The sequence below is a fragment of the Orcinus orca genome, chromosome 11 (genome assembly GCF_937001465.1).
Source record: "Orcinus orca chromosome 11, mOrcOrc1.1, whole genome shotgun sequence".
Classification (NCBI taxonomy): domain Eukaryota; kingdom Metazoa; phylum Chordata; class Mammalia; order Artiodactyla; family Delphinidae; genus Orcinus; species Orcinus orca.
The window spans coordinates 71568244-71712422 of NC_064569.1; the positions used below are offsets into that span (position 1 = coordinate 71568244).

The 144179-nt window shown below is 38.6% G+C and overlaps 1 protein-coding gene across 3 annotated transcripts; it reads right to left on the reverse strand.

The window, feature by feature from the left end:
• Positions 1-1702: 1702 nt before the first annotated feature.
• On the reverse strand, positions 1703-90126 carry KITLG (KIT ligand). 3 transcript variants are annotated; one of them, XM_004285106.4, is made up of 10 exons: positions 89125-90126; positions 51918-52031; positions 40620-40682; positions 25551-25721; positions 24101-24260; positions 23580-23663; positions 15452-15561; positions 15005-15072; positions 13666-13742; positions 1703-5938 (listed from the first exon to the last, which is right to left on the reverse strand). In XM_004285106.4, exons 1-9 carry the CDS (start codon positions 89137-89139, stop codon positions 13703-13705), a joined length of 825 nt encoding a protein of 274 aa, XP_004285154.1. In that variant the 5' UTR covers positions 89140-90126; the 3' UTR covers positions 1703-5938; positions 13666-13702. The 3 variants fall into 3 exon arrangements, with proteins under 3 accessions (XP_004285154.1, XP_004285155.1, XP_049550234.1); XM_004285107.3 differs by lacking the exon at positions 23580-23663 and having other exon boundaries at positions 89125-90124; XM_049694277.1 differs by lacking the exons at positions 23580-23663; positions 40620-40682.
• Positions 90127-144179: the final 54053 nt, after the last annotated feature.

The following is a 144179-nucleotide window of genomic DNA, read 5'->3' on the forward strand; positions in this document are numbered from 1 at the left end:
AGAGAAAATATGAATACTTATTGGGTCTTTGATATTAAGGAATAATTTTTAATTTTTCTTAGGTGTGACAAAGGTATTACATTCTAAAATTTATAATTTAGAGATACACATAAATATTTACAGATCAAATATTTGTAGGTATTAGCCTAAAAATAATATGAAAGGGGTGGTGGGTAAGGGGTGTAATAGGTGACTTAGATCAAATAAGATCATTCAGCACTTAAGTAAGATTGAAGCTAGGTTATGGTTACATGGAAGTTCATTACACTACTCTACTTTTGCATATATTTCAAATTGTCCATGATAAAAAGTTTTAGAAAATAACTGTTAACTTAATTGAACATTGCAATAGGTAATATCTATTCAGATCCAATTTTGTTTCAATTCCATGCTTTATTATTGCATTAAATTTGGGGAATGCAATGATATAAGTCTTCACGGTCCTAGTCCTCATGTGTTTATAACTTAAAGGGGAAAACAAACAATTAGCAACCCCCTGCCCCTCCCCCCAAAAAAATTATGTGTCGAGGAGGGCTTTATAAACCATGTTGAGTTTGGGTTTGGTCCTGAAAAATAATGAGAAGCCATTTCAGTGTTTTAATCAGAGAAAAGTATTATCAGTTGTCTCCATATTATTCACTCTAACATGAGGAACTGATTGAAAAAGGGCTAAATAGTGGAGGAGTGCGATCAGTTACAAGGCTATTATCGTCTAGGCTTATATTGATGGAAGTTTGTAATATAAAGCGTGAGCAGAGGAGGAAAAATCAGCAAAGAAACTGAAAAGAAATGGTGGGTGAATAAGTGTGATGTCATAAATCTAGAGGATGTGGTCTCAGGAGTCCAATACCAACCAGGGGCTAGGCAGGATGATTACTTATTGCCTAAACCACATAAGCCATAATGGTGTATGATCTTGCCATTCCATCCCTCTTCTCAGAAGCATGCAATGGCTTTGCATGGCCCCTAAGAAGAATCTACCCTCCTGTGGCATTCAAGGCTCTGGTCTCATCTCACTGTGTATCCCTTTATGCACTGTATGCTCAGGATTGGATTTGATGGGATAAATTGAGAAATTTTAAAACTACTTGCTTTGGAAAACACTGCTCAGGCTGGGCATAATTATCCTTCTTTATCAAAATTTCTCATCCTTGTAAATCTTAGCCCAAACACCAACTCCCCCATGATCATCCCTAGGCTATCTATTTCTTCTTCCTGTGTGCCCCAAGTACATTAACTAGACCGCAGTTTTGCACTTAGGTAATTACTTCACTGTGGCTTTATGCAGTTGACAGTGGTTTTCCTATCTTCTCCCCAACTAAGTTAGAAACCCCTTGAGATCCAACAGTGTATTAATTCAATTTTACCTTCTTTGATTACTTTACCTATCTTCCTTGATTACTTAACCAATACATATTTATTGGAATAAAATGATTTATCTCCTTTTGTGCATATTAGAATAAAATCTAGATTAATGATGTTTTCCATAGAAAACTTTGAGTTTACCTTAAATGCTCAACCATGTTATGAACATGTGTGATAACTTTAAGATAATGACAGGGCAAATTTGAGTGCATAAAATTCTTTATTTAGAACAATAAAGTATGTGTATATATAATGTAATTTCAAATTCAAACCTGTATAAAAAAGGGTCAGGACATAAACCTATTTTAAAAAGTACACATACAGTACATACACATCACATTTTACAACCTTTTTTATTTAACTTCAGTCATAATAAAACTATAGAATAATGTTGACATACATTTACATTACAATATGCAAACTCCAATCTATGACTGAACTAGCAATATATCTGTGCATCCATCTAAATGTCTGAATACTTTAAGTCCATTGATTTAAAAAATAGTGGCAAGTGGACACTATAATCACACATTAATCCTTAGAATATAGGAGAATAGGGTATTTTGATTGGAAATTTTTATTTAGTGAGTCATAGCTCAGAAATCAAGTAACTGAAAATACTATGTTTTTTTAGTTTAAACAATTTTATTTTAAAGAACAACATAAGATGTAATTGGAGACGGCGGTTATAAATACATGTACGATGCTTAAGAAACATTTTAGGATCAAGAATATCCATTTTAATATGGATTATTTCTAAAACAGTATCTTGTTAGGAAATGAAAGTACCATTATTTTATCTTTACAAAGGCATTTCCAGCAACACCATAAACTGTGTGATCAAACACCACAAATGAACTGGTTGGAATTTCAATCTGAATGTTTATATTTTAATGCCAATTTCAGAATAATACTGTTTCAAAACAAGCTGGCTTTCTCTAAAATTCTTATCCCACTCTCCAACCCTGAAATATAATTTATGGTTTGCCCATCTCCAAACGGGTTCGAAAGTATCTTTTTGCACTTAAAAACTTTACGAGCATCTTACATTTTCTGCTCTTAGCTTTTAAGAAAAATGAGAGCATTTAAATGCTTGATTTGGTACACTTCCAAATGTTACACACATCTCATCTTGGGTAAAATGTACTCTTGGTTTTCATTCTTCAGAGGTGATCCAAAAATGTTTATTTAAGCAACAGAAAAAGCCATCTCTTGTGTAAGTGGTTATCCGACTCACCCTACAGGAGACTGATTTTCACTTTTACGAATGGACCCTATTTACATTACAAACAAGAACAGCCATAGCTTTTTATGTTCAAATTGCTTATTCACAGAGATCAGAGTTGGATATTTTATATGCGATAGTTTCAGCTCTATTTTATCATCTTTGTCAGTCACATATCAATAGGTTTCTCTCATACCTATGGTATGACTTGACTTCACCATATAGATAAATAAAAATTGAGAGCCAAAGAAGGGCAGTGATTTACCAATACCTGTTAATGGCAGAGTGGAAGCTCCTGACAATTTTTCCTAACATCCATCCCACTATGTCCAACTGCCTTCTTGAAAAATATATTTCTTAGTTAAATTAGAATAGGTTGGGAATGGCTAAAAGCCCCATACTGGAATTACATTTTGAAACCAGAACCTAGCTTCAGAAAAACATTAAGAAATATCCATGAATTCTGCGTGGAGTTTTCTATTAATTTAAAACTTCATTTGAATTAGAATACCAAAATATGCCACAAAGTTTCTCCGGAGTACTTTAATTCTTACTAAAAGCAGATATTTCATTGTGAACATACTTTATCATACATTGTCATTTTTCACATAGTTAATCCTTTTCAAAGAGAATAGGGTACTTGTTCTGTTAAAGTATTGAAAAAAATAACTTGTTTCTGACTCATTAGAAAGTGGCTGTGTGGTAAGCACATCAGATTATAATACAAAATCAAGCAACGCTTTGATATCACAGGGCAGGCACCGTTTATCAGTGCCAGTTTCTCTATAGATTTGGGTTCTACCACAGAGGTACAAAGCTTAATTATACTTTACTCTAAAGTATAATTTAGCATCTGCAGACTTCTGAAACCATTTTAAAAGACAATTTTGAAACATTACAAAAGAGAACTATCAGATACATGGTACCAGTTTAAAAGGTGATTTCACAGTTTAAGATGTCAGTTGTGAGTTTTCCATGATTTATAAAGGATGTTCAGAACACATATTGGATGAAATAAAGCAAAGACATATATGTATATATATTTTTTAATCTCCAAGTAGATATGAGAGTTCATTCCCAAGCAACTACCAACCAAAGTAATGTTCAACATTTTTCTATTGTTCGTGTATTTTACTGAATTTTAGTGTTTTAAAAATTGGTAATCCACACAACTCTCAATGAACCAATACATTTAATTAGGCAGAATACATCTCCCCTCGCCTACCGTGCCAGATTTCATAACTTGCTGAATTTGTTTATTTAACCCTATCAATTAGGACCATGTCCTTGTGTGTTAAAACCCAGCTACCAGCTTTGAGAACAAAAGTACATCTATTATACTCTAAAGCTCATTAAGCAGCATTTTTACATACTTACAAAAACTGAAACCATTGCTGAAACAAACTATTAGATTGAGAAGTATCAATCTTCTCAATTGACACATGACCTACACACATACTCATGTTAATCTATGTCTATTTTCTTCAAAACAATCAACATCACACACTGAGACAGGTCCTTTCAGCCATTAAATTGATCTCTGGTTTTATTATATATAATTGGTTGTACCATGGGATATTTGAGGGACTGAATAAATTAATGCAACTTCCCAAAGCATCTGGGTTGTATCTTAGAGACATGACTAGTGTTTGAGGAACCACAGCACTTTAGAGGAGGGATCGTAGAAATCATCTGAGCTCTTTGGTATAAAAAAGAGCAAGGGCCACTTACTAGAGTTGTATTTGAATTAGCTTTGAACATAAGCTAAAATCCAGCTCTACTAGAAGTTCTTGGACTTTTGAAAACAAAGGAAAGATAGCAGTTTTTCATGCCCTTCTCTATCACTGCATTGAAAACAGTCATGTGATGGTGATAGACATGGCAATGATGTTATCACAAGGATCAAGTTAGAATGGAAAGCTTTGGATTCCTGTATGTGTACGTTTGTGATATATTAAAAGAATCTTCATCAAAATAAACCAAAAGAAATCATTCCTTGACCTTAGTCAGATGGTCCTTTGAAATAAAAAAAAATTGGCAAGGGAAATTCACTTAATGTCTTACAAGTTCTGGTTTAAAAATGCAATGTCCATCTTGGGAATTCCTGCCAAGTTCACTCAATATGACAAAAACGCTGTCGCATATTTTAATAGCAAACTGACATGCGTAACTACATAAAGCTTTCTTTTTATTTTTAATTCATAAACCTTAATGAATACAGAGTGCCTGATTTTAAATAAACGGATCCTTTAAACAGATAATGGTGATTATACTATAAATAACTAAAGTTTCCTGATCCCCTGCATTCTTGTAAAAGCCAAGTCACCTAGTTTTCAACACCCATATTAGCACGTGTGTGGTTATCTAACCATAGATACTAAATATCATAATTTATATTTACTCTCTCCCACAGCAGAAATTGAAAATGCGGCCTCCATACATTCAGTGATTTCTCCTAAGTCCCTTTACATAACTCTGTGATAGTTTTAGAATATAAACATTTTGTAATATAATTTGCAAGCACAATTTGTACACGCCATAGTGGTCAAGGGCAAAGGCTGACTTCACCAGGGGTGCCAGATGCCCCCCTCGGCAGACTGTTCTGCTGGGCAGTGTCCGCAGCTTCTTCGTGTGATGACTCTTTCGGAGTCTCTCCTCTGCAAAGGCATCACTGTTGTGTAATTCAGTACTGGCTCCCCTGCATGACTAAAGTCAGACAACCATGTCCGTTTGTCTAGTGGGATACGGTTGAGCACACTCTGTGTCAGAAAGAGACCAAGCTCAGACCCATATCATTCCTTGATCAGCAGCTAGAAGGCTGACCTGCCCCTACCCCCACCCTCTTTTCCCACTGCTTTCTAAATGAACAGTGGCTGATGCTATGGAGTTTTTGTTTTTTGAATTTTTTCTAGATCCCTTTGATAAAAATGATGACCCCCACTATCCAGGCTGAAATCTACTTGCAGAGACCAAGATAACTATGAACTGCAGGTTGTAACTGTAAAATAAAGCTATGTGGTTTTTCAACAATTAGACGTTTCTGGAGGCATGCAAAACGGTACGTGCAGCCTGGGACACGTGCTTTCTCTCCCAACATCAGCTGCAAGTTCTAATTGAGACCACAAATCCCCCAGGTCCTTAAAATAGAGTCCTGCTCGGTGCAAGTTCTTCTTTACAGATGATTAATTCAGTGCCAGTTTCACAGTAAAACACTTTGTTCCAATTTCTGAATCATCCACATAGTCATGGGTAGCAAGAACAGATAAAGATGCAGTCTGTCACTCCAGACAGAATAGGAATTTGTTTAAAGCTGCTTCATTTATGAAGCAAACATGAACTGTTACCCGCCTAGAGAAGAAAAAAGAGAGATTATAGCATATCTGCTTTCTACCTTCTTTTCATTCTCAGTAGCTGAATTCATGTGGCTTTGAATGAGTAATAGATTTACAATGCATGCTTCACTTACACACCCTAAAATAACTTGACAAATGTTTCCTAGATGCAGTGATCAGTCACTTGCTGATCTCCCTAGTAACATTTTACATAATCTGAAATGATCTTACTGTTTACTGAGTGTCTCTTCCCATTAGAATGTAAGCCCCATGAGGAACATAGAGCTTTTGTTTATCTTTTTCACTGCTGTATTCCAACACCTAGAACAGTGCCTGGTACAAAATAGATACGGGTGTCCCCTGCTTTTCAAAGTTCCCTTTATACCACTTTGCTTTTACAAAACACCTACTTTATTACCTGTTTTCAACAAACGAAAGAAATCCAAAGAGGATTTTTGCTTTTATGAAAAAAGGCAAAAAGAGACCGTCGCATTCAGGGTTTGTTCTGCAGTGAGCCTACAGAGGCAGTGTGCACCGCCAGCAGTGAGAGTGGCACTGCCAAGTTCTTCCCCGGAACTACACTTAGCCTCTCAGCATAAAGCCACCATAACTTTGAATTGTGTCTACGAGCATCTGTGCTTTACATAGATTTATTTTATGCATCGCATTAGCAAGATGTATCCTAAGGTGATTGTGTCTTTGCTTTAGGCCATTTTGGTTTAAGACAGGTTTCATTGGAATGCTCTACTTTTGCATAGCACTGGAGGGGGACACTTGTACTCAATAAATATTTCTTGAACATAGAGTGGATGAATGAATACCCTGTGGCTTTCATACCCCCAAGCACAGCACAGATTATCTCCATTTCTGATGAGTGTTATCAATCTATGTAGCCTTGAATTTCTCTAACAAGCCTTTGAAGAGGTTGTAAACAGGTGGTGAGGGGAGAGGGTCTGAAGAACAATGGCGGTGTTCAGAGTGGAGAAGTGGAGATTGATGGAGTGGCATGCAAGAGATATCTGGGACAGGCGGAGAGGCTGATCAGAGGCCACCCACAAATGACAGCCTCCTAGCCACTGATCAGTGCCAGTATCCTGACTGCCTAGCCAGGTTCTAGCAATCACTTCTCCCAGCTGAGGAAAGAGCAGCAGTAGGATCTCCTTCAGTGCTGTCAGCCAGAAGAAGAAAGATAGAAATCCTGGCACCACATTCCTGACAAAGCCTCTGGGGAAGTTCATTTGGCCTCAGCACAGCTTACTGTACTTGCTGAAGCATGAAAGCCAGACTCTGTTTTAGCTTTTCAGTGCTGGTGTTAAACCACTGAGCTTTGGACTCAGCTTTCAGATTTTTCAGCTTTCAGGTGAAGTATTTGTACTTCCTTATCTTTTTTTCTTTTTTAATTATAGGCAGCATTTGCATGCTATCTTCAATCACAACCCCTAAATAAATGTGTATTTTGCATTTAGTTTCTTCCCTACTCTTTTCCTATTTTGTCCTTATTTATCAATCCCAGAACCAGAGATCACTGGTTTTAAAATGTTTGAGATCATTACATAGGCTATATATAAAACTTTATAGTATGAGTGATAAGAAGTACAGTGTTTTTTTCCAGTAATATGCTAAATGTATATTACTCTAATGTAATATACGAAATGTATGCAATCATTAAATGTAATATATTGAAAATGTAAATATATAAAATGTAATAATATACTAAAAACCATATTACGTGACAATTTACCAAAGAGAGAACTCTAAAAAATAGAAAACCTGTATTTAGGAAAGCAGAATTAAATACTGGAGGAGAAATTAACAGGCATTAAGAGCAAATTTCAGAAATGCAAATTACCTAGCAGATATTTTAAAAATAAAACTTGGTTAGAAAAGCAGAAGGAAATCACAAAAAAGCAAAAAATATATATATTTTTTGAAAAAGCTACAAATAACTTGAAACTCTAAACGTAAGCGTAGAGAAGCAAGATTGGAAATCTATTCTGATTATGTCTTTGGATCATTTCGCAAAGAAAACAAACATAAAAACCAACAAATGGTTTCCCATAGAACGAAACTACCATTTTTATAATAATACCATGGATTCTGGCAACAACCTCACGAAATAAATAGGGTGAGTATTATTATCCTCCCATTACATTTGAAGAATCAGGGGTTAAAAGACAACTGACTCATCCAGGAACCTACAGCTAATTAAGGTGCAGATTAGACCCAAGTCTAATCCCTGCTAATCCTCTGCATCACAATGTATCTACACAGAGCGAGCTCCAAACCAAAACCTTCAAAATTCTAGAAATTCTTAGGAAATATGTGGTAAAGAGTCAAAGATCTGGCCATTGGTAACCAACCATTATTGAGTCCTGTGCAATAAATGTCCCAGCATAACTTGCCCTCATCCCTATTCCAATTCTAGGATCGACTTTCTTCTGTCTTAGATCTACTGGAAACTTCCAGGTTGTGTTTCTTTTATGAATCTCTCCACCAGCCTAATTATAATAAGAATTACTTTCTAGGGGTTTCCCTGGTGGCCCAGGGGTTAAGAATCTGCCTGCCAATGCAGGGAACATGAGTTCGAGCCTTGGTCCGGGAAGACCCCACAGGCCGCGGAGCAACTAAGCCCGTGTGCCACAACTACTGAGCCTGTGCTCTAGAGCCCACAAGCCACAACTACTGAGCCTGCGTGCCACAACTACTGAAGCCCACACGCCTAGAGCCTGTGCTCTGCAACAAGAGAAGCCACTGCAATGAGAAGCCCGTGCACCACAACGAAGACCCAACACAGCCAAAAATAAATAAATTTAAAAAAAAATTACTTTCTACACTTACCATGCTGGGATAAGTCCCTAAACACCGCCATCTCAGTATCTACAAACTCATGCTATTTACCGTCAACCAAACTGGGCCTTCTCCGTGATTACACGGTCCTTCTCCCAAGGTCTCAATTAAAATTCTTCGTGGATGACTTCCCAATCCCCAATCTATTATTTGCAGCCCTTACTGTACTCTGAATTTCCGGTGAAGCATATTTGGCCACTGGTTAATAATTCCTAACGGCTCCTTCTCCCATTTTTTTCTATTGGCACTGCCATCTGGTTAGTCCCATAGGCTCCAAATCATCCCTGATTACTGCCTGCGATGTCAAGCCTCACATCCCATCAGGAACTAGGACTTATTCTTTTACTGCAGTGACTCCAAAATGGCCTATGCTTTCCTATCTCCATGGCTGTGACCCTAGTTCAGGTTGTCATTCTCTCACACCTGTTTTGAAGATTGGCCTCCTAAGTGGACTCCTTGATTCCAGGTCACCACTCCTATCCATCTGGCCACGCCAACGTCTGATTACTTTCCTAAACCTCTGCTTTGATTGTATTATGTCTTTTCTAAACCCTCCAACAACTCCTTATATTACTCAATAAAGTGTAAGCCCTGTACTTGGAATTCAGACCTTGTTTCAAACTGATGCCCATCCTTTCTCAGCATTTTAACCCTTTATGTGTACTTCTACTGGAGTCCAGCTGTACAAACTCTTGAACACAGTCTGTACTTTCAGCTCCCTGATTTAACTTATGCCATTTGCAGTATCTGGATTTACCACTTCCCTATTGCCAGTAAAATTTTAGCAATCATCCAAGATCCAGTTCCATACAAATGCCACCTCCATCACCCTTACAATAAAGCCTTTCTCCGAATGATTTCTCTCCCCAGTTAAATAAGACAATTGTATATGGGTGGTACAATTCTATGGGATGCCATCTGTACCAGTCATTATCTAGAGCTATGTTCAGGGCACATCCTCTACAACCATATGCAGTGGCTTTGCCTTTGACTCATTATTGCATTTCTTTGTCAGCTTCTTTTGTTGTTTTTTAACCAAAATCTCCTTTAGTCTGTTTTAAAATAGGTTATTATGCATATGTCTTATCTCCTTTTGTAGGCCATAAGCAATTTGAGGACAGAACTAGGTTATATTAAGCTTTGCATCCAACAGTGCACGTACTAGAGCTTGTTGGTGTCACATTTGTGGTTAGAATGAAGAGTAAAATTGTGCTATGATCTACTCTCTTTCTTTCTCTTAAACTGTGCTACACGCAACCCAATAAATGAAAAATTCTTCTGGGATGCCACATACGTATACTTGTCATTAGCTAGTTGACTAAATACATTTTTAACTTTTTGCAGAGATAATTTCACGTTTGATGTCAAATAAACACAGCTTTTGTATATTTTCTCTTAGAGGCAACTTCTTTTGTTTCTGGGTCATTATCTACATTCCTTCCTTGTATTTAAAATATCAAATCCTCCTCTTCATTTTCCAATTATAGGTTGGAGAACTATTCCATATGTTTTCTATTCTAGTGTTCCAATATTTGTCCTGGTTTAATTTCTTTTAGTTCATGAAACTTCTATTTCAGGGAGAAATCCTTGCCACAAACCTGAGTCATTCCTTATATTTTCCCCTTTTTTTGTGAAGCAAGAAAATGACTATAATCCAAATTATATCCAATTTTTAAAATATATAATTACAACTCCATATTTCATTTCTATCTTGGTACTTTTTACTACTGTTCTTCTTATTTCTTGGCATATTTCCTCTCCTACCATGTCACAGTCTGTTCCCCCAAGCCTTTCCCTCCACCACATCCCTTTCCCCAAATTATACTCAAATTTCCTTGGCAGGTTTTACCAAACCTCTGTTGATACAAGGAACAGGCTTTCTGTATACGATGGGTACTCAATAAATGGTTACAAATGATACATATATATTTTGACTTCGGGGTTTGCAGATTCATGATAATGAGCTGCTTCTATTTTCCTCCTTTTATCTATCTTGCCCTCAGTATTTGAATTCTTATTTACTTCTACCTACACACGTCTATTTTTTTTTTACTCCATAAATTTTATTCTCACGTTACTGCAGTTCTCTGAGGTATTCATCCATCTCTCCATTCATTTATTCAACAGATACATTCATCACTTGTATGTGCAAAGTGTAAACTATATAGTTTAATGGGATTCCAAAATGATATTCAGAAACCAATCCTGTCCTCTAAGAGCTTATGGTTTAGAAGAGGACACAAAACGTCTATGTAAGTGGCTGTGAGTAAGTAACGTCTATGTAAGTAATGGTAACTAATACCATATTAATATTGTATGAAGTGTAATACAAAATATAATTAGAGGGCCATAAAAGAGAGATTACTTTCATTTGGGAAGTTAGCTTTTTGGAGGTGGTGGTTCTGAGCTGAGCCTTGAGAGAGCTTTGCAGAAATGGTGAGAAGTAAGGTCATCTATTTTACACCAGCTCCTCAATGGTATGTGACGAGTTTATTTCTAAACAATTTGGGGCTTCTTTAACCTAATTTCATTCGTTTAATTATATGAGTAACATTTCAGATTTTAAGAAAAATAATTTAGCCATTTCCCATATGACTGTATTCCCCCTTGCTGTACATACTCTGCTGTCCTACTGACCAAAATCAGCAAATTAAACACACACATACACATACAAGATAAAAATAAACCTTACTGCACTTTTTAAAAGATTGTTTTAAAACATCTTATTTTATTGCAGTAAGAACACTTAACACAAGATCTACCCTCTGAACACAGTTTTAAATGCACAATATAGTTTTTTTAACTCTAAGCATTATGTTGTATAGCAGGTCTCTAGAACATATTCATCTTGCAAAACAAAAGAATCTTTAAAAAAAAGGCCACTTCAGCAGAGCTATCTTCCTTACCACTTGGTAAGATTTTCATTTAGGGTTTATTTATTCACTCAGTCACTTCAACAGACATTTGTTGAGCGCCTACAGTGCTTAGGCAACAAGTGAGGTACTTGTGAGGAGATATAGCAAGAACCAGACAGACTCACTTCCTGTCCTTGTATATTCCCTGACCAGCATGCGTAAGTTGCTTGACTACAGCTGCTTTAAAATGCCATCTTTCTTTCTCCTAGACAAGTGCCCTGGGCTTTTCCATCATAATCCATTTCCCAAATGTCACAGGACAAATGCCACAATTAAACACCACATCACCTATGTGCCAAAACAGGATCCCAGTGATGCCATTGAAAAGCAAACCACAGAGAACATTACTTGAGCCTTTAAGGTTCAATTAACCATTTAATGTGTAGTTGGTGGATGTCTGGCTTAAGGGAAGTGAAACAGCAGTGGGGAAAAAACAGTAGGTTTGTACTGGGATTGGAGGTCAAAGACTTGTTTCTTGGAATAACAATGATTTCAGCTTGGGGAATACTGCACCCGAAAATAAAAAGGGTCAAGTGAAGGGTTTATTCCTTTACAGTGTTTGACAGGAAACATGAGGCTAGAGGACAGCTAGGATGGGAGCAGAAGAGAGGGTGCTATTCGTGCTCCAGACGTGGTGATCAAGGGCATGATTCAAGGCAAAAATGAAGTCTGTGTAATAGCAGGGTTAAAGTGTTAGAGGCATATGCGACATAATTACTATTATTATATGATGTTATTTTGGGTTGTTGAAAAATGATGTTTGATAAAAGTGAGTTCCTGGAGGAGACAAAGGCTCTGTGACCCAGTTTCCCTGGGGAAGGTTCAATCTAGAGAGAAATCTCTGAATCTGGGACAGAAGGGAAAGCTGGAAGGACAGTGACCTGTAAGGAAAAGGTAAAGCTCACCGGAGACCATGTCTGTAATAATCGGGCGAGTAAATGATCCTCTAACCACGAGGGAGTGCAGGGGAAGAACTGAAGATTTAGGAAGATGAAAGAACACTTATACACCACTGTAATAAATGGGGGTTCATGAGCAGAACAGAATTAACAGTGAGTTGGCAGAAGTACAAATGGGAAGAGCATGCATGACGTTGGATCAGGTTAGTGCCATTCAGGGTGCTCCCTGCACCGCGTCTGCAGCTTGGGAGTTGAGAAAGTAGACAGGAGAGGGGAGAGGAGGTATAAACATCAGTGCCCTCTGGTCATGTTTTCCTAGTCTCCTTTCTCCCCAGGCCCTTCACAGACCCACACAATCACAACAGGTTATCTGTCCCCGGTTTATATTCAGTGTGTCCTGGGCTCTGGACGGTGATGAGGCACAAGTATTATGTCATGTGGCAGGTGGCACTACCTTGACAATTTCCCTCTCCTACTGTATGGGATTTTTTTTTTTTTACTGTATGGGATTTTGACCTTTTCTACTTTTCCTTAAAATAGCAGGGCAATGTTTTTGATTTTCATTTGTTTCAGCATTTAACAAATGAGATACTTTTCCTATCATGTTAATCACACCTAATTGAAATTGATTTTATTTATTCTTCTTCTATTAATAATATTTTATTTTAGTCCTATTTAGTCCAAAATATTTTGCCCCTTGTCTAATTTATTTTCTGGCCTCAAAAATAGGAAACACTCAGAAATTCCCTGGTGGCCCAGTGGTTAGGACTCCATGCTTTCACTGAAGGCACGGGTTCAACCCCTGTTTGGGGAACTAAGATCCCCCAAGTCCCAGTGGCGCAGCCAAAAAAGAAAAAAATTAGGAAACGCTCAACTGTTAATGCTTTGTATATCTCCCATACAAGATGAATCCACTACACTGGAATAATACTGCTTGCCTTTCAAAACTTGAGAATGCACAATTACATAACAGCTTCAGCTAACATACTGACCCCAGCTTGATAGAAGACTTAATAAATTTTGGTGTCTAGGATGCTGCATAGTTCTTGTTACATCTTTTAGCTTGAATTCTTAATACTTACCAATGTACGAAAGTAACAGTGTTGATACAAGCCACAATTACACTTCTTGAAACTCTCTCTCTTTTTCTTGCAACATACTGAAAAAGAATAAGAAACATGCTTATTTGCATTTAGACAGAGATTCTGAAGTAACCATGATCTGGGCATTGTAAAGGGCAGTTTTTATTTTTCTGTAAATACAGTAGCAAAAGATTGCAAAATTGAGTGGGAAGCTTACCTTCATAATATTACTGTAGGGAAGAGGGAAGACTTCATCTGCTTCCACATAGTCTCCCCAAGTAGTTAAAAAATTCTCTACGCATATGCAGATACACATACGGAAAATGCTTATATGCACTTAATTTGTGAATATGTACACATACAGCATAAGAGAAAATAACATGCCAAATGAAAACTATAACTGAATGTAAAATCAAAGCATTGGTCCTGGAGCAGTATGGGATAGGGTAAAAACGTGATCAGCGTCAGCCACCATAAGTGGCAAGGTCTCACAAAACAATTTTTGTATTTGGCTTTGAATAAAATACTGAGTAGGTTGAGAAAAATTAAGGGCTCTGAAAGCCAGAGTGAGGTCAAATATATGAAGTATGCAAGAGAAAAATAACTGAAAGTATCTTGACTAGGAAGTGATATTAAGAATGGGGTTTAGGGCTTCCCTGGTGGCGCAGTGGTTGAGCGTCTGCCTGCCGATGCAGGGAACACGGGTTCGTGCCCTGGTCCAGGAAGATCCCACATGCCGCGGGGTGGCTGGGCCTGTGAGCCATGGCCGCTGAGCCTGCGTGTCCAGAGCCTGTGCTCCACAACGGGAGAGGCCACAGCAGTGAGAGGCCCACGTATGGGCAAAAAAAAAGAAATGGGGTTTACAGAAGAATGAGACAAAGGTGGAGTTTAGAAAGGCCGAGGAAAAGAAAGATTCTGTGGTAGCAACTCAGTCAAGACATAATAAAGATATGGATGAAGATAATGACTATTGCCAAAGAAAGAGCTAAGCATGTCTTGGCTATAGTGTGGAAAAGAGGAGAATAAGCAAACGTGCCTCCTGAGCTCCATGACCAGGAACGTGAGCAAGATTCTGCTGTTTATAGAAATAAAGAGAGCAGAGATGATACCATAAGAAGGGTTATGAAGACAATTATATGAAGGTATTTCCCAAGTAAATGGAGATGTAGGATTGAAGAGACAAGGAGAGATCAGAAATGTGGATAAAACTTGGAAGACATCAGTTGGGAGCTGCCACCATAAGAGTGAAACACTTCTTAAAGATGTTATGAGCACATGCACGGTATGTGAAGTGGCAAGGTCAAGCTTACTTATGCACACATTTAGTAAAACAAAATACCTTATCTCATTATCCTCTTCATTAATCTGTATATTTTCAACTGCCCTTGTAAGATTTGGTTGTTTCTTCTGGGAAAAGAACAGTGATATATACATATATTATAAAAATATCAATATATCATGTACTATTTAAGAGGTAAACAGTCTCCACTTCTATGTTTTCATCAGCATGCAGCATATAAAAATACTTTTGCAATAAGAAATTATGAAAAATGCACGGTTTTATCAACTCAGCATTTTTAGGATGTTGGAGATGAAAGAATAATAAAGAAACTGAAAGATTTAAATAGTAATCAAATGAAAAATATTGTTTTCTTGGTAGGATCCTTTCTTAGAAAAGGGCAGTTTGTTAGCTAATCATTGATGTAATATAGTATGAACAAATAAATATATAAAGTTCAGAAATTTTGTGATCAAGGGGAAAGAAAAAAAGAATAGCAACACTTACCTTCCAGTATAAGGCTCCAACAGCAAACCCAATTATAAGAGAAAAGAATGCCGGCAATGCTACGGCTGCCCATTGTAGGCTGGAGTCTTCAATAGGATTTGAGGCCTTCCCTGTAATTTAAACAGTACAGTGGTGAACACAGTACCTCCATGCCAGAGGTTTTGCTCTTATCCTGTGGTTGTTCCCAACTGTTTCCGAAATGTACTCTTGACCTATCTGTTTAAAATATTTAAAATGCTGATTTTCCTGCTTGCAATGCAAGTCCATGTAGTCTCCAAAAGATACAAGTTGAAAAACGAAAGAAACACCACAGACAGAGGGCTATTTGACTTGGTTAATGCAGACCCATATGGAACACAGATGACATATACCTGCAGATGATTTCTATCATCAGGCAAATCCATCTTCCATGCCTTTATCTTCTAATATCTTCTCACTTTCTCACACTTCACATCTTGCCAAGAAATTTTAAAGAAGACATTTTGCAACCCGGATCAAGGTCTGGATGCATGCCTCGAGCTATGTTTGGCCTGCCTCAAATATTAAGTTAATACCTGTACATTGTGGTTAGAGTACTTTTAGGGACCTTAAGTTTAGAATTATGGTGTCTCCTCATCACATCTTCAGCTGACATTTATTGGATGCCAGGTAGGGCCCCGAACTGTACCATGGAGTAAAGGTTTGAATTTTCAGACTTTCTGTGTTCGAAAGTCTGAGACTACTGAACATGAAAGAATGGCTGGAAGTACCAGTGTCTCCTTAAGCTGACTCTAAATATGTAATTTAGTGAGAGAGAAGATACACACATGAGTTTAACTTGGGACACCTCCCTTCACCCTGCTTTGCTCTTCCATGAGAAGCAGAATGATTCAGGAATTAAACAACACATCTCCCCCAAGCGTCTCTTGTTCCCAACACAAAACTTAACATTTTGACAGATTTTTCTATCTCCTCACAAGGAACAGCTTAGTTGTTTGAAAACATTGACACATATGTGTCAACTTGTAAGAGTTAAACTTTCAGTTTTCTGTTGAAGATGTAATACAGTTAGAAATTGTACACTTTCAACAATCGTATGATCAAAATGTAAACCAATCCAAGGGAAAGTGACTGTTTTGGGCTATGATATTTTGCAATGATACTTGGGTACTGTGTCAGCCTATAGTCACCTATTTAACATATAAAATACCTAAAGTACATGATATAAAAGAACCAAACCACTGTATGTGTATCAGCATTTAAGATGGAAAAATAAACTCATAGATTTAACCGAAGAGGCAAGAAACAAATGTTATCTATTATAGTGAGAACAGAAATTGCCCATTTCCCTACCATTGGTAAACCTAGTACAGGAAATTCATTAATTCTATGATTCTTATGTTTCCAAAGAGGCTCTCAAAACAGTAAGTCTGTGTGTGTGTGCTGGGGTAGGAAATGGGGGGGGATGTAGTGAGTCATGGGTGTCCCTTATCCTAAGGGACATTGGGTAAAGTGGAATCTTCCATTCACGTAACCATGGATCACTTCCTTAAGACTAGACTGACAGCTCTTTTGGCCCACCTCACATCCTATAACCCCATGGGAAATATGTTTTAGGCATCTTAAATTAAAGCTCAACATGAATTCTATCACCAAATTAAGGCTTAGTTATAAAATGGGATTTGGCATAACTGAAGTAATACTGTTATTCCAATAATATAGCTATTTTAAGGGTTATATAAGATTATGTGTACTTGTCAGGGATTTTACTACCATTTATAAAGGTGTTTTCTATGAGGAAATGGATTTGGAGTTAACACGCAATTCTGACCGTTTTAGAAATGCTTATATCGTTATCTGTAAATAATTTGGCTGTTTGTGTTTATATTCCAGTGACATGTTTGAATTCTCCTTGATGGCCACTCTTCAGTGATCCTGCCATTCCTCTTCCAGGGAGAGAAAAATTGATGTTATCAGAAAAGGCTTGCTTACGCCTCCAGGGCATAATACTTACTACTGCTGCTATCAGCCAGGGATCAATGAGATCTGAATTATGTGCCTCAAGGCCCATATGAAGGGTATTAGGGCCAAAGCTTTTCTTTTATGAAAAGATCGCCCCAGAAAGTGTATGGGGTGGTGGAGCTCATCTGGACAGGATTTGAGTAATCCCAAATTCCTGGGTTGTTTTCATGTTAATTGTATCATTATTATGAAAGCTGTCCACAGTTCAAAATTTGTGGGAACTGATTTGTGTGGTTTGACTAATAACATCAGACATCTCTACAAACGCAGAACACAAACTGTGCAACAATTTTGCCGAACTCCTTTGTAAAGTCTGCTTATGGGGACCATGCCTATGAACATGGCTCTCTCCTTGGTCCTTAAAAAGTATGCAACTCAGTATTCTCTCCCTTGATTCAGGTTCAAAGCTCACCGCAGGCTTGCTGGCACTTCAAAGCTCACCACTGACCCAGCCTCGGTGCTAGATCTCATTGTTCTAATAATTAATGATGAACATGTACTATACATCAAGCACGGCTCCAAGTATACATGTGCTAACTCATTTAAAACTCACAGAAGGGCTTCCCTGGTGGCGCAGTGGTTGAGAGTCCGCCTGCCGATGCAGGGGACACGGGTTCGTACCTCGGTCCGGGAGGATCCCACATGCCACGGAGCGGCTGGGCCCGTGAGCCATGGCCGCTGAGCCTGCACGTCCAGAGGCTGTGCTCCGCAACGCGAGAGGCCACAGCAGTGAGAGGCCCCCGTGCCGCAAAAAAAACAAAAACAAAAACTCACAGAAAACCTGTGGAGAGATTATCAACCTCCATTTGATTGAGGATTCCAGAGATTAAGACAGTTGCCCAAGGTCACATAGCTAGCCAAGGTCTAGAGCTGGGATATAAACCCAGGCAGTGTGACTCAAGACTGTCTGGAAGATGAGTAAGTTAATGCCAAAGTAAGGATTTTCTTCTCTATTATTTAAATATACTATCTGTAAGAATCTCAATCATTTTAAAGACATCCTTTTAGCTTGGTACTAAGGATATTACTGTAACTTTGAAAACACAGTTCCCTTTGGATAACTTATACACTTTTACATTATCCCATGATTTTCCCTTATAAGCTACAGAGAGGGCATTACACCTCTGGATTCCTCCTTCATATGCACTGGTCCTCTGGCCAGCCTGGCCACATTTGGGGTCTGTCTTATCCCTGAAAACCAGCATGCTTTCTTCAAGTTTCCCTGACCCTACTCCCGAAAAAGTCTTACCTCCTTTATGCTACAACTAAAAGCTTTTACATACTTCTATTATACATATTATATTATAAATAATATATATTATAAAATACTATGACTTTTTATTTGTGTCTGTTTCTCCTATGAGAATGTACACCACATAAGAGCTAGTCTTGTGCATGGGTATCTAAGTGCCATATTCATTCATGAGTGACAACACCTGGCCAAAAGCTGATTATGCAAGACCCGTATTTTTTACAAAAAGGAAGAAAAAAGAAAGGAAAACAAAAAAGAAGACTGGTCATTCATGTTGCAATTTAAAAAGTACCTATAAACTCAGAGGTACAGGACCAAATAGGTGTTTTATATTCAATTTGTCTTTTAAAGTAAGTAGAAAAGACTTTTTCTTCCAACCATGATTATAGCATATTAGCCTTCCCAACTTAAATAATTATTATACTAAACAAATTATACGAGGCAGCTATTTTCAGACATCAGCCAAGAGGCAGCCCAAGAGTGTAATCCCCGAGAGAGGAAAAAACACACGTGGTAAGGCTCACGACTGTCCTGATTTTCTGGCTGGGAGGCACCTTCAGACTTAGTAGTCTCACTGAGGTAGGGAATCAGAGAATGAAGTTCAGGGTTGCTGCCCTAGCTGGAGTTTATGAGGCAGGGTTATTTGTGGGAAAGGAGCTGTGCAGAACAGGAGCGGTAGAAGTCTCCGGAGGAGTCTCCTTAAGTCATTGGTTGACTAATAAGCTGTACAGGCACAGGGAACGACTTCACAAAACCTGGCAATAAACAATGCCCGGGAAGCTATGACTTTAACAGAGACCCTGGCAGTCAATTCAGAGACGAAGGAGTTCTGACAAGCAAGAATGGAGAGATTTTCCAGGTACTCAAGAAATATCTCAGAAACTCTGTGCCTTAGAAATAAAGCTACTCTCTCGCCTCCCTCTAAGAAAGCTTAAAAAGCATGACTGGGAAGGAAAATAAATCTGATCTGCTAGGAATTGAACTGCCTACCAGTAAAAAAAAAACTCAAAAGTCTCTGAAGGAATGCTACAAAATCCAGATATTCAACAACATAATATCCATAATATCCAACATATGTTCAAAAATTACTAGCCATCTAAAGAGAAATGTGACCCATAATCAGGGAGAAAAAAATCAGTTAATAGAAACCAAGCTGGGATGACCTACATGTTGAAATTAGGAGATAAGAACTTTAGAGCAGCTGTTATAACTATATCCAAGGGCCAAAAACCAAAATATTGTTATAATGAATATGCAGATGAAAAATCTCAGCAGAAAAATGTAAAATATAAAAAGAATCGAATGGAAATTCTAGAATACAAAGTACAAACTTAGAAATGAAAAGATACACTGGAATCAAACCTGCAGACTGTATACCACCAAGAGTGAACCCTATGTAAACTATGGACTGTGGGTGATTATGATGTGTCCATGTAGATTCATCAACTGTAACAACTGGACCACTCTAGTGGAGGATGTTGATAATGGGGGAGGCTATGGGTATGTGGTGGTAGGGGGTATGTAAGAAAATCTCTGCACCGTCCCCTGAATTTTGCTGTGAACCTTAAACTGCTCTAAAACAATAAAGTCTTAATAAAAAAAAAATTTAATGGCAAAATGAAAATTTACTGGAAGAAAAATTTAGATTAGAGATGTCAGAAAAGCCGGGGAACTTGAAAACAGATAGGTTGAAATTATTCACGTTGAAGACTAGAGAGAAGAGAGGTTGGAAACAAAACCAAACTGAACAAAACCTCTATGATCTGTGAGACTGATATTATCAAATTGCCTAACATATATGGGATTGGTACATGTGTGATTCTACATGTGTGTGATTCCTCTCAAAAGGAGCTGAGAATGAAGAAAAAAATGTTTGGAAAAATTATGGCCAAATTTCCCCCAAATTTGAGGAAAATAAGCTTACGTATCCAAGAAGCTTGGCAAACAACAAGAAAACCACTCCTAGGTGCATCTTTTTTAAACTCCTAAACAGAAGAAAATTTTGAAAGGCAGAGGGGAAAAATGATCCAGTACATACAAGGGAAAACATCATACAAATGCTGCCTGCCTTTTTGTCAGAAACAACAGAAGCACGAAGACAATGAAGCGACATCTTTAAAGGACTCAGAAAAAAAATTCTTTTAACCCAGAATTCCATGTCTAGTAAAAAGTACCTGCAATACTGAAGGCAAAGACATTTTTCAATTAAAAGAAAAAAAAATTGTTTTGGTGGCAACGGATCTGCACTACAAGAAATGCTAAAGGAAGCTCTTCAGCCAGAAAGGAATTAACACTAGACAGAAATTTGGATTTACAAGAGGGAATGAGGAGTAACAAGAAATAATAAATATGTGGGTAAATATAAAAGATTCTTTTTCCCTTCTCTTACTTTCTTTAAAAGACATATGATAGTTTAAAGTAATAATTTTAAGACTGCATTGTGGGGCTTATAACCTATGTAGTATATGTCAACACAGCACAAAAGATGGTTGTGGGCAAGTGGAACTATCCTGCTTCAAGGTTCTTATATTGTTTCTGGATGTGCTACAACATTAACTCTAAGTAGAATGTTACAAGTGAAGGTGTATGTGGTAATTCCTAAAGCAACCACAAAATGACGTCAAGAGGTGCTGTTGAAAAGCCAACAGAGTAATTAAAATAGAACACTAAAAAAAAAAAAAAAATCAACACTAAAGAGGTCTGTAAAGGAGGAACAGAGTATCAACAAACAAATGGGGCCAATAACAAAATGGTAGACCCACATCCAACCATACCAATAACTGTACTAAATACAAACAGATGAAACACTGTAATTAAAAGTAAAGTACTAGATAAAATAGCAAGGCCCAACTATATCCTGTCTACACGAGATGTACTTTTAAAATAAAGACAATATGTTGAAAATGAAAGGAAGAAAAATGATATACATGAAAACAGTAAGCAGAAGAAAGGCTGGCTCTACTAATGTCAGACAAAATCCACTTCAAGACAAGAGCTCTACCAGAGTTAATATGGGATATTGCAGTAAGATATAAAGGTCACTTAATCAGGGAAGACATAACAATAATAAATGTATAAGCACCTAATAGTAGACCTGCAAAACAGACGAAGCAAAAAACTCAGAACCAAAAGGAGAAATAACCAAATCCACATCCCACATGGAAAAGGAAATCCCATTTCCTTTTCCAAAAGGAAAGATTTTTAATGTCCCACTCTCAGTAGGTAATAAAAAATTAGACAAAAAACTTAATAAGGATATAGAAGATCTAAACAACACTATCAACTACTTGGATTAAATCTGAGAATGCTACACCCAAAACTTGAATAATACTCATAAAATGTCTCAATAAATTTCAAAAGATTACAGTGTATGTTCTCTGACAATAGTGGAGTTAATAATAAGATATCTAGAAAAAACACATATTTTTAGACAACAACCCACTTTTATATTACCCATGAATCAAAGAAGAAATCACAAGGAGAATTAAAAGAAGTATTTTAAAGGTATGATAATGGAAACACAACATATCAGAATGTGTAGAATATAGCCAAAGCTGCTTTTAATGAAATTTATATATGTGCTTATATTACAAAAGAAGATGGTTTAGAGTCAATGATCTACTTTTTCTACCTTAAGAACTTAAGAAGTTAGAACAAATTGAGCAAATTAAACCCAAAGTAGAAGTAGGGAAATAATAAAGATAAGATTAGAAATCAATGAAATACAAACAGAATTTAAGAAGACAAAATTTCTTCTTTGGAAAGATTAATAAAATTCATAGTTAGTAGGAAAGACCTTAACTGACTAACATACAAAGTGTCTCTTCAAAACTTTTCAGATCCAATGTGTTATGTGATTCAGAATTTTAGATCTTAGAAGGTTTGGTCCTGTAAATATTGTATATTATATAATATTTTCAATGAGGTCTGGGTAGTACCCTATAATCAAACACATTAATATTTCCTAGTGAAATGCATAGATATTCACCTTTAGAAAGATAAATATTATAAATAGCTTCATCACAATTCAGGTCAGGTTTTGTTGGCAAAAAATCCAAAACAAATTGGATTTTAGAGCTTTTTCTTTTAATTTCTGAATTGTAGCATTGCTATTGTGGATTTGTATTAAATTGATTACTCCTTTTTACAGATAGGTCTTTGATGTCCTTGAACATATGAGAGTGCCCCATTACTAAGTCTTAAGGGATGGCTTTCTTAGCTAAGATCAAAGGATGAATTTTTTCCCCCTACAGTTGCCATGAGGCTAGAGGATCAGGATACTTAGTAAATCCAATGACCTTTATAGTGACCTTTGCCTCCATTTGAAAAAAAGACATTAGACTTCCAGGTAACTGGGTTCTTCTTCACCACCGAGGACAGAGATCTCAGAGAAAGAATATTCTCCCCTAACATGTAATTTTATAGTAAAATAACAAAAATCATCAAATTTCCAAACACACAATAGTAAATAGTGATATACACAACAAAACAGAAAATATCCTTGGAATTTTATAAAACCAGCACTTGTATTTTCCACTTTAAAAGTCCATTTTCGTCAGGCAAATTCTACGCGAAATATACTTTAAGTCAACAATGAAAAAAGTTCATAAATCATACATCTAAAAGTAATTTTATGCCTTATTTAAAATAATCTTAGCAGAAAATTTATTGCCCCGATTAAACATTATCTCTAGCTATAGGGAAATCCAATTGTAAAAACCTAATATTTAATTCTCAGGAAGATCATAAGAGGAAGAATAGCAACAGAACAGCGTTAATAGTAATGATTGTAAAAATTTCCTTTAAAGCCCATGCAATACTCCTACAGATGCTAATTGGAGCCATGCATGCATTAAATCAGATACATGTACTTACTATTACTGCTACTGCTGTCATTCCTAAGGGAACTGGCTGCAACAGGGGGTAACATAAATGGTTTTGTGACACTGACTCTGGAATCTAAATAGAAAGCAATAATGTGTCAGTGTTGCATGGTGATTTACATAAATTACAGAGTCCTCAAAAGGTGAAGTGCAATATCAGAGTACTTTCCAGGTCTGCTTCCCAAATCTAGATTATTCAGATTTGAGAAGGGGACATTAAGAAGACTGGAGGTGAAGAATAATATAATTGTACGTTACTAGCAAATATCAGATAAAAATATGACTATCTCATATATTGTTTACTCATGCACAATAAGTGTTGTTTTGGCTTGAACACCAACAAATCTACAACTGTTTGTTTCTTTCATGCCACTGATATTTGCTTTTATATTAGACATACACACATCTTTCCCTAGCTACACATATATTTGAGTCAAAGGTAGATTCTTACCTATACATATAAGACTCAAACTTGCTTTTTATACTTGTATTAGAAATGCTTATATGTCTTACCTTTTTCAGGACTCGATGTTGAAGACATCACACATTCACTAGTTTTAGAAGCCACCATCTTCAAGTCCTTGAAGGCATCGATGGATTTATTAAAAATTCCAAAGAATTTTTCAGGAGTAAACAGCCTAGGTTCTGGGCTCTTAGATGATTTTTTTACATTCTAGAAGAAGAAAAAAAATAGGATTATATTTTTCAAATAGTCTATAGATTTAACTGATGTCAAGGTAATAGACTATAAATGTGTCCTTGAAAGATTCAAGTGAAACGGACACTTTTAGACAACTGTTTTAACACATATAATTCAAATTTGTACTGCAGGGTAAATGATCCCATCCAGTTCAGTCTGGGGCTCAACTCCGGATAAAAGGAAGAGGGTGGTGGTGAGGGTGAGAAAGGTGAACACAACATCATAACAGTGAAATAATCCTAACAACAAATTACAGACACTGTTCTTTAGAGATGCTCATTAAAATTATTACTCCTCATTAAAAGAAAATACCCCTCCATTAATACATGCTCCAAATAGTCAATAATTTAAAAGTCTGACGATGATAAGTACTGGCAAGGACATGGAGCAGAGGGGTCTCTTATAAGTCACTGGAATGCCATAAATTGGCACATTTGATGTTACCTAGTAAAGTTGGACATGCGCCCATCCTGTGACCCAGAAATTCCACTTCTAGGTAAATACTCTGAGGAAGCTCTTGCACAACTGCACCAAGAGGCATATAAGAAAGTTATTCCCAGCAGTGTTTATAAACCCTTACACCAATAAACAGGAGAGTGGTTTAATAAACAGTGGTGTATTGAATCAATGGAATGCTCTATAAACAGTAAACACACACACACACACAAAACTACAGCTTTATGTGGCTATATCTTATAAACGTAACGCAGAGTGAAAGAAGCAAGTCTCAAAAGAATAAAAAGAGTATGATTTTCTATAAAACCCTCCAAACAAGTCAAAGCTCTATTTTAGGAATTCATAAATACATGATTATAAATAAAAGCAGGTAATAATAAGAGTTAACACCTATGTAGCACTTACTCTGTACCACTCTATGATTAGTAAACGGACATTCTCTGGTATTTGGAATGCTCTTCCAGACACTGCCATTTACTGACCACCTAACTCATCTTTCATGCCCCAATGCGTATGTTATTTCCTTCATGATACCTCGTCTAATATACCCTACTTTTTGTGACCTCTACTTCTTATCAATGCCATTAGCACACTATTTGTACTGATACGATTAGCACTCTATTTGTACTGATACGATTGACATAAAAAGAGATGGTAACTCTAAGAGATGTGCTCATCTTAAAAATTTTTTAATTAAAAATTTATAAATTAGAAATCTCACAAATATGCCCCCATCCCAGCCATGACCAATCAGCACAGGTTTTAGAGAAGAGTAATAAAAAGCAATCCCAATGAATACAAAGTTACCTCAAATGAGTGTTCTTCCATGCACTCCACAAGGTCATCGACTATTTTCACAAGTTTGTCTATGATAGAGTAATTACTCAAGCCTTCAGAAATATTTGAAAACTTGTCCAGAAGATCAGTCAAGCTGACTGACAATTGTTCCACCATCTCGCTTATCCAACAATGACTAGGCTGTAAGAAATTGAAAGAAAAGAAGATAAAGCACCTGTGGATTACCCTTCAAAGCCATCAATGTTTCAGTAATGGACTCCCGGACAAAGGATTTCCTTATATCAGAACAGGTTAGTTCTTATGTTTTGTTTAAGTCATACCCAACATCTGTTTCAAAATTTACAAATGCATAAAGATCAGAGGAAACTGTTGATGGTAAAGATTTTGCTCTTCCATGGAAGTAAAATTAAGACAAGAAGAGCCAAGACAGAGTCCTTGACAAGGTTCAGATACTAATGGAATTTAAAAGAACTTTAGGCCCAGAGGAAACTACAAAAAAATTATTGTGGGAGAGAGTCCTAGTCTTCAAGGAACTTCCAGTCTTTTGGTGAACTGGAAAATGAATCAGTGGATTAATAATAGATTATTTTTCTAAAGACCTTGATAGATTTCAAGGCTTCTTCATAGATGAATTCTCGTGCGTGTTTTTTTTTTTTTTTTTTTGCGGTACGCGGGCCTCTCACTGTTGTGGTCTCTCCCGTTGCGGAGCACAGGCTCCGGACGCACAGGCTCAGCGGCCATGGCTCACGGGCCCAGCCGCTTCGCGGCATGTGGGATCTTCCTGGACCAGGGCACGAACCCGTGTCCCGTGCATCGGCAGGCGGACTCTCAACCACTGAGCCACCAGGGAAGCCCCCCGTGCGTGTTTAAAAAACTAAAAAGTGGCCCTGGCAGAATGTGGTCTGAGAGAGAAGCACGTTTGCCTTAGTGGCAGGACCAGCTACATAATTTGTGCGGCCAATGGCAAAATGGAAATGTATTTATTGTTCAAAAACATGTTCAAAAAAATGATTAAGAGTTTCAAGATGGCGACAGCAGAGCATGAAACCAAGCATGGAGCCCCCTGCCCATGAAGCCAGACCTGCCCACTGGTTAGAAGCTCAAGCCTTGGAGTCAGATATAACTGGGTTCAGTTCTGGCTGAGACTCCAGACAAGCTACATAAATTCTCTGAACCTCACTTTGCCTCTCTATAGAATGGGAATAATGGAAACAAGGTAGTTTTGAGGAGATGAGGTACATAATTTGAATGTAAGTTTCATGAAGGCAGTATTTTTATAAAATCTTGTTCCCTACAGTGTCTCCTGGGGCCTAGAACAGTGTCTGTCATATGGGAGTTGCTCAGAAACTAATTGCTGAACTGATGTAGGTGTGATTAAAAAATGAATGAGCGGGGCTTCCCTGGTGGCGCAGTGGTTAAGAATCCGCCTGCCAATGCAGGGGACACGGGTTCAAGCCCTGGTCCGGGAAGATCCCACTGGCCACAGAACAACTAAGCCCATGAGCCACAACTACTGAGCCTGTGCTCTAGAGCCCGCAAGCCACAACTACTGAGCTTGTGTGCCACAACTACTGAAGCCCACGTGCCTAGAGCCTGTGCTCTGCAAGAAGAGAAGCCACCGCAATGAGAAGCCCACACAATGAAGAGTAGCCACCGCTCACGGCAACTAAAGAAAGCCCGTGCACAGCAACGAAGACCCAAAGCAGCCAAAAATAAAAAATAAATTAAAAAATAAAAATGAATGAGAAAAAATACTCCGTCATAGGGGTCCATGTTTTTCTGGAAAGGGCTAGATGGTAAATATTTTAGGCTTTCTATGCCAAGAGGCAAAAATCAACGATATTGTGTAGGTCCATTTATACAAGAAAATAAATTTCCACAGTTTCTTTTATTACAAAGTTTAAAAGGTAATGATTATACTTGAATATAATTTCTTTTGCATAATAATTGAATTTAGGGCTTCCCTGGTGGCGCAGTGGTTAAGAATTCGCCTGGCGATGCAGGGGACATGGGTTTGAGCCCTGGTCCGGGAAGATCCCACATGCCGTGGAGTAACTAAGCCCGTGCACCACAACTACTGAGCCTGCGCTCTAGAGCCTGTGATCCACAACTACTGAGCCTGAGCTCTAGAGCCTGTGATCCACAACTACTGAAGCCTGCGTGCCTAGAGCCCGTGCTCCGCAACAAGAGAAGCCACCACAATGAGAAGCCTGCGCACTGCAACAAAGAGTAGCCCCCACTCTCAGCAACTAGAGAAAACCCTTTTTGCATGCAGCAGCGAAGACCCAGTGCAGCCAAAAATTAAATAAATGAATAAATAAACTTAAAAAAATTTTTAATTTCTTTTGTAATACAGGTCTACCAGTAAAAAGAATGGAATGCTTTATATTGGGTCAACATTTTGCTTGGGGTTAAAAGCATTCTCTACCATCAAGTAGACTGTAAAGGTTTATCTGTAAAAAACAAACTCAGCTACCTGTCCATATAAAAGTAGGCAGCAGACTGGATCTGGCCTATAGGGTATAGTTTGCCAAGCCCTGCTATAAATGGCTGTGGATCAATAAAGGTTTAGATTATTAGGAAAAACTTCTTAGTATGTTAGAATGGATTATAATTTTTTTAAATTAATGTGACATCACTTAAAATATAATCATTGGTCATAAATTCACATACTTGGTATACTGTAACGTTATCTTCTCTCTTATAAAGATCTTTAAAGTAAAGGTCCTGATTTATTTTTTTAACTCTGTTAAAATGTTATACTGAGAAAAATAAGGTAATTATTGGCAAAGATAAAATGGCCTTGGCTTATTAAGATCCTAAATAATTTAAAATGACTCCTATTGTAATAAAAATGTTGTAATCAGAGAGAGTAACTGATGCCATGTAAAACGAATAAAACCACTAAACTTTATTTCTTTACCTACCAGCAGAATATCTCTGTGGGGGAAGGTCGAGTAATTTATGTATTCTAAATTATACAAGAGGGCCATTTTACATTTATTTAACAGAACAGTTTTAATTAATATGATTCAGCTGAAAGGGAAACTGGCTTATCTACAGATAGGTAAGCTGCAATTTCTGGAAGCATTAAATGCCATTCAAAACTTTTAGGGAGTGTTGGCTCTGGCTTCAGATAAGTAGAATAAACAAACCCCTAAATGGGAATTAGTTCAATTAGGCCATTTCATTTGACACATCAACCAAGTTCTCAAAGACTGTGTTTCCAAAACATGTTGAGAATGAACTCTTTGTTTTGTAAAATTAACGCTTATCTCAAGCATATGCAAGTTCATATTTGCATCGTTAACAAGTCTCTTTACAAGCTGTCAGTCTTTCTTTTGGGGCTGACTGCTCTCCAAGTTTCCGCCTGTTTAGACAGTGATAATTCCCTTTAGATAGTCAGCCCTATCAGCAAGGGGCAGATTTCCTAGGATATAGGAAACAACACATTCTGTAAATACTGCCTTAATAGTACTTATTCGGTAGAACAGCCTTCACCAATTCGTTCATTCCGTTGAAATTGTGCAAATTTTTCCATGGCAAGCAGATCTCATGTATTAATCTTTTCAAACTCTGTCCTTGCTCCACTTTGTGAATAAGCTTGCCTGTCCTCTCAGATCCTCTGATGTGTAGGAACCAAAATCAAATTCCCTTGTTCTGAACTAAGGTACTCCTTTTGTTTCTGTGGTCTTTGCCTTAAATGAACAGGTTGGTTTTTTTGTTGCTGTTGTTTCTTTTTGGTTTTGTTTTTTGTTGCTTTTTTGTGGTTAAAGCAGAAAAGAGTTTGTTTGTATGTTTCTTATTTTTAACTGGGAACTCGGGGGTGCTTACTGCCACTTCTGTTTGTCTCTATTTTCAAATGAACTCTATGTTTACATTCCATATTCAAGTTCTTATTTAACTATGACTACTCGCCCCATGGCCACCCACCCTTGTTTTCACATACCTAATCAACAGTCCAAGCAATCAACTTTTCCCAGTAACATTTTCAACCCTAAACCTCTAATTTCTTAGTTAAATCCTGCCTAGCCCAATAGCTGCCCTTTTAGAAGGACATTGAGTCAATGTCCAATTGACTCAAAAAAATTGAGTCAATTTTTATGAAAAATTCGTTGATATTTGATATAAACTTCTGGACTACACTGCTGAAAAATATATTTCTAAACGTCTTTAACTGTATTTCATTCATTATTCATTCTTGGAAAAGACTAATCCAAAGTTCTTTCTTGTCACTAAATTTGTTTAAACAGTTATATTTTAGCTTTTAAAGATTATTGGATTTATTAAAGATAAAATTGAGGTAAACAATATTAAATATTAGCCAGTTTTAACTCGTCTGCCTGCAAGAAAGGAAACCAGTTTTGACAAGAATATCAAGCAGTTTCGCATTTTCTTTTTAATTAAATATAGTCAATGATTTGCAGAGAGAACAAAACTCAGTGAACTAAATATTTCATTTCTGAGATGATAGGAAGTCTCTCTGTTTTTCACCTCTTCCAAGATTATGATTAGGAAATAGATAATTAAAAGTTTGAGGGTCACAAATTTAATTTTTTCCTTTACCTTAATAACAGGCATTATTGTCACTCTTTATCTTTCAGAGACCATTTTAAACAAATAGTTTTATATAAATATTAACTCACAACATATATCAGAAGAATGTAAGCTATACATAATGTTCTTTATTTCACTAGAAGAATGTGAAGAATTAATAAAGTTGATAAAGTCACCCAGGATGTCAAAGAGGTGATGTAAGGAGTACCTTTCAAATTCCTGAAGTACACATAATTTAATGTTTTATTCACCCATATACATACAAAAAGAAATATAGTTTTTGCTTTGAAAAACTCCAAACTCCTTAACTCCATACTCTTAATTTCTTACCTTCTTTCTTGGTAGCCTCTGTCTTACATTTTCTGGGTCAATTATAGCAGCTCTATTTAGGACTACTGGAGCAACACATGCTTTCTATTCATCTTTGTATGTGTGTGTATATATATATATATTATATATGTAATGTATATATATATATATACATACATATATATATACACACACACACATATAACATGTATCATTCTAGAATGCTAACTGAATCAATGATATTGACTCATTGTCCTTGACCTGCTAGCATGCCACCACAGAAGATCTGGGTAAAAACTGTGAACTTCCTAAGGGATTTTAAAATACCATAAGCACCAAATTAATGATTTAACAATTAAAGATATAAAAACTACTACAATTGAAAGCATTCTAAACATAACCAGGAATATGACCGCTTCCAAAAACCAACAATGAAAATTTAAAATAGATGATATATGAATTTCATAAGATGTATGACATAATACCTCTGTGGACCCAGAACTGGTAAATTTGAGTCGCTGGCTGAAATAAAAACATCCTGGGGACTTGCTAAATCTGGCCTGCTTTCTCATCTCCATCCCCTGCTTCATTTAAGAAACTGTTCCGGTTTAATAGTAGAAAACATTTGACACACTCTTCCACATCAGTCTTAGATGAAGAGAGAGTCTCTAAGAGCAGTCACCATAAGCCTTTTGGAATTAAAATCTGAAAGTGGACAAAACATACTCTAACATTTCTTCATGGATGCACTTGGCACTACTTTTCCATTTGGAAACTGTCTTAGATACGTGTCTGCTTCGTTAGTGGGCCTCATGTAGTTGTCTGCACTGTGAGGGATTTCTCCACAACGGAGCTGGGGTAAAATATCCATTAGAGACTCAGAGGGAGGAAAGGCCTGGCTCATAAGCTACGAGGCTTCTGAGGAATAGTCACAGTCGGTCTTCACTCCATCTTCTAATCCAACCAATCGAATTACCAGGATTACCACCCAGTTTGATCGCTTTTGTTTTGTTTTCTTTAATGAGTGTCAACCCTCAATCTTGCCAGAATTAGAGAATTAGAGGTATGGATGCCCAGGGTGCAAAAGCATTCCCTTCTTTCCTCTTGTGCTTCTAGCATTTACCTACTGGCTGGGCAGACAAAAGAATCTAGAGCCATGCCACTGGAATCACAATGGTTTAGATCTGGAAGAAATGCTGAAGACCATCTGGTCCAGTCCCACCAATTTCATAACTGAGAAAAACAAGGCCTAAAGCAGTGAAGTTGCTTGCCAAGATTACACAACAAACTTAAATATTAGAAACCAAGACTCCCAAGCACTCGTCTAGTTCTTTTATCAGTGAATACAGTCAAAGCACATACAGCTGCAGTATTTTCTTCTGCTGGGCTCTCCATGACTCATGTGGTCTCACATCTGGACGAGGCACACTGGTCCTTAACCTCAAGAGATTTCTTAAGAACTGGAAGTGGCTCTGTCTCATTTCAATGAATCCAGAGCTATACTACGGAAAGCAAATTTCTCCCAGCAATCGTTGCAACCAAAGAGCAAATGCTAATCGCCTTTAGCGAACTCTCTCTGGTTTTTACTCTTAGGGCTAGAAAGCTGACACTCCCTGCCACTCTCAAACATTCCATGGGCAGGCAGATTTAAAACATTCCTACAATAACACTTTGTAAAATATTGTGCGCTCACATTACTACTGTAGAGTCTCCAAAATCTTAACTCCCTTTTAGATGAGCTGGGTTTTGTCATTTATTTTAGTCTTCTGTCTAAACAATTAATTTGGGTTTTCAGTGTTCACTGTAGACATCTAACTTTGCATTTTCTTGTTTGAATTAAAGTGATGTAGAAACCTCAATCTGATTAAGATGGTAATCAGTCCAAACACTATAAATATGTGATGTTTCCCGGGGCAGGCCTATAAATGGCCTCTGAACCAGACACAAAATAGCACCATGAGGAAGGATCAGCGTGGGGAGGTGAGGACAGCAATGATGAACTAGAGGCTGTGTCTAATTCTAACTCGGTTAACACACTTCGTGATTTTAGGCAAGTCACTTATTCAGAACTTCAGTTTCTCTATAAAATACAGGGGTCTGTCTAATCTGTGCTAGCTGATAGGGGGTCCGTTAGCCACCTTCAGCTACTTATCACTCAAAATGTGGCCAGTGTGACTGAGGAACTAAAATATTACTTTTGCTTAACTAATTCAGTCTGTTGAAAGTTAAAAAATCAGTACTTGATTTGGTGACTGGAAAACTTTTAAGTATGTTTGGAAAAGCTTAGGTATGGGAATATGCATTTTCAACTGTAAACTTTATAAAAAGCTAAATGAATAAATATTTCTGATGAAAATTAATGTCTTACTGGAGTGTACTGTAGGTATGAAATACACAGTGGATTCTGAATAAATATAAAAAAATGAAAACTATCCCACTGATAATTTTATATTGATTGTAAGGTACAATGATAACATTTTGAACATATTGGACTAAATAAAATTTAATATACTTAATTTTTCCTGTTCCTTTTTATTTTTTAAAATGTAGCTACCGGACAATTTAACATTACATATGTGGCTTCTATCAGATAGTAATGGTCTAGATGTTCTGAAAGTATCTTAATATAATCACTTATTTATTAAGATGGGCCCTGTACTTTGAGAATACAAAAGAGCCACTTAAAAATCGTATTTAATCTTATATTTTATTCACTTACCTAACATTTTACACTTACTCCTTTGAAATACATATTCTATTATATGAGAGATAGAAGTAATTAAGTACAGTGTCTACTTGACTGACATCTATTTCTATAGGGAGCACATCAAATCATAGGGGAGGATTCTGAGGATCCACACTTACAAATAGTGAACTTGCCCTGCAGCCACAGCTGACTGAACAATAGTGCCCTCCTGAGCCAGATGGGTCAATCAGAAAGTCCCTCCCCAAAACTGGTAGTAATGATAGGAACTGACAACGAGTCTCTGAGCAGGGTCAAAACCAATATGTAAATGTGGGAGCTCTGAGGCAGCGATATGCCCCCCAGGTGACTGGAACAGAGAAAAATTCTGCACAGGCAAAACAGAATGAGGCAGAGCTGCAGAGAAGGGGAAAGGAAAACCTGGTAGCTTTCCAATCCTGGCTCCAGTCCCTTCATGAGGCCTGGCTGCATCCCTATCCTTGACTGGAATGCTATTCTTCAGTCTCCTTAAAATAATGGGACTTTTTTGTTTTGTTTTGTTTTGTTGGTAAAGCTTGAGTTCATTACTGTTAGTGAGAACCAAAGGAATATAAACAAATGAGATGGGCTCCTCAAGATTTGGAAATCACGCATTTTTTGCCAACAGTTAAATGTTTACTGGTAAGTAGTTTTTGAGTAGCTACTACCTGCTTAAATGGTAAGGAAATACAAAGGAGTAAAAGATTTGATCCCTAATCTTTAGATAAATACAGCAAAAAGAGAAAATATAACAACAAAATAATTGTGATGACATAGGACAATCATTGTACGTATACTATTTCTTGGGTTTTTCATATCTTAATTATTTCTCACAACAGTACTTTGAGACAAGTCCATAACGCATACGATTTTAAACAGCTATGTAAGCAATATATGATCAAGTACCCCAAATGATTTGTTTCTGGACAAATTCTATAGAAATTCAGAGATAATAAACTAAAAGGTAAGGTCCACAGAGCAGATACCACATCAGTGTTGCTGACTACTTGTCCCCCACAAGCATCAAGCAGAAGCACAAAATAGGGGTGATGTCAATTTTTAGTGGCCAAATGATATGGGGAAGAGAGCATGGTCTGGAACACTAGGAAATGGTCTTATGAGAAAGAGGGTTCTTAAGTTGACCTTGGAGGCGGATGACCACTAAAATGCTTTTAGCCCCAGGGTATTGTATAATTCTGTGGGTAGAATTTGGATGAGAGGATGGGAGAAAAGAACATTCCTAGCAAAGGGAAGTAGTACTAGGCAGCCTTGGAATTGAGAATAAGCAAGGTGATTCTAGGAGGCAGGGATGCATCTGGCTGGAGGGGCGAGTCTGTGTTGGGGAAGAACGGGTATTAAGATGAAGTGGTTTTGGTGGGGCAAGATTAGGGAAGGTCAAGAACATCAGATTCAGGAATTTGGCTTTCAGCCTTCAATCGCTGAGAACAATGAGAAGGTTCTTGATTAAGGAAATGACTCAATAAAAGTAGCGTAACAGAAGGCTCACGGAAACCATGATTCCTCAGAATTGCATGATACAGCTCTTAGACCTAAGAGTTTTTAACAAAACGCACACATATCTAAAAGAAGATAACAGTGTGACATTGAGGTGCAGATAATGTGTGATGAGTTACAGTTATTCGCCTCATCATCAAAATCTTGTAGATTCTATTCAATTGGTGCCTCAGGGAAATTACAAGTGATTACATGTTAGGGCACTTTCCTCCTTCCTTCCTTCTTCATTTTCTTTCAGCAGATAATTTATTAAGTGCCTATCATATGTTGGACACTGAGGATAGAAGAGCAAGATTATACAATGCCTGCCCTCAGGAAGTTTACAGGTGAATAGAAGATTATCAACTAAATTCCACAAATAAACGAAAGCACTACTACTCTGAGGAGTGCTATGAAAAGAGTTTCTAATAGGAGGATATGGCTTCCTCAAGGAGAGGGAAGGCTTCCTTAAAGAAGTGACATTGAAAATGAAAGAGTCAGACAAATAACAAATGCTGGAGAGGGTGTGGAGAAAAGGGAACCCTCTTACACTCTTGGTGGGAGTGTAAGTTGGTGCAGCCTCTAGGGAGAACAGCATGGAGGTTCCTCAGAAAACTAAAAGTAGAGCTACCATAGGATCCAGCAAGCCCACTCCTAGGCATATACCCGGACAAAACTACAAGTCAAAAAGATACATGCACCCCTATGTTTAGAGCAGCACTATTTACAACAGCCAAGACATGGAAACAACCTAAATGTCCATCGACAAATGAATGGATAAAGAAGTGGTACATATATACAATGGAATATTACTCAGCCAGAAAAAGGAATGAAATAATGCCATTTGCAGCAACATGGATACAGCTAGAGATTATCACACTAAGTGATTAAGTCAGAAAGAGAAATACAAATACCATATGATATCCTTATAGGTGGCATCTAAAATATGGCACAAATGAACCTACCTACAAAACAGAAACAGACTCACAGACATAGAGATCAGACTTGTGGTTGCCAAGGGGGAGTGGGGGAAGGAATTTGGGGTTGGTAGATGCAAACTATTACATTTAGAATGGATAAACAATAATGTCCTACTGTATAGCACAGGGAACTATATCCAGTCTCCTGGGATAAACCATGGAATGGAAAAGAATATGAAAAAAAAGAATGTCTATATGTGTATAACTGAGTCACTTTGCTGTACAGCAGCAGAGCAATCTCTGCTACAATCACAGCATTGTAAAATCAACTATACTTCAATTAAAAAAGAAAACCATAGAAGGAAAAAAAAAAAGAAAATGAAAGATTCAGGAGTTACCTAAACAAAAGGATTGACCAGCACTCTAGGTACAGAGAAAGGCATGCAGGAAAGGAACAGTGGCAGCAAGGAACATGTGAGGTTGAGGGACTGAACAAGAATTTGGAAAGGTGCCAGATCACGAGAACCTTGGAGGCCTTGTTTAAGGAGCTCCTTTTCCTAAGAACAACCATTCAAAGCTTATGAAGAGGAGGGGTAAAATGATCAGGTGTATTTGTTTTGTTTTGTTTTTTAAAGAAGAACCACCCTGTCTTCTAAAGAAGAGTTGAAACCTCGCATAATAAATCCTGGAATGGCGAGGGAGATGAGAATATCCCAGAGGGAGCAAACCAGGCAAAAGAAGGTGGGGACAGTTGAGATAGTAAAATCGTACAGGAAGGGTGCTACAGAGGGAAGATGGCTGGGAGGCATATTGTTAGAATAACATTATGTATGGCCAATGGCTTATTTAACCTTGTCTTTAAAAGAATAATGATTAAAAACTGACAAGACAGTAAAGACTGGTTCAGGTAAAAATCATCAATAGATGCTAAATCCACGAGAGAAATTTTGATGAAGAACTGTACATGGTCTTCAAGTGTCTCCCCAAAGATTGCTTCTTAGTTGTTAATGAGTAAATACACAGAAATGGTGGAACACCTGAACCAGGAGATCAAAACATGCAGCAAGAGAAGATGGACATTGTGTGCCTTTGGATGTGACAACCTGAGGACACGTCATCACTTAATGTAGCATCACGGCTTGGAATGCTTATTCTGAATATAATCATTAAAAAACATTAATTGTTTCAAAGAGAAATATTTTATCGAAAGGGGAGGGCTGTATAACTCAAAAATTTCATTGTCATAAAGACAAAGAAAGGCTGGGAAGTCTTAAAGTAAGATCAAAGAGACACGATGCATTAGTTTCCATGAACTTAGTGGGCTTAAAAGAGCACAAATTTATTATTTTATAGCTCTTGAGGTCAAAGTCCAAAATGGGTCTTCCTAGGCTCAAATCAAGGTGATCACAGGGGCTGTGTTTCTTCTAGTGGCTCTACAGAAGAATCCCTTTCCTCGCCTTTTCTAGCTTTTAGAGATCTCCTGCATTCCTTGGCTTGTGGCCCCTTCATCTTCAAAGCCAGTAGCGTAACATCTTCTCTCTGGTCCCTAAACTCCTGCCTCCCTCTCATAAGGATTCATGTGATCAGACTGGGCCCACCTGGATACTCCAGAATACTCTCCCCATCCCCAAATCCTTAATTACATCTGCAAAGACCCTTTTGCCATGGAAGGTAATATAGTCACAGCATGAGACATCTTTGGGGGACCATTATTCTGCCGATCATGGATGATATTAAAATGCAAATCATGATCCTAGATTAGATCTTGTACTAGAGGGAAAAAAATGCAAAAAAAAAATTTGACAAAATTGAAACACAGCCAATAGATTGAAGTATTTTAGTTACTGCTAAATTTATTGAAGCAGACAACCATACTGTGGTTATGTAAGAGAAAATCCTTAGGAAACACACACTGAAGTATTTTAGGGGTTAAACAGCCATTTTGTATGCAACTTACTCAACGGGTTTAGAAAAATAACACATGTGCACACAGAAAGCAAGCATTTAGTAAAGCAAATGAGGCAAAATGTTAAAAATAGATGAATCTGTATTAAAAGGTATATGGGTGTTCTTTAAATATTCTTACAACTTTTCTGGAAATTTGAAAGTATTTTCAAATAAAAAGTTAGAAGAAAACTGATAAATATGTAATTTAACTAAAAAGGGATGAATTTTTTTACTCAAATACCACAAGCAACTCATAGTTTATATCATTTTAGAGGGGTCAGAATGACAGCAGATGTGTGGCCCAAATTCAGCAACTCAGTTTTTGTTCTTTCTATAATAACATTACCTGTAAGTGGAAAGGGTCAGAAATGTTTAGGATTTTTTAGTTTAGGAACTTAAAGGAAATCCTAACAGTCTGACACTATTATAGTTTCAAAGAGTTTAAAATAAAATTGGTAATTATTGTTAGATTTAAATACCAGCCAGTGGATCACACCCTGCTATTTGTGAGAGACAATCTGCTGGGTAATTTTCTTAAAAGACCCTTAGAAAAGTAACCTCCCCTTTTCAGGAGTATTTAGCTTATTTTTAAAACAAAAGCAAAAAATAAAGTGTATTCTACCCTATTGCTTTCTTCTGCCTAGTGCCTCTGGAAGAATTTTACTGCTCTGGCCCCAGAGAATCTTTCTGGTACCCATACTGGCTCCCACTCTACCCTCTGTTGTTTAAAGACAAAAGATACAGCAGCTGGGGCTCTGACCACTGACAAATAATCAGGGGCCTCTCCACTGGGAAACTCCTCTGGTCTTGGCAGAAACTAACATTTTAAAATGAAGGTAAAACAAAGCGTAAGACCCCCTATTTCTACCCAAAGGCCTATGCACGGGCTTGTTTTTCTTGCCAACGGCAGTAGCCAAGAACAGAGTTTCTCCAGTTGTGCCAGGACAGTGTGCCAAGACCAAATAATAGTGGACTTTTCTCAATTACAGAAACAAGAAAAAAAAAATAGGTGGCAATGAATCAGCTTTATTTTTACCCGTTTAGCGCTTGTTATCAATAACCGATACTGAAATCTATGATTTAGCACAATTTATGATTATACTAGCACAATCTATGATTTATACCAGCACAAAATAATCTATTTCGCTATTTTCAGTTTAACATTGTTTTTCAAAGAGTTGCATGATTTCTTTGAGAGAGCTTGGCAGTCCCAGGCCTAAGTGCTTCTATAGTCAGGAGCAGGGTGCATCTTTATTACTTAGATGCTTCACTTAGAACACTTTTCCTTGCTATTATAATTATTTAGTTACCCACATTTAGGGTTAAAAGTCAGATGACCTAGGGTTTCTTTTTAAGGCTCTATCACTTTCTAGTTGTTTAACTTTGGGCAAAATGCTTCTGGGTTGTAAAGCTCAGGGTGTCATTTGTAAAATAGGAATCACAGTAGCTATCCTGCTTTCCTCGCAGGGTTTTTCTGATCATCCAAGGAGATTAAAAACATGAAATCATTTTGAGAATAGAAAAGCATTATGAAAAGGCCAGCTACTCCCCCCACCCATTATTATTAAAGTTTTTGAACATAAGGCTAATTGATGTATATGTTTCTTAAAGTGTCTCATAAAGTGCTAGCTCCATAGTGTTTCCTAAACGGACACTTGCTGAGTGAGTAAGCAAATGATTAATTAAGTTTCAGGCTGCTATAATGTTACATTATTATTTCCAGAGAACTCTCCTAATTCAATAGGACATTGACCTAGACTTGCTAGGTCAACAAAGAGGATAACTTGTTCAACAAGAAGGTACATGTTCTAAGGAATTCTAAGGAACGTAGTAGAGAGTAAATATTTTAGTATAAACGAATGAAAAGAAATATGCCTTTCAAGAGAATGTTCTTGAAATGACAACCTTATAGTCTTTGAAAGACATTTTAAACACAGCACTGAGTGGCGTGCTTAACATACTTGAACTGGTAATAATTTTGATGGACTCGTCCACAGAAAGGACTCAAAGTTTAAGACAACTTGCACAAAATCGATGTGTAATAAGTATTTTTGTTAAGTTATGGAAAGATGTCAAGTTGCAGAGCAGAGAGTAACGCAAATGATTTTAAATTAACTCAAAGGAACAATACAGTAGTTAAAATGAATCAACATGGAACATGTTATACGTCAAAGGCATGTTGCAAAATATAAGCAAGTTGCAAAGTGATACATGCAGTATAATGGCATTAACATAAAATATGCAAAAAATTGGTATCTTATGAATGGATGTACAGTTTGCAATCAAAGTATTAGAGCAGGGCTACTGTGGGCTGTTGCACTCAACACAGCTCCAAGGGGGTGGTATCTTCAGGTCAAGCCTTGAAAACATGCACTGGAATGAAAAATTCCAGCTCAGAATACTTATTCCTAAGAGACAAAGTGAGCACTAATGGGTATAGGAAAGGGGCATATATGGGGCTTTAGTTATATTTATCATAATTCAATATTAAAAAATACATTTGAAGCAAATACTGCACAATGGTACCATTTGACAAGCTATGTGATGAGTACACAGGCATTACATTATTCCCTATGCTGGAAATATTTCTTTATGTATGAATACTGATACTATGTAATGAGAAAAACAAAATTGCTTAGTTACAGTAATAAAGGAGTACCTATAATCATAGCCACATATTTTTATTGTAAGGTTTTAAGAATCAATCACATTGCAAATAAATTCAGAGATAAAACATTTGTGTTCTCAAATTAACTCAAATTAAATAGGAGACTTATATAGGACCTTTTCAGGTATGAAAATAATTTACATAATTTTACACTCAAGCCTTTTTTGGGGGAAGACTGAAGGAAGGAGAGAAATCAGTGGCTAGCTCTAAGGAAGGTGATCTTATTTACTTTGGGAGTACAGGTGTAAGACACATGTGCTGAAATGCTCATCCAAAACTAAAGTTTAGCAGTTGCCTGAGGAAAAAAAATATGTAAGTCAAATTCCAAAGATACCTTCTTCAAATTCTGACAATTAGCAAACTCCTAAATGGCAGATAATTTCCTATCTCAATATGAATGAATGATCCCATCTCTTTTGTCAGCTACCAAAATGAAACCCAGAAATGTACAGTTTACATACCAAAACGTCCATCCCGGGGACATATCTGAGGGTTATCTTATAGTCTTTTGGAAGATTTGCCACCTACAGAGACCAAAAAAAAAAAAAAAAAAAAAAAGGAAAAAAATATCTGTAAGAAAATCCATACATATCAGTCATATTGTTTTTAGTGGTTTGGAGAAAAACACCTACAAACCTATTATGCTTTTAGTTACTACTGAATTTCAATATTTACATATATAGTGATTTTTCATTCTTGATTTCCCTTTGCAATCAAAGGCACTCTCCAGAAATAAAGTGATAATACAAATCTTTTTTCCTCCAAATTCAGTTATGGGTGGCTAAGTATAATCTACTGAGTTTTGGAAACATGATTTGAATTTCAATTTCCATCTGTGGTCTTGAAATTTCCCTCTAGGATTATATTCCTATTTGTTCCTCCAAAGGATCAGTAACACAGTATATTTTTCTTGTAAGTGGTTTACCAAGTGATATATCAACATCACCATGGAATCTGTAGAAACGCAGTCGCGGGCCACACCAGACCTACTGAATCTCATGTAACAAGTCCTCCAGGTGACTCTGATGTACGCTTAAGTTGGAGAACTACTGTTCTACGTTGATCCTAGAAAAAAATGTTTGCGAAATTTCAAAAGATCAATGATACTTATGAGTGGCAAATGCTTTATCACTTAATTAATTTAGAAAGATTCAGTTCTGTGATATAACTTAATCCACTTAGCTGGTGCTGAACGTTTGAGCTGCCTCAAGTGTTTATCTAGCTTCTTTTAAAGGCTTTCAAAGACTATCTAACCCATTTCCACCAGTCACTGTGGCAATAAGTTGAACAAGCACCTGATTTAGAACCAGGGAATTTGGAACAAATCTAAACTGTACTTTGGTTTCTCTCATCTGTAAAGTGGAGATAAAAGTACCCATGTCTGACAGTCAATTTATGAGCTGAGATGAGTGAACGTGCCAATCAATCCATATTCTTCACTGAGAGCTATACTGTCAACTGACTTCCAAGGCACACATCCTGGTAACTTACAGAGTTCTAGGTTCACTTGTCTCCTTTTCTACATATAGTACCACCTCTTACATCTCACCCTTCTAGCACAGATAAAATTTCCATCTGTATCATATGGCCCGTTTATAATATGTATAAACTGACTTAGCCCATTGAGTCTTAAAATAATATACAATGTAAAAAAAGTGGTTTTGCTTTATTATATCCTCAATGGGTCTACCTTGCCTTGGTGGACTCATTTTCCCCTTTACCCTGTCTCTAAAATCATTCCTGTTCCCCATAGTAAGCTGGGATGTTGTGCATGTTTGCCAGACTAGGTCATCTCTGACAAGTCTCCCAGAACACAATCCATATGGTTTCTTCTTGGCTTTGCCAATAGCTTCTGGAATCTGAGAACAATTTGGTGAGAAAAGAATCTAGTTAAAGGCATAAGCAGTCAGAGGGGAGCCAAGGAAGTAGATGATCCCACTGTGCATGCTACCATTCTACTTCCAATGGTACCATCTCCCACTCATCTCAGCCTCCAGCCTAACACTTACCAAATATTTATGATGTGCTGGCACTGTGCTTATCAAGGGCTTATGTTGCATGATCACACCCAAGCCTCAGAATCCCTTTCACATACTATCTCTACTTAATGAATGAAGAACTTAAGGCTCAAAGAGGTCAAGAAACTTGACTAAGGTCACACGATTACTACGTGTTAAGTCTGGACTAGAACTCAGGTCTCTGACAGCAGAGCCTCCCTTGCCTCTTAGCTCAACTACATATTTTCATCTATCTACTCTCTGCACACTTGTCCTAGATATTTTCCACTTGTGAGGCTCACCATCAGCCCTCCTCATGCCACCCCCAATAAAACAGTATAGTCCTGGGCTTCCCTGGTGGCGCAGTGGTTGAGAGTCCGCCTGCCGATGCAGGGGACACGGGTTCGTACCCCGGTCCGGGAGGATCCCACATGCCGTGGAGCGGCTGGGCCTGGGGGCCGTGGCCGCTGGGCCTGCACATCCAGAGCCTGTGCTCCTCAACGGGAGGGGCCACAACAGTGAGAGGCCCACGTACCGGACCTTGTTATTTTATGTAAGCCCCAGTGGAAGCCATAGCTGACCTAAAAGCTGGAATCAGAACGAGCAGCAACATTCTGTTTTGTTATGAACCAACCGTGTAAATGAAAGTCATTCCAGATGGAGAAACATGGCAAGAAGTGGCAGGTGTTCTGAACACAAGCTGCTTGACAATCTAGCCGTCCTTAAGCACAACTAACATTATCAGAAAATAAACATAGAATTGACCGAACTGGTATTCAGATAACTTAGGATCTGAGTATGTACCGAAAGGGCAGAAAAAATGTAAGCAATATGCTGGCCAATTCTGTTTTATTAGTAATCTATACGTAAAAATTGGTGCAAAGAAACCTTACAAGAAGTTCTCTGACCAGCACACTGAAATCTCCACACCTTACCACTTGGGGGGTATATAATAATAATTTCTGCATTAAACTGATTTACTGATATTTAATTTCTGGTAGAACTGAAAAGTAATACTATTTTTGAAAAATGCTTTCCAGTTTAAGTTTTCATACACAGTCTCTATCACGACCCCAGAGATAGGTGTTATTAAGCCTGTTTCACAGAAGAAAACAGAGAGGTTAACTGGCATCCCAAGGTCACAGTCATCAGGAGTACCTACTGGAGGTAAGGATACAAATCTTGGCGCTGTGCGCTGGTCTCAGCACAGTTATCTACAGATCAGTCTCCGCATTATTACTTTCTTGGCTTGCATTGGTTTGTTTCCAATTACATTTGGAAGAGAAATTAGGAAGTCAAGTTGTCTATTTTTATGGCTGCTTCATGAATTATTATATTACTTTCCAAGCATTTATAGTATGTTAAATAGCATTCAGAAAGCACAGAATTCTCTTATGTATATTGAGCACTGTGGAAATTTGATAAGAGTAGAGGGAGCCTTTGACCTAGAACTAGGAAGATAAGCTGTTCCTTCCAAGCAGTTAGTTTGATGTAGGCCTCACAACACAGGTCCCGGGGACACACTGCTCAGGTTGGATCCATGTCCTGCCACGTGCTAACTCAGAGATCTTAGGCAAACTACTTAATCTTCTTTAGCCTCAATTTCCACATGTGTAAAATGGGAATCATAGAATCGAGCTAGTGGATCTATTAAGACTAAACAAGGATTATATAACTTGTTTAAAATACGTAGTGCTTGAGCATGGTGTATGAATGAGTATGAGTATTTATTATTAATTGCAAGGGAGTGGGACATTCTAGGTATAGGGTTATACGCAAAGACAAAGACATGGGAGACCAGGGACAGATCATTCAGGCTCTAGCAGGTAGGAGGTAAGAAATACCCCGGGAAAGCCATTATTAGTGAGGGACCTAAATGTCGGGCCAAGGAGGCCAAGAGGGAGGCAGTGAGGTCCAGCGCGACCAGTTCCAGTGGAACAAGTTCCAGCGGGACCAGTGAAACCTCTGCTCCTCGTCTGTAAGATGAAGAGGGTGAAGTAGATAACTATGAAAAATTCAGTCTGATTTACCTTTCTCATGGAATTAAGCAGTGGTGCTATACTGCAGGTGTTTAAGCTGGAAGGGAACATGACTGTCAATTTAGAAAGGTGAGTCTGGAGGGATGGATTGGAGCAAGGAGAGAATAGAGACTGGGGGCAGTTTAGAACACCATTAGGAAAGTACTGAATATGTATTAAATATTTATACAGAGACCGTACGCTGAAAAAGAAGAGACATGGTTTAGATTCCAGGGAAGCATACTGTTGGGAGGGTGAAATGGATACATAACCAAGGCTCCAGATTTTGAAAAAACCAATCTATTCTCGTAAAATATGTTCAGGGCAAAAAATAAAATAAAATAGAACCTAACTGGTGGAAAATTTACCAAAGGTCCAATTATTCCAAAGGTCCAATGAACTTTGTGGTGTGGAGTGTGAGGATGTAAGTACTGTGCCAGCTCATTAAATGCATAAAACTGCAAAAACAAGTCACTCTGTGATGGGCTCACTCTACTACTAGATGGGCCCATTTGCTATCTTTTTCTGGATGTCTTAAGGACTGACCATACTCAGTGACACGAGGAGGTAAAATGCATACGAGAATGGCATGTAGAAATGCCGGAAACCCAGCCAAGAAAAAGTCTTTGCAAGCCAAACAGGCACTGGCTGCCTACCATACCCTGCAGGTATTTGGACTCAGGAGAAAAAGAACTCAAAGTCAGAACATTTAACTCCCTCTCTAGATCACTTATCTAAAATCTTTGGATTTCATGATTCAAATATCATTGAGGCCTCTAAGTCTCATGAAATCAGTGGCTTCTTGGACATCTTTAGTGAGACACACTTGTCTCAGTTGTTTCTCTCAAGTTCTAGATAAGAATCAAAATGCAGCAGTAATAACTCATGATTCCCTTGACACTACATAAAATGTTGCACATATGTGAACCTTTCTGAGGAAAGAGTCCAGTTTTCAGAGTGCTGGGAGACCCAGAGAAGTTTAAGAATCACTGCTGTAGAGCAAAAAACCTAACCTTCTACGCTTATATTTTAAATATCCCAGTTCACTCCTGCAGCAGCTTACTGTAATGCTGGTTGTTCAGTCTTCAGAAATAACACAGGACAAAGACTTTGCCTTTTAAAAAAAAATTAATTTATTTGGCTGTATTGGGTGTTCATTGCTCCACGCGTGCTTTTTCTAGTTGCGGCGAGCAGGGGCTATTCTTCATTGCGGTGTGGGGGCTTCTCATTGCGGTGGCTTCTCTTGCTGCGGAGCATGGGCTCGAGGCATGCGGGCTTCAGTAGTTGTGGCTCACGGGCTCTAGAGCACAGGCTCAGTAGTTGTGGCGCACGGGCTTAGTTGCTCCGCGGCGTGTGGGATCTTCCTGGACCAGGTCTCAAACCCGTGTCCCCTGCATTGGCAGGCGGGTTCTTAACCACGGCACCACCAGGGAAGTCCCAGCTTTTTGTCTTTTTATTTCTCCTTATAAGCCATCTTTTGTTAATGTTGACTAAAAATCTAACTAACCAAGTTAATTACCCTTTTTTTTCCTTTAATAACAACTCAATTAGTGATTTAGAAAAAATTAACATGACAACTCAAAGACTTTTCTGGGTCATATTTTCTCAGTGAAGAATATCTAAATGAAGTTAGATGACCCTCATTCTCCTTTCAGATAGAAGAGATTAAAAACATTTTTGGTTTATTTCATAGACACACTTTATAATGTGGATTCCAATTAAGTAGTACTAATTGAACTTCTATAATACGACTGCTTCCTAATCATAAGATAAGGTGACTACTACCTAGGAAATAAAATTCAAGAGGATGGAATGCTAATTCTTAAATTGCAGTTGATATTGACATCTTAAGTTAAAACATCATAAATTATGAACTGGGTTCTTATGCTCTAGAGATGGGCAGTTAGGGGTTCAAACCTCTATTCAGCTCCCTGTTTCCAGGTGAGGATTGTCAGGTTACTAACCATCACCAGGCCTCAGCTTCCTAATCAATAAGCTGTTGGTAAAAATAATTACCTCCTAGGGTTGTGATGACTAAAAGAGAAAATCCATACAAAGTGCTTTGCACGGATACTCACACAATAATGATTACTTTAAAAAGTCAAGGAGCAGGAGATTTTGTACCTAAGTGGTTTATCTTATAATGGAAGAACAATTTTTTCTTTATGATAAGATTGACATGCTTGGTAACATAGCCCGCTACTTGTCAGTTTTTACGACTATTATTTCTAATACGCTTCTGTCCTTTCTTTGCATACTATAAGTCCTAAATTTAGCTTAAAACAGAGAAAAGAATTTTCTACTGACCACAGGAGCAGAAATTTAAATGCTAAATATTGCAAACTAATCAAAATAAACTTTAAAAACTCTCCAGCTATCAAACCATTGTTCTTCAAGGGTCAAACAAAATTATGTGAGACCTCTGCTTTTAAAGAGAAGATATGCTTAATAAAGCTCAGAGTTCACCTAGAAATGGGAAGTCTCAGAGACTCCAATCTTCCATTTTAAGGCAGTGGTAATTATATCCAAAGAACATCGTATTTGAAGAAGAATAAAAATTCCGCGTCATTCAAAACTGTCCATTCAAAGTGTGAAATTTGTTATCTAAGTATATTTTTATAATCTTCCATTATTTTAAACTCTAAGAGTCATGTATTAATATAATCTACTTAAAATAAGTGCCTACTTCAAGACCAGGAAAACCACGAATTCTTGACTTTTAATTCTACTCTACTGATTTGTAGACTGACCTTGAAAAGACAGAGTAATTTCACCTTTACAAGATGGGGCTGGGACAGCAACCTGCCTTAAACATTTTGAGGAAGACAAATAATTACTCAATAGATAGTAAAAGATAAAAAGGTTTTTAAAAAAGCAACAAAGTCATATTCAATTAAATTCCCCCAAATGAAGGAAAAAATACCACAAATGAAAGGAACAGCAGGAAGAACAAAAGGAAAAATTAATTTGAACTATTTCAATATTTGGATTCCTCCTTAAATTAACACTTAAAAATCATTAAAAGCTACAGCTGAACCATCCCATAGATACAAGTTTTTAGAGTTTCATTCATCCCCTTCCCAGATACTTGACCCTTTCTTTAGGTAGGTCTGAGTTTGCCATTTAAAACAAGTCCTGCAACATTTTTTGGAAACAAAGCAAAATGTTCTGTAAATAGATGAACTATTATGCTGAGTAAACATGCCAGAAGGATTTCAAACGAAAACCACGGGGATTGCAGGGGCAGTAAAAAGTGTCCAATAAGAAATTTAAAAGGAAATGACAGTAAAGTCATAAATCGTGTGCTTCTGTGACATGAGAATCACCCCAAGCAAACAAACTTAATGTTTGTGGGCACAGTGCAAGGTGTCACCTAAAGCAAAGGAGGAACTGGCAGAATGGGCAAAGGAATGATTTCGGCTGAAGAAATTACTATGAAAAGCAAGGTAAAAAGGTACTCTCAACCCACTTTCTTTTTCTCAAATAAAATGTACCAAAGTTATGTCTGCAAAGAAACCAGATCCTCTTGTTCGATATAACCTCCTTTTGTCAAGGCATAACTGAATCCTTCCAAAAGGTACCAGCTAAAAAAAGTATCTCCATGGAATAAAAGGATCTCAGAGCTAAAAAGGGTCTCCCAAGTTATCGGATTTAGTAGTTCTTATCTTTTTGGGTGTCGCAGACGTCTCTGGGAAGCAGATGAAAGTTATACATGCTCTTCTTAGAAACACACATAAGGCACACGTAGGCATAATTTAGAGTTCCATTTGCAAGAATTTCAAAGTTTATGAATCCTAGATTAAGAACTAAGTATTGATCATGTCCTAGTTCCTCATTTTCAAAACCACAAGTTGAATCCCAGAAAGGTCTAGGGACTTATTTGTCCAAGGTCACACAGCTGGGTAATAGCAGAGCTGGTATTCAAACACCCCGGTAAGCCTGACCTACTTGAAGATGCTTTTTTGCCCCACTGTTCTCTAGAGAGAGGCTGTGATTATCTATATCCATAAAACTCAAAAGTGACTCATGTTGTTGCTTGAATTAGTGAAATTATGAGTTTTAGGCTAAGGATGGGAACACAGCTTCTTTTCAGACATGGAAACAACCCAATATTGTAAGTATTATGGCCTAAGCGGTCCTGCCACTTCTATGCAAATAACTATCACCTGGCATATTAGTCAGAAACATTAACGTTCCTACATCTCATCTCCACAAGCTGTGATTCCGTATTTCCGAGGCGGGCCCTGATAGCTATACTTTTAACACGTACCCTAAGAGATTGTGACTGGATGGTTCTCAAATGATATCCCACAAATGCTGATTTAAAGCAGTGGCTTGCAAACATTTTTTCATAAGCTCAATTGTTTTTTCAAGCCAAGTCTTATTTAGAAACCCAGACACATAAATAATAAAAGCAGAGAGGCTAGGTGGACTCTTGAAGCCAGTTTGAAAACCACTGTCCTAGAAGATACAGCACAGGTAATGGGATCAGGAGCTGGGCTTCACCACTCTTGGGTCTCAGCTTTCCTATTTTGGAAGTACTTCGTCTAGATTGTTTCTAAATTCCCTTCCGACTCCAGTATCCTATGACCCCACAAATGCCACTACTACCATTACTGACAGACAGTATTTAGCAGGCACTTGCTATGTTCCTAGCACTGTTCTATTCACTTATTTAAAGTTACTCTATGAGGTTAAGTACAGTTGACCCTTGAACAACGTGGGTTTGAACTACATGGGTCTACTCATACCCATGCTTTTGTTTTTGTTTTTTTAACAGTTAAGTACGGCAGTACTACATGATCCATGGTCGGTTGAATCTGCGGATGCAGAACCACAGCTAGGGAGGAAGCTTGTATACAGAGGGCCAACTACAAGCTGTGAGAAGGATGTTCCACTGCTAACTCCCGTGTTGTTCAAAGGTCAATTGTACTGTTAATCTATTACACTGATGAGGAAACTGAGGCACAGAGAGGTTATGTGATAATAACTGTGGTAAAAAATTTATATATACATTCTCTTATTTAATCTATACTACAAAATGGTAAGTAAGAACTGAGATTTAGAAACGTAGTTACTTATCTAAGGTCAAAGAGCAGGTGTGCCAGATTCTAAAATCCATTCTTTGAACCAATAAATTAGCATAGGTTGGTTCCCACGCTATACCAGAAAATCTTTCAAATGGTATCCATTTACGTGTGGTTATTGCAGACTGAGTGATATGCACTCATATATTCATAGAGATGGGTTAGCTCCCAAACTAGATTATAAACACTCTGAGACCAGGGATTATTTTATATCTTTCAATGTCCTACTCTATGAAATATTGGCTGGGCATTAAGTAGGTCTTTATTCAGTTAGAAGTGATCTTCTAAGTCCTTTTTCGTTACTAACTTGATCCCCCCCCCCCCGATAATCCAAAGTAAACACACTAATTTCATTTAGATCAACTCTTGAAATTAAAAAGTTCCCCTCTGAGTCAGGTGCTCGAGGGGTGACAGAAAGATTTTTTTCAGTTTAATGATTTTTTTACATTTGCCCTTGGGGGAAGGAATTATATTTTAGTGTTAATAAGTATCTCTTTCCAGGCACTTCTTTCTCCATGCTTCCTGCCATTTTTCACTGTATCAACTGATAGGTAACAGACTGAAAATAAGCAGATGGTCAAAGACAAGAGTGGAAAATCTTGGAAGGTGCTTATAATACCTACTTATGCCACTTGAAAATATCGGTTTGACATTTCACAGGAAGTGGTGCTCATTAAGTAGTGTTCCTCACACAGCAAAAAATAATGACTATAAGTAATTTTTCTTAAATACCATTTTAATTTTGGACATGCTCAGCGTGTGGTCAGATACACCATCACCTTCCATCTATGACTCCTTGCCCACATATTTGAAACTGGACACCTAGGACCACTTCAGACCTCCCCTGCTCATCTTAGCTCCATGGTTCTACCAGCAGCCCCATGAGAGCTGTAATTTCCCAGTTGTGGCCTACTTTAAGCATATTTTGGAGACTTGTATTAATCTAACATTTATATAAATCCATACAACATAGATAAAACTACTCATAATAAGAAATGAGATTAAATCAAGGTCACAATACTTTGGTCTCTAAACTGTGACAGAATAGACCATCTAGAGCACTGGTTCTTAAACCTCCTTTAAGGAATGTCTTTAAATGTAGATGCCTTCAGGCCTGCTGAATCAGTGGGGCCCAGACACCTATGATTTTCGTAAGCGCCACAGGTGATTATGATGTTGCACAGTGGTACACATCCTTACTTCACTGAACAAACATTTCATGAGTGCCTTCTACTGATACCAAATTTCGAATATAAACCTTTTCTTTTTAATATAGTTTCTTGATTCACAAACTAACATGCAGCTTGAGGGAAAGGATCATGATACATGTTTTAAAAAAAGTTCTTCATCACCCCACCCCCATCCTTATTCCTAGCTAGGCATATAGTAGGCAAATGTTGCATTGCTTTGGTCACCAGCTCCTCAAAGAAAACATGGTGATATATCTTCAGGCACTGCACCAGAGAATTTTTTTAAACCTGGACTTTGTAAGTATCCAAAGAAATCTGCATGGGGTGTGTGTGTGTGTGTGTGTGTGTGTGTGTGTGTGTGTGTGTGTGTGTGTGTGTGTGTGTGTGTGTGTGTGTGTGTGTGTGTGTGTGTGTGTGTGTGTGTGTGTGTGTGTGTGTGTGTGTGTGTGTGTGTGTGTATTCTTAATTCTACATTGAGACTAAGCCAGCAAGACTCAGATCGTAACATTAAACTTCTGTTTTGGAATTTGGCTATGAACCCAAAATAAAACACATAAACCGGGAAATGCATATCAAAATAGGAAAGATAAATATCTCAAAAAATATACTTTTCTTTCTTTCTACATACTACAATCCTCATTTCTTTCCTATTCTCACATCACGTCCGTTCCCTAGACAATATTCAAATAACTGAGTGCCATTTGGCTCTTTTGAACCATGAACTTAGAAAACTGCTTCTCAAACTTTGTTCATCCTGAAAGCACACACTGTAGCTCAAGCGAGCATGTACAATCACCGCTAGATCGTGAGAGTTGGGAGGAAGGCATTTCAGATGCTGTGTCATGCTCTCCCTCTCTGTGGTTTGCATCTTAAGAGAAGCATGGCACAAAGCCGGCAGTGACCAAGGGGCACCAGTGTAAAACGGCTTTTCCTGAGGGAAGAGTTCCAATGTGATGGATGTGGGAGATGAATCTGGTCAACATTTGGGCAACAAATGACTCCAACTGTGTTTACTGAGGGAGCAAACACCCACCCGCATGTGACAGGGTCTTCAAGCTGCTGGAAAGGGGAGAAAGACCATCTCAGATCTTTTGTTAGGCTCGTTAGAGAAGAGTAGGAAGGCATGTGGAAGGGAAATAAAACACTTTTAAGAGATAATGGGGAACAAGCTAGTGCTGGCACATCAGCACACAGAGAACTCGCCAGTATCCTTCACTGCCTGTGAAGGAGATGAAAAGACCAGCAAAGAAACAAAGCCACTTCCGTGGCGTGCAACAGGCCAACTTTACCAACAAGATGCTCCATGATCTTAAATATCTCCCTAGCTGCTCTCTACAAACTCTTTAGAATAACTCAGTGACTTCTCTCCTGGTCTTCAAAAAATACTAATTTGGGGCAAGGAAAAAGGAAATATTTTTCAAAAAGTACAAGAAAAAGTCACAGCAATTGAAAGTATTCCTTACTTACCAATTTTGTAACGTCTTTCACATCATCAGTCACACGGTTCCTGCAGATCCCTTGAGTTTTGACGAGAGGATTAAATAGGAGCAGTTGAAGATAAATGCAAGTGATAATCCAAGTCTAAATGAAAAGAGAAAAAATGCTGGTGATCATCAGTGAAAATCCGTAGTCACTAAAACTATTAACAATTAACATCTTCTGCCTTAATGTGGAAAAGGGAATCTACCTTTTTTTTTTTTTTTTTAACGCTACTGGCTTAAATACAATTAGATGCAATTAGATGCTGAGCATTCAAACTATGCTGACCAAATTTTTTAAAAATTTCTTTTAAAATATGGTTTGGATTTTTCATTTCAATGACAGTATTGTTAACTTTTGTCAAAAGCTTTCTACGGGCAATTCCCCAATGGCAATTAGGAATGAACTTGTAGCAACATGTGAAGGATTTATCACTTAAGGTGTTTTCTAAAAACTAGGGAATGCATAAAATTCATACCTGAAGGCACCAAAAGAAACTTTCTCTACTTTAAATGTAGACCGTTTGGCAAGTAGCAGCAAAACCCTGAGCAGTGCTTTAATCCGATAATCTAATAGTACACCCAGTTAAAGTGAGGGGGAGAGACAGAGATTTAGATATAGGACAGAATTTAACCTAACTTGTGAGACATCAAAAGAATCATTGTTTTGAATCACAGCTTTTTAGCCATTTAATAAGGAAAAATATTTTCTAGTCAATGGGAAGATATTCTTGAATCCTAGCATGAACCCACACTCACACGCCCCCCAAGACACCTCTCTTTGAAAATAACTCTTTCAAATATGTAAAATAGTTACCTTTGTGCATGGCTTATTTTTTCTTATTACACTATATTTTATGTTTTTAAAAATCTGGGCATCTATTTTTTTTCTTCAGTATCTTTACAACACATAGCAGAACCTTGAATATAAAAAACTCTTAATAAATATTTGCTGGGTGAATCAGTGACCAAGGTAAAAAAAAAAAGAGTGTAATGCTTCAAATTTGATACCGGTTTATTGAGCCTGTATTATGAGACAGGGACTGAGCCAGTCACTAGAGAAACAAAGGTGATAAGACACCCTTGAAATGCAGATGCAGGTAAGTAAGTGACACCCACACCCCAGTGATAAATGCTTTGGGAACTCAGAGGAGGAAAAACTTAATCAGTTGACCTTAAGGGAGAGAACTCGTGGCAGAAAGACAATGCCAAGAAAAGCCACAGAGAAAATGTGACTCTGGCTGGATTTTAGAGGACAAAAGAAGAGTTTGCAAGAGTTGACAAGGAAGGGACAAGTATTCCAGGAAAAATAAACAGCATGAGCAAACCATGGAGATGTGAAGATATTTTAAAATATGAGAGTTCTTTTAAGAGTTAACATTCATCTATGGCATCTTAAAATTACACAAAGGCCCATCTGCACATGGCTAGAAATCTTTCCTACTTATTATGTAACCAGCCATGTATTATATGGAACTGGATTATTATTTTCAATTAATATCTGGAAGCTAAATAGATATTACACTGGACCAAATTATAATTATCATTTACTAAAATTTCTAAGACTGCAATGCTACCTACATAGATAATAGTGGCTTCGAAACAAAACTAAAACCCTTTTATTGTTTTACCACTGTAATCTATGTCTTTTAGCAGTAATCCTGCTTAATTTTGTTTAAGGCTACTTTGAGCATGGTGGGGTCCCACTCTTCATAGCATCATCTCCCTTGGACCAAAATGAAGACTGAATTGTGTAAATGATTTGTTTGGGGGATTCTTCTTTTTGGACAATCCCAACACATAAAATATCCTCTAATATCCCTTCATGTATGTAAGTATAATTGCTTAAACTCAAGCTTTCTTTCATACTGTCATTGCTAAGACCTAACCCTCCCTTGAAATATATTTCTCCAAGATCCTCTTCCATGATATGATTTTGGAATCCTCCCTAAGGACCTCTGTAAATGGCCAATCTCACTAATAACCATATTCATATTCTAGGCTCTAAGAAATATAAAGGCATGGGGTGGGGGAGGGGGAACTGGAGGAAGGTGGTCAAAAGGTACAAACTTCCAGACATAAGATAAATAAGTATTAGGGACGTAATATACAACATGATCAATATAATTCACACTGCTGTACGTTATGTAAGAAAGTTAACAGAGTATATCCTAAGAGTTCTCATCACAAGGAAAAACATTTCTATTTCTTTTGGATTTATATAGATTTTGTATCTATATGAGATGGCAGATGTTCTTAATATGGTAATCTTAATATGGTAGTCACTGAATGATGTATGCAAGTCAAATAATTATGCTGTACACCTTAAATTTATACAGTGTATATGTCAATTATATCTCAAAAAGACTAGACGAAAGAAAAGAAATATAAGGGCAGAAATTCTGTTGACTTCTCTTTGCCATGTCTTATGCCTGACACTGAAGAAACTACACAAACATTTGTTCACTCATTCATTCATTCAGCAGATATTTATTAAGTACCTAGTGCTACTGTGCCAGGCACTGTTCTAGATGCTGGGGATATATTAGTTAATAAAAAAAAAGCAAAAATTCCTGCCATCATAAACTTAGCTTTTAGTGAGGGAAGGCAGACCATAAACAATAAACATAATAAATAACCAGATTATATAGGTCAAAGGTGTGCTGTGAAAAAAGAAAAATTAGATCACACGAAAGGGGATCAGGACGATAATGCCTACTCTCCTCTACTAGCAGCATGGTCCTAGGTTCAAGGTGCCAGTCACACTCATAAGGCATCAGAGGCTTCACGCAGCACCAAGTGTACTACTGAACTGATATCTGATGGGGCCACATTGGGAAGGCAATGTTTTATCAAAGATGAGATGGAGCTAAGGGAGTTATCCAAGCAGATGTCTATGGGAGAGTATTATAGACAGAGAAGCTAGTGCAAAGGCCCTAAGGTCTATCTTGTGTTGTTGTTGTTTTCAATTGAATCTTTCAAGATATTTTATTATAAAAGTAATATATTATCATTATCAAACATTTGGAGAAGAAAAAGAACTTAGTTGGAATGTCACTACCCTGACAACTTAGAAAGTATATCTTTTTTCCCCATTATTATAAAATAAATGCATACTCATTGATTTAAGGAATCTGCTTTAAGGAACAGCAAGAATAAACCAGGGGGGCAGTGAAGTTGATGATGTCAGAGAGAATGGAGAGGCCAGATCATGTAGGGTCTTGTATACCCATCTGGACTTTTGACTTTTACTGTGAATGAAAAGGGATTCATTGCAGGATTTTGAGCATAGGAGAGATATGACATATTTAAAACTTTTTCTTAAAGACACTGTTTGGAAGTTTCTTACAAAACGGAACATATTCTTACCATATGATCCAGCAATCATGCTCCTTGGTTCTATCCCAAAGAGCTGAAAATGTGTGTCTATACAAAGACCTGCACACTGATTTTTATAGCAGCTTATTCAAAATTGCCAAAATTTGGAAGCAACCAGGATGTCCTTCAGCAGGTGAATAGTTAAATAAACTGTGGTATATCTGGGGAATGGACTTTTACTCAGCACTAAAAAGAAATGAGCTATGAAGCCATAAAAAGACATAGAGGAAAAAAAATGCATATTACTAACTGAAGAAGCCAGTCTGAAAAGGCTATACACTGTTTTTCTTTTGTTTTTTTGTTTTTGCAGTACGCGGGCCTGTCACTGTTGTGGCCTCTCCCGTTGCGGGAGCACAGGCTCCGGACGCGCAGGCTCAGCGGCCATGGCTCACGGGCCCAGCCGCTTCGCGGCATGTGGGATCTTCCCAGACCGGGGCACGAACCCGTGTCCCCTGCATTGGCAGGCTTACTCTCAACCACTGCACCACCAGGGAAGCCCCCATACACTGTTTTGATTCCAACTACTATGACATTCTATAATAGGCAAAACTATGGAAACAGTAAAAAGATCAGTGGTTGCCAGGGGTTGGAGGGGAAGGGATGAATAGAGCACAGAGGATTTTCAGGGCAGTGAAAGTACTCTATATGATACTATAATTCTGAATACACGTAATTATACATTTGTCTAAACTCATAGAATGTTCAACACCAAGAGTAAACCCTAGTGTAGACTATGGGCTCTGGGTGATTAAGATGTGTCAGGGTAGGTTCCTCAGTTGCAACAAATGCACCACTCTGGTGGGGATGTTGATAACGGAGGAGGCCATGCATGTGGGGGGGGGGCAGGGGACACTGGGGAAATCTCTGTACCTTCCTCTCAATTTTGCTATGAACTGCTTTAAAATATAAATTATTTCCAAAAAAAAAGAGATAACTTTAATTGCTGTGACTTTAGGCTAACAATAGGTAGAAACAGAGTGACCAATTTGGGGCTATTGCTATAATCCAAGCAAGAAAGTGTCGTAGCAGTGCATTGCCCAGAGGTGGTTAGATTCTGGATGCCTCCTGAAGATTGAGCCGATAGGATTTCCTGACAGTTGGAGAGTGCTTTGAGAGAGAGTCAAAGACAACTCCAAGGATTCTGGTCTGAGCAACTGGAAGGATGGTGTTGCCATCAAATGATATGGGTAAGGCTGAGGGGTAGAGAAGGTTTGGGGGGCAGATCTGGAGTTAAGTTTTGAGTGTGCTCAGTTTGAGACGTGTTTTGAGACATCCTAGTGATGAAACTAGGTCAGGATATTTCAATCTGGATTGAGGAGGGAAGTTTGGGCTGGATATATAAATATGACAGCTTTTGATATATAAATGGAATTTTAAGCAAAAGAGTAGATGAGACCATCAAGGGAGTGAGTACAAACAGAAAAAAGAACAAAGAACTGGGTCCTATGGTGCTCTAACCTTAAGAGGTCTGGCAAAAGATTTAGAACACACAAAGGAGCCCGAGAGAGGAGCCAGAGGAGGAGGAAGAACACAAGTTAAAAAAAAAAGAAAAAAAGAAAAAGTAAAAGTACCTTAAGGAGAAGGTTAAACTATGAAACTACGTCAAATACTCGCAATAGGTCAAGTAAGATGAGGACTGAGAACTGATCATTGGATTTAGCAGCATAGTCACTGGTGACATTAACAAGAGCATTTTTATTGAAGCAGTTTGGGAAAGGCCAGGCAGGAGTGGATTTAATAGAGCATGAGAGGTGAGTGATTAAAACCAGTGCATAGAGAGAGCTCTTTTAAAGAGGTGTGCTTCAAAGGAGAGCAGATAAATAAATGAACAAAGAAATAAGTAAAAACAAAGTGAGACGGGAGTTGGTGAGGAATTAGGTTAGGGGGAGGGGAGAGTCTTATTTATAAGATGGTAAAAATACCAGGATGTCTGTTTGCCTATGGGGATGATCCAGTAGGAGGTGCAATTGGCACTGTGGGTCAGAACAGAGAGACATCAGATGTCCTTGAGAAGACAGGAAGGGGTGAGATCCTGTCTCAAGCAGAGGGCCTGGCTTTACATAGAGTACATACTGTAGTTCATCAGTACCATCAGGCAGGATGTCTATGCAGATGCTTGTGCTTTCTGAACAATACAGTGAACAACAGCTTCCACTTACTGAACATTTACTATGTACCAAACATTTTGTCTAGCTTACCGCAAACAAAATTTAAGTTTCATATATCCTAACTCTGAAGATGAAGAAACTGAGACAGAGAGAGATTCAGTGACTTCTAAGTGGTGAGATCAGGACGAAAACTCAGGTCTGTCCAATTCGAAATCCTGTCCTCTTCACCACCTCATACTGTCACAGCACTTCAAGAAAGCTGTTATATCACTGGTGAGGACTCTGACGCCATCTCTCCAAGACTTTAATCATTTTTCAAATATCACGCATATGGAGATAAGTTTGTTCCCTATTCCAAGCTAAAGCTGAATATTGTGCATTTTTCAGAACTTTTAACTTTATAATTTTTATATATGTTCTTTGATAGTTTAAAAATATATATCAATACAGACTTCTATAATAATTGCAAAATAATTTCACCAGGGCAGCATTTTTTTTTTGGATCAGTTATACACAAACATCTGTACAGATGATTTTGCTCAATTTATTGGAGTCTATTTGGTTAGGACTAAACTTAAATGTGTTAATACATTCAAATATCCCTGAGAGAATGTAAATTGGTGCAGTCACTATGGAAAACAGTATGGAGGTCCCTCAAAAAACTAAAGATAGAGTTGCCATACAATCCTGCAATCCCACTCTTGGACATATATCAGGAGAAAACCGTAATTCAAAAAGATACACGCACCCCAATGTTCACTGCAGCACTATTTACAATAGCCAAGACATGAAAACAACCTAAATGTCCATCAACAGATGAATGGATAAAGAAGATGTGACACATATATACAATGGAATACTACTCAGCCATAAAATAGAACAATGCCATTTGTAGCAACACAGATAGACGTAGAGATTACCATATTAAGTGAAGTAAGTCAGACAGAGAAAGACAAACACAATACGATATCACTTATATCTGGTATCTAAAATATGACACATGAACTTATCAATGAAACAGAAACAGACTCACAGACATAGAGAACAGACTTGTGGTTGCCAAGGGGGAGGGAGGTGGGGGTGGGATGGAGTGGGAGTTTGGGATTAGCAGATGCAAACTGCTATATATAGAATGGTTAAACAACAAGGTCCTACTGTAGAGCAGAGAATTATATTCAATATCCTGTGATAAACCATAATGGAAAAGAATATGAAAAAGAACGTGTATGTGTGTATGTATATACATATATATATGTATGTATAACTGAATCACTTTGCTGTACACCTGAAATTAACACATTGTAAATCAACTATACTTCAATAAAATAAATTAAAAATAAATTAAAAACCAAATATCCCTGAGAAACTTATATTTCATGAGGCATTTTATTTTAAAGCTATTAAGTAAACTAATATTTTAACTTAGTATATACAGTTGACCCTTGAGCAATGCAGGAGTCATCCATGTGTAATTTATAGTCAGCCTTCCCTATCCCTGGTTCCTCAGCATCTGGGGATTCAACCAACCTGGGACCATGTAGTACTGCAAGTATTTACTATTGAAAAATATCCACATATAAGTGGACCCATGCAGTTTCAAATGCATGTTGTTCAAGGATCAAGTACTTTGCTACTGATGAGTATTCACCTTTCATAAAATTCAATCATTCACTCAGGCATAACTAAACGTTAGGATGGAGGAGCAGTCAAGGCAGAAATGTACTGAGAATTCTGCACAGCAGTAGTAATACCTCCCTATCAGTATCCTTGGGAGAGTGCCGAAATGAGGAGCTTACTTCTTTAAATGGAAAAGTATTTTTTCCATATTATTCTATGCAGAAATTTTTCTAATATATAGTACACACATTTCCCTGATTTCCTAAACAGTGGCTAGAAATATTAAACTTTGCTTCTCTTTGATGATTCATTTTCATCAAATAAAGGGAAGACTAAATGAAATAAGCCAGACACAGAAAGACAAATATCATATGATCTCACTTATATGTGGAATCCAAAAAAAAAGAAAAGTCGAACTCATAGTAACAAAGAGTAGAACAGAAAGGTGGGTGCCAGAGGCTAGGGAGTAGAGGAAAATGGGGAGATATTGATTAAAGGGTACAAACTTTCAGTTATAAGATGAGTAAGTTCTGAAGACCTAATGTACAGCATTTTGACTACAGCTAATAATACTATATTGTTTACTTGAAATCTCCTAAGAGAGTAGATCTCAAGTGTTTTCACCACACACAGAATAAAGGGTAACGGGATAGTTTGACTGTGGTCATCATTTCACAATGTATCCATATATCAAAACATCCCATTGTGCACCTTAAATATATACAATTTTATTTGTCAGTCACACCTCAATAAAGCTGGGGGGGAAAAGCATTTTGGTTATGTAGTTGTGACTGCCCACCTCCAAGGAGCTCCAAATTACTGTACTTGTTTGAATGACTGTTTTTACAATTTTATTTTCATTTTTGTTGGTTTGTTTCTTAGTTTACCTATTTCTCCCATACTGTCAGGTCATTATTTGCAACATATTTTTACTGTTAACATGCCCATCTCTAGCCTCCTGTAGTCCCGGAGGCAAACACAACACATGGCCCATGGGTGGTGCTTATAGTAGGCAGAATAATAGCAAAAAGACGGCCACATCTTAATTTTCTTGGAATTTGTGACTATATTGACTTATATGGCAAAATGGACTTTGCAGAAGTGATGAAGCGAAGGACCTTGACATGGAGAGATTACCCTGGATTCTCTGAGTCCCATCTAATCACACAGGTCCTTACAAACTGAGAACGTTTCCAGCTCTGGTCAGAGAGATGCAGTGATGGGAGAAGGGTCAGAAAGATGTGACACGATAAGGACCTGACTTGCCATTGCTGGCACTGAAGATGGAGGAAAGGGCCCAGGAGTCAAGAAATGCAAGTGCCTTCTAGAAGCTGAAATAAGCAAGGAAACAATCTCCCTTAGAGCCTTCAGGAAGGCACAGTGTCATCGACACCTTGCTTTTAGCCCAGTAAGCCCCATTTTGGACTTCTGAATCTCCAAAACTATAATATCATAAATCTGTATTGTTTTAGGTCACTAAATTGGTGGTGATTTATTCCAACAGCAATAGAAAAATAAATCAGAGCTCAATAAACTTACTCTCTGGGTGAATTACTGAATGAATGGAGCAGTGTGCGATGTTCAAGCTCTTCCTGGTAAGGAAAACACACTGCCCCGCCAGTATTCTGGGCCCCCAACGCCTACTTTAAGCAAAGTAGCTCAGTTTTTTTCTGTTCTATTTTTTCATGCTTTTGGGTAAAATTTTGTTCAAACAAAGATTTCCAAGGGCAAAAAAGAAAAGAAGTTCACGCTTATGAAAACCGGTAGTGTGATGGCAGGGTATAGAAGATGGATCCAGAAAACCTCTGAGCCCCACCATGTGACCTCAAACAAGCCAGTGAATCCTTCTGAGTATCTGTTTATTAGTCTCTAAAATGAGAATCGTTTTTGCCTTACCCGTTCATGGAGTGGTGGTGAGAATCTTTTCAAACCACAGGTGTTGTGCAATTATTTGCTGTGTGGATTATAGGTTTTGGATTGTCTAGGAAATCAGGAAAACAAGTGCTTAAAAACCATACAAACAAGAGTCCGGGAAAGGACTTTATAGAATCAATCTTGCATGAACAAAGAGTCTGACCTTTAGTACACGGGTATGTTGATGCTGATTTGGGGGTCAGATGCATTTTTCAATTTATTTCTTAGTTCTCAACTGTGTTGAGAGTAGCTTCGGTTAATGGACAATTGACTTCCAATGGAGTTTTCTCTCTCTTCCTCTTTCTCTAACTTCTGGAGACTCCAACAAGGGTATTCGGGTGCCTGAACGTGTGGGCAGGTGCGCACACACACACCCTATTAGACAGAAAGCTGAAGCAAAATATCCCTGCGTTTGTGACTTCTGCTCTAAAATGGATTGTTTCCATTTGGGTAATCATCTCTTGCTGTTTTTACTGTAACACTCTCTGCTTCTGCATATGACATTTTTCTTTGGCTACTTTGTTTTTAGCATCGTACAACTCTTCTCTCTAGGTCATGCTTGTTGTGTGATAACCTCTCATTTCACGATAACCTCTCACTGCACAGTCACATTAAACTAATCTTATTGTCGGCAGTTCTAGATTTTTTAAAATTTAGAGGCATGCATCAAAAGTGTCCCCTACGTACTCTGCACAAGACACAAAATTCCAATAACCCTTTCTTTGCTAAAAGTCGCCTTCAATTTATTTACATGATGAAAAAACTAATGAGAAATCCTTATGCACTGTTAGAACTAAAATATGCAGTAGAAACAGTCGTGGTGGAGGGAAGTAATAGTGACTAAAATACACACTCAATTGTGAATGACAGATATAGCAAGCAGGTCTCTTTCTGGGAGCAGGTTTTAACAGTGGCAGATGGTACTGAAAAGGAACTTTAAAAGGGAAAATTTACAGGAAGACAATGTTGGAGACTCTGAAGGCAAAGGTCTTACTTAAATCTCATTTTTGTTGAGAACCAATCTCAAAAGACCCCAGTGGAATATTCACCCATTCATCAATTCTTCCTGAGCATAACAGCCTTCCGTACAATAAAATGCCACATTCCAGAGAAAGGAACTGCAAAGCCCCCCTAAAGCAAACTATTTACTTGATCTGAACATGTGTTATTACACAGAAGTCAGGTTGCAGACTCCTTTCCTTCAGTAGAAACTAACATGCATGCAGCCCAAGAACATCAGGGCAACATATGCTGTTCAGGAAACCAGAAGATTCCAATCTTCTAACTTGGGGGAAAAAAACAAACTTTTCTATGACCATGAGAAGTGGTTTTAAAATATTCATTGCCAGGATCCACGTTACAGACTTTTCAAAGTCGAAAAGGTAAGTGGGGCATCTGTGTAGCTCGTTTTCTTTATGCAGAGAACTACAAAATAGTATTAGGACTGCCCCGAACAAAACAGCAGCTGCTGCCAGAAACAACATTCATCTCTTCTTTAATCTCGCCTGCCAGCTAGCCAGGCAGGCAGTTCCCTTGCAGCCCAAATGTGCTTTGGAAGAGAGCCAATTGGCTCAGCTACCCAGAGCCAGGAAAGCAAGTTACCAAGATACAGGTATAGGAATTAGTCCTGAGTTCAGATTTTCTGCGGTCATAGGAACAATACCCTCCCCAAATAATCTTAACCTAAAGCAACAACAGACTGTCGGTCAGTGAATAACGGTTTAATTCTACATGACTTCTTCCTTAAGATTTTTTATTGCTCAACAAGATTTTACCATTTAACACTATGAAGGAAACACCTAAGCAACCTACACTGACTCAAATTCTTCTCTACTGATTGTCCAGTAATCTCGAAGGGTCAAAGGAAACCGCAGATTGGTCATTTTAGTGCTATGAGGAAAGGAGACATTAACAGGCCAGTTAAGTGAAACTCAAACAAGCTGAAGTCCAAGTTGGTCCACTAAAATCCTGTAAAGTTACTCACTCTTCTGCCTCTCTCAATGCAGATCTTTTTGTGAAGTAGAATATTTGGTAATATGGGTAAGTATGCTCTTATAACAAAATCTGAACATCCTAGAAGTGAATTGCTTAATAGAAAAAGGCAGACAATGGCTTTAAGGTAAAAGGAGAACTTAAGGATTTCAAGGTATTCAATCTATAGGAAGAAATGGGGAGACAGAGAGAATCACCCTGTGACAGTTCATCCTTACTCTATATTTAAATGCTACTTAAAGGGAGAAATGACTCACATATATTGACTCCTACTAAGGGCCACACATAGCAGTTTGCAGACATTATTTCGTATGATCTTCCCATCAACAAGGTAGGTTATTTTTATCCCATTTTGTAGGCGAGTAACACATGATTCAATGAGACTAAGTAACTTGTTTATGGCTACTCTGCTAGTAAATCCCTGGACCAAGTTTATTCTTTTAATTTTATTTTATTGAAGTATAGTTGATTTACAGTGTTTTAGGTGTGCAGCAAAGTAATTCAGTTGAATATATATATTCTTTTCCATTCTTAAGTTCTTACAAGATATTCAATATAGTTCCCTGTGCTATACAGTAGGTCCTTGTAGTTTATCTATTTTATATATAGTAATGTGCATCTGTTAATCCCAAATTCCTAATTTATCCCTTCCTCCCTTTCCCCTTTGGTAACCATAAGTTTGTTTTCTATGTCTGTGAGTCTATTTCTGTTTTGTAAATAAGTTCCCTTGTCACTTTTTTTTTTTTAAAGATTCCACATATCAGTGATCTCATATGATATTTGTCTTTCTCTGTCTGACTTACTTCACTTAGTATGATAATCTTTAGGTCCATCCATGTTGCTGCAAATGGCATTATTTCTTTTTTTTTATGGCTGAGTGACATTGCATTGTGTATATGTATCACATCTTCTTTATCCATTCATCTGTTGATGGACATTTAGGTTGTTTCCTTGTCTGGGCTCTTGTAAATAGTGCTATAATGAACATTGGGGTGCATGTATCTTTTTGAATTACAGTTTTTTCTGGATATATGCCGAGGAGTGGGATTGCAGGATCACATGGCAACTCTATCTTCGGTTTTTTAAGGAACCTACTACATACTGTTCTCCATAGTGGCTGTACCAATTTACGTTCCCACCAAAAGTGTAGGAGGGTTCCCTTTTCTCCACACCCTCTCCAGCATTTATTATTTGTTGACTTTTTGATGATGGCCATTCTGACTGGTGTGAGGTGATACCTCATTGTAGTTTTGATTTGCATTTCTCTAATGATTAGCGATGTGGAGCATCTCTTCATGTGCCCATTGGCCATCTGTATGCCTGGACCAAGTTTAAATCAAGACTAGAAAGAAAAACACTGGGCCAATCAGATAATAAAACTGACTTCATTTATATCTAATGAACAGTTAAGTTTCATTTACAATGCCTATGCTGTGGACAGCATATAGGTCTCTTTAACTGCATCAGTTTCTAATTGAAACAACCATGTCAAATTATGACTAGGCTGGATAAACAAGTAGTGCATGTAAATCAGGTTATACTTGCGGTAGCTTAAAAAAAATTGCATAGCTAGAGGGAGAGGAGAGCTCAAAAAAAGTGATAAGTTGTTCTTTCTGGTAAAAACAAAATTGAGTGCTTTCAGACTTCTAAGAAGAGCTATTTATGCTATTTATTCATTCAACAGACACATATGGAGTACCTGATAATTACAGAAGGTAAAGATACAGAAGATATGGTCACGGCCTCAGGAAGCCCAAGCTCTTGGCGAACACAGCAGGTAGAGTATCTAAGAAGGGAAAGGCCCAGGGGGACAGCTAAACCTGACTTTGGGGTGGGGGAGGGAGACTGAGGGAGGGGCTCAGAGATAGCTTCTGGGAGGAGACATCTTTTCCAAAGGTGAGTGGAAGGTAGCCAGGTCAACGGGAGCTGGGGCAAAGACCCCTGACAGAGAAAGTAAAGAAGCAGGTGCCCACAGAAGTGAGGGAAGGAGACAAAAATGAAAAATTAGTTTCAAGGAATAAGCAACAATAGATGAGGCTAAAAAGATATGCAGAGGTCCTCCCAATTTTGCTAATTGATTTGGATTTTATCTTAAAGGCACTGGGGAGCTCCTGGCAGACTTTAAGTAGAGGAGTATCAAGATCTGATTTATTTTTGAAAAGTTTATCAGTCATCAGAATGAAGGATACATGGGGTGGAGGGGGGCAGCCAAAAAGCCTGGGAGCAGGAGGTCACTTAGGAGGTCAGTGAAGTTATCCAGAGGCCACATGAGGAGGGCCTTAACTAGCAAATGGCAGTGGGAATGGAGAGAGACAAGTTTAAGAGGATGTAGAAGTAAAAAGGAAGAACTTGGGCGACTGACAGAAAGCGTGCAGGGTATCGGCGGGGGGGAATCACCAATGACTTCCGTGCTCCAGTTTGGGTGACTGAGGCAGAAGTGGTGCTATTCCCTAAGCCAGGATATGCAGCAGAAGTGGCAGCTGGGGATTGGAAGTTATCACCCAAAACCCTGGAGAATACCATTATATAAGAAGAAGAAAGAATTATCTGCATAGGAGACAAGAGAATGAGAAGCCAAATATATGAGAGGCAAATCAGTTGATTTGGGGGTACTGTGGCCAATAGGAAAATAAAGTACCAAAGGGAGAGTATAATCAATAAAATAAGCACTAAAAAGATGTCAACCTGTTGGTTGTTGAAGAGGACGTAATGGAGCTGACCTTGATGAGGACAGTTTCCATGGAGTGAGACCATGGAGGATGAACCTTAGGGGTCAGTGAGAGTGAAGGAATTTCAAGGGCATACTACAACAGAGTGGTAATGTCTGGAAGGGCTAGAAAGTTCAGTTCAGTCTTGGTAGATAAGAAGAGACATCTCTGAAAGAATGGGGCTAAAATGATAAACCAAGCCTTCTTCCTCCTTAAATAGCCTGTGCATGGGGGAACTCACCTGTGGTTAAGGAGAACCAGGTTAGCTCAGAGACTTTGCCCCTGTGTGAAAATACCTACAAAGGACTTCTACCTCAGGCTAGAATCTAGGGTCTAGGTATACAAGTTTTATTATTTTTAATAGAGACTTACGTGAGAGAATAAGTATTTGTGCCAGCAGTATAGATTTCATCAGAAACAATGGTAATAGATAGGTCATTAGCTAGTCATAAATATAGGTCTTCAGCAGTTTTATAAATGCAGAGGGAAAGGACGTATTTTACAGAGATGATAGTTGATGACTAATTCTAATCAATATTATGAGGAAGACGACATGTAACAAACCAAACTGGTCTAGAAAACTGGTGGGTGCAAGTTCACCATTGAACCTAGATTTACATATCTGTTGCTAATTCTTTTTGCTATAAGTGTTCATTTTCAAAAACAATAAGAGCTACAGGCCCTCAACATTGGCAAGTACAGGAATATCACAAGAAGAAAAAAATGACAGTTCTGAAATCCACATACCCAAATTCAGCACTTCGTGGGCACTGATTCTTTGGGGATGGCATTGTTCACTATTATGTCAATTAGTTGCTCTTAAAATTGAACCGCGATGACATGCAATCCAAGGGTTGTAGCTTTCCAAAAACAGCTACAAAAACCTAAATCACAATTTGTATTCTTCCAACTATGTGACTCATTTCTGAAATTGTGATCCCCTGTAAATCAAAAGTTCTTCAAAATCTGTACAATCTTTTGAACTCCAAACAACTGAGAGATGGAAAATGAGTGTGGGCTCCACTTGCTATCTGATTCCATGCACTGAATTTGGAGTGAATGCCTAAACTTCCTAGAACTTCTTGTGTTTTTTTCCCCTATGGCTGTAATTAAATGGGCTCAGATGTTTTGTCAGATCAGCTACTGGGAGTCTGACAAGTTTGGTCTCACAGGCCCTTTTAATTTTTAAGGAGACTCAATCTGAGGAAGCAGCTCAGGAAATCTCCAACAAAAGTTTTTGTTTGTTTCCCACCTGGGTTTTTGGACTACAAATAAACTAAATCTTTATACTCTGCTGGAACTGTTCCAAGTAGCATCAAAACGAGGGGGTCAAAGGCCTGAGCTCAAAGAACACTCACAATCTTGATCATTTTCTCCATCACATCAGATGACAAGCCAGATTTGCAAAGGTCACTGTATGAGTTTCCCTGATTATGCGATGTGTGCTGGACATGCCAAGTACCTCTGGTTGAACTGAAAAAACTGCTGAAATGTACCCCTTCATGGAAGGTGCTCCAACTGAAACAAGGGGAGTTGCTGTCTTATGTTTAGATCAAAGTGTAATCATCTGGGGGTATTTATTTAGAATGCAGATCCCTGGGCATCATGTGGAATCCAAAATTCTGAGGGTCCATCTCAGGAATGTGTTTCTTTTTTTTTTTTTTTTTTGCGGTACGCAGGCCTCTCACTGTTGTGGCCTCTTCCATTGGGGAGCGCAGGCTCCGGACGTGCAGGCTCAGCGGCCATGGCTCATGGGCCCAGCTGCTCCGCAGCATGTGGGATCTTCCCGGACCGGGGCACGAACCCGTGTCCCCTGCATCGGCAGGCGGACTCTCAACCACTGCACCACCAGGGAAGCCCAGGAATGTGTACTTTTAACAAGATTCTTAGGTACTCTCTGAAGTCTTAGACATACTATTTTAGGCTGTACTAGCTCATGGGTGCTATCATTAGAGAAAATAAAAATGTCTGAAAAGGTAAATGAGGTTGCATTTTGTTCAAGGGCTACATATTAGATACTCCTGATTTAGAGGAACTTGGAAAAAGAAAAGTTAAGTAGTGAGTGTAGAGGATACTGTGAGTTGACTGAATTCCCATTCCTGCTCTGAGCATATTCTTCTATACTGTAGTGGCTGCAAAATTAAAATCTCCATATCTTGGACTCCATTGCAATTAGCTAAAGTTGCAGGTACTTAGGTTTCAGCAGTTAGGCAAAACTCTGCAAGATTCGATATGGAAAGAAAGTCCTGGAGAAGAGAAGCTGGATGGATGCCGGGCAGGCATTTTGCTGGGTGGTAGTGAGGCAGCGAGACACTGCCGTCAGCAGAAGTCCTGGTTGTACAGCACTTGCTGTTATGTAGCTGCTTTACAGATGGCCTTGGACTTAACCGTGTTCTGGGTGATGGGAGTGTTCTGAAATCTCAACCTGTTCTTCTAGCCCTTCCAGTGGTTTTATAACCCATCAAATAAACTTCAATATATCCCTTTATGTTTAAACTAGCTAGAGTAGATTATATTGTCTGCAACTAAACCCTAAGCACTAGGAAAGAAAAATCCAAGTTACTGAGCATTTATTTCTCATAAAGGTCAGTCTAAACTTTCCTTAGGAATTTTCCATTAGTATTTCAAAATTCAAATTGGAAAATAACAATCATTTAAATTTTATCTTTAAAAGGCAGTTAAAAATTATTTATTTATGGCTGCATTGGGTCTTCGTTGCTGCGCATGGGCTTTCTCTAGTTGAGGCGAGCAGGGGCTACTCTTCATTGTGGTACGTGGGCTTCTCATTGGGGTGGCTTCTCTTGTTGCGGAGCATGGGCTCTAGGTGCGTGGGCTTCAGTAGTTGTGGCTCGTGGGCTCTAGAGGGCAGGCTCAGTAGTTGTGGCGCACGGGCTTAGTTGCTCTGCAGTCTGTGGGATCTCCCTGGACCAGGGCTCAAACCCATGTCCCCTGCATTAGCTGGTGGATTCTTAACCACTGCGCCACTGGGGAAGTCCTAAAAAGGCAGTTTTTGATTGGCAATCCATGAGAATGTTAATGCAATTCTACCACCTGAAGCCCAGCAATAATGTACCTTTGACATGTCCAAAACATGTTCCTCTGGTAATTCTACCACCTGAAGCCCAGCAAAGCATCTGCCTTTGAAATGCTCAGGACATGTTCCTCTGATAACAATACACTTCAGCTGCAGGTTCATTGCTTATGAAAGAGATGAGATGATGTTTAGAAAAGAAGAACATCAGCAAAGTAAGATGTAGATTCAAATCCTGATTCTGTCACTTACATGCTGCAACCTTCAACAAATTATGGAACCTCTCTGAGCCTCGGTTTTCTCATGGTGACAACATTTCTTTGGATTTTTGAAAAGATTAATAAATAAGACAATGTTATAGTAGACCATGACATGACTGTTAATGCTATACTGGTATGCCTTGGAGATATTGAGGGTTCAGTTCTAGACCACCGCAATAAAGAGAATATTGCAATAAAGCAAGCAAGTCACACTAATTTTTTGGTTTCCCATTGCGTATCAAAGTTGTATTTACACTATGCCATCATCTATTAAGTGTGCAATAGCATTACAACTCAAACAATGTACAGATCTTAATTAGAAAATACTTTACTGTTAAAAAATGCTGACCATCATCTGAGCTTCAGCAAGTCACAGTAGTCACATCAAACATCACTGATCACAAATGACCATATTATAATAATGAAAAAGTTTGAAATACTGTGAAAATTTGTGATACAGAGACACAAAGCGAGCAAATGCTGTTGGAAAAGTGGCGCTGATAGACTTGGTCCAGGCAGGGTTGCCACAAACCTTCAATTTGTTTTAAAAAAAAAAAAAAAAAAAAAACCCCGTAATATCTGGGAAGCGCAATAAAGTGAAGCGCGATAAAATAAGGTAGGCCTGTAGTTACTATTTTATCACTACTACTAATTTTTTAAATGTTGACTTTTAAATTAAAAGCTATGCTAACAGTGGATGTCACAATCCCATTTATGTTCTGCTTCCCCCATAGATTAAAGATCAGCACAGCAAGGTGATAAAAAGAGGTTGTGAAACTGACCCTTGGGCTTGGATTTGGGATCAGCTCTCCCAAAGCGGGCAGGCTCATCTCTACCTGGAGCAAAAGTGAGACTGAATTGTTTGGGCAATGGGTGAATGTTAACCTGAATAGTAGAGTTTCAAAAGTCAACTTTAGCTTCAGTAATAATCCAAGATGGCTTAAGAAAACAAAGTGTGTTTACTCAAGCACAGAGAACGGTATAGAGTGGGGGGCTGGGAGGCAGTGATTCTAGAATCAGGCTGCCCTAGCTTTAATCTCTACTCTGCCACTGACTAACCCTGTGGCCTTTGGAAAGTTATTCATCTTTCTGTGCTTCAGCTTCCTCACCTGTATTATGGGCCTAATAATAGAACTTACTTCACAAACTTCGCACAAAGTTATATAGACACTTGGTATATAGCATCTGACAGCCAGTTCACCCTCATAAATGTCCATGATGGTTATTATCACTGCTGTCTTTTCAACCACACCTAGAACAAGCATCCCCAGTAATGTCATTTCGAAAATTGAAGCCTGGTGGTTCAAGCCACAACTCTGAGCACCATCCTTGATCCTTCCCATTTCCCTAGTTCCATATCCACTCTGTCAAGTGCTATTAATTCTACCAGCAAACATTCACTTCCCTCCGTCTCATCTTGTACCACTACAGCTTGTGCCGAGCTTCCCTACTCCTGCCTGGAAGACTGCAAGGACCCCCTAAATAGCTTTCTTTGCTTCCATGCTTGCTACTCACCAGACTGTGGTCTTCAGGGAATGCAAAACATCACCACCTGCTTACAGACTCTGAATGCTTTTCCATTACATTTACGATAAAATACAAACTCCTGCTCAAGGTATACAAGGCCCTATTTAACGTAGACTTGCCCACCTCCATGCTCATTCTCACCATGCCCTCTTCCCACACCATACTCCAGCTACACTGGCCTCCTTTCTGTTCCTGAAACACCGGGAATGTATTCCTGCCTTAAGCCCTTTGCACTTAGTTACAAGCTTTCTCCCTCCTGGGCTCTGAAAGAGGCAAGTCGTTCTGATCCTTCAGGCTTCAGTTCAGCTATCGCCTTCTAGGAAAAGCCTTCTCAGGTGACCTGCCTTAAGCAGCTCCAGCACTCTCAGATCAGTTTTATTTCCACCGAAGCACTTTTCATCAGAAATAAGAAACTGATGATAACCCAATTCGTTTACTCTCATCACCTGTTCTTTCTGACAAGCGTGCAAATGGGGTGAGGACGAGAATTACACTATTCTTGTTCATCATTCTTATCTCTAGCACCTTGAATTGCTCAAATACTCCTACCATCAAATTCTCTTTCATATAGTACAGACCATTGTGGTAGCACTCTCTAAACTGTCTGAATAGAGAATAAATTCAGGTATGTGAAATGGGGCACAAATGAAGTCAGGACAGTGTGTGATTCACTCCTTAGCAGATGGTGGCCCTATCACACAACGGAATTGCAACATTATCCACCAGTTGTGCTTGTTACCTGTCTCCTGCTCAAGTTTGAGTCCCATAAGGCAAGTACTTTCTGTCCCTCACTGTTTCGTCCAAAGTGGGTAGAGCAGTGCTGAGTACCGACAAGCCTTTCATAAATATTTGTTGAATGAATGAATGAAGGATAAACAGAAGAGTTTTGCTCATCCATTAGGCATAAACGATTATCCTCCTTCCTACTCTTGGGTCCAACAACTACTAAACCTTAATGATAACAAGGGTGAGTAATGTTGCAACATTCTCTTAATTATCCAAAATGTGACATTAGATAAATGCTTCTCAGTTTGAACTTTTAAACTTTTTCTTTGCACCTTTAAATACTTCTCTAGCCCCATGAAAATGGAAAATTAGGATATAAAACCAGGGATAGACTGTAAGCCCCAAGAAGAGCAGGAATAATGTGTTTTGCTCACTGCTGTGCTTTAGCCTCTAGCACAGTGCTCTGATTGTAGTAAATGCTAAATAAACTATATATTTTTAAATAAATTATTTTTAATGAACAACCAGTGGAAAATGCCTTCACTGGCAGATGTGGCCAAAATGTGATAATGACCCAAAGTGCAGACCCACCTGTAAAATCCCCAGATTCCCTTTCTAAAGGAACTAGATGAGTATCACGTGTAGTTACTTTCCTTTACTGACTCAACGGGGGCAAAACAAAACAAAACAGAAAAACAATAAAAACCCCACAGACCTGGAATGCAGACACTTTCCTACAGTAAGTTCAGTGGAAGTCTCTGAGAGGTCTACAATTCTGCACTTTATTTAGAATTCAATATAAGATGCATCTATAAATTTCTTCCTCTCTCCCAATGAGCTGCAATCCATCAAAATTTCTAAAGCAGCCATGTATAAAAAATTATTCATGGTGATTCTGCACTGGGAAACACATGCAAGGAATATGATTTCACTTGGGAGCAGGCGTGTTCAGAAGTGATGACATAGGTTAAGCTTTTAAATGCTAATCTTATCTCTTCTCAAAGCACTGGATGACTTATCTGTCATCCCTACCAGAGAAGGCAAAAGAAAAAAAAAAAGCTCACACTAAATTATTTTTTTTTTACGTCATCCAGACCCATTCCTAGTTTGACTAAAGAATAAAATCAACTACCTTTTCTTCAGAGTAACACAGGCATAATATCACTGTTCCCCTCTGACAAGACTTGTTTGCAAGAAACAGAAAGTTGCATGCCAGACTACTCAGGAGTGGACTCAAATGACACTCCCCCTCATCACCCCCCTCCAAAATAGGCTTTATTATTGCATTTTCATGCTAATAAGCATGATTAAGTGGCAACTCTTTTATTCCGATTTTTCACCATGACATCATGGAGTTGTGCTGAGCAATCTCCATAATGTCACTATGTAGGAAGAGACTCCACATTCAGCAGAGAAAGGAAGATGTAGGACAGAAATCAAAAAGAAGACTTCTTACAATGTATCAGGATGTGAGTAGTGGCATCACACAGTTTATTAGTAGTATTTTTTAAAAGGTTCTGAGTTAACAATCTTCAAAGTAAATGTCAACTATTTTGTGTTATGAAATTCTTCCTCCAAGACAACCTGGGAAGATTATCACTTAAGCTTTCTTGTTTAATAAAACAAAAGAAGAATATGGAAAATGTACTTTAAACCCTGCTCAAGTCCTAACTCTAAATGCTGCTAGGGGAAAATAAAAAGGAACTTTCTCCTTGGGTCAGGAAAGAAGATGAGTGAGTATCCATTGCAAGATTATCCTTTGGGCTTTATTCAAAGCAGCTGCTTTGCTGCGGAATCAAAAGTGGCTGGAGGAATATATGTAAACAGGAAGACTGCTTGGAAAGCAAAGAGATTCTCTCAACATATAGGAGAGAATGGGAATCTCAGGAAATGAAGACAGGGCCGTGTATCCAGCTAAATGAAATTTAAAAGATATGCTTCAGCTGCTGTATGATTCAAGTGCCAAAGCTGCACAAGCCATTTTGCACATCCACTTCATTGTTTAATTTTTGTGTGTCATCTCCTCTTCTCATTTATGGTCCTTTTTGGAAATTCTGTTTGTAAATTGAGACAGGAGGTAGATTCTGCTCCTTGTTATGTGATTATTATCCAAAACTAGAAAAAGTTTTATGGCTTTCAGAAACGATAACCTTTCAGTTTACATACAAAACCAAGCAGCTTACCTGATTTAAAAAAACAGAAAAAGAGAAAAGGTAAAACAGGCCATGCGGTAAGGTTGCATAACTTTAACAACTTCAGAACTTTTGAAAACTTGGCGTCAAAACATTGGGTTGGCCAAAAAGTTCATTTGGGTTTTTCCGTAAGATGTTATGAAAAAACCCAAACGAACTTTTTGGCCAACCCAATAGTTTTGTGAATTTTTTAAAGTACACAAATCTAAAAACGCTTAACTTTAGAGCACTGAATTGTAAAGCAGTTGTATCATTGCCTTGGGTCACTAAGATGGTGGCTTCTAATCACAGATGAAATTTGAAAACATCACTTATTAAATCCTTCTCCAACTTTCTTCCCCCACACTTAAATATGTCTTTGATCTTGAGTAATGAAACATCGTTTTTGCTAAATTCCTTAACTACATCAGTCTTAAATCCACAAATATCATTTAAAATGAACCATCTAAAATTCTCATATTGTCTATTGCCTCATATTTATTTCATCAATTTCTTGCTAGAGATTATACACATCAGAATCTAAAACTACACAACATCCTTTCCTTGTCTATTGCACTGGCTAACCATTAACCAACACAAACTGTGGAAAGAAAATATGAAAGGAAGCTTTTTGAATGGGGGTGAGCTGGGAAGAAGAATTCATTTACTCTATTTATAACAGTCTTATTCATTATTATGTATCAAGAAAAACATCTTACCTAGGCAAAAAGAGAAGATGTCAGCAATACTAATACTAAGCAAACAGACTGGGTTTAAGACTAACTAGTTGTAAGATGCTGAGCGACTTGCACAACCTTCCTAAGCCCACATTCCTCTTCTGTAAATGGAAGGATATAACCACCCTCATAGGCGGAGAGAATCAGTGGAGATGAAAGTATGTAACACACTTAGCTCAGGACCTGGCACATGGAATAAGCATCACAATCAGCATTTTCTTCATCATCAGCAGCTGATTATGTACTAAAGTCCTTTCTGGCTCTTATACCCTCTATAACTTTGAATTAGCAAGCACCATCTGGCACCTGCTATTCAACCTATTGTGTTATTTCCTTAAAAATGGCCAGCAACTTGCCCCCCACCTTCCTCTTTTATTAATCCATGGTCTCTACCCTCTTCTACAACCCCAAGTGGCCCACTTCTCTCTCCAAACAGAATTATGTTTGAACAACATATGTTTGTGCCAGGTGGTACTGAGTACAGTTATATGCGTTTCCTATGTATGACATCAATGCGTGATAGTAATGTTCCTCCTACCTTCCAAATAACCCTCCTTGGCACCAACCCATGTGTCAATTGAAGTCAGCAGGCATAAAACCGATAAGTACTCAGATCCATGCTTAGAATGCTATAGTTAAAGATTCAGTCAAAGATATATCTCACGTGATCCATTAACTCATAGTTTGGTTCCAAAAACCTTTACTAAGATTTTGGTGTTGTACCACTAGCTGGGGATACCAGCATGAGGCAATTTAGCCAGGTAGACAGGTAAGTAAGAATATAATTTCATTATATTGTTTTCAATATATGATTTTTTTTTTTTTTTTTGTGGTACGTGGGCCTCTCACTGTTGTGGCTTCTCCTGTTGTGGAGCACAGGCTCCAGACGCACAGGCTCAGCGGCCATGGCTCATGGGCCCAGCCACTCCGTGGCATGTGGGATCTTCCCGGACCGGGGCACGAACCCGCATCCCCTGCATCGGCAGGCGGACTCTCAACCACTGCGCCACCAGGGAAGCCCTATATGATTTTTTTTTTTAATGCTATAGAAGCACGGGGTAAGATCACTAAACACAAGGAAAGTGGGGGCAGGGAGGAAGGGCAAACAGCCTTCAGGGAGGACTTCCAAGAGGAGGAACCATCTCAGCTAGACCAACTGGAGGATGAAGAGGGGCTACCAGGGCTTTCAAGACCAAATGCAGTTGTGGAATATGTCACTATTTCACTGTACTTCGTTAAGTGAAGCCAGCATGAAATTTACCACTCAGGGAGCAGTAGAGATAAGCAACAGCCAATCACAGAGAATCTTGTACAGTGTGTTGAGGGTTTGGACTTTATCCTGCAGGTAATGTAAAGCCAATGGAGGATTTTAACCAGGGTAGTCACATGGTCAGCATTCCATTAATAATCTAGATTGTGTGCATTAGAGAGAATCTTTAAAATTACAGAATTCACTCTTCATTTTGTTGGATAACAAAATGGATACCCTCGGAGGGATGAACCCCATATCAACACCACATAGTTGAATTCAGGATGTGGATCTCCTATACAGTCAGCAAGTGCTTGTTCTGACTTTCCTGCCTTGCCCCACCAAGTGCCAGGAAACACATTTCAAGGAAATATGCAAAGCTAAGTCCCTTATAATCCAGCCCTCCTCTTAAGTGACTTATAAAAACCAATGATTCTGTCCCATTCTCCTTTGGGCCTTAAAAGAATGGATGTAGACTTTTTCCTTTTTCAACGTTTAAAAGATTTTTGCTTTTTGGTTTCACTTGAGTCTTGGCTCAAATTGTTGTGTTAGATCCTACTCTAAACTGAACCCAAAGTTACGTCACACTTGTCTGGGTTGATAACTTAATTTTTGAGGTAGTGATAGTCAAAGATTCAGTCAAGAAACCTCTAGAAAGAGCGTTCAGATTATACAATGTCAGAAAACAGGAGCTGTTTTCTGTCTTTCACAAGTGCTTTGAACAAGTCCATCAAAAGGAACTTAACAGTTTAATGTTCTGTACAAGAATGGAATGCTTGTTTACCTGAAGTAATGGACAGATAAAAGTAACGTGCGTCTGTCTTGATTGATACAAAACTTACTTGAAGATTAACCTGGCCAATCAAGCCCTTAAGCTCTAAATACCATCACCCACAAGGAAAACCTGGATTCATAATGCAAACATTCCCAAACTGTTGATCCTACACCCTTAACTAAATTCAACACATGCAAAGAAAAAAAAAACAAGAGCAAAAAAAAAAAAACCACAACCTACTTTGAATGCAAAAATGAATTTTTCTTGAAAGCAGCTAGCATTTACCTAGGTTTTCTGGGTACCTGGCATGAAATAACCCTTCTCATGTACTGGCTCATTTAATCCTCAAAACCATGTGAGACGTTAAACACTATTATAAATGTCATTTTAGAAATGAGAAAATCAGAATGTTAGAAGAATGATTCAAAGTCATCCAATTTGAAGAGGTGACGCCAGATCTATGCGTCTCCAAAGCTATTAATACATACTATATAAAGTAGTGTGCGGCTCATTTTGGAAGACATTAATAAACTCAAAGCTTTCATGTATTTAGAAAGTTTGAATTTTTCATTACTCAAGGCTTAGAATAATAAGTATGACCGTAGGCCTCTGAATGGAACACCACACACAATAACTGGTGACACAGCCAAGTCATGCATCAGCATTCTTGGTTACAAAGGGGGATGCTGACCCAGATCCAGACCCTTACTAATCTCAGTTCACGGTCACACAATCCAATGTCACATAATCACCCATAATCTCTCTCTGCTTTTCAATGACAACAGGTTTAAATAAATTGTAGCCATCACACAAGTGAAGCAAACAGACAGAGTAGACGGATCCATACTGATCTGTTAGCTGGCATAACCCAGTCCCTAAAGATTAGAGATACTACTTACTGAACATCAGTTCTGGGTCAGCCAATTTCCATATATTATCTCATTTAATCTTTGTATTCTTCCAACCACGTAATATTATCCTTACCACCCCATTATACATATGAGGACATTGAGAAAGAAAGTAAATAACATGCACGTGGGTCTTGGTGAATAACAGAGCTAAGGACTTAAGCCTCATTCTAACTCCAAAGTCCATGCTCCTTTGAGTGTCTACATGAGGCCAATGAGTCAAACATTTGTACAAACACAACTTAGTTCTTAATAGTATAGCAGGAAAATGTGTTAAGTCTGAAAAGTACTTTTTTTATAATAGTACAATTCTGTGAGTGACAATCACAAAGCAGGTATGCAACATCCTATTTCCAGGTTAAAAAGCTACAAAGTATTATTATTCCATTTTACAGAAAAGGAAATTCAGTTTAAGAGAAGGTTAAGCAAAGTTAAATAATTTGCTTAAGATCCCTTGGCAAGCTAGAGCCAGACGTAAAACCTTGGTGCTTTTGACACAAAAGCCATGCTCTTTCCTTTCTCCCTTGACAAGTGGCTATATTTCTGTTGATGCAGAAAATGACTTCTCCTCCCAGATAGGGAGAAGTAGATCACTCACCAATTCATGGGAAGGACTCATGTTCTGTCCCCCCAATTCCAAGCATAGCATAGCGTTTAGGAATGTAGGCTCTAGTTCCAGACCGCCTGGTTCATAAGTCAGCTCCACCATGTATTAGCTCTGTGACCTTGGGCACAGGATAGAAAGAAGTAACTTTGCTCTAGGTAAACTATCTTGCGATTATAATTATACACATTTAGCTCTTTTTCAGTTTTTGGTTAAAGTAGAGAATGAAAACAATTATTCAGGGCTAAAGTGAATTCCAAGCCTGAGGTATTTGGATAAATTGCTTGAACTTTCCCTTTCATTCTGACAATGGAGACTTTGTAATTAAAGTCACTTTCTTAAGAAAGGAGTCACCACTGTTGATAAGCTTACCATTTGTTTAATGCTGAAGATCAGAGTGAATATTTATTTAGGATTTCCTAGGTGCCCGGCACTGGACTAAGGGCTTTTTGTGGATTCTTTCATTTAATCTTCACAACCACCTTTGAGAAATGTACTCCTGCCCTCTCTCTTTGGCAGATAGGGAAACCGAGGCTCAGAGGATTAGCCAACCAAAGTGGGTCATCTAACTGCAGTCTATTTGGTTCATCACACCTCTGTTCTGTTGTTTCCTTCACCTGCGTTCAAATGATTCCAGGACCTTTTAGCAACCTTTTAAACAACTTCATTTCCACTAAACTGATAAATTACATAGCGATGCTGCCCCTAAGGGTGCTCCAACAGTCAATTGTTTCAAAAAATCTAACATCAATGCAGAAAATGAATTTTTACTATTCATGCGGTTGGACTGACAAGGAATTACAAAGCAAAGGTCACAACTTTAATGGCTGGTAGCTTTAACAAACAGACATAAGCATAAAGACATTATTAAGTAGTTTTCTAAAAATGATCACCGCCACCTAAAATTGTGTTTGGAAACAGCATGAAAATAGAGCAAACTGATTAAAGTAATCCCCGGAGCATCTTTTATCCCCCAAGAAGTTATTTTGCAACACAATTTTCAAATATTTAAATACCTCCCCTCTGCCAAGAAAAGTACCATTTTATTTGAAAGACACCAAGGTTTCGGCAGTAATTCTTAATTCCATAAATTAAAATGGCATTTTTCCAGTTTATAAGGACCTCGCACACAACAGGTCAGCTGACGCAGGCATTCGATGGCTAAGGAGACTGAGGTGGGAGAGGCTGGGGACCAAACCCTGGATCCCCGACTTGTGGAGGTGCTGCTGCTCTTCACAGCCATTTACCCTCCTGCGTGGTCCTGACAAGCTGCATCAGAAGCAACCCCTCGCTCTCCCGGGAACCCTGCTTCGCTTGCTCTCAACCTTCCCCTTATAAGATTAAAAAACCATCATCTTCACCCGCAAATTTTTTTTTAAAAAAAGGCTTGAGTCTTACAGATCGTATGTATATGTATATTTAAATATGGGTCCATTCCATTGACGTGGTTCAATGGAATCTAGTTTTTAGAATTAAATAGGCTTGGGCTTCCCTGGTGGCGCAGTGGGTGAGAGTCCGCCTGCCGATGCAGGGGACACGGTTTCGTGCCCCGGTCCGGGAGGATCCCACGTGCCGCGGAGCGGCTGGGCCCGTGAGCCATGGCCGCTGAGCCTGCGCGTCCGGAGCCTGTGCTCCGCAACGGGAGAGGCCACGACAGTGAGAGACCCGGAAAAAAAAAGAATTAAGCAGACTTGGCTCCAAATCCAAGCTCTTCCACTTACTTGCAATTTTTTTCCCTTTTAATCTTGGTTAAGTGTTCTTAATCTCTCTGAACTTTAGTTTCCTTGTTAAAAAAAATGAGATCAATAATCTCTCTTTCATAACATTTTTTTTTTTTTTTGGCTAGAATCAAATGAGATATTCCTGTGCAGTTTGTGGCCTGGTGCCTCATCTATAGTGAGTAATCAACGGATATTAACATATTAACTAGTCTTATTCATTCTTTCTCTTGTTTTTTTTTGGCCGTGCCCCGTGTCATGTGGGATCTTAGTTCCCGGACCAGGGATCAAAACCATGCCCCATGCATTGGAAGTGCAGAGTCTTAGCCACTGGACTGCCAGGGAAGTCCCCTATCCTTTCTCTTCTTAAGCAGCTTGTCTTTTGGCCTATTTTGTATAATTGTTGCCTTTCGTAGAAAGGGGAGAAAGATAAAGGGGGTAAAATTGGAGGAAAATTTTGTTTAATTTGCTAAGAGTGCTTGCGAGTGTTAAAGAAGGTAGATTGTGTATAAATAAGGCAGTTAAGGTATTAAGCTCTATTATTTTAATTCATTTATTCATGCAAGCCCTATAGCCAAAGGCAGGAACTGTGAACAATGAATTTATGTCTTACAGCATGTGGATTTGCTGAAAGCTTCCATGATTCCCTCCTCTTGCAGAGAAGGAACTGATTATTTACTAAGAGCAAGTACCTGTGCCCTTACACAGCCTGTCTCACTTAATCACGACATCAGTACTACCAATAGATAAGTTATTTCTGCACCCATTTTAAAGATTGGGAAGGAAAAGGTCAGAGAGAAACACTTACTGAAGGGCACACTGCTAGTAAGAGGCCGAACCACTACTACATTTGATTCAGTCCAGTGTTTTCTGTATTCTCACATGCCCACCAGTTTCACTTAGTAAATAATAGTGCACATTCACTGAAAATTAATACTGTAAATGGGGAACAAAGTAGCCTTTCTAATCATCAACCAGACACATCTGTGTATAACAGAGCCAGGACAGTAGTTAAAATTTGCCTTCTGTTAAAAAAAAAAAAAAGAAAAAGGCTTCTAAAAAAGGTTGTTGGCACTTAACAACCTGAAATCAGGCATTTATTTATTCAACAACATTCCATCTGTGTTCACTGAACCTCTAGTATGAGCCACTCTGCTAGGTAACTGCAATCACAAAATTTTTGTTGCCAACTATTACAGGCAACTGTTTTTAATATCTGAATTGTGTTTGTTTTTGATTTAATGTTCCTATAAGCAGAACGTGTATCTTTGAGGTTCTGAATAGGCCGCACTAATACACTGTGGCAGTGACAGCTAAATCTCTTTGGGTGTTAATCATGACCATAAAACACTTGGAGTTGGCACGTTAAAGACCTTTTCCTCATCTGTGAATTGGGGTTTAAAGAAAACAGTACCTACCTCCCAGAAGAAAAGTTCTTTGAATTCATCTTGGAACTGTTTTCTACTAAATGCCATTTTGGCATGATCTTATTATCAGGGTGATTTGATTTTACAAAACAATCATGAAAGTATTTAAAATGGATACACATTTAAATGTCAAATGCTTGACACAGACTGTAGTAAATTTCATTCCTTCAAGCTGAATCATTTATGTGTGACATTTATACAGAAATGCAAACAATAAATGGTCAAATCGATAAAAGTCTATGGAATTGTTTAAGACTAAGAAAGATCCAAATTTCAAACGGGGAACTATTTTTTATAGTCCACTATTTTCTAGTACTGTTAAGAGGTAGAGTACCATTATGGCCATAGTACATTATAAACAAATGTGTCCTAAACTTTTAAAGTATTTTCCTGGGCAGGGGTTAAGAATTAGAGAAAACAAAACTGTTACAATTTGTTGCGTAACAATGGAAGGATTATATAAACCCTATTTTGTCGTTTGATGCTTTTCTACACAGAATTAATTTCATCCAGCACTAAAAACATTATACTAATATCGTCCTTTTGATTCTTCATGAACGTTTTCTAACTACTTTATTATCCCTGCATTTTAGCAACCCCTTTGCACCACCTGGAAGCAGAAAGCACCAGCCCAGCTCCTTTTACTGTGATAATTTATCTTTCTAACAAACAGTAGAATGACCTGTGTTAGTTCTCCACCTAACAGAACACATCAGAGATCTCTGGGTAGGGCTGGCTGAAGATAGCAGCTTTCTAAAATCGCCAGAGATCCAAACTAAAGTAATCACAGAGGTTTTAGTCGGTCATCAAAAATGGAAATCCCTAACGTGTTGACTATTTCAGAAGTGTTAAACTGTAGGTTTAACACAGAACCATAAATAACGATGTGTGACTGCCGGGGTTTGTTTTGCAATCCTTGGGTTTTCTAGATCACATTAGAAACCCTTTTATATGAAGCACCTCTACCCTGCCTCCCTCCTCCCATCTAAAGTTCGGCAGTGAATGTAAATTTTAACAGCCATCCATATGGACAACGCATACCAGGAAGGGTGCAAGGCCTTTATAAACACAACCTACTTTCTTTGCAACACTCTTCTTGGAAATCAAGGAATCTGTTTTTTTCACAAGGTAGCTGTCTAGGAAGGCTTTGCGAAAGGGACCCCAAGTAAACAGTGGAAAACTCAGCACAACGGGGTTCCTCACAATAGACAACCACTATTAAGCTGTAATTTTTAGAGGCAACCTGGTTTACAACCACTCAAACACTGGTATTTAGAAGAAACAGGCCAATTACAAGATGTGATTCAGCCCTGGACTTTAGTAAAGGCACTTAAATGGAAAGGTCCTTGGCTTCAGAGATTTCAAGTCAAGAGGAAAAAGAGGCAAAAGTGCTAAGCACCCACAGGGCTTTTAAACAAAAGATGAACTTCTGCTCCTGAAAGGGCAACAGAGTATGTGTATGCAAGACAAACAACGGCCCCCTTCAGGCTGTGCTCTGTCCTCCCTGGTCTCCAGTGGGGGCACAGTATGCAGTCAGGGTACATTATACAGTGGGGATGCCCTTTCTGCAAAGGTGAAGGAGGCTGGGGCTTACTTTTTCCAGTGAGCACTGACGATGGCTTTGCTCTCGCTCTCTCGTCTTGTGCACCCTTTTGCTTGGTCACCCTAGAGAGCAAAGGCATTCTTTGCAAGGCCACTGTCAGATTTTTGAGCTGCTGTCTGTGCACCAGGAACACAGAAAAGGTACCCTAACTGCCCCCTTAGAGACTACATTCTAATCAGCAGCCCTCCAAGCCCCAAGGCAACAGCTACACCTGCAAAGTCAAGTGCTGAATTCCTTCATCCAGATAAATGAAAGATAGCTACTGCTACTTTTTTTTAAGTGTCTGGATCATTGCCTCAATTCTGAACATGGTTTTAGCAGGAAGTTCACTAGATTTTGCTGGTGCTTAGAGCATTATCATCATTGTCACAGATCTACTTTCTGCGGAATCCGTGGTCTCTTGCCTGGAGGAGGGGGTCCAGACCTGCAAAAAGTCAGGGCAAGGAGAGACTGAGACTCGGCAACGTGCCATCCACAGAAACTGTCTTTCCCAGAGGCAGAAGGGCTGCTCCCTCCTTTTTCAGCCTCTGTGTCTCCAGCTGCAGACCTCTCCCCTTCACTCTTCTTCTCAGGATTAACTCTAGGGCACAATATTACTGAGGCTCAGTGACTTGCCCAAGACTATGAAGATCCAGTGACCGGCCCTGGAGCCAGAACCAAGTGCAGGGTCCGTACCTCTGATTCCCTGCACGGAAGTTCTTTCCACTACAGGATCAAATTCTCTCCATTTCTTCTCCACGCACACAGATATTGGAGACCGCAGGGGTAGAAACAATGAGCAAATACGGGGAGGCAGACATTCATTAGTTATGTAAGATGACGTCCTCTGGCTGTCTGACTTTGCCTTATGATTCTTCTTCACTTAGAGGATTTAAAGATTGGGAGAGAGAAAGTAAAGATCCCTTTCAACTATGGATATTGCCCAGATAGCAAGTGCAAATACCATTCTTGTTATAGAGGAATATCAAGTAGCAGGTGAAAAGGCTAAAAGTAGAATAGTCTAAGTTGAAATCTCCTTCATTTCTCCCCATTGGCTGCTTTATCATCATAAAAAAATGGTTAAAATTTCTATTCACACCAAAGCAATGACTACATGAATCTCGGAACCAAAGGAAGCTAAAATGCCATCTGGTTCAAACATCTATTTTACTACTACCTTAGACATAGAGAATTCTAGAACTGGAAGGCACTTAGAAATCACCTAGTCCTACTCTCTCATTTTACAGTGGAGGAAACTGAGGTCCAGAGAGATTCAAATGTCTTCCCGAAGTCATACAACATAGTATCTGCGCTAATAAATGAACTCCATCCCCTAATAACCAAGTCAATGTGGCAGCCTAGAAAAAAATAGTAAAATGTAGTCAAAAGACAAAGAGAGTTACGTAACAGACAGTCTTCCGTTAGATGACACACACTGCAATTTTAGAAAAAGATCCATGAGGCCTAATTATAAGAAAATCACCCCCTATCACCTCCATTTTTCTGGACAGAAGGAAATAGGTAGAGATGGGATAATGACAATTCTCTCCAACTCCCAGCCCCTGTAAACAGTTTTTATCATGCCCATAATTAAGTGAAAAGGCAAAAACATCTCACTGCATCTATAAATCAGTAAGTCTATAGTCAATGGTTTCTATGAGACAAAGTCTAAATAAAATAACCCTGAAAACAGCATATATTATAAAAGCATCCTGGTGTTCCTTCAATTTGTTTTATAAATTGTTCTGACTACACAGGTGGCTAACACCAAAGAGAGTCTCCTGCAGGTGCTCATGATTCATGTACTAGAAAACAAAGATAAAAGATCACTCCTGACAGATTTATATCCAAATGCCTTACCCTAATTTACGAAAGGGAACATTAAGGAAACTGAGAAAAGAAAAAAAAAAAATCTCCCAAACTTGCATAATGAAAAAAATTAAAATGTCACCACATGTTGCCTGGTAAAGACAATAAAGACACACTGCAGACACGAATGCTTGTCCTCACTCTGAAGAGCAAGTTCACGAACACCAAGGATAGGAAACTGACCCAGTCTCTTTAGTCTAAAATGAAATAAAATAAACCCTCAGAATCAGACAAGAGGCACTTAGAAAGCAAAAGTATGGAAATATGAAAGTGAATCAGAGATGGTGATTATATTCCCATTTTCGATTCCTATTTTCAATTTTAACTCTTATTTTCACTTTTTAAGAAAAACTTTAGGGCTTCCCTGGTGGCGCAGTGGTTGGGAGTCTGCCTGCTAATGCAGGGGACACGGGTTCAAGCCCTGGTCTGGGAGGATCTCACATGCCGTGGAGCAGCTAGGCCCGTGAGCCACAGCTACTGAGCCTGCGCGTCTGGAGCCTGTGCTCTGCAGCAAGGGAGCCGCCATAGTGAGAGGCCCGTGCACCGCGATGAGGAGTGGCCCCCGCTTGCCACAACTAGAGAAAGCCCTCGCACAGAGACGAGGACCCAACACAGCCAAAAATAAATTAATTAATAAAATCCTACCCCCAACATCTAAAAAAAAAAAAAAAAAGAAAAACTTTAAAGCATTTATCATCTCTCCTGCCACAGATAACCTTTCTTTTCATACATTCCTGATTTGATAGTACAAACAGGTATCAGTTTATAAGGCTGAATGCAGAGATCCAGATTTATGAAAATTTGGTCTCTGTGCTTTGATGGTTAAGCAACATTTACCTGCAAAAGCTAGTTTTTTTCTGGCTTTTAAGTTAGTCGGCAGGCAATTCTCTTCTCGGGGATAATAAATTCAGACTGTAACTACAGTAAGCCACTGTGCTGGGATACAGACATATATAAAATCTCATTTAATCCTTACAGATCTTTATTACTATTTTATAATCATTGTACAGATTGCAAAATGGAAATCCCAAGAAGTTAAACCATGTGCCTAAAGTCATTTGTCTTACCAGTGGTAAGACAGGAATTAGAATCAAAGTCTTGAAAAGCTAGAACCTAAGATCTCTCCACTATATCTCAGGTGTTCCCTAGACATGGTTGGGGAAGGGCACACTCAGTGGGGCTCGCCGGACCATGCAAGAAACCTCCAGTTTCAGACTAGCTATTTGGGGAGAATTTTTTTTTAATGTTATTGATGGTGATGGAAAGATTTCAATAACCCTATCATTATAGCATAAATGTGATTCATAACTTGCGATCTCCAAATCAGCAGTTAGAGATAAATAAAATTTGGCGATTTTAATTAGTTTGGCTCGGGCCGGGCCTTCAGACTTCCATATGGTTATTTTCCTTGTTTTATGTTGCATGTAAACATAAAACATAAAAGCGACTAGGCACTTGAGTTTTAAAGTCTTGGCAGAATCTATCAATTAAAAGCTACAAAAATTAGGATTGTTCAAAGCACACATTCCAAATGGAGTGATTTTAAGGACAAAATTTAAAAATGCTCTTTTCATAAATGTTAAATTTTTCTGTAAACTTGCATCATCACCCAGATGACAAACTTCATACAGACAAAAGAGGGATATTTTCTCTGGAAAAACAAAAGCTAATAAACATTCTATTTGCTTCTTCTGAGAACTAATGTGTGCCTAAAATGGCCTTTTCTACACCGTTCGCCAGATGAATTTTTCCTATCTTCATATTTCTAAAACTGACAGCAGTCGTGAAAACTCTCACAGACCAGACCATCTCAAAACTAAAATGTAAGTACAACATCAATAAACATGGCGCCAGCCCTGTTAAACTGATAGCACTTTTCTTTTCTTTTTTTTTTTTTTTGCTGTACGCGGGCTTCTCACTGTTGCGGCCTCTCCTGTTGCGGAGCACAGGCTCCGGACGCACAGGCTCAGCGGCCATGGCTCACGGGCCCAGCCGCTCCACGGCATGTGGGATCTTCCCGGACCGGGGCACGAACCCGTGTCCCCTGCAACGGCAGGCGGACTCTCAACCACTGCGCCACCAGGGAAGCCCAGCACTTTTCTCATTGGTCTTGCAAATTAATGTCCACTTGTTATTTAATATACCAGTTTATCAGAGTATTACATTGAAAAAATGATTATACATTGAAATAGATGTTCTTTCTAAGCCAGAGACACAATTCCCTTCAGAAAACGTAAAACCACACAATATGGATAAAATACATTCAGAAATCTGAAAAACACAAAATGCTTTCATTTCTGTAGACTTGTGACTAAATTTATTGTTAAAATTGCTCCTCACGACTACTGCCCATGTAATTATTTCCCATATGCTAAAAGTTCATCACACGTGCTAAATAAATTAAAGAATCATTTATCAAACCTCAAGTGGTTGTTGGTGAATTTCCACATTTATTTAGCTTGACTGAAAGTCCAGAATGCCTGGTGTCCCTGTGATTCTTGGAAAGATGCACAATTCAAGTGTATTTTTAAAATTATCATTAAATTCTCATTTTATATCTTGGGTAATGGAAGGGTACACAACTGTTTGTTTTATAACAGAACTCTGGAATTGATGCCATCTTTACAAATGATTATTTAAACTATTGAATGTTAATAGATATTCCTCCCTGGCAAGTATAACATTAGATTCAGTAGAACAATCTTACGACTTAATGTCAGATTTCCTTATGCTACTCTCCATCCACACAGAGGTGCACAGGAAATTTCTTTGTAACTTTTGGATTTAACAATATGAACAAATTTAACAATATGAATGAGGATCTAAGCACCCTCCCCCATTTCCACTGATTATTTCATTGATTTCATGCTATTTCCAGGGTCCCCTTTTTCTGTGGCAAGAATATGGAATTGCTAGACGTATCTTTAAAGGAAACCTTGAAGGTCATTAGATCCCAGGCAATGAATGCCTTCATTCACCAAGGGCACTGCCCTCCTTTGCCTTCAGTCCTTTAACAGCAGCAAGTTCCCCCAAAGGGCTTGCACTTTTACTCGGCCTGAGCAGGTCACATTTCTAAAATACTTAGCTGCCTGCAGTGTCTCTGGTCAGCAGTACTGAGTCACTAACACCAAGGAGTTTCAGGCTCGTTTGACCTCTTTCTAGTTTTCAATGGAATTATCCCATGTAATCCAATTTACACAGCCATTTAATCAAAGTGAGAAAGGAGATTACAGAGCTCACTTTTGTTTTGCAAAGCAAGGGTGCAAGGATCATCAATCCTACTGACTCTCAAAGTGACTTGATAGTACATCGCCCCCCTTTGGATTGTTGGTCATTAACCTGATCTGTCTCCAGTGATCTTGTTTAAATAGGAAGGTTTAGGCTCTTTTCCTGAACTAGAAGGTAGCGGTTTCTCCACCCACATCTCACCACTACCATTCACGTGAGCAGATGCTACTATAACAAAGAATTGGTTCCCCGTCCGCCCCTGCTTATTATTCCACAAAGCAGAAAGCATGTACGAATCAAGTAATTAGATTAAAACTTCTCTTCTGTTGCCAGTCTTTAACATTTGCATTTCAACAGCCCACAGTGGTGATCCCAGGTGCTTTGCCTATAAACTAACCTGCTTGCAGGAGAGGAACTTGCGCTCCGCTCCTCTCCTCGGTCTTGGGCAGCTGCCCTAGAGACTACACAAAAATTTCTTCCAGGCCACGTCCCTCCCTCCTGCCCTTTTCCACACGGGTGCAATGGGCTCGAGTCTTCCTACTCCCCTCTGAATATGTACCCTTCCCAGGTCTAGACACCTATTTAAAATATGACACTAAGTATGTCATTAAATAAAGCATTTTCAGCACATTCTAAACTGAAGATCTGTACCAACCTTTCCCCCACCAATTCCACCCCTTCGACACACTTCAGGAACTGCAATCTCCGACAGCACCTCTGGGGGGTGAAAGGGCAGCCTTACCCAACCCGCGGCAGATAACAGAAAAATTCCTAAGGGGAGAAGTAAGTAGAGGTAAGACCTGCAGTGGCAAAAAGAACTGTGCATGGGAGTACGGTGGCGGCCCTTTCTAAATCCAGATATCTGCTGCAAGAAAACAAACAAACAAACTAAACTAATTGTAACCCTGGACGGTGCTTTACCACTGCGCTTCTGTATAATGCACAATTTTGCAGCACTGGGAATTACCTCTATAACTACCATCAGAGGTGCCCATTAACACACACACAAACAACTTTTTCTCTTCTGTAATGGAAGAAAGTGGGTGCAATGTGGAGGTATTACCCCCTTTAGAGCTCTCTTGCCTAGAGCCGCAAACCTGGCAGACGCCGCGGGAGTCAAGTTTCCCGGGGCTGGCCGGGGAGGTTCTCCGCCCAGCGGAACGCGGCCACTAAGGAACTCTGGGTTGGCTAAGTTCCAGCGGCTGCACCCGCGTCCGCACAACCCAGGTACCCACCCAGGGGCTGCACAAAAATCTGGGTGCGCGAGCGAGCGTGGCGCGTGGGGAGCTGTTGTAATGTCCCCGAAATCCACGGGAAAATGTCTGCGGTGCAAAGACATGCCTTTCAGTAATCACTTAAACTCTCCGGCCAAAGGACAGATCCTTCCATCTTACAGGAACTGCGGCTCCCGACTGACAGCTCCCAACTTAAGGGCTACAGCTCCAAACTTGACACGGGCTCCCTCTCATCACTCCCACTCCTCCTCTCCCAGGCTCACCCGGGCCGGGCGGCTGGGGCTCGCACGCCACGCCCGCCTCCCCAGAGCCCTCCAGGCTCATTCCGGCAGGCACAGCCCAGAACGCCCTGGCACTTGGGGCCGGGACGCGCCGGCCTCCAGGCGCGATTTTCTTGGAGAGCCAGCGAGCTCCCGGGCGCGCCCTACTCACTTGTGTCTTCTTCATAAGGAAAGGCAGCGCTGTGATCCAGCCCAGGCAGCGGTGTGGCAACTCCGTTTAGCTGTTCTGGAGCTCCAGCATATTGCATGAGCAGCGGCTGCAGATAGTCCACGCATTGGGTAGCCCGAGCGCAGCGCCCTCTCCACTGCTCGTGCTTCGCGGAGCACTCCCGGTCCCGGCGAGAGGCGGCGAGTGAAGCCCGGGTAGGGGAGCCGCCAGCACTTTTATACAGCTCCCTCCCGCCTACTCCGGACACGCCTCCTTCCCTTCCGGAGCTCCGGGGAAGCAAGGCTGGGCTGGGCCACGGGAGGGAGACCCGGGAGGGAGACCCGGGAGGGCGGCCGGAGCCCCGCGAATACACCAGAGTTCGACAAATCAAGCCAAGCGCGTCCCCACGCCGGGGGGCCCGTGTGCGCACGGCCGGGAGGCCACCAGGGCGCGGGGGCGCAGAGGGTGAAGCTGGACACCATGCAGCCGCCGCTCGCGCTGCACGCGGGTAGTCGAGAGTCCCTGCTCGGCCTCTTAAGATCCGCCGGGGCTCACCTGGCACCGCCGGGGGACGGAAGAAATACCTCGCGCGCTGGCGAGGGCCCGGAGCTCCCTCTTTTCTGTAGAGGCGGTGTGGGAGAGGTCACTGGGGGCCTAGCAAACAATTCGCCCCGTCCTGCTTTATGGAAATGTTTTTAAAGCTTAATTAGGATCTATATAGTTAGGCCATTGTCTTACCCTTGTTGTTTTTAAACAATTACTTTAGTGAATGAATATTTAATCATTGAAATAACAGTTGACTCAGGATTGAATACTGCTAAGGGAGATGCTGTTTCCAGAATGGTTTACTGCTGCTTCTTTAGAAATTAAGATTGAAAGAGAAGCGATAGGTTATTAAACGTGGAGATCACCAACCCAGCCAGAGTTTTGAAAACTGTACTTTTTTGCTGGAGAAGGTTTTGGAGTCGGAAAGATAATGCAACAACAATAATAGTAGATAAAACCATTATATGATGCACTTAATTACATACCAGGCGCCGTACTAAGTACTTTACAGAGATTATCTCGTCAAATCTTTTCCATAAATCTATTGTATAGGACCTGTCATTTTTATTCCCAGTTTGTAGTTGATGAAACAGTCTTAGGTCAATTTTCCCAAACCACAGCTAGGAAATGACAGAACTTAATTTGAATCCAGAGCCCTGGCTATACAGCTTTTTGTTTGTTTCTTTGTTTGGGGCTCCGTTGAGTCTTTGCTGCTGCGTGTGGGCTTTCTCTAGTTGCCCGACCGGGGGGCTACTCTTGGTTGCGGTGCTCGGGCTTCACACTGAGGTGGCTTCTCTTGTTGCGCAGCATGGGCTCTAGGCCTGCAGGGCTTCAATAGTTGTGCCTCGGGGGCTCTAGAGCGCAGGCTCAGCGAGCCATGTGAGATCTTCCCGGACCAGAGATCAAACCCGTGTCCCCTGCATTGGCAGGCGGATTCTTAGCCACTGTGCCACCAGGGAAGTCCCCTATAGAGCTTTTAAAAAATACTTAAAACAAATATTAACTCTCCAAACCCCGCCCCTGCCACCCCCCGCTTTTTTTTTAGTCTGTGCTGTGTCTTAATTGCCGCAGGCGGGCCCCAAAACCCTTTTATATTTGTTCTTATAACTGGAGAACACTAAAAAGCATTTTATTAATTTTTAAAAGAAAATATTTACTAGACATTAACATCAATAGTCTATGAAATAAGAATAATGTGTAAATTTAGGAATTAGGTACTTTAATAAGAGAGTAGGATTCCAATTTTGCCTTAATTAGTTCAGTGTGCCTTTTTTCAAAATGAATATGCCAAACCTATAACCATGAGAAACAAGAAACTAGGTAAAATTTGAAGCTCACTGTGTTAATTTTCTATCACTGCTGTAACAAATAACCAAAACTTAATTGCTTTAAACAACACAAATTCATTATCTTAACGGTTTGGAGGTGAGGAGTCCAAAATGGATCTCCCTGGGCTAAGTGTTGGCAGGGCCGTGTTCCCTATAGAAGCTCTAGAGAGTTCCTTTTCTTGCCTTTCCAGGCTTCTAGAAGCTATCCAGATTTTTTGGATCATTCCTCTTCAAAGTCAGTTGTGGTGAATTGAGTCCTCACATCACCCACTCTGCCCTTCCTTCTGCCTCCTTCCACTTCTAAGGGCCTTGTGATTACCTTGGGCCCACCTGGATAATCCAGGCTATACTCCCTAAATCAGCTGATTAGCATCATTAATGCCATCTGCAATCTTAATTCCCCTCTGCTATTAAGGATAGCCTATTGACAGGTTCTGGGGATTAGGACACTGACATCTTTGGGCGTGGCAGGGGTGCATTATTCTCTCCACCACACTCAATAGCAAACAAATTCAGGGAGAACATGGAGTGGAAATGTGGGCTTGTTATGTCACTATGCATCCTTCATCAAGTGCTTCACTCCAAGTGGCTACAGAGCTCTGACTAGGAGACTACCTCCCGCTCCATGGTTACGAAAATAAATGTTTGAAAAAACCAAAAGTTCAGAGTATTAAATAATTACTTTTACTTTCAATAGAAACAGTGCTACAAACCATTTGAAGCAGAAGTGAAAAGAAGTCTGTAAACAGAAGCAAATGCGACGGTATAGGAAAATCATTTAACTAATGACTCCTCTCTGCCAATCCCAATCTTAACACAGCCAGCCTTTAGGAGTAATTTTGGTCTGCCAGAATCTTCCAAAGAGTTGCATATATATTATGCACAAAGGAGTTACACTCCTGAAATGTATCATTATGGTCTAATGGAAAGGGAAACGGGTTTGAGAAAGGTTGATTCTATTTCAGACTCTGTTGCAGGCTCTATGACCTTGCCACCAATCAGGGGTTTAGCAGTGTGGCATGCATAACTGCAAAGCCTCCCCAGGTGACTGTAGGTGCTGCACTGATGAACATCTTTATCTTACCAAATGAGTATAAATTAAAATGTGTATTTTTAAAATGTATATAATATATACATGTATAACCCACATATATCAAACAGATGATTCCAAGTTGATTATTGCTTAGAAAAAAAGAAATTTGAAGGGTCAATTTAAAAGCAGTTTAATGTATAACATTAAATAAATATAACTGGTAGTAAAGGAAGGTGTATAACGACAAAAATCATGACATTGGTAGAATTACTGAAGCTTGGCAAACATCAATCTAACTGTACTAATTTTATGAAACCAATAAGAAGGAATAGCCTAATAGGTTAGAACAGGTTTAAAGAACCCGGGGAGTAGACCTAGCAGAAATTCAACCCAATTTCTTTTCAATCAACTGGATAATTCATCTCAGGACTCCATATACTAATCTCCTAGAGTGACTCGCTCTCTTCGCTTCCCTTCCTCCCTCCTTCCCTTCTTCTCCCTCTCAGTTCTTTCTCCTCCTCCCACCTCCACAGCTCAATGGCTTTCTAGCTACACTAATATCATCACTGACTTTCTCATCCATAACTGTATCTGTTGTTTCCTTCATACTGATGCACTACAGTTATGCTGTATAATCATGATACTTGAAATCAAAATGAAGAGAATATGAAAGCAGATACCAAAGAGGTTAGAAGAGCTAGCATGCAAATCACAGACTGTGGGCAAGCTCCTCAGGAAGTCAGAAGTGGGTCAGAAAGACAAAGATCTTCCTTCGGTGTAGGCCTTTGAGAGGAGACAAAGGCCAGCCTCTAGTCCCTTAGCAGAAGAAAACCAGGAGCTACTTAAAAGTGAACAACGGTGAGCTGTGACAGGGCGAGAGAGAGTCATGGACATATACACACTAACAAACGTAGTAAGGTAGATAGCTAGTGGGAAGCAGCCACATGGCACAGGGATATTGGCTCGGTGCTTTGTGACAGCCTGGAGGGGTGGGATAGGGAGGGTGGGAGGGAGGGAGACGCAAGAGGGAAGAGATATGGGAACATATGTATATGTATAACTGATTCACTTTGTTATAAAGCAGAAACTAACACACCATTGTAAAGCAATTATACCCCAATAAAGATGTTAAAAAATAAATAAATAAAGTAATGGGACTAGAAAAAAAAAAGATAAATATTGAAGTCCTAACACCTCAGTAAAAAAAAAAAAAAAAAGAAAAAAAAAGTGAACAAGAGGTAGGGCTATGCCCCAAATGGATAGGAAGCATCAGGAATTTTTTCTCATAGAAAAGTAGGCTCCTGTTATAGGGTGCAGGGAGTTCAACATTTGATACATTGGGAAGAAAGTCTATCCATGATTATCTAGTCTTTACTTGCATACTTTCAGTGCTAGTTGGTCCACCATGCTGTTTTTGATTAATCTAATTATTGGAAAGATTTTTCTCTTTTGAGCTTTAACATTTGTTGTTGTTTATGTTAAGAGATAAGTTTAATTTAGTAAGGAAATCTAGTAAGTCTTGTGCGTATGAAACATCTCTTGTTTGTTCACCCATTCTGGCTGCCCTCTGTTAGACACATCACTCTTTGATCACAAAACTTCCTGTGCTGAGAACTCTGGTGGCTTGCCATTGCTCTTGGAATAAAGAAAAGCAAAGAATTTAAGGCTTCCCGGGTCTGGCCGCCTCCCTGCCTCTCCAAAGTCAATTTGTGCTGTGCTCCCTGCTCCAGAGGCAAGAAACCTTTTCTGTTCCTCAGAGTTCCCTCCCATTTCAGAGCCTTTGGTTATACTCTTCCTTCTGCTCCTGCAGAGACCACTTTGCTCAAATCTCCTCTTTACCCAGTAGATATTTTCTTATTCTTTAGATCTCAACTCAATATTCCCTATATTCTCTTCCTCAGGCAGGTTTTCCCTAACCTCTGATTTGATCAACTCCCCTCTTATTATAAACTCAAGTATGAATTCCCTCTTTCGTAGCATTTATGAAACATTTGTTTGTGTGATTATTTGATTAAAGTCACTGACTATGACTGTCCTCACTCATTAGTTTATCTTCAGTGTTTAGTACAGTAAGCAGAACACACTGAATCTCTTAAATACTTTTCCAATTAGTTTACTGATGCCAGGCAGGAGGCAGGAATCGGATAAGGCCCAGAGCTTGTACGACGTCAACAATTTCTCACAACAATCATGTAAGGGAGATAATTTTTCTGTTTGATAAATAAGGAAACTAAGGACCAATAAGGTTAAGTAATTTATTCAAGATCCCTCGGTTGGTAAGTGGAAAGGCATGATCTAATCCAGGCATGTGGACAACGGTTAGGATTTTTTATCTGCTCTACACCTCTCCTATTCTTCTTCCTCTGCTACTAGCATCCCACTTTCTTTTGTAGAAATCACGCAAGATGATCCCATGTCTCTCAGAAGGGATTGTCATTCACAAGGCTTTGCCTCCCCTTCCCCCTTCACTGTAGGGGTTGGTTTGGGATCCAGGTCTGGCCAATCCCCTGATTGGTGAGGTATGGGTATATCACCTGAGGTGGGCTAATCAGAATCCACTGAGGTATTTTCCTGCTAAAGTCAATTGGAAAGATTACCTTCTTCCTATGGAGTTGCCACAAGCTACAAAAATGTGAAGTTTCCTTTATCCTGTTGGTGTCTGGTTTGACCAGCCTTAAAAATGATGAAAGATATCCGTTCACAGACTATTCTTTGAAAAACCCCAAATTTCTTATATTCAGGGAATACCATCAAACTCATTTGTTTAGTTTTTTTCTTGATTATAGAATAAAGGTTAGAAAATATTGTCAAGGATAGTAAATACTTAAATTATTGATAGTCGGCCTTCTTTTCCCTTTACACTGTGCTTAAAAATTAATCACAGGTCCAATTTAAAAACAACAGTAAATAATTACATTCCTGAAAAAACGTTGAGCCTGTATGATATCAAATCAGAGATATTTTTTAACTCTTTTATGAAATCTAGAGATGTTTACAATATTAACTCAGAATGTTCAATTTAGTGTTGTTAATAAATATTGGTCACATATCAAAAGGAATTTGGTTGACAAAAAGAAAGGAGTGTTGGGCTTCCCTGGTGGCGCAGTGGTTGAGAGTCCGCCTGCCGATGCAGGGGATACGGGTTCGTGCCCCGGTCCGGGAAGATCTCACATGCTGCAGAGCGGCTGGGCCCGTGAGCCATGGCCGCTGAGCCTGTGCTTCCGGAGCCTGTGCTCCGCAACGGGAGAGGCCACAACAGTGTGAGGCCCCCGTACCGCAAAAAAAAAAAAAAAAAAAAAAAAAAAGAAAGGAGTGTTTCCTGAAGATAATTATAATATACAAAGATCATTATCCTCCATGGATATCAAATAATCTAGAAGTTATTAGACATCATGACCTACTGAAAAAGTAAGATTATCAAGAAATTCTAAAGGAATAGACTTATTTAAACATTCTAGTAGAAACCTGAGTAAAAAGGAATCCAATGGATCTTAGAGAAAGAATTTCCTGGTACACTTAAAACTATTAATTCAACTTTGCAGAAATAATTCATATTATTTATTCATTAATTAATTCATTTGACAAATATTTTAATACTTCCAGTAATTATAACAAATAATTTTAAATTACTTCCAATAATCTCCTCTAAAATGTATCATTCATTTCTGTTATCACTGCCTCACTTCAGAGCTGATGAATCTCATTTAAACTATTGCAGTATATTCACCAAATGTCATCCTGTTCCATCCACTTCACCAAATATCCTCTTCCCATCCACTTCATCATCACTGCCAACATTACTGTAGCATCTATAAAAATCTAGGCACAGCACCTCACTGTCTATAAATGTATTCTGATTCTCCATACCTAGAGAATAAAATCCGAAGCTCTCCACAATTTGGCCACAACATTTGTAGCTCCCTAGACTCATCAACTGTACTAGCCACTTCCTTCCAACTAGCCATATTGGACTTCTCAACATTTTCTCTTTGACACCTTTGTTCCTGTGTTCACATTGTTCTTTTAGCACGGAGTAGTAGCTTGTTCTCTATTTTCTGCCTGAGATCTCCTTTTCATTATTCAAATCCTGGTTCAAATAACACTTCCTCTTTGAAGCAGAGTGGTTGCTCATTCCTTACAAACTTCATTAGGCTTACAATTAATGGGAAAATTATTTTGTAATCCATGAGCCCTCATCCAGTGAAGGAGAGAAGGATACTTCTCAAAATGTGCTGAGTGAAAGAATAAAATGAGCTGTGGAAATTTGATGGGAACATTCTAGGGAGAGAATATGCATATGGGGGCTTGGTAAACGTTAACTATGTCTTCATGTTATTTTTTTGCTACTAAAAGTTTAACAAGTATTTTTTGACTCCAAATTTATTTTTTAATAAGTATAATTATTTCATTTAACTTATATAAATGTTTTTGTTTACGTCTTTTTCTAATCCTTAAAGATTTCAGAAACTGAGTTATTTCACAAACACGTAGCTTTTAAAACTAGAAGAGAATTTTGATAAAATGTGGTTTACACGGTTAATCTACATATGAAGAATTGATGCTACAGACAGGCTTATTTGAATGAGGGGTAGAACACTTGTCTCCAGAATTGACTTATGAAACACTTTCTGGCTAGTCCGGAAACACTACTTCCAAGGAATCAAGATCAAAGAGTAAATATTCTACCCTTGTTTATAGTAAAGAGTGATTATTAATAAGACAGTGATTTTAAGATTATTTAGAGGAGAATTTCTAGAGAAGAGAAAAAGGTAGAATTGATTTTCTAAATAATATGTATATTCTGGGAATATGCTTTTCTATAGTCTATATTCCCAGAATATAGGAGAATGTTCACTATATATATATATATATATATATATATATTAGACAATCAAATACCATGAACTGTTACAAATTTTATATGTTTTACTACAGGTCCCTCTTCTCCATGACATTTAAAAATATATTATTTAACTCTATGTTTTTGCATAATTTTCCTGGATATTAAGACTTTCATATATGTCTCATAACTTTTATGTGTATTAGATAAATTAATTTAGGTTGATGTTTTTGTCAGTGATGTTATCCTCTCCACTTATCTGATTTTAAAAGAGATTTGTGACTTCAACTGTGGCAGTGTTCTTTTGTACATTGTACTTTTGAAATGTGTTCTCTAGTGAATCATTTAAATGAGAAGTTTCTAGAGTATGGCCTATTTCCTAATTGACAAGTTTGTTCTATACAACTCTTGAATGGCACAGTTAATAAAGAGTATAGAGACATAGACAAATGCACTAGTACTTTGTAAAGCTCTAATGATATAATATGACTCCCCTAGTTATCTCTTCCTTTAAAAATTATAAACAGGAAATAACAGAGAAGCTGTCATGTATTTGGAACCTTCTTTCTTTCTTCTTCTGCAAGGTGGTGGGTGAAAAGAATTTGACATTAAGGCAGCTAGGGAACAGATAAACTTTACCATTGTGGGTTCCAAAGTCTGAAATAAGCATTGTGGTTACTTTTTTTTCTTAGTGGACGTTCAACTTGCTTGGACAAGTAGCAGATTTTTCGTGTCTCCCTCCAGCGTCATCAGACCACTTATCAAGTTTGGATAAAAGACATTTGTTAACAATGTACCTTATTGTCTATGTTTTCCCTCAGCTAGAAACTATTTGCAATGACCCTATCTTCAGAGGTTATGGGGATCTTGACCAGTTTTCAACCTAGTCTAAAGAGGCCTTGAAGGAAGAGATGGCTTTCAGAATTGAGATCCAAGCTTAGAATGGCTAGTAAGCCCTAGACATTGTCATCTTAGCCACATACAGAGGCCACCCTCACCCACCTTCCTTTAAAAAAATTTTTTTTCCATTCAAATCTGTCATTCCATACTATGGAGACCCCCATGGCAAATCCCCGTTACCAGCTTTCTTATTCTGAAGACTATACCCAAGGTGAGACAGTAGATAAAAATAAGGTGAGCTGATTATTGTCATAATCATTGATTTTTAAATATATGTTTTGTTTTTCATTTATAAATGCTTATATTGGATTGATTATTGCTTAAAATATGCAGTGTGGTATTGTGTGTGTGTTATTTGACTGAGGGCACATCCCAGATGCTGGAAACATTCTATTCAAGAATTTCAGTCCAGGGCCGTCCAGCTAGCTTTCAAATTAGAAGTTCCATGCTCTAGAGGTTACTAATGCAAGCACTTCTATTATTCATATCTATGCTATCAAAATCTAGCTTATTTCAGCATAGATTTTGGAAATAAGTTAGAAATAAGAATGTTCCCTATTATTCATAAACAGCATACTATATGGCAAAATGGTGAAAATGGTGGCTTATTGACCAGCATCATTAATGTAAGAAGACCATCTCATCGGCAAAAATTAAAGCTCTTCAGGATACCTGTACTGGCTAAAATTGTTCTAGAAGCAGTCATGAACAGGGTATAATAATTCAAGAAGGCCTGAATTTTAGCAGTAGAAATAATGCTTTTAAGACCTGAGCCCTGAACAGACTGGTTCCGGCCATCGGTGTGAGAGGATTTCTAGTGATGTGTTTGTTTTGAGAAACTATTTCATGTAAGATGCTAATGGAACACTTAACTGTATCAAGAGCTGAGACTTTATCAAGCTATAAAGAATATTTTGTGTCACCTGATTCATGTCTATTTATCAATATATTAGTCTATATGTATTGCAGAACTGGGTCTGTGATTTGCTTTCAAAAATGACCTGGTGGCCACATAATCTACCATAAAGAACCTAAGACTTTTACATATTGAACTGGCTTGAGGTCTGTTCATAATTGTTTATGGAACACTTATCAAGTGATAAGTACTTTGCAAATATTATTTAACCTTTATAGTAATCTATACAATAATCCTCACAATACTCCTAGCACAACTGTATTGTTTGGTTTTGGTAAACCATCTATGCATAGGGTGATGCTAATCATTGTCATTATCTAGAGAAAGAGAAGCAACATGATCAAATCCACCTATGAGGTGGGCATGGCACAGTTACCTGTTTTACAGATGAGAAAACTGCAGCCACAGGGTAGTTAAGTGACTACTCAAGGTCACACAGATGGAAAGTGCCCAATCTTGGATTTAACCTGTACCTGAATGACTCTAAAAGCCCATCCTTCTAACCATGATATTTTACTGCATCCCTTAATGATTTTTTCTTATTAATAGAAGAATTTATGGGCTAAGAAGTGACTTAAATATTTCTGATAGTACAGTATTTACATTGCAGAGTTTTCTCATGGGGTCTAATGATAGAAAATAATTTGTCAAGTCTAGGGCATGCTGGGTAGTTATCAGGACTATAAGATAATTAGACACTTTTCAAAGCAGGACTCTCAGCGTGGAAAATGTCCTTAAGGATTTTGATTCAAATGACTGATTTCATGACAATGAACAGCTCCAAAAGCAAAGAAATGTTCTTTTATGTAGAGCAAAGGAAATAGGCTAGCATTGAGTCTTTTCAGGGCAAACTTTGGAAGCTTAAGATTATCTGTGCTGATTTTTCCCCTAATCCACCTTATTGGGTTTCTGGTTACCCGACCTTAATATAGCTTGTACAATATCATCTCTGTAACCTTTGTGTTTGTCGGCTTATCTTGATCAACTATCAGTGCAAAGTGAGAAGCTGCCTTTCATCTGGTTTCCAATGGTGCTAACTAGGAAAAGAGAAACCAAAAAGTTTGCACTGAGCAGAAATAAAGTAGTAAAGGTATTAAAGCACTGAGAGCGAACCTAAAGAAGGTATTTGAAGAAGGAAGGCTTCCTAGGGAGAAGGTTCACTAAAGAATATCAACACCATAGGATGTTGTGAACAAAGAGGGTTAGCTAAAATCTTGATTTTTTGCAGTGGTACAAAGTTTTCCTATTTGAACTTCAGTAAAGAGTTTTTGTCAATTCATCCTTACGCTGAAGCTGTTCTCCTAAATCTAATGCATCAAAGATCTGGCATTGTTAAGGAAGACAGTCCTTGAACTCTCAGCAATATAAGCAGAACTAGCAAGAAGAAAAGAAAGTATGATGCTATATAAACCTTTCTCTCTGAAAAGAAAATAGAACAGGTTTGACTTTTGGAGACCAGCTAAATCAGGCAGAAGAGCAGAGAGAGCCTTTGTAGTCAAGGAGGGAGGGAAAAGTGAACAAGGAAGTTGTAAAATGCAAAATGATTAATTTTACTACTGTGTATTAAATAAAAGGAGGAGGTATATTTTGTGTATCTAACATGCTTCTTTTTACACTGTGTGGTAGTGAAAAGAACATTGGCTTTTCAGTCAACAGACCTGGGATTAAATCCTGGCTTCAGCACTTTCTGCCTGGGAAATTTAGGGCAGATTCTTAAACCTCTCTGAGCCTCAGTTTCCCCATAGGTTAAATGGAGCTCCCAGTACCCATCTCCCAGAAGTGTTGGAGACTATATCTGTCACTAACCTTCTGTTTGACTTTGGGCAACTCAACCTCTCTGAGCCTCAGAAGCTCCATCTATAAAATGGGAATAGTCATGCTTTCTGGCTCCAATCTAGAACATTTTTCCTGCACATGTGGACAAAACATACAGGACTGATGCTCTTGATGGTTTTTGCTCTGTCAAATCAGAATAAAAATGACTACCTAGTAGTTGCCTTCTAAAGATTAGACAGTAATACATTTCAAGTCCCTAGTTCATAGTAGCCAGGCAATAAGTGGTACACAACTGGCATGCAGTAAATGTTCGGAGTATATTGTTAACTTCTCATAAGATCTATTGGTGGCATTGGCTTACTCAATACTCATTTTCATAGAGAAAAATATATACCATAGCAGACAACATATGAGACAAAAATTTCCCGTATTTAAATCGTGTTCTCCATTTTTCAAAGCATAATCATATTCTCATGGAGAAGGATACACACATCATACTCCCTATTTTCCAGAAAAGAAGGCTGAGATCCAGAGAAATTTAGTGATATTCACCAGAAATGGTGTGATTTAGCAGGATCAGGGCTGGAATCTGGATTCCTGAATTCTGTCCCCGTGATCCTTCCATCGCCGAACAGTCTCGCTGTCCTATGGTTCTGGTATATCTTTCCAGAAATCCTCTGTTAGGGTAAATTGTAAGAGCAAGAAATCAGCAATCAAGATAGCCTTTCCTCTTACGAGTTCATGATGTGTTGATATCCTTGGCTTATTGTTTCAGTTTTCTAAGTGCAAAAAAGGTAATGAATTCTCTGTAACATTTAGAGAGGAACAGAGAACTCACTTTTGCTAAATTGAGTGGACTTGTGCCACTATCAGCTTTGAGCCTTGAACTGACTGCAGACCCTTGAAAGTTGAAAATTAGCAAAATGTTTTGCCTTTTTTCAGAAAAAAAAATAGATTAAAGTTTTTAAGAGCAGAAATCAAATTAATCAACTCTAAATAGCAAAGGAAAAATTAAATTTTTGATCAATAAAGCAAATTGGAATACCAACAACATTATTAAATTTTCTTTGAAACAGAAGTCTTCTTATCATACATGGTTAATGACTACATATTGTTCAAAAGCATTGGGTTTATAAGAATCAAGCCCAAACTAACTTAGATTTCTTAAAATAGTTTATTTTCCCCTGTTAACTGCCTTAACATTTGATAAAATTTTTTTCTTTGCAATATTAAAATACTTTTAGAAAGTAACAGAAGTATAAGACGTGTAAATGTAATATAATGTATATTTTGGTTCAGCCCAACAGACAATAATTTAGTTCAATCTACAATACTCATAGGGAACCTATTCTCTAGGGCATGATGCTGGCCCTAAGATAACAGAGGTCTCTGTCTTTGAGAAATTCAGCATCTGAGCTTTATGGTAATAAAAACTTACAGTTGCCAACTTTTGATTGATTCTTGTTATGTATTAGCCACTTTGCCAAGAGTTTTGCATATGTTTTCTTATTTAATCCTCCCACCTCAATCTTTTAGAGATAGAGTTTTATTTGCCCCATTTTATAGATGAGGGGACAGTGGTTTTTTTGTTTTTGTTTTGTTTTGTTTTAGATTTAGGAATTTATCCTAGGACACAGAGTTCATAAATGGTTTAATCTATTGAATTAATATGCTAACACAAATATACAGACACAAAACAACAAACTTACATAAGTAAACACAAGTACTTGCAACTTCTATTTTTTTAAAAAAACTATGAATATATTTTTCCCTTTTTAAATGAGACAAAGGTGTTTGTTGTTGTTGTTTCTCCTGTCAGCTTATGCTTAAATAATGATTGTACGGTCATAGCATCATCCTTGTGTAGAAAGGGCAATGCATTTATAATCACACCGAGGAGTGCATAAGTCTCTCATGGCTATTAAGTCTCAAATGCTCTGACCCTGACACTGCATTTTGTTCATGTTTTTAAAAACATCAATTAAAACCAAAAGGTTATTTAAACATAGGTTGATTTCATAATAGAACTTCTAATCTTAAACAATACTTGTGTTTTTCCTGGGGAATTGTGGTAATAACATGCTTTGAATATACTCAGAACTGTCTTTTATAAAAGGATCCCAAACACACAAGGCCAGAGGACCTTAAACGTGAGTGCTCAGGGGCACAAGTGTAGGAGGGAAATTTAGGGAAATGTGAGGCTTTACAAAGGATAGACTTCCCAAAATGTATTTAAAGTTTTTGGGTAGAAAATTCTTCATAGAATATTTAGAAAAATATTGAAAGATATCTAATTCTGTTTATACATTCAAATAGTAGATTGAGTGACTATGTTAGTTTACTAGGCTGCTATAATGAACTACCACAGACTGGGTAGCTTACACAACAGAAATGTATTGTGTCACAGTTCTAGGCTGAAAGTCCAAGATCACAGTGTCAGTGGCGTTGGTTTCTTCTGAAGCCTCTCTCTTTAACTTGCAGATTGTTACCCTCTTGCTGTGTCCTCACATGGTTGTCCCTCTGTGCATTTGTGCCCTGGGTATCTCTGTGTGTTCAAATCTCTTTTTGTTATAAGGACAGCAGTCAGATTAGATTAGGGTCCACCCTATTGGCCTCATTTTAACTTAATCACCTCTTTACAGGCCCTCTTTCCAAATAAAGTCACATTCTAGGTATTGGAGGTTAGGGTTTCAACATATAAATTTTGAGGGGACACAATTCAGTTCATAACTGTGACCTTTAGCTGTTAGGGTTAGCAAAGAGCTGAGACTTCTTCCAGATCTAGAATGTCATGCATTTTCTTCAAATTTTTCACTGCATATAAACTGACCACAATTTAATTTGCTAATATAATGCTTTTATTTATTTATTAAAAATGACATTCCTGCTTTCCTGCATTACCCAGAGAGGGGTCCATAAGGCATTGTTCTGGGTTCCCCTCAGAGGTTAAAGGGAAACGTTCACAAAGTCCGGAGCCCTTGATGGCCTGCAAATGAAGGAGGAGAATTTCCTCCAGTTCCTTGGATCAGGAACCCACTTAGGTGACACCAACCTTGACTACCAATTGGAACAGTACATCTACAAAAGGAAAAGTGATGACGTTACCTCATACGCCTAAAGAGAACCTGGGAGAAGCCTCTCCTGGCGGCTCGCGCCGTTGTTGCCATTGGAAACGGGGCTGATGTCAGTGTCATATCCTCTAGGAATATTGGCCAGCGAGCTGTGCTGAAGTTTGCTGCTGCCAGGAGCCACTCGTATTGCCAGACACTTCTCTTCTGGAAACTTCCCTAACCAGATCCAGGCCGCCTTCCCAGAGCCACGACTTTCAGTGATTACTGATCCAGGTTGATCTCGGAGGCGTTTTATGTTAACCCGCTTTCCATTACTGTGTCACAGTCTCTCCTCTGCGCTTTGTGGACATCGCCATCCCCAGCGACAACAAGGGAGCTCCCGAGGTGGGTCTGCGGTGGTGGATGCGGGGCGGGGCTGCAGGAAGTTCTGCGCATGCGTGGCACCAGCTCCCGTGAGCACCCGGGGGAGGGCAGCCTGATCTCTACTCTGCGGAGATGCTAAGAAGGCCGCTGCTGGAAAGGCTGTGACCCAGGAGGAAGTTCAGGGCGAATGGACTGCTCCAGCTCCCGAATTTGCTGCTGCTCGACCTGAGGTTGCAGATGGGTCTGCAGGCGCCTTTTGCGCCTAATCAGCGGTTCCCTACTGAAGACTGCAGCGCTCCGCCCACCACTGGGGACTGGACTGCAGCTTCCACTGCTCAGGCCGCTGAACAGGTAGGACTGACCACTGAGTGGTCTCAGCTTGTTCTTCCACAGACTCTTAAACAGAAAATGGAAATAGATTAGTGGAAATAAAATTTCTTAAAAAAAGAAATGACATTGCTGAATTAGCTTTAGTAGGACACTATATATATGTGTGTGTGTGTTTATATATATATATATTATATATACATACACTTACATATATATGATGTGTCCCCACATATATATGAATGTGTTTAGGTAGTAGAGAAATAGAGAGACAGCTGTGTTTACATCTACTTTTTTTTTTTTTTAGAAAGGGCAGCTGGGCAGCAACTGAACTGAGATGATGTTTTTGTTTTTATAAATTTATTTATTTATTTATGGCTGTGTTGGGTCTTCGTTTCTGTGCGAGGGCTTTCTCCAGTTGCAGCGAGCGGGGGCCACTCTTCATCACGGTGCGCGGGCCTCTCACTGTTGTGGTCTCTCCCGTTGCGGAGCACAGGCTCCAGACGCGCAAGCTCAGTAGTTGTGGCTCACGGGCCCAGTTGCTCCGCGGCATGTGGGATCCTCCCAGACCAGGGCTCGAACTCCTGTCCCCTGCATTGGCAGGCAGACTCTCAACCACTGCGCCACCAGGGAAGCCCCATCTACCTTTTAACGCATACATTTACAACCAAAAGTATATACCTATTTATTGACCCATTACATATGACTAAATGAATAACCACAATCATATATTTTCACCATGCTAAAAGCATTCTGTTTACAACTGCATTTGAAGAGTTTCTCTTTTAGATTAACCTATAGTTTCATTCTATGTTCAACCTGGTTTTTGGATACATTTGTATAGACTAAAATAAATTATGTGGGGTTGTACTATGAGTTAAGTCATCCCAAGTATGTTCAATAAGAACCCCATGGTTGTGGATTGTATTTTCCAAAAATGGCTGCAAGAACATTTCCAATCCCATAGACAGTGGCAATTTCCCAGTCCAGAGGTGGAGTCTATGTCTCTCCCCACTGCAACCCTCCTCTTTAAAACTTGGTGGGTCTTTATGACTGTCTCAATAAATAGAATGCAGCAGAAAAGATACTATGGGACTTCTGAAAGCAGGTCATAAAAAGTAACATGGCAGTTTTTTTTATTAGCTTAGTTAACTACTTTTAGGCATGTTTTTAAAATACATGTTTGATTTTTTAATGATTCATATAGTTCAAAAAGTACTTAATTTCTTGAAAATGATTCATATAATCAATATTGATGCTGTCATGTAATACATTTGTTTGCCATTCCATAAAGGATAGTTCTCTGTTTTTATTGTGGAGATAATGTCTTATAAATCTTGAATTATTCTGTCTACTGCCTTAAACTATGACATAGTGAAAAGTTAATTAATAGTCTCAGGTTGGCTGTTATTAACCATCAGTATTTTACTTCTCCAGACCAGCTACCTCATTTATTAAAAAATAGGACATTATACCACACCAGTGTTTTCCAGATTTTATGACCACGAAATTACCTAAAGCTTTTGTTATAATAATGTTCCAAGTCTCTCCTTGTGGAGATTCAGTAGGTCTGCTCAGGATCCTTTTTTTAACAAGACCCTGACATGACTCTTATGGTTAAGCAAGTTTTGGAGTAATTTCTAGTTGTCCAATTCTTTAATATAGGAAGATAAACTAAGTAGAGTTACATTTAATTCGTAATCATCATAAATAATGGGAGCAGGATGTTAATAATTGGGAGTGTATAATCCCCAGATTTTGTACTTTTGAATTCCAAATGAGTTTTCCATTATTTTGTCTATTGTTACATAGTCCTAATTATTCTTTCTCATTGAGATATAAAAATTAGTATTAATTGCAAGAGGCTTATCAACCATATACACTTCCATCAAAAAATTTTACGTCACAATAAGATCTGTATTTTAGGAAAATAATACGGCAGCAGGATTTAGGAGAAATTGAAGGAAAGAGAAAAACTATATATGTTTTCTGCTCCAAGTAGTTTTTCCTTTCTGAAATGGTCACCTATGTTGCCAAAATATGCTTTGTTTTTTTTAATACTACTTGAAGATTTTATATTTAATTAGTATGCATCTTCACTTCTAAGACTTTCTTGGGGCCATATTTTAGCACTCTAAAATTGGGCTGCACACATTGGGATGCCACAGAAAGGCAGTTAGTTATTAGATATAAGATGGGTGGTTGAAGACCTAATGCCTGTACAATCCACCTGTAGACTCAGGTTCACTTATACTCTGAAGCCAGATCATACTCTGGACGAGAGGGATATCTATCTCCCCTGCTGAGGTAGCTTTTGGCAGAGTATATTCCCATTCTAAGACATGGGCAGCAGCAGGATAGGGTAAGTTAGAAGGGGTGGGACTAAGAACCCACAGACAGAAAGGATCAGGTGGGCATGATGATACGTCTGTGGAAATTAGATAAAGCAGGGATCTGCATGCAAGTTCTGCAAGTTAAACAGGCAGTGGGTTGGTAGCAGTCATGGGGGTTGCGGGAGTGGGGGAGGAGAAGAGAATCTGTAGCTTGTGCCAATTTCCCTGGTATGAATACTCCTACCATGATCACTTTCAATCTACCAAAGTGAGATAAATGGGCTTGCAAAAATTTTTGAAATGTTAACAATTCATTCTTATGAGCTAGTTTGGGCCAGCTCCAGCACACTACCAGTACTGCCACAGAGGTTTATAACTCAGGCAGGTATAATGGACCGAGGGTCAGTGACTAGGCAAAGAGATTGGGTGAGAAGTTGCCTGAATCCAGGCAGATCATCTGAGTGATATGTACCAGTATCATCAGCAAGAAAAAGCTAGCTATGTCATTGAAAATCGTCTGAGCCATGGTCTGCTTAGATTCATTTTTTTTTTAAATTTTCTGTGGGCGTAGGTTAGAGGCAGATGGAAGCAAGTTGGAGTATCTGCCAGAGTAGGGAGCAAAAGCCTACAAGGCACCATATGGCAGTCCCTGCCTTCTTTCTCCCGGGTAGATATGCTGGGTTTCTGGGTTATTAGTGTTACCGAGTCCAAAGTCCAAGCTTGTACTTCTCGCCTCACGATAGGCCAGTAAATCTAGAGACGAGTTGTTGGGGCAAAGAATAGCAACTTTATTTAGAAAGCCAGCAGATGGAGAAGATGGTGGACTAGTGTCCCAAAGAACCGTCTTGCCTGCGGTAGAATTTAGGCTTCTTTTATACTAAAAGGGGAGGGAGTAAAGTCACACGTTTTCTGGTTCTGGTCAGTCTCTGGAGGGGATGTGCTAATTTCTTCCTTCCTGTAGTCATTCACAGTTGGGCCTGGTCAGGATGTTTCCCGTGAGCTAAACAAAAGTATTTTAGCTTAATGCTCATTACCTGGGAGGCAGGTTTCCCAGAGATGCACCATTATGTATAATTTATGTGTAATCCCTTTAGTGATTAACTTGTGAAAGAATACAAAGGTTCTTGCCTATTACGTTAGTAATGCCTTGGCTCCTGTCTTTGATTAGATGCTTCATTCTCAAGCCTGCAGCATGAGAGGTATGAAACAGGTAAGACAGTCATTGAAGGAAAGGATTTCTCTGTCTGGTAGTGAGTTGCTGGTTTCTAATCAGCTTCAGGAATTAAATAAATGGGATAATTTGTACAAAAATCTTCCAGCTTCTCTCTCTTTCCTTTATAAATGTTCCGCCTTGCTTGAAGCAATCTATCTTCCAAGTGATGCCATTCTCAAATTTGGTATTTCAAGAATATTCTTTAGGGGGGCTTCCCTGGTGGTGCAGTGGTTGGGGGTCTGCCTCCCGGTGCGGGGGACGCTGGTTCAGGCCCTGGTCTGGGAGGATCTCACGTGCCGCGGAGCGACTGGGCCCGTGTGCCGCAGCTGCTGGGCCTGAGTGCTGCACCTACTGGGCCCATGCGCCTGGAGCCCATGCTCCAGAACGGGAGAGGCCACCGCAATGAGAGGCCTGCGCACTGCAGCGGGGAGTGGCCCCTGCTCGCCGCGACTGGAGGAAGCCCGTGCGCAGCAATGAAAACCCAGAGCAGCCAAAAATGAATAAATGAATTTATAAAAAAAAAAGAATATTCTTTAGCTCACATGCTAGGATGAGAGTTTTCAGTGTTTAAATCTGTGAATTTATATCATTTTATTTCCAGAAGAAAATTTTTATTTCCAGAAGAAATTTACAACCTAAATAATGGTAAAAGAAATTCCAAGCGATATGATGACTGTAGTTTTCATAACTTACTAAATCCTTTAAAAATAGCTGTCCTTAACATGTCAATTTTTTTTTAATGAATCTGACTTTTGGGTACAGTTTTAGTCACAGTACATTCATTGATAATTTCTGCCCTTTAGTTATAAGGTAAGAGAAGCCCAGAGAAGCCTTCTAAAATATCAGTAAAACAATTAAATATGACATTTAAAGGATCCATATTTGATTAGAGAATGAAACTCTAATATTTCTTCATTAGAATATTCCTTTTTTTCCAAATGATGTTTGTTAGTTGTAATGAAATATTATGAAAATAATTCTGTAAATAGTGTTTTCTGAAGATACACATCAGCCTTATATCATGAAAATTGTTGACACCATTTAAAAATATGGTGTATATAAATTTAATTATGTAAAATCATTGGAGGTCATAGAATTGGAAATAGTTTGTGATTGGATTCTATGTCTCCTGTGAAGGGGAAAAAAAGATAAATAAACATAAATTTAAAAAGCACCCTAATCAAGCCTACTGCCCATTTCATTTCTCATTCCATGACTCTTAACCCTGGACTACTTCTGCTTTTCCATGCTACCAAGCCTGCCTCGACCTGACTGTAGAGTTCAGGTCCAAGCCTGTCTCTGATGAAGTACCTGAGCCTCTTCTCCAAAGCTCCCTGCAAGGCCCTAGTGCTTCAAGATGGTATATACAAATTTAATTATGTAAAATCATTGGAAGCCATGGAATTGGAAATAGTTTGTGATTGGGTTCTATGTCTCCTGTGAAGGGGAAAAAAAGATAAACATAAATTTAAAAGGCACCCTGCTCAAGCCTACTGCCCATTTCATTTCTCATTCCATGACTCTTAACCCTGGACTACTCTTGCTTTTCCATGCTACCAAGCCTGCCTCGACCTGACTGTAGAGTTCAGGTCCAAGCCTGTCTCTGATAAAGTACCTGAGCCTCTTCTCCAAAGCTCCCTGCAAGGCCCTAGTGCTTCAAGCTTTTTCTCTCTTACAAAGTCCAGAGGCTCTCCCAAGTATGAACTTACAACTCTAGGCCCAGGCTGATAACATTTCTGTCCTGCTCCTTATAAACCCACATCACATGGTTGTGTGTTGGGGCCTCTTTGTCCCTCCCACCCCCCTTTTTTTTTCCTGAGAAGGAACTGGGAAAGTAGGTTTGGTATCCTATTTTCTTGGCTTTTGTGAGAAGCCATCCCTGGAGTACAAATCAGAATCATGCTTCCCTAAGCCATTTCTTGACCTCCCTATTTAGAATTAACCCCCTCAAAACTTTAATCATACTCGCAGCACTCTATCTCCTTTTCAGCTTTATTTTCCTCCCTAATATTCATCACTGACTAGAATGCAAAATATTCTACTTCTATATTTGTCTATAGTTTGTATTTTTTCCACTAGAATGTAAATTGCAGGAGATCAGGACTTTTGTCTGTCTCGTTCATTGCTGTCTCCCTGACACCTTGAGACATGATACACCATAGGTACTAAACAGTTACTGAATACCTGAATACGTAAAAGATCAAATGAACAAATTCTGGAGGACAGGGTTCAGACCTGGTAATAGGGTTCAGATCTGTGGCTTTCTAGCAGCTGGCTTCATGAGAAATAAGATGAAGGTCATTTCCATGCATGGCTATTATTTATGTTCCATTCATTTATCCATTCATTTAACGACAAATGTTTGTTGAGAACTTTTTGTATATAAGGCACTTTTCTATATGTTGGAAGTTGGTGCAGAGTTCCAGGTTAGCAGGTTTATTAGGGTCAGTAGGGTTTAGAAATGATATTACTATACACTGTTATGAATGCTTACTTACATGCTGGCTGAAAGAATATGTGAATGAATGCTAGAGAAAGTGTCCTGTTAGAGGTAGGTGCAGAGTGGGAGCGCAGAGAAAGATGTGAGTGCCTTGAAGGAGGTTATGGACAGGTGTTGCTGGGTGTAGATTTACAGAGGAGAAAGCATTTATTTTACACACTGAGGAGTTGTTGGTAGACTTCCCTCTGGGTTGAGAGAACTGAATGCCCAAAACATAGATGAGGAAGCTTATGTCATTTGGGGGGAATTGCTGAGTTATTTGTGACCAGGGATAAGACTGGGAATGTAGGTTGGGGCAGGATTAGAAAGTATGTTAAGAATTTTAAGTTTATATCCTGTAGGTTGTGGGACACCACTTAAGGTTATTAAGTGGGGAGTGACATACATGTTATATGTTGCAGAAACATGAACATTTTTTAGTGCAAAATATTTGGAATTGGAGAAGGAAAGAAATTTCATATAGGAATGCCTGCTAGGGAGCCATGACTCTGGTCCAAGTGGAGATGATAAGGAAGACTAAGGTAATAGCAATGGGAGCAGAGTGGTGATGACAGAGTACATAGATATTTTGGAGGTGGAATCCATAGGATTTGATGAGAAGAATAAAGTAAAGGGAGGAATGAGGAATGTTTATGGAGTTTCTGATTCGGGAATTGATATATTATTTTATCCTTAACTTATATGAGTAATACATGGGGTAGAGGGAATAGGTTGGTGGAAAGATGGGGAGGGAGACACCAATTTGCTGTTAGACATGCCACATTTGAGTTGCAGATGCTCTTAAGAAGGTGAGCCCTGAGCTCAGTGTAAAATGGGCCTGTAGATGACGATCTGGGTATCATTGCTGAGGCTATGAGCTCCATCAGACAGAGGATACAAAGCCAGGATAAAAGCAATCCTAGGATGGGATGCTGAGGTATGTGAATATTTAAGAGAAACTGGTAAAGATGGACAGTGAATACTCAGTTTCACCAGAACCAAAGGAGATATAAGGGAGGAGGAATCTTTGCAGAAGGAAGAAATGGTTACATAAAAAATGCCGCAGAAGGTAAGAATGAGGTTCAGTAGTTAGGGGTCTTGGATGACCTTAACAAGAGCCATTTCAGTTGGGTGCTGAAGGTGACAGCTGGATTGTGGGGTTTAGAAGGTAGGAAAGCAGGACAAATGCTGTACATTTTGTATGAATGCATGGCAGCACCCCCTTTATGCCCTTGGCCCTACCCCATGCAACCCTTCTCACAGAAACAGATCCTCACTCATGCAGGGCTTACAACAAGTTGAATTAATTGAGCACCTTGTGTTCCCATGAGAACTCTGTGATAGTATTCACCCGTTTACATGATGTGACTGCCCGCCCTTTCCTTTTCCTTTAGCATCTTCGCAGATGTTTTTTTTATGTAACTGAGGAACACTACTTACTGACCAAAATGTATTTGAGGAGGTGAGTGAGGTCCAGAAAGTGTTCATTTTTAGAAAGGTCAAGGGCAGTCACATATCCTGAGATGTCCTTGATTTAAGTTCTGTGCTGGTGACAGTATCCTCTGTCACCTATATAATAATAAAAAAAAAATTGCTGAGATCATTCTCTAAGCAGAACTTTGCAAATAAGGGCAAAAATCACACACGTACTTATGTATCTATGTATCTAAATGTATAGGAAAATCTGAAGGGTACACACCCAGCAGCAGTAAGTAACTTTGGGGAGAGGAGTGAGATTAGGGGAGGGATAAAGGTAGAACCTCACTTTTTAGTTTATAGTCTTCTGCACTGTTTAAAATTTTCAATGAGCATATACACATGCATTACTTGTGCAGTTTTTTAAAAGTGGTAGTATCTCCTTATGTGGGAGACTGTCCTTTCCACAACTACCCCAGCACAAAATACTACATGGAGTTTTAAAGCACTGAGGGTTTTAATATGAGTTCTTCTTGTTGACAAATGAGTCATGAGCCCATTGGCAAAGGAAGAAATGTGAGAGAGAGGCGAACCAAGAAAAGCAGAAAAATGTGTATAAATATCACAAGCAAACTTTGGTGCTCTTTTCAGCAGCCAGGTGGTATTGTACACTGTTCCAGAGTATGGTCCACTTGCATCCGAATCACAAAGGGCCACTCAGTAGAAATACAGATTCCTAGGTCCCACGTGATCTACCAGCCTGGATGCTCTGAGGATGAGACCTAGGAACTTGCATTTTTCAAGATCACTGCTGGTGATTCCAAGGTATATACAAACATTTGAGGATCACTGGTACATATAGAAGAGTAGTAACTGGGAATCTGAGGGCCTGAGTTTTAGTTCTAACACTTACCATTGGTGTGGGCTTCGCACACATGGCTCCCCTCTCTGAGTCTCACTTTCTCACCTGAACATTGAGCAACCCCTTCCAGTTCCAGGATTCTATGCTTTGTATGATTGTAAGCATGACACAGCACTGTGAAGAAGAAACGTTCCTCCGAAGAAATCTTCTCGTTATCATGTTTGTGTTCGTGCCTGCTCCTACTAAAGTAGGAAGCAGGCTTTAATGAAATCATGTTTATTGTTTCAAACTTTTGAAACCTGAGGTTATCAAGCCCTTGGGTGCTTTTCTCTGACAGTAATTCCTGCTGCTAATGGTCATGGGTGTCCGTTATGGGGCATGTCCTTGACAATGTGGTAATAGAGCGGTCGTTAAAATTTCTCCTATCTCTTCCTTATTTGTAAGTATTTAGGTGTGAAGTGTCTGGAACTGGCTGGGGCAGGAGATGAGGTTGGTGGAGGAGGCATGGGGAATAGAGAGAGTGTTGTGAACATAAAGAAGTTTAATTCCTTAACATGGAGGTCACTGAAATGCTAAGTAGCCTTTAGTGTGGGTGTGATGCTTTCTTTACTCTCACCTCCTTTCTATGTTTAGTGACTGGATAATTAGGTCTCCTGCAAGCTGCTTTGCTCCTGTTCTGGCACTTTGGACCAGATTCCCTGTTTGCTGGCCACAGAGTGATAGAGGGTTAACTTGGTGAAATGGCCTTGGAGTTATACCCTAATATAAGAAAGTGGGAGCAAGCGGTTGGAGAGTATTAGGATAGAGAGTATCTCTTCTGCTGACCTTTGCTTGGCTTCTAACCTAAAAAAGAAAAAAGGAAGAAGGAGGATTTCTTCCTTCTTTGGAATTTCACTGTACAGAATTCATGAGAATTTCTTACATTTGTTTAAAATTACAATTGTTAAGGACATAAAAATGTGGTTTCATTGTTGTGTGGTACTCTACTGAATTCGGTATAGGCTGGTATATCATAACCACAAGGAAAATAACCACATTCACATGCACACACATACAAACAGTACCCTGAAATTTCCTGATGGTATGTGGGATATTGAAGTCCCAGTTGTATTTTGCAAGAAATTGTGGCCCTTCTTTGCTGTTTCCTTTTCTTTTCCAGCCCTAGAACTATCACCCTTCCTTTCTCTCTCCCTCTCTCCTTCCTTCTCTGCCTCTCTTCCTTCTTCCTTTGAAAAGTGACATGTCTAACACATTTGAGCCCTAAGAACACTTTTTCATAGACTACTGTGATTTAATACATGCAACGGGCCAATATTTTAAAAGTGCAACTATTTATGAATTCTATAATGGTGGGGGGAGCAGGATATAATGTTGAGAGGAGACTCTTCTTTTGTTGAAAAAAATCACCTTTACAGGACTATTGCTTATAAAAAAAGCAAAGTCCAGAGCATGGACTCTGATGGGAGAGGTTCGCACAAAGGAAAAAAAAATTCTGTGCTAAGTAGTGAAAAGGACAGTGTTCATTGAGTAAGTAAGCAATTCTAAGAGGTTGTTAGGCTAACATTTTTTAAATGTCCTTAAGTTTAGCAATATCCCGTTAAAAGTGATTTCATAGACTATTAAACCCTATGTGATGGTATGGGGGTTAAATCTTATCCAGATATACAAGACCACTGCTTGATTGCAATGAAAAAGATGGATAATGTTGGAGAGTCTGAACTCTTAGAGGTCATCTAACTTTGAAAAGATGAATGGAGTTTACTTGATTGACAGATCTCATAGAAGAGAATTTTGATGGAAACAATCTGACTTTGTAATCAGTCACAGTGTTGTTTTTCACTGTCACCCTGGAATTCCTCCATTGATACAGTGCCTGCTTTGCAAGCTGTTTTTTCTTAGTCACTGCTTTATTCTCCAAAATTCTCTTCAGGTTAAGCAATACAAAGCCACACTCAGTAACAGTGATTCACAAATAAAAAGTTCATGATCTATAGTCCTTCTATAGCTCTCAATTTTTTTTCTCCTCCTTGAGCTTTTCAGTTTAAAGATAAATAGAGACACTTCTGGGACGACAAAATTAATTTGTCTCAAATTGTTGTCATCAAGTTAAAAATTACCCAATTCATATTGGTTCATTCTAGCCCAAACAGTGAGGGTTTTATAGATAATATTCCTTAAGTATAGTTCGTTTTAATCTTTGGGGGAAAAGAATCTTTACTGCTAGTCAATAGTCCAATGCCTGGGATTAGAAGGTGAACGTGGGTATTAACTGTGGTTGACACTGCATGCCCTACATCAGTGATTATATCAGGAGTCAGGGGCCTTAAAGGGAGATTGGTGCCACAGACCTGGCGCCAGGCACAGACAGGGCCTGGCTCTTAGTCATGACTGATGTTGGGCTGTCAAAGTGATTTCTGGATGTTGTGACCTATTACCAGGTCCCCTGCCCTGAGATGCTCAGCCGGTATTGAATAAACTTGCTATTAATTTGTCTTTTTGCTTTTGTGTTCCCTTAATTTTCTAGCCTCCCTTTCTTCATTTTACCCCGTCCGTGGTTAAGAGACTATCATCTGGAAAGTGACTCTTGAGGAGTTGGCCTGAGGGACTATAATTGAGATCATGAAGGAGCCCAACCTCAAAAACTATCGACGTTAGAAAGGGAATCTTAGGAGGAGGAAGGTATCGAGGAAGAAAGCTTGGGAGATGAGGGATTTCCTCACAGGATGTCCTGACAAAAAGAGACAGCTTGGGTGTCACCTGGGAAAGAAAACATTATAGCTAAAAAATCAAAGGGAGTCCTGCTGAGAAGGAAAAGATGTGGGGAAGAACTGGTTAGGAAGTGTTAACAGAGAAATCAAGAGGTTGGGAAAGAAAGCAGGAGTACACTTAAGAAAGAACCATGTGCTAGAGACCATTTCAGAGTTTCCCCTAACTGATGGTGTACATTCATGCTTTCCCCACACCTGAACTTTTCTGTAATCTAACAGCCTTCAAAGCAGTCGGTGTTCCCATTAAATAATTAAATATCTATAAAGATATATATTATGAAAGTTCATAAAAATAAATGTGATTATTAGATAGGAAAATCCAATTTCTTTTTTTTCCTTAACCAGTCTTAAGAGTCTAATGGAGAAGGGCCTCTGAGAATTTCCCTTAAATCAATATTAAAAAAATTCTGTCCTCTCCTCTTCTGCCATTAAAGCCTTGCATGGCAGTGAACCAAAGTGCATTAGAGGTATACTGGGGATGTGTTAGTGAGGAAACTTACAGTCAAGGAGATGAGAATGTTTCTGCTGCCCTCTGTTCCCATGGGTTTTAGTTTAGTAAAGTCACCATCAACATTCTTAAGCTGTATTTACTGTGTATATTTAGTTTTAAATCAACTGCACAAGATTTATTTACTGCATGGGTTATCTAAGACTCCTTTTTAATTTAATATCAAAATATTAAGTAGAGTTTTAGGGTCTGAATTTCCTCCCATTGTGCCGTTGATATGTAAACACGAAGAAGGCTATGGTGAAGTCAACAAAACATAGGGAATCTTTTTGTGAAAAAGACAATATCTCACAGAACATCTAAAATCAAATACAGTGTGCTTTAGGTTGTTCATGATCTGAGATTATTTGTTGTTAAAATTACTCCTCTTAACTAGCATGGATGGCTACCAGTTGAACAAATTCTGGTGCCTGGAACTCACAGATAACCAAGAAGACTATCAAATACTATAAAATCACTGATAGGTACATTCTTAAATGACCAAACATTTGATACTTCTTTAGAATCACCCTTGATCTCATTTTAAAGTCCAAGCAATAGTTTAAAAAAATTTGTTCTTTCAAAACCTTCTAGTTTTCTGTACTTATGATGTGGTGGGTTAGAGTATTACATACAACATTTTTGAAAAATTTAGGCCACTTCTGCCAAGATAAATATTGTGTAACCCTCTAAACTATCATAATGGCCCCAGAAGTAAATTTACAACAAATAAAAAGAAAACAACCCTTTGTAAAAAGCATGATCAACAAGGCAGACATCACAATGTATTCTTGATAGACATTCAATGCATACATTATCTTAAAGGAAATATGAAAAGAAAATATTTTTGCTTATATTTTGGGATAAGATCTAAGAACTCATACTTTTGGGTTGTTATTTTGTTTATGGTAGAGAGGAATGGTATAATATCAATATGTCCTCTTGACTGCTTTGTTAATTGTGTTTATAATAGTCAGCAATAGTATTTGAAGTCTTTTTAATGTCCTCTGGACTATGGTTGGTTTCCCTTAAAGGTTTCCTTGGTTGTTCTTCCACTAGAGGTCATGGTGTTGGTTAATTTATATGTCAACTTGACTGGGCTATGGGGTACCCAGATATCTGGTTAAACATTATTCTAGGTGTGTCTGTGAGGGTGTTTCTACATGAGATTAACATTTAAATTGGCAGACTGAGTAAAACAGATTGCTCTCCTAAATGTGGGTGGGCCTCATCAAATCCGTTGAAGGCCTGAATAGAATAAAATGGTTGAGTAAGGAAGAATTTTCTCTCTCTGCCCGACTGTCTTTGAGCTGGGACATCAGTCTTTTCTTGCACTTGGAGTCAAACTCAGTCTGAAACTTACACCATCAGCTGTCCTGGTTCACAGGCCTTCAGACTCAGACCCAAACTATCCCCCTGGCTCTCCTGAGTCTCCAGTTTACAGCAGGCTTCTCAGCCTCCATAATTACAATAGCTATTTCTCCATAATAAATCTCTTTATATATATATATCCTATTGTTTCTCTAGAATAGAAACACCAGTTTCAAAGATCTGTACTCCCTTCCTGCAAAGTCTCTTCAAAGAGAGAGCTCCAAGAGGGGAATCAGGGAGAGCCAATCCCATTCATGGGCCTAGAAACTGTCCAAGGCAACCTTGTTTAAACAGATGATCAGGGAAGTGGTGTTCTGAACCTCCTACCTCGGGCTCATTTCATGTAGCTCTATCTACCTCTGGCTTGGAGTCCCAAATGCTTTTAGCATCTGGCAGCCACTGGCTTAGCTCCCAACTGCTCTGCTCGGCTGCTAGAGGACTCCCTCGGCTTCTGGAAGATTACACCCAAACTCTGAAAGTCGTCTTTGGCTGTTGTTATTTCCAAAGCCCACCAGTCTGGATGCTTCTGCTGGAGCTGCTTCTGACTTCCTCAGGGGTCCTTATCCTCACATGGATGGATGGGCTTCTGGAATCTCAAGAAATAAAAAAAATTGCATATGTGTCTTTTTCGGGGAAACAGATCATATATACGTTTTATTTTTTTTTCCATCAGATTTTCAAAAGGTCCCAGTACCCCAAAAATGACCATTATCCTAGGGAGTTGGTAAGCTTGCTGGTTCTTTGAGGCATTCTGGTTCCGTTTTGCCTGGGAAGAGACATCAACTTCGTCAAATGCATTGTTTGCCTTGTTGAGCCCAAAGCAGTTCAGCAGTTTCTTAGCACTTTCTTAACCAACCTTGCTCCCCTTAACTGAGGAGGTTACATGTACTTTGTCCTCAGAATGACACGCTACACCTTGTCAGGCATTCTCACATTGAAAAATGTGCCCTCCCACTTCTTCTAACATGTCTCTGTCTCCTCTGGCCTATATTTGGGGTCACTAAAGTTTAGTGTTAGGGTTTCAGTGATTTCCAACAAATACTTAACTTATTGCCTCTCTTCTTTTTTTTTTTTTTTTTTTTTTTTTTTTTTTTAGCGGTACGCACGCCTCTCACTGTTGTGGCCTCTCCCGTTGCTGAGCACAGGCTCCGGACGCGCAGGCTCAGCGGCCATGGCTCACAGGCCCAGCCGCTCCGCGGCATGTGGGATCTTCCCAGACCGGGGCACGAACCCGTGTCCCCTGCATCGGCAGGCGGACTCTCAACCACTGCGCCACCAGGGAAGCCCACCTCTTTTCTTTTAATGGCTGAATTTTTACAGTTGTAAGCTACACGATAGAGTCACTGCCATAATGTTTCCCTGAGTAAAGGAATAGTACTGGAACCCATCTGTGTTCTGCCAATTTGCTGCTGTTTGACCATGATAACTTGGAAGGTTTATTCTTTGTTATGTTTCTGTTGCCTAACGGTAGGAGTGGTCCTTGTCTGCATGAGCTGCCAGTCTAGCAGGAGAAAGAGTTACACGTATAAATGGCGATAATTAAACGCAACAATGACTATAATAATGGTGTCTATAAAATACCATGGAACTGCAGCCTGGGGAGCAATGAACTCTGCTTCTACGTGTGCAGGTGGGGGCGGGCCAGGGGAAGCTACTAGGAGGAGAGAATTTTCTCCTGTGCCCTGACATGGATGTAATTTGGCCAGGGGACCTGCAGGAAGGGAAAAAGGAGAGCTGATAACCAACACTTAAAAAAAGATCTAGAGAGGCATTCTTTCTTAAACTAATGTTTGGAAAACAATTACTGTTTGAATAAGAGTGTTTAAGTGTTCCTATTAAGCAGTGTCTTTGAAATGCTTAAGACCAAGAAATTCTGTGCCAGTTTTTTTTTTTTTAGAGAAAAAGCTGTATGCATTCATGCCTTATTACTTTTGATTTTAAACAACAACTTACAAACATTTTAAGGAGTAATTTTTCTTTTGCCTTTGAATTATATCCATTCTTTTTATACAAAGACATTCTAATTTCCTTATTTGTCTAACATTTGTGGAGTGTTTTATAGACTTTATCTAATATGTATTTACTCTCTTAGGAGGGAAGTTAATGCTTTCTATAAAACAGAATTGCTACTGTCAGCTACTATATGATTTGATTTATTACAAGAGTTTATAAGTTAGATTCATTAACACACTCCATACAAGGGGTAATTCTAGAAAAAAATTTGATTTAAACTTTAAAGTTGTTAGTTGTTATAATTACTGGTCAGAACTTCCTGAAACACCTAGTGCCCTATGCAAATAAAGTATCAGAACTCTGTATTCTTTATGCCTTCATAGACTAGGGTTATTCTTGGACAGTTATTTGAGGAAATATATTTGAAAGCATTTATGCACAATCATTTAGCCCCTGTTATTTAAATAACACTTTAATGACCATAAATTTTTGTTGTTTCCAGTTGTAAGTGTTCTCTTTATAGATCCTTTGCCAATTTGTTACGCAGATGTTTTTGCTGTTTTAACAGCAACCAAAACTTCACTCTAAAGCTCTAATGAATTTGAGCACCTACAAGAGCACCTACAAAACACCAAACAATGTGCTCAGTATCTATAACATAGTCTTGAGGAAAAATAAGCTTGTAGACAAAGAATTATAGGGCGATTGGTTAAGTGCTATGAAAGAAGTACACAAAAACACTCACACATTCAGAGACTTACGCGTTATGAAGCACTGTATTCTGTTTAGGGAGAGATGAACCGGCCAGGAAGGGCTGCAGAGGGGAGAGGATGTTTATGAAAGATTCTAGAGGAATAAGGAGGAGAGTATTTTAGTAGGGGCAATATCATGAGCACCGTGAGTGTGAAGGGCGGTGAGAAGCCCTATGGAATAGGAGGTGAGGATGGGAATGAGGCTGGGGACACCTTGGTACAGGCCTGGTGTATCACTTAACCTGAAGAGGAAATGGAGACCATGTACTAGAGATCACCTTGGTAACAGAAAGGAGAATAGACCCCTTCCAGAAAAACTCCATGACAGGACTACCAGTTAGTAGTTAATAGGCAATGTGAGAGTCTTAAATGCAGTGTTCACCAGGGAAACAGACAAGATCAGTGGGGTCCGAGAACTCATTGGGGATGGCGGACTTGACAAGAACTGGTGACCAATGAATGAGAAAGAGAAGAAGGGGTAGATACAATGGAAGAGGAAGAGTGGTAAATGACTAATTTTTCAGCTTGTGAAATAGAAGAAATAGTGGTATTATTAAATAATCTAGGAAAGATAGGACAAAGAATTTTGAAGGAAGCAAAAGTTCTTAGTTTGGGGAAGAAATGCATTTTAGTGAAAGGAACATGGACACAGATTTTAATCTTAGTTCTCTGCTCTATTATTCACTAGCTCTGTGAAACTTGGGGAAGCTCTTTAACCTCTCAGAGCCTCTTTGTTTAAAAAATTTATCTTATTTTATTTATTTTTATTTTTGGCTGCGTTGGGTCTTTGTTGCTGTGTGTGCAGGCTTTCTCTAGTTGAGCGGAGCGCTGGCTACTCTTCGTTGCAGTGCGCGGGCTGCTCACTGTGGTGCTTTCTCTTGCTGCAGAGCACGGTTTCTCTAGGTGTGCGGGCTTCAGTAGTTGTGGCTCGCAGGCTCTAGAGTGCAGGCTCAGTAGTTGTGGCAAACGGGCTTAGTTGCTCCGCGGCACGTGGGATCTTCCCGGACCAGGGCTTGAACCCATGTCCCCTGCATTGGCAGGTGGATTCTTAACCACTGCACCACCAGGGAAGCCCCAAGCCTGCTTTTTAAAGTAAGGAAAATTGTACTTACTTTCTAGAGTTGTTGAAAGGAATAAATGACAAAATGTACGTAAAGTGACCAGCACTTTCCTGAAATACAGGAGACACTCAAGGAGTATTATTTTCACTTGCACTTTCTCCTTCTTTTGAATTTGAGGAGCAGAAAAGATCTAAGATAATTAGTCAGCAAGGCAAGTAGAGTTGGTTAAAAAAAATAGAAAATCCAGCCAAAGGAAGGAATCAACGGAAAGTTTCCAGAGATTTAAAAAAACTAGGAAAGCTGGGGAAATTTGTATATATTTAATCCTGATCTCTATAGCTACTTTAGAAATACATTATACAAACAAACAACTTATTTCTATTGGTTTATCTGCCCAGTTAAGACAACATTCAGTTAAGGAGTATGACATGAGAGACACTAACGTTAGGCAGAGTAGGAAATGGATTCTAGGAAGTAAATGTGTTCTGAGAGGAGAACATATAAGATGAGATGTAGTTGTAAAATTTTTGTTTGTTTGTTTTTTGTTTTTGCGGTATGCGGGCCTCTCACTGTTGTGGCCTCTCCCGTTGCGGAGCACAGACTCCGGACGCGCAGGCTCTGCGGCCATGGCTCACGGGCCCAGCCGCCCCGCGGCATGTGGGATCTTCCCGGACCGGGGCACGAACCCGCGTCCCCTGCATCGGCAGGCGGACTCTCAACCACTGTGCCACCAGGGAAACCCTGTAATATTTTTTTTGATTGTGGTAAGCTATGGGAAGGGGGGAGGAAGAGGTGATAGCACGGTGACTGGCATGCAATTGGTGATCAGTAATGATTTGTTGGCTGAATAGATTCGTGTTCCATTGAACATTTTGAAATGAGTATATTTTAGACCACTCTGTTCTTCTAAGTCATCATTCATGTAGCATTTCTTTTTGTTACAAGTATTAAAAACACTTCCCCCCCCCAACAATTGTCTGAATTTTCTACAAATATCTCAATGTCAGATTCAGCCTTCTGAATAGATTCAGATTCCAAAAAGCTTTTACCTTTTTTCTCTTTTATTCCCTACCACAAGAGGGCATGAATTTCATCTTCTCTTAAAAATTTAAATAGAAAAATATGGGGAAATGTGAGCCATTTCCAGTCTGTTCAGTTGTCTACCTGTTCTGAGATCTCAGATTTAGAGAGAAGTTTCTAATCACCTTACGATTGCCTTTGGTGTGAAAAAAGGTATACCTATTTATTTCTAATGCTCCCATTTAGTATCATGAATTTATCTAGTACCGTCTAGAGTTTGTTTGTTTGTCTTTTAAATGTGAATCATCTCACTACATCAAGCAAAGAACATGGCTTTACCATGTGTTCTATCAAATACTTTAGTAACTGTACTCAACCACCTTTCCAAGCACCAAGGTGCTCCATCTTTCTGCAGTTTTGCAGTTTGGTCAATAAGATGATGTCCTTTCTGACATTAGAATTTAATGATCCCACCTCATCTTTATTTTTCTTTCCTCTTTTTTTCCAGAAAAGAGACACCCTAAAATCCTGGGAGATCACCAATTGCCCTGTAGATCTAGCTCCAAAGGACGGGTTTGGTAAAGCAGGATAGGTTAGGATTTTGTTACATTGTTATATCAGATGTAAGTTTATTCCAAAACAAACTAATTTAATTTTTCTAAATTAAATTAAACATTCTTCCTTACCTTGAAGTTAAGAAGGGTTATGCCACCTCAAAAGATGCCTGTTGCCTAGGCTGCCATGGCCCATCAGAAGGCTGGGGGTCTGCAGCTGACCGCATAGATTTCTGGCTTCTTAGACCTTCCATGAAGCTTCTAAAGCTTTGGTTTTTAGGGTTCAGGTCCCCAAACTTTCCAGGCCCACTTACATTAGAGTTATTGGTTCCTCCCAGAGTATTTTCCAGTCCCCAGAGATTTCCCCTCCTTCTGGAGTCAGGATACCCTCTTTTATCCCTGTGAGACTGTCTCTTTCTAAAATAATCCTGATCCTTTTTAATTAAATTTGAGAGCAAAAGTCTCTAGAACACAAAAATATTGCTTGTCTTCTAGAGAGAGAAAGGAATAATGATTCCCATTTTCCTGATGCACCTACAGGAAAAGTAAGTATGGTTTACTTCTTCATCTGATTGACCTGTCATATTGGTCAAGTAACTGTTTCTACTTTAATGGTGTTAAAGGCTCCTAAGTGGATGCTTCACCATTGCTGGTGTAAAAAAATGAGATCCTAGAACTGGGATTTTGTGTGTAAAAGATATCTTAGGTTGAGCAAATTTTGTGTGTGTGTATGTGCAAGTATCAATAATTCAGTTTGAGGTATGATTAAGTAGAATATCAGATATTCATCTCAAAAAGATTTCATGGGCCACCATCATGTTTTAGGTATTATGATTGGCACTGGGATTTGAGGTACAGCTCTGAACCAGACAGACAAATCATAGGATCTTACATTCTATCAGGAATTTTTCTGGAGCAAGATGATGGTCAATAAGATGATGTTCTTTCTGATATTAGAATTTACGACAGGCATTGTCAAAAATGCTGTATGTAAATTATTTTATTTAATATTTGCAATAACCCTGTGTGCAGATGTAATTCTTAGCTCCATTTTATTTATTTAAATTTATTCTATTTTTTTAAAGTTTTGGCTGAGTTGGGTCTTCGTTGCTGTGTGCGGGTTTTCTCTAGTTGCAGCGAGCGGGGCTACTCTTCGTTGTGGTGCGCGGGCTTCTCATTGTCGTGGCTTCTCTTGTTGCAGAGCACGGGCTCTAGGTGTGTGGGTTTCAGTAGTTGTGGAACGCAGGCTCAGCAGTTGTGGCACACGGGCTTAGTTGCTCCGCGGCATGTGGGATCTTCCTGGACCAGGGATCGAACCCGAGTCCCCTTCATTGGCAGGCAGATTCTTAACTACTGCACCACCAGGGAAGTCCCAGTCCCATTTTATAGATAAGAAAACTGAGGTGGAGAACATTTAAGTAGTTCGCCAAAGTCTATAATGATTGTAAGTTCTTGAGATTAAAATCCAGGTATTCAAAACCTGTGCTCAATGCTGCTGTACTAGTCAGGATGGCCATAAAGACTGGGAATATAGATTTTTTTGTTTAAATAGAGGGGCTTTCTTGATCACTTCTTCTAAAATACTCTTAAGGTGCAGGTTTATTCAGTGAAAATTAGAGACACAGACTGTTACAGATTTAATTGTGTCCTTCCCAATTTCACATTGTTAAAGTCCTAATTTCCAGTACTTCAGAATGTGACCTTATTTTGAAATAGAGTTGTTGCAGACAGAATTAGTTAGTAAAGATTAGGTCATACTGGAGTAGGGTGAGCCCCTAATCTAATATGACTGATGTCCTTATAAAAAGGGGAAATTTGGTCACAGATACACATAGGGGGAACGCCATGTGAATGTAAAGGCAGAGATAACGAGTGATGTGTCTACAAGTAAAGGAAAGCCAGATTGCCAGCAAAACACCAGAAGCTAGGAGACAGGCATGAGACATTCTTCCTCACAACCCTCAGAAGAAAGCAAAACTGCCAACACCTTGATCTTGGACTTCTAACCTCCAAAACTATGTCAATGCATTTCTGTTGTTTAAGCCACCCAGGTGTGGTACTTTGTTACAGCAGCCCTAGCAAACTGACATACAAGCCACCTGAGGCATCACATCACAGACGCATGAGTAGCGATTTAAAATAATGCTCCCTTACTGTACTCTATTCATTGGTGATGAGGAACAGAAGGTTGAACAGATCACATATTGTAACATAATAGCAATAAACCATTTAGTGTGCACAGTTCACCTCTGTTGCCAGACTTTATGGCTACCCTGTATATTTCCCTTAGAGAAGTTGATTCATTACAAAAAAAAATCACTAATTAGATTTATCCATCATATCAAGTAAATGCTTCTTTGGTTGAGGAGTTTAACCAAAGGAGAAGGGGGAGAGCCATACAAATTTTTGAAAACAACGAAAATTATTAAATGTGAAATCTGAAAATAAGCATTCAAGATAGTCAGCCTAGTCTGTGATGCTCTAGGAGCGTTCATCAGGTATCAACATCTCCCCTTCCAGCTCTAAACTTCTGTTTAATATTGCCTCAGAATTCATAGCTGAGGGTGCTGTGGGAAATAAATATCTGTGGTCGAGTAGGCGAGAAGAGACAAGTGCATACATAATGGTCAAATCAGTTAGAGAGTGATGTAAAACACAAGAAAGCACATATGAGGGAATATATTAACCCTGACTTAGGATAAAAAAGTGAAAATAATAACGTAAGGTTTCTGTTTGGGAGTAATTTGGAATTTGAGAATCTTGAAGTTAGTACAGTATTTCAAATGGTAAAGAAAGGTAAAGAAAACTAGAGTTTTGGTTTTTTTTTAACCAGGGCAAGCATTTGTTTTTTTGCTTGTCTAAAGACAGAGTAAATACTTCTAATATTTTTTCTTTTTTTATAAACTTCACTTTTTTAGGACAGTTTTAGATTTATAAAAACATTGAACAGCTAGTACGGAGAGTTTCCATAGACCATCCCCATATACCTACACTCACACAGTTTTCTCCATTAACATTTTACTGTGTACATTTATTACAATTGATGAACCAATATTGATGTATTATTATGAACTAAAGTCTATAGTTTACATTAAGGTTCACTCTTTGTACAGTTCTGTGGGTTTTGATACATGCATAATATCATGTATTCACCATTATCATGTTAGTCAGAATTCACTTTTCTAAATTTCTACTGTGCTTCACCTATTTATTTCCTAATCCCCCATCCTTGCCCCAACCAAAACCTTGGCAACCACTGAAACTTTAGCAGTCTCTATAGTTTTGCCTTTTCCAGAATGTCATCTAGTTGGAACCATATAGTATGTAGTCTTTTCAGACTGGCTTCTTTCACTTAGCAGTATGAATCTAAGGTTCCTCCACGTCTTATGATTTGAAAAGTAGGACTGCGTTTAGCTTTGTGAGAAACTGCCAAACTGTTTTCCAAAGTGGCTGTACTATTTTACATTCCCATCAGCAATGAAGGAGAGCTCCCTATTGCTACACATCCTCACCAGTACTTGATGTTGACAGTATTCTGAATTTTGGCCATTCTAGTTGGCATGTAGTGATATCTTATTGTTTTACTTGCATTTCCTCAATGACATATGAGGTGGAGCGTCTTTGCTTATTTGCCATCTGTATATTTTCTTTGTTGAGGTGTCTGTAAATATCTTTGGTCCATTTTTTAATTGGGTTTTTTGTTTCTTTATAGTTGATTTTTAAGAGTTCTTTGTATATTTTGGATAATAGTTCTTTATCAAATGTGTCTTTTGCAAATATTTCTCTCAGTCTGTGGTTTGTCTGTTCATTCTTATGACATCATCTTTTGCAGAGTTACAGTTTTTAATTTTAATAAAGTTCAGCTTATCAAATATTTCTTTCATGGATCATGCCTTTAGTGTTGTATCTTAAAAGTCATCACAATTCCTATGTTCATCTAGGTTTTCTCCTATGTTATCTTCTAGGAGTTTTATAGTTTTGTATTTTACATTTAGGCCTGTGATCCATTTTGAGTTAATTTTTATGAAGAGTATAAAATCTGTGTCTAGATTCATTTTTTTGCATTTGGCTATCTAGTTGTTCCAGCATCATTTGTTGAAAAGACTATCTTTGCTCCATTGTATTGTCTTTGTTCCTTTATTAAAGTTCAGTTGACTGCATTTATGTGGCTCTCTTTTTGGACTATATTCTGGTCCATTGATCTGTTTGCCTATCCTTTTGTTAATATCACATTGTCTTGATTACTGTAGCTTTATTGTAAATCTTGAAGTCAAGGAGTGTCAAATTTCTGACTTTGCTCTTTTCTTTCGATATTATGTTGGCTGTTTTGAGTTTTTTGCCTCTCCATATAAACTTTAGTATCAGGTTTTGGTATACATGACATAACTTGCTGAGATTTTGATTGGGATTGCTTTGATCTATGGATCAAGTTGGGAAGAAAAAATACCTTAATATGAGTCTTCCTATCAATGAATGTGAAATGTCTCTCAATTTATTTAGATCTTCTCTGATTTCTTTCATCAGTGTTTTGTAGTTTTTCTCATATAGATTTTACTTGTATTTTGATAGATTCATACCTAAGTATTCAATTTTGGGGGTGCTAATGTAAATGGTGATGTGTTTTTAATTTCAAATTCTAGTTGTTCATTGCTGATATGTAGGAATGCAATTGACTCTGTCCATTACCCTTGTATCCTGCAACCTTGTTACAATTGCTTAGTAGTTCCAGGATTTGAACTTTTGGATTTTTGTTGATTCTTTTGGATTTTCTACCTAGACAATCATGTCATCTGCAAATGAAGACAGTTTTATTTCCTCCGTCCAAAACAGTATTCCTTTTTTTCCTTTTCTTGTCTTATTTCTTGTCTTATTGTTAGGGCTTCAAGTATGATGTTGTAAAGGAGTAGTCAGAGGGGACATTCTTGCCTCTACTTGATATTAGTGGAAAAGCTTCAAGTTTCTCACCATTGAGAATGGTGTTAGCTGTTGGTTTCTTGTAGATATTCTTTATTAAGTTGAGGAAATTCCCCTCTATTCCTAGTTGCTTAGTTTTTATCATGAATGGTTGGATTTTGCCAAATGATTTTTCTGCATGTATTGACTTAATCCTTTATCTTTTATTCTTTAGCTTGTTGAAGTGATAGATTACATTAGTTGATTCTTTTTCCATATTTATTGAGATATAATTGACACTGTATAAGTTGTGTACAGCATAATGGTTTGACTTACATATTTTTTTTGGAAATTTATATTAGTTGATTTTGTAAGTTTGTCAAACCGGCCTTTCATACATAGAATAAATTCCATTTTGTCATGGTGGATATTCTTTTAATACATTGTTGGCTTCAATTTGCTAATATCTTGTTGAGGATTTTTATATCTATGTTCATGAGAGATATTGGCCTATAGTTTTCTTTTATTGTAGTGTCTTTAACTGGCTTTTGTATTAGGATAATTCTGGTCATATAGAATGAGTTTGGAAGTGTTCCATCTCCTTATATTTTGGGGGAGAGATTATAGAGAATTGGTATAACTTCTTTCTTAAATATCTGGTAGAATTTCCCAGGAAAACCATCTGTGCCTTGCTTTCTTTTTTGGAACATTATTAATTTAATACTTTTAATAAATGTAGTATATTTGTATTATTTACTTCTCCTTTTGTGTGTTTTTGTTTTTGTGTGTTGTGTTTTTGTGTCTTTCAGTAAACTTGTGCATTTCACCTAAGTTATTGAATTTGTGAGTGTGGACATATGCATTGCAAAAACTGACCTGAATTAAACAAATGCCTTATTTGACTTAATTCAATCAAATAAATTATACCTAATTTTTTTCTAAAATTTTATTTAGTTATTTATTTTGACTGCATTGGGTCTTCATTGCTGTTGGGGAGCATGGGCTCTAGGCATGCAGACTTCAGTAGTTGCAGCATGTGGGCTCAGCAGTTGTGGCTCATGGGCTCTAGAGCGCAGGCTCAGTAGTTGTAGCACACGGGCTTAGTTGCTCAGTGGCATGTGAGATCTTCCCAGACCAGGAATCGAACCCATGTCCCCTGCATTGGCAGGTGGATTCTTAACCACTGCACCACCAGGGAAGTCCCTTTATACCTAAATCTTAAAAAAAAAATTTCTTAGTACTTATATCACTTAATTTAGCTGTTTAGATGAATCTCTGCCTGGCTCTAGCCAGGCACGATAGCTAGCACAATATAGCTACCACAATAGCTGCTGCTTCCTTCTGTTCACTCCTCCTGCTCTACAAAGTATTTGCAGGCCTACATTTTGAGTCCTAGGGTGTAGTTCTCTGCCCTTTCTGGTTTCAGGAACTTGTGCTTTCTTCCCTGCTTGTACCTTCCCCCATTTTACAGCACTTCAGATTCCCTGAGCATTGGACAATGTTCCTTTTCCTACTTTCAGAATTATCTTCTGGTTCTGGTCTGTTTATCTGACATTTGACCTCTTCCTTCTGTTGACCTCAGTTATTTGGGTGAGGAAAAGACTCTCCTTTGAAAAATCATGGAAAAATATGAGCATGAGAGGGGATGTGTCCCTCTTGACATTTCCTTAGTTCTGTCTTGAGTTTATAGTTGAAAGAGAAACATGCAATCTTCACTGGAGGCTAAGACAGCCTTTAAAGAAATAAATCTTCTAAGAGGAAAGATAACTTCCCTGTTATTATGAAATGCTAACTCATAAGTATGTTCATTACAATAAATTATCTAGCCTTTAAAAAGCTTTTAGAATTTCAACAATGAGAATCATTTCTAGAGTGAGAAGAAAAAAAATTTTCTTTCTACAGCATGATTACAAATCATTTCTCCTGCTGTCTAATGGTTTTCAAAATCATAGTGCAGTAAAAAAAAAAAATCCCTCCACTTCCTTTGTTGAAAAAGGAAGGAACTGAAGTCATTAATGGTTCTGATGAAATTAGGAAATTCATACTCTCCCAGCCCCAAAGAGAATATGTTAAAAGTTTTAACAGCTTAAAAGTCTCTCTCAACTTCTCTCTGTGTTCATGAAGAAAACACATGAGAAATTCCCGTATGGAAAGTATAGATTTTTCTTTCCCCTAATCTCATAAAGTAGCTTCTTATCTCTCCTCTCCTTTCTACAGGAGTGAACTGAACTAAACCACAGGCTACTTACTGTCTGTTTCAGTGCACTCTGACCCATCTCTACCATTGATTATTTGCCCTGTGTTCAAAGACAAAGGTAATCAGCTTTTATGCTTCTAGAAATGTGTTGACCCTTTCTCTTAAGTATGTATACAGAGAATTTTGCTAAAGTTTTGAGGCACTTTGTCAAAGATTCACCTTCTGTAATGGGGATGGGGGAGGCCACAAACACTAAGAGCAAAGCACACAGCTGCTTGGAGGAACATTGCCAAGATAAGAGCAGCTTTGAAGGATAAACTGGGAGATTATGTTAGCAAGCATGGCTAAGACTTCTGGAGGGCTGGAGGAGGTTGCACTTCCCTATAACATTCTATTACAAGTCTAAGGGTTTTACTCTTTTCTAATGAGCTGTTTATGTTCCCTGTGGGATACCAAACACAACTTTTCTTTCAAAAGAGTAATATTTCATTAAAAATGCTTTGACTTTGTGGTAAACATATTTTAGGACCTAAGAGAATCAAGGACAATGATTTCCACAAATGTCTTATCTATTAGAAATGAATGCTTAGATGGATTCAGCATAGTCACATTATTAGGTTTTTTGGCAAATATTTTCCAAATGGGTAACTCTTAAGCCAATAATCTACTCTGTTGTATATGATTTCAAATAAGATCTAATTTTTATTTTCTGTCATAGTTGTATTTTATTTCTTTGGAGTAGTTTCCTTTCCTAAAGTATGTAGTTCTAGGTTTTAGTGTTTCTTGAATTTTTAGTTTTCTTTATATTTTCCCTTTTGTGTTCAAGCACTGCTTATTAAAATTAAATTTCAGAAGCTGGTACAGACATTGGTAATATATGGAATTCATATATATTCCTGCTAACATATGGGATTTAAATGAATATCTAAATTTTAGATTTTGTGGTGGTCTATATGATTTTCTTGTTACAGTCTTGCCTTCCCAATTGTATTTTTCATTGGGCTAACATTAAATTCAGTTTCCTTCCTGAAGAATACATATTGGGAAATAGACATGGATATGGCAGCCGAGAGCCATACCTACAAGTAGTAGATGGTAAATTTACGCTGGCTGAATGAGAAAATGAAGAGATGTTGCTGAATGAAGACCTTCAGAAAATCAGAATAAGAAATGGTTTTACCAAATATCAAAAATTGAGAACATAATATAGTTAATGTAGGTTATCGAGAATATATCATATTTTTTCAATTTTCATCATCATGGCATACTAATATTTACTTTTCTACTGTGATAATGAAATATATATATTCATCTTAACTTATTTTAAGTTATCTATGTATATATGTTATATTATGTGTTATGTTATGAATATTTAATGAATATTGAATTTACCTAGATAATATAAAAGAAAATAAGGCTACAGTTTTCAACAGTGCATATGGTATTAGTTTCTACCTAAGTAATTTTTAAGCTTCTGTCCTTACTCAGTTTTTATTCAGCTCAAATGCTCTTTGATATTGGCCTGAACTTCTGTTGAATCAGGACACAAAAAGGATGAAAGGCTACTTTTGTTCACAAGTTTAATTCTTACATTTTTCCTTCTGTCAAAGTACATTTGTCAGAAATCTTTCTTCCTAACTGTATAGTTAATAATTACCCCTGACTATTTTGAGAATGGAACCTTTTTAATATTCTTGCTCCATGTAACAGAGGATATCTTTACAGCACCTAGAAGGACTTGATTGATACACTCAGGGTATGGTAAAGGGTAATTTGAGAATTGCTAACAGAAAAAGAGGTTGTACATGTTGGGCAGGAAAATATCATAAATGTCCACTTGTACTGTTATTCAGCTAATGCTCTATGAATTGTATAACCATTTCTCTACAGTTGAATATTTAAGTCATTTCTGAGCATTTAGCTTCAATAAGCTTCTTTTTTTTGTTTCAATTTCACTAATTTCATGATCATGCCCCCCTGTCAAGGTGGGTTGATTTCTAATGTGATTATTTTATTTTATTTATTTTTTTAACATCTTTATTGGAGTATAATTGCTTTACAGTGGTGTGTTAGTTTCTGTTTTATATCAAAATGAATCAGCTATACATATACATATATCCCCATATCTCCTCCCTCTTGCGTCTCCCTCCCGCCCTCCCTATCCCACCCCTCTAGGTGGTCACAAAGCACCGAGCTGATCTTCTTGTGCTATGTGACTGCTTCCCACTAGCTATCTATTTTACATTTGGTAGTGTATATATATCCAACAATAAGCATTTTTCTCTAAAATTAATTTTTGAGAGCAAAATTATATGGCCCAAATATATTAGTATTTTTTTCCTTTGATGATCTATTTTTGTATGTTTTCAAAATGATTGTATTGATGTTGTTGTGTTAACTGGGTACCATCTGTATGTGACAGTAAAGCAGCAATTTCCTCGGAAAGAGTTATAGAAAAATTTGATCTTGTCAGAGGTTATGCACCAACTGGAATTTAGAGTATAATGCACAGAACTAGTGGACTGTGTTCCCCCAAACCTTGAAAACATTTCAGACACCTTCCTGTGCTTGGTTGGTGAATATATCATGTACTTATTTAAACCCCATCTTATTCCTGAAAGTAAATGTATCTATAACAATAACACAGAACAGACTTGACAAAACTGAGCAGAATATACATCGAATTTTCTTCCAAGTAAAAGATAGGAGGAAGCAAAAGTCACTTAAAAGTCTTTTAATTACAACTTTTTTGTGTGTGTGTGGTACACGGGCCTCTCACTGTTGTGGCCTCTTCCGTTGCAGAGCACAGGCTCTGGACGCGCAGGCTCAGCAGCCATGGCTCACGGGCCCAGCCGCTCCGCGGCATGTGGGATCCTCCCGGACCGGGGCACGAACCTGTGTCCCCTGCATCGGCAGGCGGACTCTCAACCACTGTGCCACCAGGGAAGCCCCGAAGTAATCTTATTCTTATATGTTGATGTAATATTAAAAAACAGGTAAAATTGCTGTCAGAAAATTAACATTTGGTAAGTGTTCCCAACGTGCTATGGCCTATATCAGTCCCAGCTGGACTGCGGTAGATGGTGTGAAGTTCTGCAGTGAGAGGACCACTGAAATCAAAGGGAAGAACAAGCTTATGAGGAGGGGGAGATGGTGGAAGCTCACAGGGTTTAAGAATTTGAGAAAAGTCAACAGCCTAAAGCTTCAAATCAAAATGGGGCACAGCTTAGGCAATCCATGTGTAAGGAGACCCTAAGGAACCAGAAATATCCCGCATGCATGGAACCAGTGAGTGTCAGAGGGGATATGCATACCCAGATCTATGCTAGGCCATGCCAGAATTCCATCCCTGCAAAATGTGAATGCAGTCATTAAAACCTGTCTCTATTCCTTCTTATAGATGAGAAATGGAAACAAATAAAGTATTAGGTAATGGCCCTAGCTAGTTGGAGTGAAATCACATAGGATTCTCTTTGAACATGGCAAGAGAATTCCCATTTTTTTTTTTTTTTTTTGTGAACCTACTGTTTTACAAAACCTGGGTTCAGTGCTTTATCTGTGTTAGTTTATTTAACTCACACAAAACCCTATGAAGTAGATGATGCGTTCTTACTTTACAGAGGAGGAACCTGGATCCCAGAGAAGTCACATATCTTGCCCAGGGGCACACAGCTATTGATGGGGTTAGGATTTGAACCCAGATCTACAAAGCTCAGGTACTTTCTATTATTTCTAATGGGTCTGAGAATGAAATGATCCAGTAGCTTAAGTCCAGTGAAGTGTTACTACATTTCCACCCCAAGGCATAGAGCAGATAAGATGGAATTCTATATCTCACTTACTCTGGAAAGCAATTGAGTTATATTAACCCACTTACCTATAAGTGATAATATAAAGACCATATTCACCCAGCTACATTCAAGATAATTGGAATATGTTCAGGTCCAGAGCAGACCTACATTCAAGATAGTACTGATAGTGCTGATGGCATTTGTAGAGAGAATCTTAGATGTTGCTTCCAGTCTTGTGATATTTAGCATCTGGTGAGAGATGGATTAGCTCGTGTTGACAAAAGTACATATTTCCAGAGTGCAACGGTTTAAATTCAATCCAAACCAGCCCAAGCTGAACTGAATAAATCAAACCAAAACAAAACAGCTCTTACGAACAGCTGGTGACATTGTTATGCAACATTGTACTGTAGAGTTTTTGGTCAAGCAATGAAACAATCACTGACCAGACATTTACCTACGTAGTTATGTTTATGCAAAAGAAAAATATCATATGTCAGATACATGTACTTGTGAGTAAATAAGTTCCATATATATTCATCTTATTTGGCAGTTTGCATTTTGTCTTTGTTATAGTTTTAAGGTCAAAAATGATCTTCTTTTCCCCAAATTATGTCTATTTCACAGTTTCTGCTTTACTCCAAAAGACTTGTCTCAATCTTCCAATATCCATTGTGAGCTCTTGGCTCCCACAAAAATGCCATTTTTCTAAATCCTGTATTAGAGTCACGTATTTTAAACATGCGAACCTAGTCATGCCATGCTATTGGTAGATCTGTTGAATATTTTCACTTTTAAAAATAGAAAATCTTTAACCAGATACCCAGTGCTTTGGTAGAAGGTTCAGTTTACCTGCTTAATAGATTGAGGCTAGCTCATCTTAAAGTGAGAGATTGGAATCGACCAGAGTTGGTCAGTTTTCTGAAAGCAACAAAATCTAATAAGAGCTTGAATTAGGGCAACTTAGGCCACTCTTCCTATTACTGAAAGGTAATCAACTTTAATAGACCCACTGTAGTAAAACAGGGAGAAAGCTGCCCTCCTTAAGACCATAATAGCTGACTTCCTTAAAATGTGATAATCACACCTGAGACTATCTATTCTAGAGCCATTTTCAGTTATAACTGAAATGTGAGACAGGAAAGAACTTGGAAGAGGAGAAAAAAGCTCATCATTATTAAGCTTCTCTGTGTTGAAATCTAAGGTTCTATTTAGTATCCAGCACACTGAGGACCATTACATAACAATCTCCCCTCCTTTTTTGCCTCTCCCTTCCCCACTGCTGGTTCCACTGCCCACTCTCAAAGCCCCTCTTTTCCTGAGCATGGTAAATATTACTGTTGTGTGTCCCTACATCAGCCCAGCCCCTGTGTAACTGGTCTCTGCTTTTCCCAACAGGATTCATTGATCTTTTCTTAATTCCATTTCCTGGGCCAACTTTGGCTCACCAGAAAACATCCCTGTACCATTTAATACTCTTCTCTTGCTGGTCTTTGAGATTTGAAAAATAAGTTATCAAGAAGCCAATCTGAAAAGGCTCCATACTGTATGATTCCAGCTATATGACATTTTGGAAAAGGCAAAACTGTGGAGACAGTAAAAAGATTAGTGGTTATGAGGGATGCAGAAGGAGAGGAATGAATAGGCAGAGCACAGAGGATTTTTAGGGCAGTGAAAATATTCTGTACGATACCATGATGATAGATACATGTCATCATACAGTTGTCCAAACCCATAGAAGGTACAACACCAAGTCTGAACCATAATGTAAACTATGGACTTTGGGTAATGATGATGTGTCAATGTAGATTCATTAAATACAACAAATGTACCACTCTGGTGGGGGAGGTTGATAAAGGGAGACGCTATGCATGTGTGGGGACCTAAAATTGTTCTAAAAAATGGTTGTTGTTTTTTTTATCACATATTATTTATTTGTAAACAAGCAGTTATTTGTAGTTACTTGTTTGGTGTCTACTTCCCTATTTTTTTTTAAATAAAGTCTTAATAAAAGAAAGAGAATTTTAAAAAAAAGAGTCACCCTTCCAAAATCTAAATATAACAAGGCCAGAATTTCTAGACTCCCCTGTTTCTACCTATCCATATGGCTCTGAGTCACAGTTCTTATTTCTTACGCTCCCACTGGTTTTGTCCACAGAACAGGCTCCTGCCTTATAACCTACTTCTGCACTTAGTATAATCCAAAGATCAGCTGAGGAAACCCTGACCTTTGGAATTCATATCACATTGTGTCAATTACACACCATTTGCAATGGAACCCCACTCTGTGCTCACCATTTCTCCAATGATGTTGGGGGCACAATGGGATCCTAAACACTTCTGCCTCTTTACTCCTTAAAATATAGTTTAATGCTTCCACTGTAATTTAGTTTATGGGTTGTTCTGCTATTTCAATTGTGCAACCACTTCTTATTCCTGACATGGATCATAACATGCTATGCTTGATTTCCACCAAAAAATATCACTCATACAAGGCAGTTGTGTGTGGATTAGACTTACTGCATATTCAATGTCCAACCAGCTGGGACTCTGGGGCTGGAATTCAGGCTCTGTGGAAGTAAATACCTATCTACTGATTAAGGTAGGTTTCTAAACCTTTAACAGACCTTAGGATGGGTCTGAACTGTGTATTACTTTGCCTGTGAATTGTTTTCCGGAGAATTCTATCTAAATCTCAGAGTCCCATGATTCTCAGAAGACATTTGAATTTTATTTATTTTATAATGGATTGAGTTCAAAATAAGGAAATTAACAGGCTTGTTGATTATGGATTTAGTTAAGAAAACTGATGTGCAAGAGGCAATGGAATGGAAATGACTACTCATTTACTCATTCACGCATTTATCTATTCAAGATGTGTTAACTGAGTGCCTGTTTGAGCCAGGCAAAGTACAATATGCCTTGGATGCACAGTTAATAAAAGGGATATGGTTCATCTCCTTGTGGAAATTATAGTCTGCTGAGAGAAACAGAGAATAAATGAGAAAAACGAATGTTGGGGGAGGTCATCAAGAAGACATGACTGAGAGTTGACCGACAAGCTGGGCCCAGGCAACTGGAGGCTCCTCACCTCTTCCCCTGTCCTTGGAATGTACGTTTTGCCCACAGTGGGAGCTGATTTTAAGGACACAGTTTGAGGGAACAATGTGCTGTTGAACCATCTGGATGGTATAAGTGACTGAAACCAGTTAAAACCTCTATGTAAACTTTTAGGATTCTGGCAGGTGGGTGCAGAGATCTATTCATCTTGTGGTGCCCAAGACAAGCCTCGTATGTAAGCACCCTTGCTTATTAAACCTGCCACCTACCTATCTGGAGTGGTCTGCCTCTTTCTTTAGTCTCTCCTTGCCCTCCGTGTACAGGGCCCAGTTTCAGATTTCACTCAAGGAGCTCCTGAGGTTTCAAACCAACAACCAGCAAGTGAACATTCTATGTCTGTGCCAGCTAAAAATTGGCACTTGCCGTCTACCTCTACAAGGATTAAATCACGAGCTTCAGCAGCTGGTGACCTTCAACACCCCCTGAAAGGAGTTCAGGGTGGAGATCAGGAATGAGGCCCTCTGTGCCCTGGGAAAAACTGGCAGAACAGGTCTTTAGATAGTTAGATATTTTCAGGAGAAGATTTTATGAGCCCAAATCCTGCATCTCCTCATATCTAGAGAAGCACTAAAATTATTAATGGTGACATCTGCTCCTCATGACGAGCAGTAAGCCTCTGCCAAAATGTGTGCTTGACTGCATGTACCCCCTTCACTAAAATCATATAAACCCCTGACCTTCCCCCCACCTCTTTGGAGCAGTTTCTCAGAGCTATCTGAAATGCCGTCTCCCGGGCTATAGTCCTCATTTTGCCCTGAATAAAACTTAACTCACAGCTCTCATATTGTACAAGTTTTTTCACTTGACATCTGTATTTTGTATGAATAACTAATATAAGAAGTTATTTTTAAAAATTGACCTTATTGGGGTATAATTAATATGCAGTGAAATGTACCCATTTTAAGGGTATGGTTTAATGACTTTGATAATCACAAGTCTAATCAAGATATAGGGCATTTTGATAGTGCCAGAAAGTTCCCTTGAACTCTTTGGAGTCAATACTTCCCTCCTTGATCCCAGCACCCCAAGCAACCACTGACTTCCTATTAGTTGAGATGTTTTATCTGTTTTAGAATGTCATATAAGTAGAAACTTACAATACCGTTCCTTTTTATCTGGCTTCTTTCACTCAGCATAATATTTTTTAGATTTGTACATATCAGTAATTTGTTCCTTTGTGTTGCTGAATAATATCCTCTTTTACGTAGATGCCATAATTTATCTATTCACCTCTTAATGAATATTTCAACTATTTTCAATTTCCAAAGCGGCTATGACCATTTATATACAAGTCTTTGTGTGGGCCTATATTTTTATTCCTTTTAATACCTAAGAGTGGAATTGCTGAGCCATATGGTAAGAGTATGTTTAACTTCATAAGAAACTGACAAACTATTTTCCAATGTGGCTATTCAATTTTCACTCCTTCCAGCAATATGTGAGGGTATACCCAGTTGCTCCACATCCTTGTCAGCACTTGGTAATGCCATTCTTTTCAGTTTTAGCCATTCTTTTGTGTGTGTGAGTTAAGGATCTTTTTTTTTTTTTTTAACTGACATATACTTGATTTAGTTTCAAGTATATGTCAAAGTGATTCAGTTATATATACATGTATTTTTTTCAGATTATTTTCCATTATAGGTTATCGCTAGATATTGAATATTATTCCCTATGTTATATAGTAAATTCTTGTTGCTTATCTATTTTATGTATAGTACTGTGTATCTGTTAATCCTATACTCCTCATTTATTTCTAGTAAGTGTGTAGTACCTCATTAATTAAAAAATTAATACCATAATAATTATTATATATTAATATTAATTTAACATAATTATTGTATATTATTACATATAATTATATATGATTATTATATAATACATATAATAATATATTTTATATGACCCAACATATGCAAAATGTTATCAATCTAACATGTAATCAGTATAAAAAATTATTGAGATATTTTACATGATTTTTTCAAACTAAGTCCTGTGTGTATTTTACATTACAGCACATTCCTATTCTGACTAGCCATATTTCAAGGGTTCAGTAAGCACATGTGTCTAGGTATGCCACCGTATGGGGCAATGCATTTACAGTCTATTTATTAATCCTAAAGTTAAAAGCAGAAATCACAGAGCCACCTGCCCCTTGGTCTCAGAGGACATGCAAAAAATAATAATAGCAAAGAGTTCTTGAGCATTTACTTTGTGCCTGAGAAGGGCAAGTTGTACTGTGTGTGTTGAGGATCTTGCACTCATTATATGTTGTCATCCTAGCAATAAGGCGGGAGCTATTGCCCTCCTCTTTTGACGGAGTGAAAAAACTCTCCCTAGTCGGTCCCTGCCCCAGTGCCCACCATCCATCTGTCTCACCCCAAGAACACGTGACTCCCATCATCCTAATCAGGGTCAAGTAAGGAGAAGCACATGCAGGGGCAGGCACAGGTCACCTGCAAGCCAAAAATGCTTTAAAAATACTATTTTTCTAATTTGTGAACATAGTAAATCTCTCTTCTTTTACTTCTCTCTGCAATGTTTGTAGTTTTTAATGTTCACTCCCTGCATATATTTTGGCTTTTAAAGATATTGTAATTGGTATTCCATATTAAAAAATGTTTTCCAAATATCTGTTGATAATAGGTTATTCTGATATTTATCAAAAGCCAAAGAGTTTGCAAGTTTCCAGTATCAGGATAAATTTTAATATCATATATAAACCTGGCTGCTTTATGGTCATCTAATAAGCATACCACCCTTAAGGTTCAGAAATTAAACATACTTCCACTGTTGACAATATACACATGGAATAAAATTAACCTATGTTTCATGATATTTATTTGTTTGGGCTGGTTATTTCAAAATTTTTTCTATAAACTTTTTGATTGTGCACCCCCTTCTATTAGTAAAACCTTTTGCGCACATCCTTACACATATTTCTTGGGAAATTTATTTATAAATTATATACACAAAATTCTTTACTAATTTATTATATAAATGATATAAAGCACAGACATTTTAAAAGGTCAAAATGAAGAGTAAACCATATTTTAAAATATTATTAGAAGTGATGGCTTTATGTTATCATTAGCTACTTTTAATATTAATTCATTAATTTATTTACTTTTGGCTGCATTGGGCCATCGTTACTATGCACGGGCTTTTTCTAGTTGCAGCGAGCCGGGTTACTGTTTGTTGTGGTGTGCTAGCTTCTCATTGTGGTGGCTTCTCTTGTTGCGGAGCATGGGCTCTAGGTGCGCAGGCTTCAGTTGTTGTGGTGCGAGGGCTCAGTAGTTGTGGCTCACGGGCTCTAGAGCACAGGATCAGTAGTTGTGGTGCTCTGGCTTAGTTGCTCCACGGCATGTGGGATCTTCCCAGACCAGGGATTGAACCCATGTCCCCTGCACTGGCAGGCGGATTCTTCACTACTCCGCCACCAGGGAAGTCCCTCATTAGCTAATTTTTTACAGCGTGAAATACATGTAGAACAAATTTCTTTGTTAACAATTGTGGATATAAGTCCATTGTTTAAATAGTATTAGTTATTTGAATTTCTTTGGTGGGCTTCTTGTCAGATGGGATTAGGGTTTCCTTGTCTTTAATCTTGTATTATAAGTGATGAACAGCTTGTTCTAAGAGCACGAGATGCATCAGCTCTGTATTCTTTTTGTGAATAGTTTGCTGCGCTTGCATTAGTAGCAATATTCTCAATTTGTAATCTATTCACTGGAAAGTTTTTATGCCACTTGTCCAGTTTGTAAAGTTAGGCTTAGCTAAATCTAAATTATTTAATCCGTACATACAATGAGCCTACTTAAACTGCAATAAACTGGGAGCTAACAAGTAAATGAGAGGCCCTGTGTCAGAATTCCCTCCCATTCTTTCACAGGATCCCTTTCCTCTGGGCTTGACATCTGGTTACATGACCAAGATAGCAAGTGATGACACTAGTTCAAGCATATGTTAAATATTAGTTGACCTTAACTTCTTCTTAACTGTTTCAATTAAAAGTAAACATAATTAGAGATTGTAGTTTTTTTCCCCCTATCCTTCAGTGGATCATCTTGGCACCCTATGATGTTAAGTATTCCCCTCCCCTTGGGAGACCAATGGTTTACACTGTGTCGCTATCAAGTCCACATCATTGCATTTGATTTCTCTGTCAGTCAACATGTTTCACACAAAAATTAAAAAACAAAAATAAAATACTACACTATGCTCTGTTTTATAGCCCTCGGTTCCAGCCAGATGAATCATAATATGTGCTATTGGTCATAAAATAAGGATGAAGTTGGGTGCTCTTTGCAATCCTACAAGTTTAAGAATAACAATGTGAAACAGATGTACTTCTGAGGTCACATAAAAGTTAATACCTTCTAATTTCAAAAATTATTTTACTGGGAAACTTTGGTAAAGCACAAACTTGTTTAAATGTGTCCAACTATTTCTAAGTACTTCTAAGTGTCATTTATTAATATTGCTCAATTTACAATTTCGTGGTAAAAAATTCAAAACAATTACCTGGCATGTTTCTTGGTTTCAGTGTCCTTGCCATCTTCATGAGAAGCTAAGAAGTTTATAAGTAAAGCAACTATAGAACAGAAAAAGACAGGATGTAGGTAGCATCCAAATAGCTTCCTCCTTCTATATTAAAACTAGATATAAAAGCCTCCTAAGTATGACTAGAGAAGAGCTTAGGATAAAAATAAATGGGACCATCTTAACCAAGTTCTTTCTATCTGAGACATCTCCGCTCACACATTGCAGTATTGGGTTTTGTATAATGCAGACAAATATTCCCTTAGTGTGAAAACAGAGAACATGAGTAATATGGGAGATCAGGGAAGGAAGAGATGAATATGTGTCAAAACCAATCATGGAAGTAGCAGAGGAGAGATGCTAAGCAATCCTGATTTGCCCCAGGCCTTACCATTCTTGCTTTAACTGGATATTCTTTGATTCTGAGCAATCTTCTCATTCACTTGTTGTTGATTCCCTAGAACAGAGACTGGCAAACTATGGTCCACAGACCATATGCAGCATGCACATGTTTCTGTAGGTCCCAAGAATGGAGAAGAATAAAGGTTCATGTTTGTGAAATTTGTATAAGATTGAAATTTCAGTCTCCATAAATAAAGTTTTATAGGAACACAACCACGCTCATTAATTTACATACTGTTGATGGCTACTTTCATACTACAACTGCAGAAGTGAGTAGTTGTAACAGAGACTCTATGGTCCAATACTGACTATCTAGGTCGCTACATATAAAGTTAGCCATCCACATTTTAGAAGGTGGCCTGACCTTTTTATTTGGCTTGAATGAGCATTATTTTCTTATGGGAGGCAGGAAGAGAATTCATATTTATAGAGTACTTATTTGCTAAGTTATTTCACCTAGTCCTAATAACAACCCTGTCTGACAGACATTAACACTCCATTTCATAGATTAAGGAACTGATGTTCAGAGAGTTTGAGCAATTTATAAGATTGTGTCAGTACCTATAGATTTTGGAGCCAGGTCTCAAATACACACTTTACTGTATTATGTTAATTCCCACAAAAGTAGATTTGCCCAAGAAAGTAGATTTGCTATGCTAATCTAAAAGAAAAGATGAATAGAATTGTGGGATTGTGGGAAGGGAGTCAGCCGTTTAATGAGTAGTCTCAGAAAGACTGACTCTGAGCTTATGACAGGAACGTAGCCTTGGGTACTTTTCATTACCCTTGTCTTTCCCTATAGACCCTGTTTCTCCTAAGGATGAAGACTCTTATCAGTAAGACCAAAGTCATTTATAATAAAGTATCTTTCCATACTATCTGAATAAATCTTCATTACGTGAAAGAATATGAACCTTAAACTGCATTCAACAAATCTTCCCAATTTTCCAATATACAATTAAAGAAGCTCAATTTAAAAGTCACTCTCTGTTTTCTTTTTTAATGTCTACAGATAATATAGCAGTAGCTGCAGTAATGGGAATCTAAGAAATCAAATTATATTTTGTCATTGACTGATCTCCAAAGGCATATTTCCTTTAGAAACTGGTCTTTGAAAATTCACTGAAAAATTTATCGTGGTTTAAATGAAAGGAGCTAAAATATAAAAGATGAGGATTATATCTTTATGTAGTGGCTGAACCAAACTGCAGTATAGCTTAAAGGTTAACTGTCTCTCTTATTGATCCAAATCATCACAGCAAAATAGACATTCAGAGAAATGAACTAATACTTACTAAAAATAAATGTTGGCCATGTTGTAACCTATTCATTTTTTGCATGTTGATATGACCCAAATTTGACTTGGAAGGAATAAAATGTCTCTCTGTATAGCTGTCAGTAGTTTCCTTATCCTTACCATTATTTTTCTCAAATCATGTTTTGGTCAACTTTCTCTCACTATTTTATTTTTCTTCCCCAGAAGAAAGAAATGTGCAAGTGCTAATTATCTTTTGCTTACTTCTTTATTCCTGTTCTGCCTCCAAGCCTCCCCATATGCAACCCACTGCGCCCTACCACCCATCCCATTGTATTATTCCTTAGGAAGCTAACTGTGATGGAAATAGCCACATTGATACAAGGGTTGTGGGGCATCTGAAAGCAGGACAAAAGCCTTAAATCTAGAAACTCTAAGGGGATGTTGTTCAAGGTCAGGTGGTAATCAGAGAGACAGCGGTGGACATTCTAAAGGTGGAAGTTCTAAGGATGGAGGATTAGTCCCTGTATAGGGGTCACCAAAGAGAAGATGCTATAAAAATGTCTTCTCATCAATGTAGTAATATCTAGAGAAGCAAACCAGAAACAACAAACAAACGAAACAGTAAAAAGCCAACCTTAAGGGAACATTTTAATAATTGTGCTCTATCAACACAGTGACATTTCCTATGCCCATTAAGATAATTTTAAGGCTATGCTCAATAAACCATCAAACTGAATAGGAAAACATTTATGAAATATTGTAAGTAGAATAGGGTTCAAAATAGGGTTGTTGGATTACAATAATGCTACTGACTTAGAGAATTTAGGCAGAGAGAGGGAGAAAGAGAAAGAGACAGAGAGAAAATCTAGGATTGGTGGGGGGAGAGAGAGAGAGAGAGAAAAGAAGAAGGGGAGGGGAGGGGAGGGGAGGGGAGGTAAGGGGGAGGGAGGTAGAAAAAGATAAAGAAATTTTGAACAACCAGGTCTCCAAAGACAGGAGAAGGGACAATTCCGTTGATCTGGAAATCAGAAACTAATACCAAAACACTATGGGCTTCCCTGGTGGTGCAGTGGTTGAGAGTCCGCTTGCCGATGCAGGAAATGTGGGTTCGCGCCCCGGTTCGGGAAGATCCCACGTGCCGTGGAGCGGCTGGGCCCATGAGCCATGGCCGCTGAGCCTGCGCGTCCGGAGCCTGTGCTCCGCAACGGGAGAGGCTACAACAGTGAGAGGCCCACGTACCACAAAACAAACAAACAAACAACAACAACAAAAAACACAGTGCTGGGAACTGAGCAGACAATAAATACTTTGACAAAGAAACTAGGAATGAATGAATATTTTCTACTTTTATGAAGGTTAAACCTAGAGAATTTCATTATATTACCAGACTCCTTTCTTTGAATACCATTTGAGGGGAGCATTCTCATCATCATTTCATTAGTTGGGGAGATCGATAGATAGATAAATTATTAAAAAATATATTACCTCA

Excerpts from the sequence above, each read along its gene's own strand:
- KITLG (XM_004285106.4), bottom strand. Across the intron at positions 25,722-40,619 it reads TCCCCGGGATGGACGTTTTG|CCTAGTCATTGTTGGATAAG; the intron begins GTATGTAAACTG and ends AATTTCTTACAG. Across the intron at positions 15,073-15,451 it reads TTGGAGCCTTATACTGGAAG|AAGAAACAACCAAATCTTAC; the intron begins GTAAGTGTTGCT and ends TTCTTTTCCCAG.